Raw genomic sequence first — 143,397 nt, 5'->3', positions numbered from 1 at the left:
GAAGCCACAAAACATGGCTTCTTGGGGTAGAGTTTGACATACTTTACATACAGATTTTAAATCGTCTTTGGTATGTGAATGTAGTACAATAACACTAATATCAACATTTTTTGTCTTAGAAGATTTCTATGGTCGCAGCACACATGAGCCTTTCATTCAAAAACATATCAAGCATGATAACAATACTACATGTCGCTAAAAGATATATTTTTGAATGAAAGACCCATGTGAACTAGAACCCTAGGTATAAGCTCTTATTCTTATACATGCAAAAGGGCATGTAATCAATAGAAAGGAACTTAATATATTTGAATTGATTGCTCTGGGAGCATCACTGGATCACTTAGTCCCCATGATTTCATGCTTTGTGCTGTCTATGAAACAATATGTTCATAAAGCATAAGCAAGTAGATGAGAAAGATAATTATTAGGTTAAAAAATCCTAACAATTCGATGGGACAAAAAACTTGAACACCATAACGGCCATATGTTTATCAAATTTACGGTCTGAACAACAAAGAGTACGGTAGCATAAGATAGACCAACTGAAATTTCAAAATTTCCCCCTAAATGAGCTTTACTAACTAGTCCAGGCTACATGAGGCACTACCCTAAACAAAGTTCGACATCCATATTCGACTAATATCAAGAAGCTGAAAGTGTATCCCCAAAATATTTACAGTCTTCCAACACCCACATTTTGATTAAAATCATAAGTAGGAAAAGGATGGTACTTACAGTGAGCTTAGAAAGTCCCTCAATTCCTTTGAGGCTCTGCAGTTTATTATTCGCAACGGATAACCATTTTAAATTGATACATGACTTCAACACCTGAATTTCAAGCACACAAATTTAGCTTCAACAAAATTCACAGCACAAAAACGAAGACGGCTTACCGATCAATTACCTCGAGAGAAGTGAGATTGTTGAAGCTGAGGTCGAGCCTCTCCAAGTTGTTGAACTCGCCCAAGCACGAAACCTACCCATTTTTTGGAAATCACAAATTAATTTTATCCATAAAATGAAATTGTAAAAATTGATGATAATCCAATACAAAATGAAGAGAGGGGGAGGGAGCGGAGGGAGATAGAGGAAAACGACGTCGTACGTACGTCGGAGAGAGCCTTGTGATTGAGCTTGAGAGTTGAAATGGAGTTGGGGTCGCGGGTGTTGTTTTCCTTGAGCACCTGCTCCAAGCTCAGACGATTCATTGCTTCTCTTCTTCTACGCGTTTTGCTTTTGGTATTTGCAATTGCAGTGTAATCGACTTCTTCAGTCTTCACGTTGGGATTAGGGTTTAGGGTTTAGGGTTTGTGGTTCGGTAATCTGTGATTAGGGCTTTGGAATAGTGGGGTGATGACTTGTGTGTGTGTTTTCATCTGTCTCCATTGCAGCTCTGTTCTGGGCTTTTGAGTGCTCTTCTGTTGGGCCTGTCTTGTCTTTGTGTCTGTTTTCACGATGTTTCGGAGTATAGAATATATCTGATTTTTAACGGTTATATTGTTGTATATAAATGTAAAATCAAGATTTAATGGTTAAAATGTTTAGAGTATCGTATACTCCAGATCATCATAAAATTTTTGGTTTATTCAGACTAGAAAGAGCTTCGGTTTACACTACAAATTCGAATTCACTATGGATTGCTAGGTACGAAGCACTTTTGTATACAAGCACTTCTATTAGGAATGCTTTCATTAATAAGATTTTGAAATTTTTATTAAAAATATAACCGCAACTTGAAAAAACACTTGGGAATACTTCCTAAAAATGTATTTGACATGTACTTTTTCAAAAATCATTTTTATCACTTTTAACTTTTTTACCAAATACAATAAGAAGCGTTTTTAACCCTTTCAGAAGTAATTTCAAAAAAATCTTAATGCACTTGCAAAGGCCGAAGTTAGACCTTGCACAATGTTGTGTTTTACGCATCATGAGATATTCGATGTGTCCTGGCGGATGCATTGAGGGGCAGGGAGGTTAGCTGACTCTCCGAACTTCGATGAACATCCATAAATACCCTAGGTGTTGACCCTCCGAACTTTGATAAATGTCCATGGATACCTTGGGTGCTACCCTTGTGAAGATTAGAGTTGGCTTCATACACTCCAACTGACTTCAGGCCTACCAAGACTCGGTAAATATTCATGGATACCTTGGGTGCTGCCCTTTGCATACATTAACATGTGTGCAATATGTCTTTCCAAATGATTTTAGGCCTACCAAGACTCGATGAAATGGTGATATGTATGCTATTTTTGGTATAAAAAAAAAATTGCTATTCTTACTGACCTTCCTAATATTATTTCCTGAATCCGTCACTGGCTATGCCAAATTATCCTACGCTCAAATCTAACCCATTAACTTATCATGCACAACTATATAAACAAGTTAGCATATCTACCATGGCATCCTAGCCTAGTTTTTATTGGGTAATGCTATCCACACTCCCTATTTTACTTTCTACACACACCTCAACTTTTTACTGTTAGATTAAATGAATTTTTTTTTTTGTCAAACAATAGATTTTGTTAGATTAGATGTTAAATTAGCCACTGATGGGGTTCGAACTAACGCCGTCATGCAAGGGCTCAACTCATTTCCATCACTGTGGTAAGGGGCCACTTACATCGAATTAAATGAATTAAAGATGATCAAATGACAGAAATTAACAAGGACTGTATAGATGGTAAAAAGAGATGTATAGATGGTAGAAAGAGATGTAAGGATAGCAACAAGCTGAGAGGTTAAACTCTTTCTGCAACGAGGCGTTACGTCTCCTGAGTTCATATACGACACTTGTTAAAATCTATGGTGCTCGCCCAACAAACTACAACCACAAGAACCTAATTTCCATTGTTATCAACTCAAAGCTCGACGATGAACAACCACCACAGGACGGCCAAGTGATTGAGGACGAATTCTATGCCAGTATTCCCCACGGCACGTCTTAAATTTGAATCATGACATTGGTGAATCGCACGATGGTTGCCAAGAGGAACAAAATTGTGACTTCCGTACAATGGTTGTATACAACACGATTCTCATTACTGCCTCCTCATGCCGTCCGACCAAATATTGTGAGAAAGATGTATACACCCATTGTATTCAAGAATTTCATGTAAATGAATGAAACACGCAATTGCTTAAGAGAACCCTGTCTGGTCTCATGACCAATAATCGACTAAACAAGAAAACAAGTTACAAACCAATTAAAATTACCTACACCGAGTTTTCTCATTTGAAAATTGCGAAGAATCTCTCACGCAGATGTAAGATACACACATTACTCAGATCAGACGGAAACTCAAAACCATTTACTTAACCAATGTGTGTCACTCAAGCAAAAGTCAGGGAAAGTGAAGATAGTACCAAATCATGCTGCTTCGAAAACCAAACTAAGACTTCTAGAGAAACTGTTCGGTACTTATGTAATGTACTTTTCCTGCTGCTCTTGAAGAACCTTTGCCGAAGACTTGGCATCCAGATAAAGCGTACCCACCTCCTCTAGGTCAGCCTACAGATCATACAAAACAATAACGCATTAATTTCATGAACAGTGAATGATAAATCTTCAACAGTTCACTTCAAGCACATATAATAAGTAATAACATGGTCAAATCTGTAACTACCTTGCATATTTTGTCTCTGCCATTCATTTTTGCCACAATGCTTGCAGGCGATAAGAGCTGAACAGCATGCCTGATGAAACAATAAATACAGTAAGCATCCTTCACAGGGAATGAATTCACAGCTATCAAGTTTAAAATTTACGCCAGACCTTAAAGATGATTTTTGTCCTATCTCTCCGAGGTAAGCCAAACTGTCATCATCTATAGCCAGTTCCTCTACTTGTGCACGAATTACTAAGATCTGACTCAAGCACCAACCGGTACAGTAATCAGTAGTTTGACACTTTCACGAAAGGAAAAAAAACAGTAGTTTGGTACTTGATAAGATGCTCTGTTGTAGAAAGAGAATTTCTAGACAATAAGCAAATGGAAATGGTCAAGACCTTTATCATCTCTTCAAGACCGTAAGTCTGTGTTCGGATAATCACCAACCGGTCCAACAAGTCAACGGGAATTCCATGAGGACTAGCCATATCAGTCCCTCTGCACAGCAACATATTCATGTTTAAAAAGCAAGAAATTATAATTACAGTGAGCATACCCATGGAACATTACAGTCAGAAAACTGAAGGCTTCTAGGAAATTTTGTACAATTGGACATGGAAAGATAGGCATTGCCTGGGTATATGCTTTTATACTGACATAACGGTAGTACCTCAGAAGATATTGTGGCAAATGCCTGTATGATTAGAACTCTCATACCTTACATTGCAAATTCCTCTATTGGTGGCAAATATTACGATTGGAGATAACGAGCTCTCCAAAGCACGGTTCAAGTATGAAAAGCACTCCATATCCAGCATATGTACCTATTATTCAAGTTTTAAAAATATAAGTAATTTGGAGAAATGAAAATACTTATAAGGAACTTGACTTGGATGAGAAAAGAACCTCATCAATGAACAGAACTCCAGGCACAAGTTCCGCTACACCTTCATCAATATACCGGTTAACAACCTGCCATCAATTAAAAGTAAATCAAACATCTTATTTTACTTTTATTTCATAGATAACAAAAATATTAATAGAAGGGGGAAAAACTGCTATATTGGTGCAACCTATGTAAATTATTTCAATTAGTTATAATTAGTATTTTAAAGAAATTGATTTAAGATTTAGGGAGAAGAAATAAATTATTTTAACTTCTTCATTGTGAGAAAAACCTGAGTGCACAACTAATGTAATTTGAATGCTCCACCACAGACTAGATAAGAAAGAAGTTATAACGAAAAATTAAAAGTTGAAGTTCTAAACTCAGTATGCTTCATGAACCACCTCACCCCGCTTCCACACATGCAATTACTAGAGAACTCCCTCACACGCACTATTGTTCCTTTCCTCCAAATATACCACTTTCAGTAACCTATCACAACTTTCAATGTTACTAAACTACTGCCACTTCCCAAACTTCCTTGCTAGACTGCCATCACCTCCGCCAATAAAGGCCTTCCTCAATAAATTTCAAATAAAGGGGATAAATCCCTAGCAACAGACTATTTCAGTAGCAAGCAGTTCAAAACATATGCCAATTTAATCCATAAGAGGAACTAAGAACACTAGGAAGTTGGGAAAGGACATTAGCTGTTTCTATTGATAGCAGAAGTTGGATTGACTTAAACATACTTAAGTGTCTAATTCATGTAGAAAATAGAGAAACAAGTCATCGAGCAAGATTTAGATGGAATTTAAAGCTGAAGTTGATTTGACTTATAACATGTCAAAGGCTTGGAAACCTTTTTATCAGTTGACTTCATTAGTATTTTTCAGCAGGTTTCTCCAATTATATTGAAGAATTAGCAAGGAACATTGGTCACATGGAAACCATATCTTTGGTTCCTACCACAGAAAGGACATTAAGTTGGGTCAAAATTTCCTACACAAATACAAGATTACCTTATTTATTTCTTGTCGCAACTTGTCAGTAATTTCTGTTTTCCTCGGCTTCATCATTTGACCCATTAGAGATAAAATGTCTTGCCCACCTTGAGGCCGCGCATTTGCAGCATCCAGATCATGTAGTGTTACATCCTGTTAGCGAATTGTATAAGTAAACAGAAATTGAACATCAAGAGAAGATCAGAGTATATGTACACAAAAATTTAATTCTGTTAACAAAAATAGAGCATAATAGAAATTTAAAGAAAGAACGAAAAAAAAATTGATCAGAACCACTATAGTGTTTATGGTCTTAGGAAGAGATGTTGATAGATGGTAAGTTCACATGGTATTCCAAGAAAATATTAGGCGTCCAATGCAAGGAATTACCAGGCCAAAAATCCTTAACAATTTCATTGGTGGGCTATATCCATCAAGTGCAACTACTCAATTGCAGGTAACAATAATTTAGCATGTTTCAAGAATCCAACTTCCTATATTAATCAAACAACGAAACACAAAAATGTATTATTAGGAAACATCTGCATCATGCAAGGATGATGCATATTCCTTTCGAAAAAAATTTACCATACAGCTAGAATCATTGACCAACCAGTTTGAGTAATAATCCATATAGTTACTGATAAGGCTGCTAGCTGATGACAAACCCAATCCTAGAATATGTCCGATAAAATGGATGCTATCAACATCAAAGAGGACATTTACAACAAAGACAGATCACATAGCACAAACCTGCACAATCTCCTTCTTTTTGTGAACCTCTCCTTTTGGAAGTGGTACATACTCTTCTGCTTCCAGATCAAACTCTGTAGCAAAAGCATCACTTCTACCAACTCTTTTAACTGCTCCGCTATTTGCTTCAATGTATATAACATCACCAACAGCTACCTGCATGTTGTGTCAACAAAGTTGTATGAAAAGAAGAAATGACCCCAAAATAGAAAAGCCACTTCAACATGACAAGCAACATGAGTTGGACATCGTTCAGACTATTTGCCATCAGTAGCTTCATACACAATCAAGAATACAAAGCAAAATTGTATAAGCAAAAGACGAAACAAAAATCTTTCTATTCAACACAAAATAAATAAGAGTACCTTACCTTTTCCTTAATCAATGCATCATAAATAGTGGGGTCCAACTTCAGTTGCTTAGTTCCTTTAACAGTTTTTAATCCAATGATGACGTGACTAATGCTTTTACCATAACCACCGGTTACACTCTCTGTTTCTTCTGGTGTGAGTTCCGTCACCTAAAATGAGATTATCAAAACATCAAGAACCATAACCACCCTACTCATATAGCATTATCACACTATATTGACAAAAAATTGATATCATTAGCAACTTGCCTCTCCTTCATACACCTCTTTATTTTCCTTGATACGTAGACCAATAGCCCGTCTAAAATTTTCCATTAAAACCTCAGTTTTCTTAACTTCTGATGAGTATACTTCTGATCCAACCATCGGGCAGAACGGAACCTGCATACAAGAGCCATCAACGTTCATAATCATAACGAAAAAAATCTATTCGTTGTGGAATATGAATCAGAATATCCCATGAAACACATGATAATCAGTTAACATTAGATATTAGATTACTGAGAGAGAAAAATGTGTGGAATACCTTACTCCCAAGCTCCTGAGATATTCCAAGAGCCAGCGCTGTCTTTCCTGTTCCAGGAGGTCCAGCAAGTAGAAGTGCCCGACCAGCCATCTTCTTCTGCCGTATCATATCAACAACAAGGCCAGCAGCTTCTCTTGCTTCCCCCTGACCCACAAAGCCAGCAGCCCAAGGTATTGCTCTTCCATTGGCCTGGAAAGAATGAAACCGAAAAACCCATACAACATTGCCATTCATTCAGATGGACATCACTCCATAAACTAAATTTAAAAAAAAAAAAAAAACAAAACATGATTTATGCAGTATTGAAGTTAAACAAGCCCGCATTAGTTTCTCGCACTTAAAACTTTAAATATACAGTCACAAACCATTTCTCTTCCAGCCAGAAGCAAATTTAATTGCTACAGTACAATCAATAAAACATAATCGAAAGATAAAGCACTGACCTTTGATTTCAAAAACACGCACGCATACGAATTGTGAGAGAATGTTACAGGAAACAGCATTGCAAATTCAGTGAACACCAAAGTTAAAAAAATGAAGCACAAGCTGCAACCCCTCTAAGTTCTAAACGTGCATTCTCAGTCAGAGTACTAATAGCCTACCATTTCCGGCATATCACAGTGGAATTTCGATAAAATGCCGTGCGCCAAACAGACCCTAAAACCCTAAACCCTAAAATCAAAGACAATTTTACAGCGGAAAAAGGAAGAAATAGTTTTGAAATACAGTACCAATCAATGCGTATGGAACAAAAAGAGAGAGAGAGAGAGAGAGAGAGAGAGAGAGAGAGAGAGATAGAGAGACCTCAAGACCAAGGCCTTTGATGTGGGTGTGAGTGGCTATGCGCTGCTTCTTGGTAGTCGACTGAACCTCTTCTATCCTCACCTTGTCCATGTCTCCCTCTCCCTCTCCCTCTCTCTCGCTCTTGAATTAGGGTTTTTAGAGAAGAGAGTTCCAGTACAGCTGTTGTGACCTGTGAAGAAGAAGAAGAAGGCCCTGCGTAATCGGACACGAGGAAGAAGAAGGCGACATTATTTTCCTCTTCCTCTCCTATTAAATGGGCTAAAATTTCAGATACGAATTTTGGGCCGGGCTTAGAATTCAAATCACTCCATGGTACTAAGGCTTTATTAATTTACTGGAATATTTTTGCTCATAACCATAACTATGGTGTATACACCTAATTATCTGCAGCGTACCTATTTACTTAACTTTAGTTAAATTTCATATTAAAATTTTCTTCTTTATTTTAAAAAAATAATCAAGGTTAGGTGAAATAACACGTGGCAGATGATGGTGGATGGTAAGCAAACATTACAATTTATGATGGTGAGCAAAAATGCTCCCTTGATTTACTCCTTTGAAACTGGATTTTAATCTCACTTTATCCTTTGAAAATAGCTTTGTATCACTTTACTCTTTGAGATTGCAAAATTGAGCCATTTCACCCCACTTATGTCCATGGTGGTGGCAAAGATTTGGCACTTTAAGAGGTTTAAGGTAGTCTGAAAATTTTCATATCTCACTAACCACAATGTCTCATCTCTGTCAACATGGTATGAAATGCACAAGCTATGCTTTCATTTGACGTCCATGAGACATAATTCACATAAATAGGGTGAAATGACTCGATTTTGGTTGTTTCAAGAGGTAAAGTGAGACAAATCCATCTTCAGAGGATAAAGTAGAACAAAAATGTAGTTTCATGGAAAAATCACATCATTTTTGTTCATATAATTCTTCTTTTAATTTTGGTCATGATCCTCCTTTTATTTGTACAATCGACTCAAAATAGTGTGTGCATAAAACAATGCGACCTAAAATAGATTAAATTGATAATCATTTGTCACTAATAAATACAAATAAAAGGAAAACATTCCAACAACAAGAACAAGAAAACTTATTTGTCAATTCAATAACTAATCGATATTAATATCAATGTGAAGATGTTGCACAACAAATTTATTCAATAGTTGATGACAATAATATTCTGCATCAACACACATAACTCAACTTTAATTTGATAATTTAAAAAAGGTTAAATTACATACATTTTGCACCCAAGTGCGATTACAACCTCATATATCATCTTTAAAACATTACAATCCGTTACATAATCTGTTAGATTGGCTGTTAAGTGATGATGTAGCAGATATGGGACCCAGTTTTTAATGAGGTGGATGTCAACTTTGCGCCACGTGGATAATTTTTTTTATAAAATATAAAAAATTATTATTATTTGAAATATTTAATAAATAATTAAAGGGTAAATTACATTTTACCCCCTTAGGTTTGGGGTCAATTTTAATTTCTTACAACATCTTCAAAACATTTTAATTTCATACATTTACTTATCATTTTATTTCAATTTCATACATCCGTTAGAAAATCTGTTAAGTAAACCGTTAAGTGATGACGTGGCAAATATAAGATCCACATTTGTGTTGACGTAACTGCCAACCCATCCCCATTGCCTCTTCTTCTTTTTCCACCATCGAGCGGTCCCTCACTCTCATAGGTCTCTCATTCTTCTTCCTCCCTTCATCTCTCTCTCGCTCCCACATCTTCTTCTCCACCTAAGAGGCTTGTTAACTTAAGATGGTGTTACAGAGGTCCTTGAAATTGGGGTCCCAATGTTTGAACAAATTGAAGAACAAGAGGTGTCAGGGACGAATGTGTAGAGGCCGTTAGAGCCTTTGTGGCCCTCAAGGCTTACCATTGTCAAAAACGACGAGAACTTCGCCGAGGGAAGTCAATTCGAGACAGGGTTCTTTGATTCGAGGGCTTGGGGTTTGAAAATCACCAAGCATAGACTTGTGTTTGTTCCACGAGAAACATTGGGTCATGGTGGTTGTTTGATATCGACGGGGAACGACTGTGAAGCCGCTGTTAGAGTTGTCTTGGTGCGTTGGGAATCGTTGGAGAAGACAATGATGGTGGGAGCAACCACCGGGGAGGTGCAAGGGGGTTGTAGGGGAGGTGGGGGTGGGGTGGGGTGGGTTTTTTTATGGGAGGGGAGGTAAAGAGAGTGGATGAAAGGGAGGTGGGTTGGGGGTGGAATGGGTTTATGGGTTCTGTTTTTGTTTTTTTTTTTAATTTTAAATTAATTATTTTTATTAAATGTTTAGCCATGTGGCATAAATATGGCAGCCACGTGACATAAATGTTGCAGCCACGTCAGCTCTTAACGAACCAATGGATGGAAAATGTAACGAAGGTATTATATTGAAATAAAATAGTACGTAGGGTATGAAAGTGAAATGTTTTGAAGATGTTGTATGAGGTTGCAATAGACCTTACACCTGAAGTGGTAAAGCGTAATTTACCCATAATTAAAATGTCAAAAAAAAAAAATTCAACCCCACCCCACCCCCACACCGACCCCTCTTCTCTCTAATCAACTCCTCATCTGTTCCTCTACCATCCCCACACCTCTTCTCCCTTTAATCAACCCCCACACCCTATAAATTTTCATTTTTTGGCTTCTGGGATGAAGAGATCGACGAATCTGGAGTGGGATATGTATAGGTAGGGTTTCAAAGAAAAACAAATTGACACCATCTGGTTCCAGATGGATGCGCAATTGAAGGACAAGAAGAACAGGAAGAACTCACCCACCTCAGAATTTTCGCCATGGCAGAGCCGTAACCTTTTCCATCGATCCGCCACCACACCCATTGTTATCTCTCCCATGTGATGACTTAGGTTCCCTATTTCAACCACAGAGGATTTCAATTTCGACTAATTCGCGAAATTCCCAATTTCAAACCACGCTAGATTTGAATTGTTGGGTTTCAATTGATGCGATTTGGTTGTGGGTGAGGGTGTGGTGTCGAGGGTTAATGGTGACATAGAGGCGTGTTGTTAGTGGTTATGGAAGATGGGTTTGATCAGAGGGAAAATAGGTGAGGGGATGGTGGAGGAGCGGAGGAGGAGTTGATTTGAGAGAAGAATGGTTGGGTGTAGGGGTGGGGTGGGGTTGATTTTTTATTTATTTTTTGGTAAATTACACTTTACCACCTCAGATTTGGGGTCTATTGCAACCTCATACAACATCTTTAAAACATTTCACTTTCTACGTCAAGTACTATTTTATTTCAATATAATACATCTGTTACATTTTCCATTCATTGATCTGTTAAAAGCTGACATGGTTGCTACATTTTTGCCACATGGCTACCAAAATTGTGCCACGTGGCAAAAAAATTAATTTTTTTATTCATTTAAAATATTATAATAATTTACCCAATTAAAAAATAATAATAATAAAATTGAAACCCAGAAGCGCCGCACCACCAGAACTCGTTGAATCAATCTCCAAAAAGCTCACAATCTACATCGACTACCTTCAATTCTGAGTTGTATGTCATAGCTGGTGAGCCTTTGTTCCCAAAACCCCGCACCACCTGCTTCCCCAGCTCCCCTGGCTGATGCTTCCCTAATCTCAGCCCAACTAATCCCATCGCACCTTCTTGAACCTCTCCAACAGCAGAGTCCACTTCTTCCACCTTCCAGAAGCTTTTCACCGCAAGCGTTGTTGTGGCTCCTCCCACGGATGGCTCGTCATCCTCGATGAAACACCTTTCGTCCTCCTCATTAACCCCCTCACGCACGCCAAGTGCCACCTCCCTCCGTCTCCACCTTCCCCAACGTTGTTCGATTCGATTTGATTACTTCAATTTGGAGCTAGGGATTAGAGAGAGAGAGAGAGAGAGAGAGAGAGAGAGAGAGAGAGAGAGAAGAAGTGTGTCTGATTTGGGGGTGGGCTCGGGTGGGGAGAATTTGATTTTGGTTGGGGGTGTGCTCGGGTAGGGAAGACGAACTGGGTATTGGCTTTTTTTTTTCTTTTTTTTTTTGCTTTACTTTAATTTATTTTTTTATTTTTTTATTTTTTTATTCAGTGTTTAGCCATGTAGCATAAATGTGACAGCCACGTCAGCGCAAATGGGGACCCTTTATTTGCCATGTCATCACTTAATGGTTTACTTAACATATTTTCTAACGAATATATGAAATTGAAATGTTTTAAAGATGTTGTAAGGAATTGAAATCAACCTCAAACATGAGGGGGTAAAATGTAATTTACCCTTCTTTTTTTTTGACATTTTAATTATTTATTAAATATTTCAAATAATAATAATTTTTTTATCCATGTGACGCAAAGTTGACATTCACCTCATTAAAAATTGGGTCCCATATCTGTCACATGATCACTTAACAACCAATCTAACAAATTATGTAACGCATTGTATGAAATTGTAACTAAATCATATTTGGTGTATGAAATTATAATGTTTTAAAGATGATGTATGAGGTTGTAATCACACTCATACTTGAGGGTGCAAAATGTAATTTACCCTTAAAAAAATCTTAGGCCAATATATAAAAAAGCTTTAGAGTGACAAATTTTGGTTTAATTCAAGTACAAAATTGACTGGAGAGGTTATGATTAGAAATGGATAAACTAATATCTACAAAAATAATATTGATGAAATAATAATACAATACACAATTAAATTATAAAAATATAGTACGTACAATAAAACAAATGACAGTACTAAATTTAATACAAATACACAAACTCGTTGAGTAGACTAAGGCTTGCCCATTGTAATGTCATTGAAACAGATTTTCGTTTACTCGATGTTTGTAGTTTGTTAGGCGTCCGCTTCACTAGGAAGTACTTTCTACAAGTCAACAAATGCCGAAGACCACCTTTTTGTTATAAGTTAACAAATTCAAAATCATTCCAAGATGCTTTGGCGCCTTTTTTGCTAACGACTTCTTCACAATCCAACTTCAGCAAAACTACTTCATGATAATCCTAGTTTTGTTGCTTAGTTATTTTTTAATGGGACACTTTGTATTCGGTCCTTACTTGCTAGAGATCTTTGATTAAAACCTTGTTCTTTTTCAGTTTTTGATCAAGGTCCCTGGAGTTTGTACACATTAGCATTTTCTTGTCAACATATTTCCATGTCAGCTTTCTTTTTATTTTTCTAAAATATTTAATTTTTGTATTATTATCCCACACCACTTGCTATATTATTATTCCAGCCACCCTACGTTTCTTTACACTCTTGCGCTTATTCCTCTACGCGTAACTAAACTCAATAAACACTGCCATTTCACAGAATAATCTCGCTCAATTGAAGTTCTTCCGTTTTTTATTTCTTAACTGAAAATTCCACAATAATCTCACTCAATTTTTGAAATTCATCATTATTATCTCTAATATGAATCTTTAAATTCAAATTTTGTTAAAATTTGAGCTGAAATCATATTTTATCCACTAGAGTTCGAACGAGCGCAATTTGTTGCAGAGGAACTTGAAGAATCAATGACCATTCCGTGCTAGAATTTGAGGTTTTTTTTTTTTTTTTCAAATTGTACCCATAGTTCGATTATACTGGTTTGTCCCTATTGTTGGATTTTTGATGTCACAGTTTGTGTACCCGTATTGAGGGGAAGTGTAGTATGGTCTTTGTGGCTTCAACACTTGGTTTTGCATATGGTATATGAATCTTCTACAAGATTTTTTTGGCATGTATTGGGTACTTGTATCTTATAGTTTTGTAGTGTTTTTTGGTGCATACCAAGTGTTTGCTAAAATGTTTGAACGAGATTTTTTTGCATACGAAAACTTTGTATGCATAGCAGTGTTTTTAAAAATGATTGAATATGTTTTTTTTTTCCACTTTGTGGTGCGTAAAAAGCCATGCATGGGGTATATTCAACCGCTCTGTCATTTTTTACAATGCTCCATAAAACACCATTGCATGTGTTGTAGAATGTTAGAGTTGCATATAGGCAAGGGTACGAACTAGGTGGTGTGGGGTACATTCAATTACATCATTTTGGGCACAATTCAATTGCACTATTGTGTTGGAGAATTTTGGAGTTGCAAAGTATCAGGCGTATGAACTAGCTGGTGGGGGGTACATTCAATTACATCATTTTGTCTACACTTTTTAATGGTAGTCAATGGTGTTTGTTTATAGCCCATATTGATGATCTTTTTTGCACCCACACACCCCAAAAGTGCAAGGGGTAAATGTTGGGTACATTTATGCTATTTTATTTTTTTTTTGGTATGATTGGGTTCATTGTTACTAGTTTGCAATGTTCTAAAAAACAGCCTAGGCAACGCCTAGGCGCTAGGCGGGTTGGAACCGAGGCGATTTCGTGCAAAACGGCTGGAAAAATCGGGGTGGCTCTAGGCGGGCTAGGCGGCTGGGCATTTTATTTATTTATTTTTTTTTTTAATTTAAAAAATAAAAAATAAAAACTTAGATTAAGTATCTTACATTACTATATTTCCTTATTTTACTCTTATTTTGCCTTTTATGTTGTTTTAAATTGTGAACTTGTTGTACATGTGTCATCCTACATTACAATACTCCTCACTATGGTTATATGGCATATATGCTTAATGCTTTTTTAAATTTTGGACTTGTTGGATACTCTTTTTGCATTTTATCATTCTTTTATTATCTTATCCATGGATTTCATACAAGTATAACTTTTGTAAGTGACAATATGCACTTATTTGCAAGATATACAAGAAATTTACCTAAATCTGCCTAGCAGCCTAGGCGCTAGCCGCCCCCCGACTAGCGCCTAGCGTTTTTTAGAACCTTGCTGGTTTGTTCCCTTACTTATATCTCAAACAAATACATGTGCAAGTTGGACAATGGATTGTTACGAAGATTTGTTCATGAATTCAAATGCTTGTGTTTTTGGATATGTACAGTAAAATATGAGGTATCGGTCAATCCTTCTCCATTTTGCTAAGTTGTACCCAAAGATGGAAGGATTTATTCGAGACGGGCATAAGGAAGAGATGAAAAAAAAACACCATTTTGGAAGTTGTTTAAAGCATACCGTGATGGTCATGTTACAAACGAGTTTTGCAAAAAAGTTGACACAAATGTTAAAATAGTAAAGCAGTACAATAAAGATATGAAATTCTTTGTATTCGGTGACATTTACGTGAGGTTCACACCAAGTGATATAGCTATCATTCTTGGTTTGCCTAACATGGGTTTCACACTTAAGAACACTGGTATGAAAGGTGTGAGAGTGAAACACACCACATTTATGAAGAGGTACTTTTTCATTCAAAAGGGCCGGGTTACAAAAAGTGACGTTGAGGGCGTAGTTATTAAATCGGTTACTGGGGATACAAAAGAAAGCAGAAAAGATTGTGCAAGATTGGTATGCCTATACTTCTACAACTCTATACTATTCTCCAATACAGCAACACATGTTTCATGGACCATTGTAAAATTATGTGAGGACCTTGATCAAATAAATGGGTACAATTGGGCAACAGCTACTTTTGACTGCCTGTTAAGTTCATTTCAAAAGTTAGTCAACCCAAATTCAGTTAATAGTTGCGTGGTTGCATTGTTGGTAAGTTACTAAATACTAAATATTAAAGCAGTTTTTTGTGTTTGTTTATTTACTATTAGTTAGTGTCTTATTATCAATATGGTTCTGAAACACTTTTGGGCTTGTGGTAAAACGAGATTGTGTAACAAAATTGCTGGAAGGAAAAACATCTCTCCAAGCTTTTTAACGTGGAGCATGATATATTTTCATGAAAAGCTTATTCAAATAGATCTTTCCACTATAAAGGTATAACATTTTCCTTTATTATCATTATATAAATAGCACTCTCTTCAAATAGCATTGTATATTGATTATTGTTCAATTTGCAGCCACATGTAAACCATGCAATGGTGTTTGATACACATGTCGATGATGAGAACATACTCATAGAAAAATATACATATGCCGATGATGAGAATTTACTCATAGAAAAAGATGATACACATGAAATCAATGTCAACAGGGATGACACTAATCCACAAAGTGCAGTAACTAATCTTGTCGAATTTGATACTCCAAACTGGCAACTCATTGCACCACAAGATTTTTGTTCCACACCATCCAAGTTTTCCCCAATTGTTAGACCACTTGTGATTGCAACAAATGGTATGAATGACAGTGCAATTAAGAAAAGTACCCCACATTTGAGAATGAGTGAAATGGATGTTAGATGTGAAACGGCTGAAATAATAGTGGATTTACTGACGGAGTTATTGATGATTGCTGATAATGATTTAGAGGCTACAATGGTACAAATAAAATCACTAATTGAAGAGAACAAGAAACTAAAAAAACAATTGGCTGAAATATAGAACATGGGTTTATATCCTTCGATTCTAACACAATGTTCCATGTACAAGCAAATTAAAACACGAAAAGATAAAAGGCGCAGGCTACTTGATTCTAATTATGGGAGCACTATCAAAAAGCAAAATCCCAGTTTGAAACGAGCAAGAAACTCATTTGAGAGTAGTGTTGCAGCCCATGATGTCAGTAAAAAAAAGGTAAGAGTTGACACAAATAAGCTATGTAGAAAAAACAATGTGTCGAAACCAATTCATAGTATAAACCCTCACTTTGATGAGCCTATGCTAACAATGCTTGAAAAGCCGAAAAAGAAGAACACATATTGTGACTGTGCTTCTGAGATTGTTGATAAGCATTCACTAGTACAACAAAAACGTGTTATTAGTGATGAGGGTGAGAACTATGAAATTGATGTTGTTAGAGAAATATTTGAACTTAAGAAAACTCCGGTAGGGCCATATTTTGAGGATGATGACCTTAACAGGCTTGAGAATTTTATGAATAGTGACTATTCAAGGTAAGAAAACTATACTCATTAGTTACTATTGTATTAGGTCTTTTTTTCTTCTCTTTTTAGTATGTTTTTTATTGTTCGAGTGTTTTTATCGGTAGAGTAACTGTCTAATTTTTCAAACAGGACTCTATTATGGAAAAGTGATCAAGCTATCGTTGATGCGAAATATATAAGCATACAAATTAAACCCTCTTTTTATCAATTGTAGTAAAGTATGTAAGTAGGGATCGTTCTAGGCCGGGGATTAGGAGGGATTGCTAAATCACTTGGAAACTGACTTGAAAACGTAAAAACAAAGTTTAAAACACTAACTAGACTCAAAGAATGCAAAACTATACTTTAAAACACTAAAACAAACCAAAAGACTCAAAACAGCCCCTAAACACTCAAAACTACCTTAAACACACAATCTGGGCAGTTTTGGGACTCTAACACAAACTTGGACGAATTTTGGTTTTCTAATGAACTAAAACACTTAAAAACATAATCTAAGACAAGTTCTAATTAATATGACTCAAAGAAATAAGATGGGGTTGATTTTGGACGAAAATAATTAAATTAAGACAAGAACAAAGTAAACAAATTCTTAGACAAATTTAAGTGAATCAAAACAGATTGTAAAATGAATTTGAATGAAACTTATGGATGGAAGGCTAGCTAGGAGGTTCTTCTCCACACATGTCACACTTGCATACAAAACGATTTCCAGTTGCTTTTCGATAAGCTATGAATACTCAACGCCCCAAATTAACCGTGAATTGCACTAATTAACCCTCAGTTTTTCCACAAGTTATTGGATTGGATGATTGCATACGACAACCCAAAACATTCCCTACAAGTTCCCTACATGAATTGCATAATAGAGATACAAGCAAGAATCATTAAGTTCTATGAAAAACATAAGCATTGACGAGGCACTCGTTACTATGATTTGCATGAAACTTATGCCAAGAATTTACTTGACGTGATTGTGATTAGCAACCTTCACTACTTGTGAATATAAGTTCATAACGATTAGGTGAAACTCCCTTATATTCTAGCGTTAAATTCATGCATGAAAATTAAGCGTGCACTCTCAACCAACATACACAAATCATTTTTTATACGATCGGATAAGTAAATTGAATTCACAACTTATGAATCACAACTGGATGTAATCAAATCATATTGCAAGTATGAACATGGTTTCGAATCACCCCCTAACTAAGAGGGGTTTAGTTCCTCATACTCACAAAGCAAATATACATAAAATTAGACATTAAAATCAAAGGAAAGAAAACACCTAAAATGCTCCAACTTGGGTAGCAAGTGCATCCAAGAATTCTCCTTTGCTTGCTTGCGGCAGATTGCTTTGTGGACGGATTTTTGGGTAGTTTTATGATGTAGAATGGATGGGGAATGGTATGGAAAGGTTTAGGGTAAGTGTGGAGGAGTGTTTGAGGGTTGGAGGGTGGTGGAGAACTAGGCAAAGAGGGTGGAAGAAGGTGGAGTGGCTGTTATGTTTTCTAGGCACTAGAATGGTGTTTTTGGGGTGTTTTGCTACCTAGAGGTTGTATGGACGAATTTTCTGTGATGAATGATGAATATGAGAGTGTGAACCCTTTGCCAAGGGGTGTAAACATGTATATATAGGCCCCCAAAACCTTAGAGAATCAGGTTAGGCTAGGGAGAATGCACGGCAAAGAGTGTATGTGGTGTGCAATGGTCCAAGGGTGAAAATGAAGTGATGATGCAAAGTGTGAAGGGTAAAATGGAGTGGTCTTGTAGCTAGGGGGCATGAATGATTGTGTACATTGCATAGAGATGGAAAGGGATGTGAAAATGTGTCAATAAATGGGTCAAAGGTGCAGCAACATGTGGTACACAAGGCATGGGATTCCAAATGTGAATGATGGAGCATCAATTGGTGCATGTTATGGTTGTGAAAGTTGTATAAAATTTTGTGGGTGAAGGGAACAAGAGGTATCAAGCAATTAAGTGTAATAATTAAATGAATTGAAGCATGAAATCAGAAATTATGTAGGGGACAAGAGTGATCAAGCATGGCATGGGAATCCAAAGGGAATTCTATGTTGTTTTGCATGGCAATGAAGGCAAGTTGGGGTGACAAATTTTTGGGCTGAGTTCTTCATCTTTTGGACCATAATTCTTCACATTCTTGGCCTCTTTAGTTCTCAAATTCGTCCATCCACTTTGGCCCAAATATGTGACATGCATTCCAAGCTCCATTTTGCTCCAAAATGCTCCAAAATGCATCTTCTTGCCTACTTTGTCCATAAAATCTGAAAACACACGAAAATGACTTTAAACATTAAAATAACTAAGGAAACACGACATAAATGCACAAGAACAAGCCAACTAAGTCGCATAAATATGCTCATATCAAATTCCCCCACACTTAGCTTTTGCTAGTCCTCGAGCAAAACAAAGAGATAAAACGAAACAAAGTAAAAAAAAACACAACCTAAACCTTCCAACATTTGCCTCAGGGATTTCCAATGCACATGACATGTTAAAAATTATTATCCCCACAGATTTGAGTCATCTTCACACTTAAGCACGTACTTAATCATAGTCACCACTTACTTGTTCACAATTAATCGATTAAAATAATGTTTTTGATGTAGTAACATGCCTTAGAGAAATCACTCAATTCCTTACAAGATATGCACTCAATTTTCACTCAGATTTTCTAACCACACACCCTATACTAGTTATATGTGAGAAGATTGATGTAGATATGAAAACGAACGCTCACATATATGTATCACAAAGAAAACAATTTCTGGAGTTAATAAGCATGTTTAGATATGATCTCATGAATGGAATGCTACTACTTAGATGCGAGAACCAGTGACACCATATGCTCATATCAATTTCAAACTCCACATATTGAAACGCATGACACTCAAGATGAAGTTAAGGGTTGTAACGGGGCTTGGGGTGATGGCTAACAAATGAAGGATAAGGATAACAATCGTTCTTAAAGCAATAGCAAGTAAAGTAATGAAATTGAAACTTAGAATTCACTTAGATTGCAGAAATCAGCTTTTAGACACGAAGGGAAAATTCAAGCAATATTTAGGGCCGAATTCTATGTTTTGGACCCTTTCTTCAACAAGCAGCACTTTAAAACTCTTTTTCGCATATTTTTCAACTCCTTTTTTTTTTTTTTTTTTTTTTTTTTTCAACTCTTCTTTTCTTTTCAACAAGCATAATAACTCACACTTCCCCCACACTTGTTTTCTGCCATACATTAATCAAAAGAAATTCAATTTGAATCATGCTTTACTATGCTTCAAGAATAAGGGTATGGATGGTCCTAAACTAGGCTAGGTAAGGATAATGTGGTTTAACAAAGAATGTAGGCTATCAAGGCTCAATGGGGTTAACTTAAACATATAACGATATGGGATAAATGGCAGTTTGGCTTTGGTGGTGGTAACTACACAACTTCATCTTGAATATGTTTTATGCAAATCAATAGCATGCTTTGAATGAAATAGGCATGAGTTCTAGCATTTGGAACTAAATGATGAAACGCCTTCTAAGTAATAACCAAGCAAAGAATAATGAGATCATGCAACGACTTTAGAAAACAAGAATGCACATATTTTAACTCTCCAAATAAACGTTTAAGCTCAAGTCTCACAAGTTTGTAGCGTTAGTTTGAGTTCTTTCCTTCAAGCATGTTACAAAAACTAATTTTTTCTTTTATGATTACCTGTGATTTCATAAGTTATAACCACAACCACGCATAAATAAAGAGTAAATCAAACTTTCATCCATGTTTATAACTCTCTTTAACAGCCATGCAATTTCAAACCGAATCCTCATCATTGTGTTGGAAGGTACCCTAAGACACAAACAAACACACAAAATAACTAAAAATAAATAAAAAAAAACTTTCAAAACAATTTTTCAAATTTTTATGGGATTTTCGGAGTTATATGTCAAAACACACTAAAACACACCAAAACTGCTTAAAAACATTTAAAAACAGCAAGGAACAACACTTGAAGTTATGGGTGATAAATGGTGCGAAAATTATGTAGAACAACTTGGTTACCCCCCCCACACTTAAATCAAACATTGTCCTCAATGTTTCAAGCATAAACTCTCACAAAAACAATCAAACAAATAGATAACGAATAATCATGACAAATATGGCAAAGCAAAAATCAGACAGAGTAGAGTTTAAGAACGCAAATCTGGTTTTTGAGATAGATGATCTTGGTGACTTTCCACAGCTTTGATCTTGAACCGGTTTGGAATTGTACAGCGAAGCTTTGCTCTTTGGTGATGTTGCAGTTCCTTATTTGTTCTCCAAGCAGATGTGGCAGCTTCTTTAGTTCTTCATCTCAGACTCCTTGTGCTGGGTTGATTATGCAAGCTGCATTCTTCTCTGCTTGTTTCTTCTGCACGACGGGCGGGCACGAGGTAAAGGTGTTGGTCTGTTTCTTTCTTCAATCTTTCCAAGTGCCCACCTCTTGCTTTCTTTCTCCTTGTCCCTAGTTGAGGATGAATCAGCACGTTGTCTCCACATGCTTCGAGGTATCATCTTCACTTCCCTTATACGTGAGAGACGAAGCGGAAGCATAAGATGATGAGTACTCGAGAGTAGGTGCTGGCTGGAGAAAGGACAGGGAGAAAGCATGATATGAGATACTCGTGCTCTCAACCTTTATGATATGAAATACTTGTGCTCTGGATGGGTTGTTTGCAGGGGTATCCCAGGGGATGAAAAATACAGAGTGATTTGAGAGGGTTTGTTGGAAAGCCATTTCAGAGAGGATGAAGGGTTAAGTGAGGCTGAAAGTTGGGTGAGACTGCTTCACTTTGAAGTTCAGCATTTATAGAATTTTCTTAATGGCTGGGAAGGCATTGTTCCATTACTCGTGTCGGCAAGCCTGGGATAATTTAACAGTAGTTTTCACGTGCATTCCGCTTCTCCAAAAATTTTCGACAGATTGCGCGTGATTTACGCAACGCAGATGTGCAAATTGACAGATGCTGACACGTCTCGATAAAGCAGAGGCCTCTTTAATATCCGGAATTTACGCTTCGAGTTCTGAGCTTCGTTGAGGGCAGAGATTGCATGTGACAAGTGCTGACGAGGCTGAGAGAGACAGATGGTTGGAATCGGTGCTTCGACAGACTGCCCGTAATTTTTGCAAAGCTGAGTTGCGTGTGATGGGTGCTGACGAGGCTGAGACAGTTGACACTCTTCGGTATCTGGAATTGGTGATTTGTGAGCAAGCCCAACTTTTGAGAAAGCTGGCACCTCTTCGATCTCCGAATGGCTTCTTCGATTTCTGAGCTCACCTCTTCGATCTCTAAAATCCCATCGCGTGCTGATTTTTATAGAGGTAAGCAGGACGTTCAAAGCACTCTTGAATTTCTGCCTGTAAAAACTCCCGTTTTGCACTTCTACGATCTTGACTTGTCCGATCTCCTCTTTCTTTAACACCTCTGAAAAATGTCTGGCCCTTCCGACCGTCGTTTTGATTTGAACCTTGGTGAAGGAGCAGCCCCTCCTTCTCCAGACAACATATGGCGCCCGTCCCTCATATCCCCTACTGGTCCTCTGACCGTTGGGGATTCGGTGATGAAAAATGGCATGTCCGCTGCGGTGGTGGCCCGGAACCTTGTCACCCCCAGAGATAACAGACTGCTCGCTAGACGGTCTGATGAATTGGCGGTTAAGGAGTCTCTGGCTCTTAGCGTGCAGTGTGCGGGTTCTGTGTCCAACATGGCCCAACGCCTATTTGCTCGAACCCGTCACGTTGAATCGTTGGCGGCTGAAATACAGAGTCTCAAAGAGGAGATTAGAAGACTCAAGCATGAAAATAAACAATTGCACAAGCTTGCACACAATTATGCCACAAACATGAAGAGGAAAATTGACCAGCTGCAAGAAACTGATGGTCAGATTTTACTTGATCACCGGAGGTTTGTGGGTTTGTTCCAACAGCATCTGCCTTCGTCTTCTGGGGCGGCACCGTGTAGTGAAGCTTCAACTGATCAACCTCCGATACCTCCTCCTTCCGTGGCCCCACCGACTGCTGAGACTCCGCCGACTACTGCAACTCCGCCGACTAGTGCGACCTCTCCCAAGCAGCCTTTGTGAAGGCTCCCTCTTGTATTATGCTATGTTTCTTTATTTCCCAGTTTCCTGTTCATTTCCATGAAGTTTAATGTTAAAATCCTTTGCATATTTGTTAATGTTTCAAAATAGAAAGTCACAACCAAAAATAATTAAACAAGTAATAAAATTGATAATCAAGCAGAATAAATGGGTTGCCTCCCTTAAAGCGCTTGCTTTAACGTCTTCCAGCCGGACGATGAACACCTTGATCAACCTTCATGGGAACCCACGGCATAGTGGGTTGTCTCCTCCACATCTTGTTCTACAAAGCTCTCGTACATTGCATCCTTGAACGGAAATGGATAGTGATGTTTGTTGATGGGTGTGTTGTGTTGCCTAAGGTTCACGTTCCTGTGCCCACCGTCGGGGATCTGCTTGGGTATCTGCACCAAAGAAGGGAACCACCTATCAACTTTAATGGGAATTGGATTTGGATTAGGTGGCTTACCTATGTGATGTGATGAAGTGGTAGCAATGTGAACATTCTTCCCCATGGTGCTTTCGGCCAATTTGAGCACTGTGAGGGCAGTGGCCGTATGGTCCTTGTACTCCACTCCAATTCCCTCGTCTTGCATGGTTGTTGATGCATCCTTTGTGCTTGGTGCTGAACGGTCCAGTCCTATCTTTTCAATTTTATCAATGGCACAACAAGAATGAACAACATTAGGAGTCTCAATGGATTCAGAAATTTTAAAACTAATCATGTCACCACCAAATGCCATAGTGACTAATCCTTTGGCCACATCAATCTTCGTTTGAGCCGTTTTCATGAATGGCCTTCCAAGGAGGATGGGCAATGAAGGGGCATGGTCCGATTCATCCATTTCGAGGACATAGAAATCAACCGGGAAGATTAAATGATCAACCTGCACTAAAACGTCTTCCAAAACTCCCTTTGGATAAGCGTTAGATCTATCGGCCAATTGTATGATTACACCATCATTTTTCAATGCTCCTAAGTTCATAGATGCATAAATGGAATATGGCATAACATTTATAGAAGCACCTAAATCAAGCATGGCAGATTTGAAACGGGTATTACCAATGACACACGGAATTGTAAAACTCCTCGGATCTTTGCATTTGGGGGGTAGTTTATGTTGCAAGATGGCGGAGACATTCTCACTTACATGTACCACCTCTTTTTCCCGGACACGTTTCTTTGTTGTACAAAGCTTCTTTAAACACTTGGCATACCGCTTCCTTTATGGACAGAATCTAAGACTTCTTTAAACATTTTACATGAGAGCCAAGAAATGAGAGTTTTAGCTTTCCTTTATGGACAGAATCTAAGACTTTTTTGCTAGTATATAAACACCAGTCCCTGCTAACCCTAGACATGACAACTAAGGTTTCCCATAGAGCATTGTCATAAAGCTAGGAGTTTGCAGAAGAATTGATGTTCTTTTCAATCACGGCAATAGCATCAGAATTGGTGTTCTAGTCATGTATAGTTTGCGTGGCTGCTGCACCATCAACAAGTAAGTGCTTCATATCAGTTCTTTATAATTGTGTGTGTGTATATATATATTGTGTTTTGATCATATAAACAATATGGATAACATATTGTACCTTCTATTAATAATAAGAACACAGTTAGTTCTGCTTATATTCTTAAGTTCCCAAATGTTTAGCATGGTAGACTTGGACATGTGAATTATGATACTTTGCGTAGATTAGTTAACATGGAATTATTGCCTAAGTTTGACATTGATGCAAATCATAAATGTGAAACGTGTGTAGAAGCCAAATTAACTAAAACATCATTTCATTACATACAAAGAAGTACAAAACCTCTAGCTTTAATTCATAGTGATATATGTGACTTAAAATTTGGGCAAACTAAAGGTGGTAAAAAGTATTTCATTACTTTTATTGATGATTATACAAGATATTGCTATGTATATTTGCTTAGAAGCAAAGATGAAGTCTCAGAAATGTTTAAACATTATAAGACTGAAGTTGAGAATCAACTTAGCAAAAGGATTAAGGTTTTAAGAAGCAATAAACATGGTGAATATATAGCACCTTTTGGTGAGTTTTGTGCTCAACAAGGAATTATTCATCAAACTACCGCTTTTTATTCACCTCAACAAAACGGTGTCGCTGAATCCAAAAATCGTACATTGAAAGAGATGGTGAATGTTATGTTGATAAGGTCTCGAACACCCCAAAATTTATGGGGAGAAGTGTTGCTTTCTGCTATTCATATTCTCAACAAACTACTTCATACAAAATTAAACAATACCTCATGAGTTATGGAAAAGACACAGACCTTATACGTATCTCAAAATTTGGGAGTGTCTAGCTAAAGTAGCAGTCTGTAATCCTAGATCAGCCCAAAAACCATTGAGTGTTATACATTGGTTATGCTTCTAATAGTAGTGCATACCGCTTCCTTGTACATAAATTAGAAAATGTTGATGTACATGAGAATTCAATAATTGAATCAAAGATGCATCATTATTTTAGAATATGTTTCCGTGTAAAATAGCATGAACGAAGTTCTCTTAAAAGAACTTATGATAGTGGTAATCTAAAAAATCATCAAGGTCAATCTGATCATGAATCTAATGAAAATGGGGGCAAGATTTAACCCAAAAGAAATAAGAGAGCGAAGACTTCAAAGTCTTTTGGCCCTAATTTTCTTACTTATTTGTTAGAAAATGAACCACAAAATTACAAGGAAGCAATGACATCTCTTGAAGCTCCTATTAATGCTGAAGTGAGGAGGTGCAACTTCAACAAATTCAAGAAGAAGAAGACATTGAAGTTGTTGGATCAAGGAAAAGGTCATGCACTCTTGGACCTATGGATACGTTTGCATCCGCCATTAATCCCGATTCTTCAAATGATGGAAGCAAGAAGACGCGACAACAAAACATCCCTGATGCATTTTGGAAGGAAATAGCACATCAAGTGGATCATATATGTGGCTTAATGGGTGTATGAAGCTGGTATTCATTTCCATGTTTTAAATAATGATAGCTTCAAGTGTTTGATGGAAACGGTTAGTCAATTTGGCATGGTTTACCTACCTCCGAGTCAATACAAATTAAAGGAGCTATTATTGAAAGAAGAGGTAGAAAGAGTTAATAAAAGTCACTCAAAAAGCATGAAGAAGATTGGGCTTTGAATGGTTGCTTAATCATGATCAATGCTTGGAGTGGCCGAAAAAGAAGAAACATAATGAATTTGTGTCAAAACCATTCTTACGCCCTACTAGCTTTCCTTGCAAGTAATATGTCCACTTTCTACTCTTTCTCTCTTTTCTTCTTGTTCATGATCCTTGCATTGAATTAGACATAGACTAAATTATTTAACTTTGTTGTATCTAGTCTATTCCTTTTCTTTGTATGTATACCTTCAAAAGTGCTCCAATTTCTCTCACAACTGGATGAACTTGTAGTCAATGAGAGAATCCTTATAGACATACTTTGCGAATTAGGTACACTATTTCCATAATTATATGACCATGCAACTAATGAAGGAAAAAACACACAATTAGTAATGAAAAATAAGTAGTAAACTCATATTTAATAAATAAAAAATAAGCATATGTGAATATTTATACCCAGATTATAGTTGTCATCATTCTCAATGCATCTAATCTCGGCCAAATGTCTTCCAAATCCATCTTCTTTTCCTCTATGCTTGTGGATTGAACATTTATCACGTGGTTTTGAACCGCATAGTTATCGGGGGAAGAACCTCTCAACATAAGTAAAAATCTCATTCATGACAATTGGATCATATTGTATGCTTTGATCTTTGAAGAAGTAATAATGGTTCAAGAGGTAGCCCGTCAAATGTAATGGACTATCAAGCCGTTCACGAGCTTTTTCCTCAATAATTTGGAGAAGTGGTTGATAGTTAGCCTCATTGTTCTTGAATGCCTCTTTAATCTCCATCTTTGCTTTTTGTAGCTCTCCATATGTTGGGGCCCAAAAATGTCACACACCAATCCAACCAAGTCTCAAGGCCAAATTATCATGCAAAGCCTTCATTCAAGCCCAAATACATGCCAAGGTGCGGGATCAATAAGGAATATATTTAGAAACATGCCACGCCATGGTAATTAAGTCGAATATTTACATAAATTGATATGCTCATGCCTATTCATCACATGATGCTTCCACATGCTAGTCACTATTCATGCTAAGTCTAAGTCACATATTCAAGGCTTGTCAAGTGAATTGTGGTGTGGATGGTTATGAAAGGTTATTAGGCCTACGTGAAATCGGGGTTATTGAAAACTTTGGGCTATTTGGGGGCAAGGATCCAAAGTCATACCCTTTGCATTTCACACAGTCAAACATTGAGAGAGAACTAGTCTAGTTTACCTCTTCCCCTAACCAGCCAACCCTCTTAGTTAAGACTAAACTAGATTCCTGCATTAAATGTATGCTAACCAAGCAAGTGAGGCATTTAATGCTAACTTTCCTTCCTAGCTTGTACAAACAACCAATGCGCGAAAGCCATGAGGCGCGCTACTAAAAGTAGCACCTGCGAAAGGCTGGCTTAGGAAAGTCGGGCCTCGGGAAAAAGCAGACTACAGATTTCAACAGTGCATCTATTTTACACCAAAAAAGGAATAATAGAAGGGCTGGGGAGAAAGAAAGGGGAAGACCAAGCCACAAATGGAGATTCCTTTGAAACCTAGAGAAAAACCTTTCATCTACAAAATGAGGGAGGAAAACATTGAGCATAGAGGTGAGATAGAAGGTAATGCATGGAGAGAACCACCTAAGAAATAAGCGTAGAGAGTTCCATTTAGCCTAGAAACATACTCCAAGCCTCAAGAATTATCATTCATGCAACCTTAGTAATAGTCTTCCAATGAAAATCCCATCCATTAGAAGTCTTGTTATCACCCTAGGAAAACCTAAATCATCCAACCAAGACAGCCATGCAACCATGCAAATCCCTTCTCTCATATGCTAAATCGATAATCTTCTAACTTTCACATCATGCTTCACTTGAGCAAGTAATTATCTTGATCAATCATGTTATCTTCGAGTTATTGATATCACCGGGGTATTTCCTAAGACAAACTAACTCTTTTGAGATATTCTGGGATTTGGTATGAATCTGAACCAAGAGAGACAACATGATGTTCTTAAAGCCCAAGTCTACCTTAACCTAAAAGTCCCCCAACACCATACAAATACCTCTTATCCATATCCATAAATTGAAGTAAATAAAGGTCCAAACACTTTCAAGCAAAGTATGATTCCATTCTAAAAATGTGCACTCACTACAGTAGCATATGCCACTTTCCCCTTTGTACTCTTGGAATGTTTGCATTGTTCTCATTCATCACTAGCAACCATAACATTTAGATATTTTTTCTTTGCAATGTGAGGAAAGAAGTCGCAAATTTAGTGACTTTGGACCTTACTATGTCTCTTTTCTTGGTATGCTTCTTCATCAACGCCATAGTTTTATAATGTGCATAAATGAAAATAGTGAAAGTTTTTGCCTTGTCAATAACTCTTTTGAACCTAGGGAGATTACAAATCCCTTGAAGCATGAGATTTCAAAATATGAGTGGCACATGATGTCCATGATGTCCAAAACATGTTTGGCCTCTTTTTCTTCATCACGTTTGTTGCCGCCATATTGTTAAAAACATTATCGATCATCATTTAAATCACATTTTGAGGCCCAATTTCTTTAACACACTTGTCAACATATTCAAAGTTATATTCCCCGATGTGTGCTTCACTAGATCATTCCTTAGAAGAAAGAAATATGGTGTTTTCTGTGGAGGGTGGTGATGAAGAACTTGAGCTTAGTTCAGGAATGGATGGAGATACACTGGAGGTGGGTAGTTCCTTAGAGCCTAGAAGGAGTTCTAGAAATGTTGAAGTAATAGAACTTCATGAAGAGGATTTTGTATCAAATAAGGACACAGAAGAAGAAGAAGAAGAAGAAGAAGAATGAGGAGATGATGAAGAAGTTGAGTTTGAGTCTGACACGAAGATATTCTTGGATGGATATGGAGAAAGAAAAGTTTGATGCCTAGCTTTGCAACTTTGCAAGTATCTTATATTATTATATTTCCTTATTCCTCCTATTTTGCATTTCATGTGGTTTTAAATTGTGCACGTGTTGGGTACATGTATCATCCTAGAATACTCCTCACTATGGTTATATGGCATATATGCTTAATGTGTTTTTAAATTTTAGACTTATTGGATACAATACTTTTTTTTTTTCATTTTTTCATTCTTTTATTATCTTATCCAAGGATTCAATACAAGTATAATTTTATTTCAAGTGTCAATAGGCACTTATTTAGAAGATATACAAGAAATTTACCCAAATCCGTCTAGGCACTAGACCCCAGTCGGCTGCCTGACTAGTGCTTAGTGTTTTTTAGAACTTTGCTATATACTGACCAAGTTTTTCAAATTCACATTGGTTTCTTCCTTCAAATTTTTAACTGAAGAAACTAACAGGTCATTAAATCCAAATTTCACATTATCATCATTATTATTTCATTTGCATTTGTTGGTGTTGGTCTCGATGTCACAAGGTAAAGAGTTCAGGAGGAGTTGTCATCTTGTAAAGACTAAAGATGTCTCCATCTCGTGCAAAGTAAGGTTTCACAAAGGTAAAACTGCTCCGTAAATTAGATCTAGAAATTAAGCTTTATGGTACTGTAGACATTGAAATTTCGGTGGCATAAATGTTAGCCATTGCATTAAGATTACATTTGTAAACATTGAAATTTTGGTGAAATAAATGTTGACCATTGTATTAAAATTACAACCTTCATTCACTTCACCTACATCATACACTAAGTTCACCTACAACATCCACCAAGTTTCACCTACAAACATCCACCAAGTTTCACCTACAACATCCACCAAAATTCACCTACAACATCCACCAAAACAAATGGATGGTGGTGATTCGTTCCCAAAGCCTATAAATAGGCTCCTCCATCAAAGAATCAAGGAACCAATTCACAAAACATTTCTCTACTCCCAAATTGGAAGAGAATCCCCCAAATCTTTGAAGCTTTGAAACTCTAAAGCTCTCAAGGTTCCCGAAGAATCAAGAAAGCTCTCTTCGTTCTTCGTCCTTCGTTCATCGTTCTTCCAAGATCAAGCCCCGACGGCCCTTGGATCAACCATCCACCAATTCAAGATCAAGCCCCAAAGGCCCTTGAAGAACTTCCACCAATTCAAGATCAAGCCCCGACGGCCCTTGAAGAAAGCACCATCGTTCATCATCCGTTCATCCAAGATCAAGCCCCGACGACCCTTGGATAAACAACATCAACAAATCCACACATCCAACCGTTCTCAAGATCAAGCCCAAAAGCCCTTGAAGATCCGTTCATCACCGTTATTCAAGATCAAACCTTAACGGCCCTTGAAGAAACACTCATCCTCAAGATCAAGCCCCAACGGCTCCTTGAAGATCCGCTCAAATCCACCTTCAAAGATCAAGCCCACGGCCCCTTGAAGAAACTTCCAACAGTTCATCCAAGATCAAGCCTCGACGGCCCTTGGATCAACGAAACATCCACAAATCAACACCTTACGGAGATCGAATTAGAGGATCAAATTTGAGAGAGATTGTAACCCAAAATCATCAAACACAAATATTATTTTGTGCACGTTGTTCTTGTCTCTTTCGTTTCAGGAATTTTCCGTGTTCACAAATTGGCACGCCCAGTGGGACCATCTCTACCTCTCATCTCTTTCTCCGTTCAAGAAATTCGAGCACACTTCCAAAATTAATGGCCTCAAGGAAGGCTCAAGTTGTTCCCACAACCAACACGAAGAACAAGAGCATCTTTGCCGCAGGCGACGCCATTTCAGGCATCGTAACTCGAAGCAAGGCAAGAGCTCTTGTTGCCTCCTCTTCCACCCCTACATCAACCCTGCCAAAGGAACAAGAGTACCCGAGGTACGAACCTGTGATCACCCTGGCCTTGCTAAGGGCACCAAGGGAGGAAAGCCCGAAGAAGTACTCCGAGTCTTTGTTTTCCGATGCTGACTCAAGCGACAGCACATCCATGCAAGTTATGGCTACCGGAGCAACTTCAATCGATGAGCAGCTGGCTCAGATGAATGAAGCAATTGCAAGGTTAACCCAAACTGTGGAAGAAAAAGACTTACAAATTGCAGCACTCGTCAACCGACTGGAGGCGCAAGATGGCGAGAAACCCAACCCGAAGATTGATCATCTGAAGAAGGAAGACGACGAAGAAGACGAGCCTCCGGTGAAGAAAATCAATGTGAAGCCGGAGCCAGACCAAGCAGCGGCACTCATGGGATCTCTTTCTATCCAGCAGCTGCAAGAGATGATCATCAACACCATCAAGGCACAGTATGAATGAAGCTCTCATGCCTCCACGTTGTACTCGAAGCCTTACTCCAGGAAGATCGACGCCTTAAGGATGCCGAAGGGCTATCAACCGCCGAAGTTTATGCAATTTGACGGAAAGGGAAACCCAAAGCAACATGTCGCACATTTCGTCGAAACCTGCAACAATGCAGGGACGGAGGGAGATTACCTCGCCAAGCAGTTTGTGCGCTCGTTAAAAGGAAACGCCTTTGAGTGGTACATAGACCTAGAGCCCGAGTCCATCAACAGCTGGGAACAGTTGGAAAGGGAATTCCTCAACCGCTTCTACAGTACCCGCCGCATTGTGAGCATGCTGGAGCTGACGAGCACGAAACAATGGAGGGAAGAACCAGTCATGGACTACATCAACCGATGGCGTAATCTAAGCCTCGACTGTAAGGACAGGCTCTCTGAGATTTCTTCAATCGAGATGTGCATCCAGGGCATGCAATGGGGTTTACAATACATCCTTCAAGGTATCAAGCCACGGACTTTTGAAGAATTAGCCACCCGTGCCCACGACATGGAACTGAGCATCGCCCACCATGGAAAGAATGAGCCAATCACCGATTTCAAAAGGGATAAGGTGTTTACTTCAAGAGCAGACAATCATGGTAAAAAGCCCGCCAAGGAAGCTTTTACCACCAAAACCATCCCTATCAAGACCTCGTTCGCACCCTCAAAATCTCCTTCAATAACAAAGCAAAGGAGATAAAAAGAAGTGAGCCTTCCCACACCCAAGATAGGTACAAAAACACTTTGAGGGAACTGGAGCAGAAGGTATACCCTTTTCCGGACTCTGACATGGATGCAATGCTGGACGACTTGCTGGAGAAGAAGGTGATTGAGTTGCCTGAATGCAAACGCCCTGAAGAGATGAATCGTACCAACGATCCCAAGTACTGCAAGTACCATCGTATCGTGGGTCATCATGTGGGCAAATGTTTCATCCTAAAAGAACTCATCATGAAGTTGGCACAGCAAGGGCGGATTGAGCTCGACCTAGAAGACACAGCCGCAATGCATACCACTACGATCGTGTTCGGGTCCTTTGATCCCGTGCCTCTTCAAGAAATACCCGACCATTCCTATCAATGCACAAGCTACACGGCACCTTCTGCACAACCATCATTGGGGGCAAACGACCAGGATGCACCTATCGATGATGATGAAGGGTGGACATTGGTGACCTATAAGAAGACGAGGAAGCCAAGACCACAAGCTATAAAGCCAAAGGGGGAGCAAGCGAGAAAGCATCGTCGCCGCAATAATAGGAAGCCTAAAAGAAGTATAAGAGCTGCTAAGTCAACATATGCTGGGGAACCTATAGAGCAAGAGCCACGTATTCCTGTCTCCTTCCACGAATACTTCCCGGAGGACTTCTTCCAACAGTGCACTATCACTGCATGTCACATGGTCTAAGTAGAAATGGAAGAACCCTTAAAAGGCAAAGTTGTCACCACTGAGGGGGAAAAGACTCCTACAACTGAAGAAGGTCTGCCAACACACTTTAGCATCGAGGGAGCGCTCCGGTTGCCAAAAAAGATGCGAAAAGCACTGGCAGCGGTCTTGGCAAGTTTCGACGACCATGAAGTGCAAGAAAGCAAGAATGAAAGCTTGAAGCTTCAACCATATGAATGTGCCACATGCTGTGCCGCCGAGGAAGCAATCCACTTCACCGACGAAGACTTGCTGCCCGAAGCCGAATCACATTTCGCAGACGCCAAGTTCTACATGGATGAAGACATGGTGCCCGAAACTCTTCCAAAAGAGATCAAATCCATGGGCAAAACAACACCTAAAAAACAGGAGTGGCAAGCCGTGCCCAAGAAGCAAGAAGAAGAAGCTATGCCATCTTCAAGCAAAAACGACGATGAGCTTACTAAACCTGCAACAACCAGAGGGAATAGGACGCCTTCAAATGGACCAAACATACCCGTTTTCCGATACATCCCAACGTCGAGAAGAAAGAATGGTCAATCCCCGTTTGAAACTGCAGCAAGCAAAGCCGATACACAGCGGCACATGGATAATGTAAAGTTGCTCAAAATAAATGCAGTTTTACCTCTGACACAGCTAAGCGACATTAAGGTTGCAAGGTCATCACAAGGCTTCATAAAAGGCCTGCCAAAGGGGGTAGAACCAAGCTTTTTCCCAACCAAGAGGACCGAAGAAGGTTTTGATCCAAACGCCTACAAACTCATGTCGAAAGTTAGGTACAACTTCACCTCCTCTGTAAATTTGGGAAAGAAGGATTTGAACACCATCAAAGACAACGAACGTGATCTTACTAAAACTCAGAAGAAGTTGGAGGAGCATGGTTACGGGGTCAACAACAACAAAGCTGGACCTGGCTTCACACCAAATGCACCGGTGAAGATCTTCAGCAAGGCAAAAAATGCTAGCGCTTAACACATCAGCGTGAGCATTATACAAGATAAAGATGAGCCTCGAACTGCCCCTCAGACGTCAGTATTCGATAGAATGAATCGTTCAAGGACCAGAGTTTCGGCACCTAAACTCATTGGTGGTTAAAACAGAACTTCCGTTTTCAAAAGGCTTAACACGTCAGTATCTCGAAGCTTTGTTTTCAAAAGGTTATCGAAACCTAAGAAGCAAAGCGATACGACTAGCTTTCCTCCACGACAGTCAGTTATGGAAAGACTTGGAGAAGCCAAAGAGCCTTCCAAAATGAGAAAGACAACACCAGAAGTAGAAAATATCGATCGTCTGGCAGAAAAGGATGACGTTTGAAGTTCCATTCCTTCAAGAATGAAGCGCCAAGAAATTTTAGAGGTTAACACAGTTGGATCACTGAAAGTGAAAAGGCGCACCATCATCCACACTGGACAATCTTCATGCCAACAAGCTCGAGAGGTCAACACCGAAGAAGAGGCCCAAGACGTCTTCCACATCACAATCCAAGAAGGTGAAGAATATGAAATCCTCGAGGAAGATGTCATTGCAGCACCGTCACAACTCGAAGATGGGGGGCAAGCCACAGTTGACGATCTCAAAGAACTCAACTTAGGCACAAGTGAGGAACCAAAGCCTATCTTCGTAAGTGCATTACTAAGTGCAGACGAGATAGAGAAGTATTACCAGCTGCTATTAGAGTACAAGGACGTCTTTGCTTGGACCTACAAGGAAATGCCCGGCCTCGACCCTATCATTGCTGTGCATCATCTTGCAGTCAAGCCTGGAACGCGACCAATAAAGCAAACTCAAAGACGCTATCGATCCGAGCTCATCCCACAAATCGAGGCTGAGATTGACAAGTTGATCGAAGCAGGCTTCATTCGAGAGGTGCAATACCCTAAGTGGATCTCTAACATCGTCATAGTTCTTAAGAAATCTGGAAAAATACGTGTTTGCGTAGACTTCCGATACCTCAATGATGCTTGCCCAAAGGATGACTTCCCATTGCCAATCATTGAAATCATGGTGGACGTGACCACTGGCCATGAGGCACTATCATTCATGGACGGCTCTTCGGGATACAATCAAATTCGTATGGCTCTTGAAGATGAGGAACTAACAGCCTTCCGCACTCCAAAAGGTATCTACTGCTACAAGGTGATGCCCTTTGGCCTGAAGAATGCTGGAGCTACATATCAACGCGCAATGCAGAAGATTTTCAATGACATGCTACACAAGAATGTAGAATGCTATGTAGACGATGTGGTGGTCAAGACAAAGAAAAGACCATATCACTTGAAGGATTTACGAGTAGTGTTCGAAAGGTTGCGAAAATACAACCTCAAGATGAACCCGTTAAAATGTGCATTTGGTGTCACATCTGGAAAGTTCCTCGGCTTCATTGTCAAGCATCGTGGCATTGAAGTGGACCAATCAAAGATCAAGGCCATTCAAAGCATGCCCGAGCCAAGAAACCTACACGAGTTGAAAAGTCTACAAGGACGGCTAGCCTTCATCAGACGCTTCATCTCCAACCTTGAAGGGCGTTGTCAACCGTTCAGTCGACTCATGAAGAAAGATGTTCCATTCGTATGGGACAAAGCATGCAACAATGCTTTTGAAAGCATAAAGAAGTATTTATCAAGTCCACCTGTCCTGGGGGCACCTGTACCAGGGAAACCGCTCATATTATACATCGCTGCTCAGGAAAGTTCAGTTAGAACACTCTTGGCACAGGAAAACGAATCCCAGAAAGAATGAGCGCTCTACTACCTCAGTCGAACGCTCACCGGTGCTGAGTTGAACTACTCCCCAATAGAAAAATTGTGCCTTGCCTTGATGTTTGCCATCCAAAAGCTCAGACATTACATGCATGCTTACACCATCCACTTGGTTGCTAAAGCTGACCCGGTCAAATATGTCATGTCCAAGCCAGTTTTAACAGGACGACTAGCTAAATGGGCATTGCTTCTCAATCAATACGAGATCATCTACGTCCCAGCTAAAGCCATCAAGGGACAAGCGCTAGCAGACTTCCTTGCCGACCATCCAATCCCAGCCGATTGGAAAATCTCAGACGACTTGCCTGACGAAGAGGTGTTCTACATCGACATATTTCCGACATGGACGATGTTCTTCGACGGATCTGCACGAGCAGACGGAGTGGGGGCAGGAGTAGTATTCATGTCGCCACAAAGGCAAATACTACCTTATTCATTCCAACTATGCGAATTATGCTCCAACAACATCGCTGAGTACCAAGCACTGATCATCGGGCTCCAAATGGCAATCAATATGGAAATCATAGCCCTTGAGATATATGGCGACTCCAAGCTCATAATCAATCAACTCTTGACTGAATATGAGGTTAGGAAAGATGATCTCGTCCCATACTTCCGGCTGGCAACGCAATTGCTACAAAGATTTGAGGCCGTAACACTAGAACACGTGCCAAGAAAAGAGAATCAAATGGTAGACACTCTCGCCACCCTAGCCTCGAGCATAACGTTAGGAGAAGACGAAGCCACAAACCTGCCAGTCTGCCAAAGATGGGTAATCCTGCCTGTCACTGAAATGGTACTAAGTGATACAAATGTTATTTCCATACTTCCGGTCAACGTTGAAGAATGGAGACAGCCGCTGATCAACTACTTGGAGCATGGAATACTCCCAGATGATCCAAAACACCATTCTGAAGTACGTCGACGAGCGCATCGCTTCCTCTATTACAAAGGGACACTCTACCGGCGATCTTTTGAATGAGTACTTCTGAGATGCTTAGGCGAGGAAGAAGCCAATCAAGCCATGGAAGAAGCACACTCAGGAATATGTGGAGCGCATCAGTTCGGACTGAAGCTTCATTTCCAGCTCAAAAGAATGGGTTACTACTGGCCAAGCATGGTAAAGGACTGCCTAGAACACGCCAAAAAGTGCCAAGCCTGCCAATTTCATGCCAACTTCATACATCAACCGCCTGAACCATTACACCCTACAGCTACTTCATGGTCATTCGATGCATGGGGATTAGACGTAGTAAGACCAATTGCGCCAAAGTCATCTGCAGGAGAAGCTTACATCCTGGCTGCAACAGATTACTTCTCCAAGTGGGCTGAAGCCATACCCCTGAAGGAAGTTAAGAAGGAAACTGTCGTCCGTTTCATCAAGGAACATATCATCCACCGATATGGCATGCCTCGCTACATTGTCACTGACAACGGAAAACAGTTCTCCAACCGACTCGTGGACGAGCTCTGCGAGAAATACAAGTTCAAGCAACACAAATCCTCCATGTATCATGCTCCGGCCAACGGTCTTGCAGAAGCATTTAACAAGACATTGTGCAACCTCCTGAAGAAGGTAATCGGCAGAACAAAGAAAGACTGGCATGAAAGAATAGGCGAAGCACTTTGGGCATACAGGACGACATATAGAACGCCTACCCAAGCTACACCTTATTCTCTCGTATATGGTGTGGAAGCTGTTATACCGCTCGAAAGTCAAATCCCCTCGCTAAGGATGGCTCTACAAGAAGGCTTGACTGACGAAGAGAATGCAAAGTTGCGCCTTCAAGAGTTGGAAGCCCTGGATGAGAAAAGACTCGAAGCCCAGCAACACTTGGAGTGTTATCAAGCACGACTCTCCAAGGCCTTCAACAAGAAAGTTTTCCCTCGTTCTTTTCAAATGGGAGATCTCGTCCTTTCATTGCGTAGGCCTATCATCACAACTCACAAGACAAAGAGCAAGTTCACGTCAAAATGGGATGGACCATACGTAATACAAGAAGTCTACACCAATGACGCCTACTTAATCATGGCGGAAGACGGCTTGAAGATCGGCCCTATCAATGGCAGATTCTTCAAGCGCTACTACCCCTGAAAGGCGACAACTCATGCTCTTTGTTCGCACGAGCCTAAACTGCATGAACCAAAGCTCCTGGCCCGCAAGAGCATAAATTGTGTACGGCAAAATCATCATCAAAATTACTGTTAAATTCATCACTCATTTGAACTACGTTATGGCTTGATCTCTTCTTTGGAAGGGTACGTAGGCGGCTCGAACATTCAATTTCGAGTTCAGTCATATCAAAATAAAAAAAAATATAAAAGTTTTATTAAAGAAAGTCAATTTTATTACAAAAATAAATAAATACATATGTTATTATGTATTTACAAAAAAAAAAAAAAAAAAAAAGCAAAACAAAACAAATGCATTGAGAAAAATAAAGTCCGTTTTTATTTATTTTTTCTGGAAATTTTACATAAATTTGCATTATACATACTTAAAAAAAAAAATCAAATCAAATTTACAAGAGGGGATCTTCAAAGACGATCAGGTGCCGCCTCACCACTCAGCAGAGCTCCAGAAATGAGAGGTGTCGGAGGTTGACTGTTTGAAGCCACACCACTCGGCGGAACTCCAGGAAGAAGAGGAGCCAAAGGTTGATCATTTGGAGCTTCATTACGCGGTACAGCCCCAGAAGACGAAGGCAAATGCTGCTGGAACAAACCCACAAACCTCTGATGATCAAGTAAAATCTGACCATCAGATTCCTGCATCTGGTTAATCTTCCTCTTCATGTTTGTCGCATAGCTATGTGCGAGCTTATGCAACTGTTTATTCTCCTGCTTGAGCCCTCTAATCTCCTGTTTGAGACTCATCACTTCAGCCGCCAATGATTCAACTTGACGGGTTCGAGCAAATAGGCGTTGGGCCATATTAGACACAGAACCTGCACACTGCACACTGAGAGCCAGAGAATCCTTAACAGTCAACTCATCAGACCATTTGGAAAGTAGTCTGTTATCTCTGGGAGTGACAAGGTTTCGGGCCACCACCGCAGCGGTCATATCATTCTTCACCACCGAATCCCCAACGGTAAGAGGACCAGTAGGGGATATGAAGGATGGGCACCATATGTTATCTGGAGAAGACGGGACTACCTCTTCACCAAGGTTCAAATCAAAACGACGGTCGGAGGGTCCAGACATTTTCAAAGGTGTTGAAGAAAGAAGAGGTCGGACAAATCAAGATCTTAGAAGTGCAAGAAGGGAGTTTCTACAAGCAAAAATTCAAGTGTGCTTTGAAACGAACTGCATGCCTCTATAAAGATCAACACTCGACGAGATTTCAAAGATCGAAGAGGCGAGCTCAGAATTCGAAGAGGCTAATTCAAAAATCAAAGAGGCAAGCTCAGAAATCGGAGAAGCATCTTGCTTTTCCAGACGCGTTAGCACCCGTCACGCGCAAACTCAGCTTTGCGGAAATCACGGGCAATTTGTTAAAGCGCCAATCCCAGATATCGAAGAGGCGCCAGTCTTTTTCAGCCTCGTCAGCACCCGTCACGCGCAAACTCAGCTTTGCGGAAATCACGAGCAATTTGTCGAAGCGCCGATCCCAGATATCGAAGAGGCGCCAGTCTTTTTCAGCCTCGTCAACACATGTCACATGCACACTCAGCTTGACGAAAATTACGAACAATTTGTCGAAGATTTCTGATAAAGAAGAAAGCACATGAAACCATACTGATCAATCACGCATTGGTTGCCGACACGAGTAAAAGAATAGTACCTCTACAGGTACTAAAGAATTTCCTATAACTGTCCACCTTCACCCTCCATAGCAAGGCAGACATACATAACCTTTCTTCATCTCCGAGAACCTTTCTTCATCTCCGAGAATGCCTTCCCAACGAAGCCTCTCGAGTCACTCAGTGTTTCTTATTCCTTGGGGTACCTCTGCAAACAAATGACACCAAAGCAAAAGTATCTCATATCACCAGGGTAGAAAGCAAGAGTATCTCATATCATGCGTTCTCCATGTCCTTTCCTTTTTCCTTGTTCTTACCTACAAAGACAAGGATAAAGAAAACAATATGCCGGAACCTCCCCTCAAACTCGGATGCCACATTTGCCTGGAGAACAGATAAGGCAAGTGACTTTGTTTAACCTTTATATGTAAGTAGGGTATCGTTCTAGGCCGGGGATTAGGAGGGATTGCTAATCTATTCTAAATTAATTTAAAAATATTAAACAAGACTCAAGGACACAAAACTAGGCTAAAAACTCTAATACCTCGAAACACACTTAGAAAGACTCAAAATAATGAAAACAATCAAATTAGACACTAGGAATTGAAATGGACGGAAATTGAATTAAAAGACTAAAAACAATGAAAACTAACTAAATAATATAATTTAATAATGGGGGGGTTTGGTTTTGATGAAAAGTAAATTAAACTTAAATAAATTACAGAATTGACAAAAGCATGAAATTAAGGTGAAATGATAAGTGACGGATTAGCTAGAGGGTTCTTCTCCACACATGACACATATGCAACCTAAATTGATTTTCAGTTGTTCTTTCAATAAATTGTAAATCTCAACGCCCCAAATTAACCGTGAATTGCACTAATTAACCCTCAGTTTTTCCACAATGTTATTGGGTTGGATGATTGCATACGACAACCCAAAACATTCCCTACAAGTTCTCTACATGAATTGCATAATAGAGATACAAGCAAGAATCATTAAGTTCTATGAAAAACATAAGCATTGACGAGGCACTCGTTACTATGATTTGCATGAAACTTATGCCAAGAATTTACTTAACGTGATTGTGACTAGCAACCTTCACTACTTGTGAATATAAGTTCATAACGATTAGGTGAAATTCACTTATATTCTAGCATCAAATTCATGCATGTAAATTAAGTATGCATCCTTAATCGACATACAAAAATAAGTTATAAATCAAGCAATTAAGCAAATTAAATCACAACTCAGAAATCACAACTGAAGGTAATCAATTCATATTACAAATATATTCATGGCTTTGAATTAACCTCTAGCCAAAATAAATTTAGTTACACATTATTAAAACAGAAACAAAATATAAGTTTGGAAAGATTTAACCGAAAGAAATGAAGTGAAGCTTTGCTCTCTGCCTCTGTGCTTCTGCTCTGCGCAGCCTCTGACCTCTCTTTCCTCCCGTCCTTTTTATTTCCTTTTTTTCTTCTGGCAGCCTTGCTGCCTTCCTCACGCCGTCTGTCTCCCCCCTCGGTTTCTGCTTTGTCTTTTTCTCCCTCTCCCCACTTGCGCGCCTCAGCCTTCTGCTCCTCTCTCTCACGCCTCTTCCACGCTACCTCTGTTTCTGTCCGTGTTTCACGTGCTGCCTAAGGCAGCGTCCTCTGACTCGCCAGCTGCCAAAGCAGCTTTTCTTTCCCCTCTTCCAGGCGCTGCCCCCCGTAACCACCCACGTCTCTTCCACACTGCCAAAGGCAGCTTCTATCTTCCCTTATATTTCTGCTTTTCATTCATTCCCTCCATTAGCTTCACCAACCCTATTCCATTCACTCCACTTTCCTTTCTTTATGTTTCTTTTATTCCTCCATCATTCCAATTTATTTCTTTTCCATTATTCTTGCCGTGCATTTTCTTCTCCCTTCACAACATGAATCATGATGATGTTTCAAACATCATCATGACTTATCATTATTATTATTTTTTTAATTTAATTTAAAAGCTGATCTACACATACAGTTTTGACGAAATTATTACATAAAATTTCACTTGTTCTATTTTTATTTTCTTTGCATAACAAATCCTATAAACACAAAAATAACGTAAATAGCTCAAAAATATAAGGAACTAACTAAGAAAAGACGAGTGAATTTGAAGTAAAAATATATATAAATATGATCCGATCAAATACCCCCATACTTAGCTTTTGCTAGTCCTCGAGCAAAACAAAGAAAACATGAAAAAGTAATAACATGAAAAACATTAGCTTCCCTCTATGTGACCCTCATAGAATTTCATTCAAGAAAACAAATCATCAAGAACCATAGCTAGCATCAAGGAACTAATCCAAGTTCATCTTCCTTATTCAAATGTTAGTAGTAATCTTTAAATCATCTTTGAAGTGTAGTGTGTGAGATAGCCATGCTAATGCAATTTCAAGTTTTATTTTTAAAATCATCATATGCAAACTAGCGACCTTCTCACGGGATATGCACTCAATCACACATGTGTTTAGTTTTAATGTGTTTCGCTCAAAGAATCAAATGTGAAATTTCTACCATAAGCTTGCATAAAGATCACTTCTCCACAGTCATAAATGCAAAACTTAAATCAAGAGGACTTTTATTGGATGTAATGAGGCTTAGGGATAGGGTTATTGAAACGAAAGAATAGGAAAACACAAGTTCCAAGCTACATTGCAAGCAATTCTTTTGTTTAGATTTATAAGAACTCAATCTTTCCAGCGATTCTTCTAGCACCTCCAACCACACCCTTAAACTGAAACTTTAAAAACTTTTTATTTTCTTTGTATACAATCTACTTTTTTTTTTTTTTTTTTTTTTAACACATAACTAAATACAAACATGAAATACCCCCACACTTATTCTTTTGCCAAACACCTTCAAAATACTTCACAAACGTTTCTCATAAGACATTCTCGCATTGCTCACTAGCTTGCTTGGAAAGGGTAAGGAAAAATGTTTCAGGTATAAGGGTAGACATATATGGTGATAAGAAATAAAAGGCTCAACATACACGGCTCAAATTGGCAATCTAATGATATCATTTTTCTTTGGGAAACATGGTTATTTGGGCCATAGTGGTAAACCTAATGCCTCTATCATTTCCAAATTCATGCAATCAATGACAAACATTTCGAAAGATCGTTACGCAAGTTCTAGAGATGTATCTCACATAAGTTCATCACACATAAAAAAAATAGGAGTGTATGAAAAATGCACACACTTTCAATAGGCTCAAAAACTCACATAGGATGTATATGGTTACTAAATTCACATATGAAGCTTTAAGTCATGCTTTAGTTTCACATCAACAAGGCTATGTGCATTTGGTTTTTCAAAGATGATCAAACATGTACAAAACTAACAAGAGAATTAGGAATTTCACAAAACACATGTTAACTAAGTTCTTGATGATCATGGTTCAAATTTGATCCAATTATATCATTGGGTCGGGAAACTAACAAAAATCTAATTCATAATAATAAGGGAAACAAGACAATATTTTTGGATTTTTTAAATTTTCCGATTTTTTTATTTTTTATTTTTTTTTATTTTTTATTTTTTTTAGAAAACAAAACTAATTAAGAAAACAAAAAGCAACAACACAGAAACAAATGAAACCAGTTCGTAGTCGAAGGTACAAAAAAATTTTAATTTGGTCATTTTTTATACTCTTTACCCCCAAACTTAAACTGGACATTGTCCCCAATGTCAGAAAACACTATAATGCAAATAAAAATAAAATAATAAAAAAATAATAAGAAACAAAATAAAGCAATTGGACTGAAAACTTCCCTAATTTGCAGTAAAACCAAGCGATGACCCCCCAAGCTAAAATTCTGCAATCAACTTCAAGGGTGGAAATAACCAAAAGTTCCTGCAAAGAAAAGAAATAAATCAGTTTAGTAACACAAGAAAATATAAAAAAAATTGCAAACGAAAAATTGAAAATCACGATAAAAGACAATGAATAGAACTAATAAGTGATCATTGGTCGTGCTTGTTGACTTTCCACAGCTTTCCTCTTGAACGGGGTGACACTTAGCTTTTTACTTGCAAGTGATGATTTGATGATATTGTACGGCGAGGCTTTGCTCTTTGGCAAATGTGCCCTCCAAATGTTGTTGAAGCTTCTCGAGTTCTTGGATTTAACTCGCACTCCTTGTGCTGAGTTCTTCTCTATGGCAGGCAGGCACAAGGTAGCTGTGTTGGTCTGATTCTTTCTTCAATCTTTCCAAGTGCCCACCTCTTGCTTTCTTTCTCCTTGTCCCTAGCTGAGGATGAATCAGCACGTTGTCTCCACATGCTTCGAGGAATCATTTTCACCTCCCTTACTTGTCTCCCAAGTAGATGTGGTAGACAAAATGAAAGCATAAGATGATGAAGATGAGTACTCGAGAGCAAGGCTAGGTAAGCAATCAGGAAGGGGTTCTAGGCAGTTGGCTCCAGATCGGAAGATTTATACCAAATGCTGGCTGATTGCTCGCTTTCTCCTTGTCGTAAAACAAAGACAAGGAGAAGGACATGGAGAAAGCATGATATGAGATACTCTTGCTTTCAACCTTTATGATATGAAATACTTTTGCTTTGAATGGGTTGTTCGCAGGAGTATCCCAAGGAATGAGGAACACAAAGTGACTCGAGAGGGTTCTTTGGGAATGCATTCTCGGAGATGAAGAAGTGCTGAGAGGGTGTGTCTTTGCTGTGGAAGGCGAAGGTAAATACTTATAGGACTTTTCTTCACAACTGGAACTATTCTCTCACTCATTGTCGGCAGCCGGTGGATGGATGAATAGTACAAATTACGCGCTTTCTGACAAAGCTGCCCGTAATTTCCGCAAAGCTGCCAGTTGCATGTGAAGAGTGACGACACGTCTGGACAAATTGATCTTTTGAAATCCGGGGTTCGGCTCGTGGTTTCTGAGCAAGCCCATCCTTTAAGAAATGAAACGCCTCTTTTGAGAAAAGAATCCGGCTTTTGAGAAAGGAAACTCCTCTTTTGAGAAAAGAATCAGGCGTTTGAGAAAGGAGCCCCGACTCTTCGATTTGCGAGAGGACGCTTCTCTGAGGAGCGCCTCTTTGATTTCTTCTTTTTATAGAGGCGTTAATTTTGTTCCATAACACACTTGAGCTCCCTCCTGCAAATACTCCCTTCGTGCACTTCCAAAATCTTGATCAGTTCGACTCTCCTCTTTCTTCACCATCTCTGAAAAATGTCTGGCCCTTCCGATCGTCGTTTTGACTTGAACCGTGGTGAAGAGGCAGCTCCACCTTCACCAGACAACATATGGCGTCCATCTTTCATATCCCCTACTGGTCCTCTTACCGTTGGGGATTCGGTGATGAAAAATGACATGACCGCTGCGGTGGTGGCCCGGAACCTTGTCACCCCCAGAGATAACAGACTGCTCGCTAGACGATCTGATGAATTGGCGGTTAAGGAGTCTCTGGCTCTTAGCGTGCAGTGTGCCGGTTCCGTGTCCAACATGGCCCAACGCCTATTTGCTCGAACCCGTCACGTTGAATCGTTGGTGGCTGAAATACAGAGTCTCAAAGAGGAGATTAGAGGACTCAAGCATGAAAATAAACAATTGCATAAGCTTGCACACAACTATGCCACAACCATGAAGAGGAAAATTGACCAGCTGCAAGACACTGATGGTCAAATTTTACTTGATCATCGGAGGTTTGTGGGTTTGTTCCAACCGCATCTTCCTTCGTCTTCTGGGGCGGCACCGCGTAGTGAAGCTCCAACTGATCAACCTCCGATACCTCCTCATTCCGTGGCCCTGCCGACTGCTGAAGCTCCGCCGACTACTGAAGCATCACCTGACCAATGAAAGCTATTAGTTTACACATCATTGTAAAATATTTTTACTTTTATGTTTTTTTTTTTTTTTTTTTTTTATTTTATTTTTTTTTTAGGTGTGTTTTGTTTTTTTTTTTTTTTTGTTTTTTTTTTTTCAATGTAAAATATGTAAATCAATGTAAAAAGACTTTGTTTAACCTGCCCCTACACTTAAACTAAATAACACAAACTCACAAAAATCAACCAAATAACACAACTAACTAAACAAAACAAAATGAAAGCAGTAAAGATAAGGGTGTAAGAATTCAAATCTGATTTGGAAAAAGATTTGTTGAGCAATTTCAAAATCTCCCTTCGTTGAATGCTTGGGTTGCCTCCCAAGAAGCGCTTGATTTAACGTCTTTAGCCGGACGAATCTTTCCTTTAAACTCCCCTCGGCTCCAAAGCATGGAATTTATCTTTTAATGGGAGGTGATACTTGAAATGATTCGGCAATGGTTTAAATTCAAGAGTGGGTGCCTGAATCATCAAAATCAGAAAAATGTTAGTATAAATAAAAATTAAAATTGGAGAAGATGGCTTACTTTCTTTTTCCGACACAAACTCAATGACAAACACCACATCTTTGAACATTTCTGGGATTTTGAACTTGGCCAGGTTTACTATGATGGTTGTGGCTTGTCCCGGGTCATCAAACTCAACTGCTTTGGGCTTGATTGTCTCATGCACAGCCCCTTGGATGTATTCTTGATATGCTTCAACCACTTCATTTTCTTGAATCTCTTTTCTTGGTGTGCAAGGTTCTTTGAACGTTTCAATACCATCGGGAACTTGTTTTGGTGCACCAAGAATTGGGATATCACTTTGCACCTTTGGAAGAGCTTCCACAATGTCTTTTTCACTCTCTTTGATATTTGGAATCAAAAACCTACAAGGAAAAAAGACATTTGGTGGAATAATGTTAGAATGAAGTGAATTTAGAACTTCCTCACCTGAGTTGGATGACATAGGGATTTGAGGAGCTTGCAGCAAGAATTCTTCTAAACTGCCCAGGTCGTCCTCCTTCTCTTCTGCTTGCAGCAGCAATTCATCCATGTTCGGGCTGTGTTTGGATGGTTCTGGGACAGCTTCATCCTTCATGTCACCTTCCAAAGTGATAGCATCGTGGATTTCAAAATCTTCCTTCGAATTTTCAACAGTTGAGCTGGAGAGTTCACTTTGCTCTTGAATTTGTACCATGAATTCCATAATCTCTCCCATTTGACTCTTCAATTTATCCAACTTCTTGTCTTGATTTTGTTGGTCCTGCGTCAAAGAGGTTAGTACTTGAAGAATTTGATCACTATCCATGGACATACTTGAATTTGATTGGAATTGTTGTGGGGGAGGCTGTGGTGGATGCATCGGTGTTGTATAAAACTCCTCATATGGCTGCCAATATTCTTCTTGTTGAGCCCTCTTGGCTTGATTTTGTGATCCCTGCGCCAAAGAATTTATTTCATCAAAAATTTTATCATAATCTATTGACGAACCTGAGTTTGGTTGTGGTGGTTGCGCAGGGCTTGAATAGAACTCATTATATGGTTGCCAATATCCTTCGTGTTGAACTGGTTGAGGTTCCCACCACATAGTGTTTGAATGATCACTCCAATCTGAATTATACGTGTTGGAAAACAAGTTGTTCATTGATTGATTATGATCATGATAACTCTCCCAATTTCTTTGTGGATGTTGATCAGCTTGATATCCTTGCGTATAGGACACATCAAGTGTAGGGACACTTGGCATTGTGGTCCGTTCGGCATTATGAGTCAATCGAGCAGTGAGCTGTGCCAATTGAGCTTGAATGGTCGCAAGTGCCATGTCTTGCTCCATTTGTACCTAAAATCAAAGAAAGAAAAATAAATCAAATATCAAAAGTAAAATACACAAACACCAATATAAACATAAACAAAAACAAAAATAAAGGGATTAGCAAAGTTGCTAATCCCCGGCAACGGCGCCAAAATTTGATGCGAGAATTACTTGACACACAAATTAAACCCTCTTTTTGACAATTGTAGTATAGATGTAAGTAGGGTATCGTTCTAGGCCGAGGATTAGGAGGGATTGCTAATCTATTCTAAATTAATTTAAAAATATTAAACAAGACTCAAGGACACAAAACTAGGCTAAAAACTCTAATACCTCGAAACACACTTAGAAAGACTCAAAATAATGAAAACAATCAAATTAGACACTAGGAATTGAAATGGACGGAAATTGAATTAAAAGACTAAAAACAATGAAAACTAACTAAATAATATAATTTAATAATGGGGGGGTTTGGTTTTGATGAAAAGTAAATTAAACTTAAATAAATTACAGAATTGACAAAAGCATGAAATTAAGGTGAAATGATAAGTGACGGATTAGCTAGAGGGTTCTTCTCCACACATGACACATATGCAACCTAAATTGATTTTCAGTTGTTCTTTCAATAAATTGTAAATCTCAACGCCTCAAATTAACCGTGAATTGCACTAATTAACCCTCAGTTTTTCCACAATGTTATTGGGTTGGATGATTGCATACGACAACCCAAAACATTCCCTACAAGTTCTCTACATGAATTGCATAATAGAGATACAAGCAAGAATCATTAAGTTCTATGAAAAACATAAGCATTGACGAGGCACTCGTTACTATGATTTGCATGAAACTTATGCCAATAATTTACTTAACGTGATTGTGACTAGCAACCTTCACTACTTGTGAATATAAGTTCATAACGATTAGGTGAAATTCACTTATATTCTAGCATCAAATTCATGCATGTAAATTAAGTATGCATCCTTAATCGACATACAAAAATAAGTTATAAATCAAGCAGTTAAGCAAATTAAATCACAACTCAGAAATCACAACTGAAGGTAATCAATTCATATTACAAATATATTCATGGCTTTGAATTAACCTCTAGCCAAAATAAATTTAGTTACACATTATTAAAACAGAAATAAAATATAAGTTTGGAAAGATTTAACCGAAAGAAATGAAGTGAAGCTTTGCTCTCTGCCTCTGTGCTTCTGCTCTGCGCAGCCTCTGACCTCTCTTTCCTCCCGTCCTTTTTATTTCCTTTTTTTCTTCTGGCAGCCTTGCTGCCTTCCTCACGCCGTCTGTCTCCCCCCTCGGTTTCTGCTTTGTCTTTTTCTCCCTCTCCCCACTTGCGCGCCTCATCCTTCTGCTCCTCTCTCTCACGCCTCTTCCACGCTGCCTCTGTTTCTGTCCGTGTTTCATGTGCTGCCTAAGGCAGCGTCCTCTGACTCGCCAGCTGCCAAAGCAGCTTTTCTTTCCCCTCTTCCAGGCGCTGCCCCCCGTAACCACCCACGTCTCTTCCACACTGCCAAAGGCAGCTTCTATCTTCCCTTATATTTCTGCTTTTCATTCATTCCGTCCATTAGCTTCACCAACCCTATTCCATTCACTCCACTTTCCTTTCTTTATGTTTCTTTTATTCCTCCATCATTCCAATTTATTTCTTTTCCATTATTCTTGCCGTGCATTTTCTTCTCCCTTCACAACATGAATCATGATGATGTTTCAAACATCATCATGACTTATCATTATTATTATTTTTTAATTTAATTTAAAAGCTGATCTACACATACAGTTTTGACGAAATTATTACATAAAATTTCACTTGTTCTATTTTTATTTTCTTTGCATAACAAATCCTATAAACACAAAAATAACGTAAATAGCTCAAAAATATAAGGAACTAACTAAGAAAAGACGAGTGAATTTGAAGTAAAAATATATATAAATATGATCCGATCATTTACATATCTCACTCTTTGGCCATCATGATTTGCAAATATATATGTCTATCAAATAAGTTTATTAGAGTTAGAATGTGCATTGAACTGAACCTTAGCTATCTAGGAACACTTCAATAAACTAGGTTTTAGATTGATAAACTAAAAAATATGATCTTAGTTAACTGGTATTGCTGACTAGTCAGTCAAGCATAAAGGGAATACGACAAATTGTTTTGTAGGTACAAATTCAAATTGTTTTGTATGTACAAATTCGTCAAGACTGAATACGACATATTTTTGTTACCACAAATTGGTGATTTTATTTAGAGTCTGAATTAATTCTCGAGGAAGCTCTCGGAATTCCTTTTGGAGTTTCTCCTTCTTTGAATTTTTTGTAGAGCTAACAATCTCCAAATTTTTAATTCCTTGAATAGTGTGCCTTAGAAAGGAAAACATGGTTAAAATTTTCAAAACCATAACGAACAACACTCCTTATGTGCCTGGATTTTCACCCACCGACGGAAACCCTAAGATGGATCCCAAACTGATTCTACAAAAAAAAAAAAAGAATCACTGATTAACATTAACTGGTCAAAGGTAGCAGGTCAACGTTGACTAGTCAATAGTTGCGAGTCATCATTTTAACTCCAATTGAGCTGGTTCGAGCCAAGTGGAATTTTCGTCGCTTTTAACAGAATATTTTGTCAAAAGTAACGAAATACATGATGTTGTTACAGAATATCCTGTTGTCTCCTTTCTTATGCGGGTCGCACCATAACCATCTGTTTCACCAGAATCTTCATCTAAAATTGGTTTTTGGTTGGTTTTCTGCAAAATTTTCAAATCGTCCTAACTTTCTCATTTCTCAACCAATTTTCACGTTCTTTATATCAAAATGAAACTGGAGAGAGGAGGAACAAAAATTTACCTACTTGGAGTTCAAAATTGGCTAGAGACAACGACCTAAAACTAGTTGAAGAAACTCAGCTAAAAAAAGAAGTTCAAATCTTCGTACTTTTAGACATATTCGAATTGGAAATGATTCGATCTTGACCTAAGGATGAAGGGAAGTTGATTGGTGATTTCAAAACCTTCCAACTCAATAGAAATAAGGACAGAAAACTCATCGGAAAGTTCATTTTCGTCTGAGCCCGAGTTAGAGCTTTCAGGCTTGGTTTTCCACGAAACAAAACTCTGATTCAAGTTTGTAGTGTTGAAGGGACGAAGATGATGTTGTTTTGGGAGGTTAGTCCATCGAAAAATGGAGGTGGTGTCATACTCCATGGGTGTAGGTCAGGGGCGTAAGAGAATCAGAGAAAGAGAAGATAGAGTTTTGGTAAGTGACCCAATGAGGAAAAGAAGGGGAGATATAGAGTGGAGGTGTGGGCCTCAGTGGTACGCAGTCCAACACCAAAAAAGGACAAGCAAATGTGTCCCATAGTGATAAAATTACCAAATTGTCCTTGACATTACATGCTTCGTAAAATCTTCGTTCGAGGTCCAAATTCCATTCCGCTTACGTTCGCGCATTAGTAGCGTTGAGTACTACAAGAATACACTAAGATACAAGTTCACACACATCACATGAATCACAAGTACAAGGTCAACAAAAGTCAACATTCCCTTCTCGGGGTATTTTGGTCAATTTAACATTAATGAGAACAAAATTACAAAGAAATTAGAAACGAGTTGTAACAATGAAGGGAAGTGAATGCCAACCAACATCTTGGTATTCACTTTCCCCCTATTTTCCATGAGTCAATAAACTATTTTTCAAGCCTAGACTTTCCAAACACAAGAAAGGTAAACGATTTCTTATTCCCAAGCTTCATTTTCTGCATACCAAACGAGATTTTAGATTTTTAATTTTTTTAGAGAGGTGTATTCAATTGAGAATTTGAGAGAATTATATGGATTTATAAATTCATGGATTTTATGGAGTTTAATTGATTTGTAGAGATTTCATGTAAAATTTTGATTTGCTTAAAATACACTACGAAATCTCTCAAATTCCCTCTAATTCCTTAATTTGTTCAAATTCTTTAAAATCAAATTCTAATTAAATACATTTGGAATGTTATAAACTTCTTTAAAATCCTAATTGAATACACCCGAATTTTTAAAGATTTTAATAATCTATCTTAAACTTTTGATTGAATACACATTAAATTTTAGAAAATCACTTAAAATTCTGATTGAATACACTTAAATTTATTAAAATAATTAAAATCACTCAAAATCTCAATTAAATACTCTTTCGTTTATACTTTCAGATTGGGGGATTGGTTTAGGCCCCGAAAAATCGTTTCTCTCACCACCTTATCTCCAATAAAAATGAACAGCCCCGTTTCCTTCACAGTTCACCATTGCGTTGCGGTACACACAATTAGCCACTGAGAGCATTGGCAGATAGGGACAATGGAGACCCTTCTCAGGGTTGAGTCCTTCTCCTTCCCAAGAACCCTTCCAATCCCTAATCGTTCACTTCCCAATCGAATCCCACCTGTCTCTGCCCTCAGAACAACCCCACCTCCTGGTAAGCCCCCCAAATCGATTGCATTTCTGCAACCTTCAATCAATACGCTTCATTTGGCAGTTCTTATTTACGGGATTTGATTGCTTTTTTTGTTCTTGAATTGCAGTGAGTGAAGTTGCAGAGGAGGACGTTCTGCAGACATTTTTCAAGGAAAGGCAATTGAATGGAGACTTGGTGTCAAAAGTTTCTGATGTATTTTGGAAGCGGGAGTTTGCCAATTCTATTGATACTGATGATGGTGCCGAATTTGGTGATACTCCTCAGCTAGAAGAGCAGGTAACAGAGAGATTTCTTCAACTCAAATTTTAAGAAAACTAATGAAAAGAGCTTGAAAACTTTGAGTTTTAATAAAAATGACAAAATAAATGGTAAAGTGAATACTATCAAGATTGACATTTTAGTGTAAAAATGTGGTTTTTCATTAAAGTGAACAGTTTGGGAAGTTTTTCATTAAAGTACCCCAAATTTTATGAACCGGAGCTGCTTAAGATTTGCATAACATTCCCAAGTTGTAGTCAATGTGCCTGAGTGTTTGGTTAAATGGATATCAAACCATATTATTTTGGAATTTCCTAGGGTAAGTAATAACATTGCTAATTTCGGATTTATGGGTGTGAATTTTCTTTCTGTTGATCTCATCTTAAGTGGATCAATCGCTTTTTCGGAACTCTTCCCTTGCTTGCTTCACTTCATCTCGCCTATAGTTTGATGGTATGGCACATTCTTTCTTTCATAACAAAACTGTAGTAAAAGAGTACGTGATTCTTGCAAAAGGTTTTCATAGTTCATTAATTTTTTGGTCGATAATGTGATTTTTGCAGAAGGGTTTCGTAGTTCATTAACTAACTTGAGTAACTTCATAACTGGTGCTCTTAGTTTCGTTAGTTACAGAAGGAAGGTTGTATGAAATCCTGAGGAAAAGTTATGTAGTCGCTGGGCAGGTTTTGACCATTGAGGCTTAAACCTTGTGAGTGATGATTGTTAGATTATTAAATCAGTGGGAAAGCGGGATGAGCATAATTAAGGTCTGTAGGGCCTTACTTTTGGATTTATTTTCCAGATAGAATACAGATAATGCTTTTCTTCACTGGCCCAAGGATTTGGTATATCCAACTGCTAAAACGGCATTGTATTTGTTTGTTTCAAATTTAAAATGGTGAGTGAAAAAAATGTATTACTTCTTATTCTATTTTTTGTGGATCTAACTTTTTTAGGTCACTGAAAATGATGCTGGTGGATTTTTGAAATTGTCAACAACCAACGAGTGGGTTCTAGGTGACATATCTGCACCAGTAAATAGAAAAGCCAGAGCTAAGGTATACTTTCATTGCTTATCTTGGCATTCTAATCTTCGTTTTATGCTTGCTATGCTTCCATTGTGACAAATAAGAGAAAGACAGAAAATTTCAAAGTTGGTTACTTTACAAGGGGAGATTTGATATTTCTTTGTTACCTTACGTTACTTTACAGGCCTTGCAGAATGACAGTGACAGAAGGAGGAAACTCAACCTTCTTCAGTATGAAGCTGTATGATACTTGAACCCAGTATGTTCCTTGGTGTTTTGTTGCAAGTCAATGGGTTATGTTGACGTATTTTTTCTTCTTTTAAGTTAATGAAAATTGTAAAATGGGCACCATGAAATCAGAACGGCGGGCTGAGCAATTTTTTTTTGGGGGGGGGGGGGGTGTACAAATAGAATTACCACATTGTTATGACAAAATTCTATTATGAAGCTATCTATTGAAGTAAGATGAATTTTTATTTAGTGTTCTTGTGTCTCAAATAGATTGTTCAATCAAATTTACGCTTTCATGCGTTGGATCTACTATCAAAGTAAACTTTTAACTGTTGACTCTTTATACGCCTTTTGTATCCTAAACAAATCTATATGGTTGAGTAAATCTTAGGAGTACTTATTTTCAATATTATAGTATCTTGCTGGTTAAAAATTGTTGTTTGAAATGCATCAGCAACATCTATACGCATTAGTTTAAGTATTTTGATTGCACATATCATGTTTTACGTGGTTGAATGAACATTCAACGATTGATAGGAGTAGTTATCTTGCCATATGATGTTTATATAAAGAAATAACAATATTTAAGTATCAGTCACTGTTATAAATTAGCCAAATCTATGCATGGTTTATTTCCACTAAAAATGACATTGTGGATATGCACATCGGTTCCATTGATCGTGTTGACTTTATCTCGTTGTCAAATGTTTGTATGATGATAAATTTTCTAGCATTGGTTACACTAATTCCATTGCAGATGTGCACTTTGGTTCCATTGGTTGGCACTTGGCAAGTTGGCAGTTAACATTGTTGTGTGTATATATAAGTGTACATGTTTATTCTGTTGGTTGGCATCTGACATTGTTGTGCCCTTGTTTCTGTTTGTTGCCTTTTGGTGTCAGCATGAAATATATCTGTATATATTGTGTTTCTTAACAGATACAAAAATGAATGATGATTCTCTGTCCTTACCTGCAGTTACAGAGGGAATTAATGCTGTTATCCATTGGTATTGGAACTGCATGTACTGGGTATTGCTTAATAGCATTGTCATCCCAGGTATTACCTTTCAAGAATAAAACACACTAGCTTTAAGTTTGAACTTACCAATGGCACCATGCTTAGGACGTACTTTCACGAATTCTGCTAGGAGTACTTTGTTTAGTTGATGAGAAGAATATAGGAATTAGTGCCAGGAATATTAGAAAACTGATGCTGACCAAATATTTGTAATTTCCCGAGCGTCATGACCTATTTTCCACGGTAGATTGCTTTCATTCACTTTAAGTTTACACCAAACGGTGGAATAATGTAGTTTATGTTTCTGGGTATGGAGAACTAACTTGCAAGTCAACCACACAGGCCGCTGTCAGTTATGCCACGGGAGTTCTTTTCAGGTTTGTTCATACAACTTATTAAATTGAGGTTATTTTGCTAAAGCTATAGCTTGCACCAATAGTCCAGGCACAATTCTTGTTTAATGAAGTCTACGATGATTTAACAACTCTTATTCCATTTGTATATTGCTTTTGGTTATTGGTTTACCTGGGCGGTTTAATAATTATTTTAACAATCTTTATTAGAATATTAAAAGGGAAGTTGCTTAGAATGGTACTTTGATGTGCTAGTGCTACATATTTATTCTTCATAAAATGTTTGACAAAAAGTTGGTAAATGTTTTTCTTGAGAAGACGTGTTTGGTGTGAATGAGTTAATCAGTATTATTTTTTTTAATTATTTGTTGTAATAGTGAAGAATTCTCTTTTGAAAGAAAAAGGTTGAGAAGAAAAGAGGAATTTTCGCTTTGTTAATGCAGCTCCTTTTGTTTGTGATTATCTCGAATTTAACTTACAGGCTGTATCATTTTCAATGCAGTTGCTTGTACCTTAAACTCTTGTACCAGCAAGCAGACAATATATCCAGAGACGCAGTCCCTCAAATTTTCAGGCAGAGGAAGACTAAGAAGTAAAACCAAAAACATCTTCATATTAATTATTGTAGAAGTTGCTCTTATTCTTTCTGCTGAAAGTTCTTGCATTTGATTTGCTCAAACTTACATTCATCCTCTCATCCAGAATTGGAATAAGAACCGAGGATTTGGAGGATTTTCTAGAGAAAACGATAAAGGGGTGTGGTATTGCGCTTTCATCTCCAAGGCTTGTAATACCAGCAGCAATATATGGATTGTGGATTCTGTCTCATCAAAAGTTTGCAGGTGATTTGTTTGATTTCCAGGTAAATCTTGAAGCTGTTCTTGTGCCATCAGATTCTTTTATGAAAGAGTTTTTCTATATAAACACCAACAATTATCTAAGTTCAGCCCATAGGTATTTCTTGGACTTGAAATTCCAATAATATCTTCTTACTAAAATAGAATCCAACCAAAAAAAAAAAAAAAAACTGAAAGCTTTCCTTCCCATCAGGCCCTCCTCCCTCTTCATACGTTGCCTCTCCACCATCACCACTCTTCTTCTCTCTGTACCCGGTACCCAGAAAAACTGAAGACAAAACCTCCCTCCCAAAATGAAAAATTGTGATTTGAACCAAAAACAACAAAGCAATCTATCAAATAAATTAAAAGCATTATAACCTTGATCTTTTCTGAGCAAATCCAATAAATTGGTGGATGGCAGAGCGGCACTAATTGAGCTCTCTGATTTGGGATTGCAAAGGGAAAAACAACACGAAACTGATTTGTGCTGTGGTGGTTAGAACAAAGAAGAGTATGAATAGAAGGGTAATATTGTATTTTAGGGTTGAAAACGCATTTAAGTGGTGAACTTAGATGATGCGTGGAGTATAAATAGAAAAACTCTTTCTGAAACTATGCATTGACCATTCCTAGAAAGTCTGAAGAGCTCGTACTGATAAAATCTTGTTTCTTGTTTACACAACTGCTTCTTCATTACAGCTTGTACCAGCTATGCTTGGGTTGTTTGTGTATAAAGCCGCTGCACTATATCAAGTTTATAGAGATAACGAAGACTTGCAATTTATCTTTCCGGATAATGAAGAAGGCTCAAAGTGACTGAAACATTTTCTTTTTGCATTGTGATAATTTCACAAGCAGAGTCTGATGCCTCCCGCTCCCTGAAATTTTGCCCCGCGTGTTCTCCTTCTCGTCAGTACCTGTATTATATCTTTTATGTATAGCCAAACACGAAAATCATCTTCCAGGTAATCTGAAGAGTGAAATGAAGTAACGTGGTCTGAGGTGATACACGGTTGATTTCTTCGTTCAGGTTAGTTTCTGTTAGTTGTACCTGTAGTTACTTTGATCATGTTTCTCCAGGAAGATCTGTCCAAATGTAAGCAATTTATTATTCATCAGTTTATCCTCGAGGCATGTTTCGTAAAACCTACAGTTTAGAACAAATTGTGCGCTGTAAAACATGCTTCGGCCATTCTAATTGAAGTTGACAATTTTGTTTAGAAGATCCTGTTCTCTTTAATCCTGTCAAAATAATGCTATAGTCTGTTGCAGTGTTGCTTATGATCTTAGTTATTTTAGATAGGTCTTGTGGCTGTCATGTGAGTTACAAGTATTCTGAAGAGCTACAGTAAAAGGTTATTCGTCTACTTTTATTTTTAGGATGCTCATATCTTGTACAAATTTTTACGTCATCTTTTGGTAAAAAGTGACTTAGATAGATAATAAACGGTTTACATCAAAATATATAATCAAAATATAATCTAGTTGGCTTTGGACAACTCTTAAGCCCTATAAGCATTAAAATCTCGTTATAGTGATATATTTTGTAAAGGAATGACCTCCTTGTAGTAATTTGAATTAGTTATATATATGAATAAGGGTAATGTTAATTTTATCATATTTTTCATATCATATTTGTATTGTGCCTCAAATAAAACTAGGCCTCACAATACATGTGGTCTCATCTCTATTAGGGAGGTGGTAAAAATGTGGTATGAAAAATGTGATAAGAATAGCATTTTTGTAGGAGCCAAGTACCACGGTCTCGTGGTATTTCTTTTTACTTGTAAGTGAAATGTATTTTGTTTAATTCTCGTCAAAGACAAATTTGAATCACATTATTGCTAGCTCATTGTGAGATTAAGCACACCTCCTCCCCCTTAGTATAGATAATATTATTTGTTCAAAAAAAAATTGTAGGAATAAACTCCACATTGTAATTGTTGTCACTAAGTCCAAAAATATTCAATGTCATAAAAGTTCAAGGTGGCCGGTGCTTTATTTTTAGAGTGGATGATGGGGTATTGAGGTCGCGGGTACGTGATACCTCGGTAACATGGGTACCTTCTTATTGAAGTCAAAATATTTCTAACTTCTGTTTAGGCATCACACTTTTGGTTTGTTTTTAAAGATTGTGTCTTATTTTTCCGACATCTTGGAAATTGACATGTTTCACCATTAATGTAGTACTTTATATCCATACAACTTTCATGAAGAATAACTTTTCATTAAGAATAACTAAGTAACAATGATTATTCTTTTTTGTTTAGTAACAATAAAATAAATTTTTTATAACTAGTGCTCTTCTAAGTAATAACCACCTACAACCCTGCTTCCCAAGTACCTAAGTGGAGTCTCTCTTACAAGTTGCCAAGTTAAACGAGGAGGCCACTTGCTACTCAAAATTCTCTCAAGTTCAGTTCCTCTCAAATTAATTTGGACTTAAGCATCAGAGGCTTTTTAAAGGATACATTCCTCCCTTTGGAGGATACGTTCCCCTATTTTTCTTGGGTGTTCTTCAATTGTCCTAACAGTGTTAATTGTTTTGGAGGATGATTTATGTCATCTCATCCTTGGTGGAAATTTGCGTTCACACTCGTCTATGATTATGACATCAACTATGTTGAGCATGAAGTATTGAAATTTGAGGAGTAGGTTATATCAAACCCCATCTCTCATGTTGCTTACTTTATTACACATCAGATCCCTGTATAACTCAGTGGAGATTGTGGTGTGGTTACAAATGAAGTGTTAGGTTTCTAAGCATGTAATTGAGATTAATTTAATATTAATAATTAAACACGCGTGGAAAATAGATAGTAAACATGATATGTAATTCCAATTACATATTAGATCGATTGTAAATTGATAATACAACAAATAAAGAAGGTGCATGAAATTAATAATATTCCTTAGCCATGTGCGTGTCTCCTTGTGTGATTTTCCGTGTGCTTGTGTGTTGGATGTATGCCCTAAAGGCAATCAATATTGTAAATTGCTAAAGGTGATAAAGTGTCACACCCTGAACTCGAGGTTAGTGGAAAAACAATCCTCAGTTAGATGTGCGAGCTAAAAATTAAATGAATAAAGAAAACTGAAACTCCTCTTGAAAAATAAATAAATATAGAGAAACTGAAATGAAATACGGGGTGGAAAATAAATTCCTCTTAACCAATTCAAGAATTCTTTACAATGCTACAATAAATAAATAAACCTTTCAGTCTCACACTTAATTCGATCTCATCTCGCCTACCCCCTTCAACTGCTTAGTTCGTAAACCTGCATAACAGTAGAGGGGAGAGCTTCAAAAGCTGAGCCGGGACATAACTGGACAACAATAAATTGACAATACTATCAAATCATTATTAACAACAATGCATGAATGCAATGCAAACTTTTCATTTATACCGTTGGTTCATATAATAAAACGCACGGACCTATATGTCTCATACTATGCATTTTACCACTGCCATGGTGGTTCGAGTGTTCTATTATACAAACTAATCCCCTTAACACATTTATCCCAATTTCCCACCTTTAATCTCGTGAATTCGTACTCCAAAACACGCAGGTCTCACACGTTCCATACCATGCTTTGGCCTCGAGGGTCATGTTATATGAATTACCACCCATTGTGTTTATCGGAAACCGTGGTCCCTAATAGAGTTGGGTCTAATATTTCCAATACATCAAACCATTTCGATTCATCGCGGCACCAACCCATGCAACACACCTAACTCATGCCTCTCATTATTGCAATGCCTGATATGAACTCCATCTCATATATGCAAGACATAATAAAACACAAGCGTCGCAGTAACTAGAGTCCCTAGTCAAACAATTAAAATATCACTACATAAACCATTTATATAGCAACCAAAATAATCCTTTATTTTGGAATTTCAGTTTCCAACCATTTGCAAACTAAATGTTTTATGCTATTAATACAACCCAATTGAATAAAAAAAAAAAATTCATGATTACCACACTAAAATTCAACTTGAAATAACGTTCAACATCAAAATGCCTATGCCATTAGTAGTATAACCCAAAAAAAGATAAAGTATTCATGCAATTCAACAAATTGTTCATTACAAAACTCACTAGATTCAGTGAGCGTTCAAGTAAAATATGGATGCTAACTTGCATATTTGGTCTTGTGAGACAAAAGATCAAGAAATGATGGACGAAACTTATTCATTCTAATCCTCATCCGAGATTTATAGAATAAGATTGAGTTAACTCTCAACTGTTGAATTGTGAAAAATGATGGTCCAAGAAAGAATCATGCAGAAAAGAATTGATTGAAAATGAGGCAATCAAATATCAATCAAATTAGTTTTTTTTTTTTTGGAAAGAAAAAAAAAAAAAAAAATAGCCCAACCCTCTCTCTCTCTCTCTCTCTCTCTCTCTCTCTCTCTCTCTCTCTCTCTCTCTCTGTGTCATCATTAGTAGTGATTCACTACGACTCCAGAGTCCGACCACCAACACACACGCACAACGTGACAACAGCCTCCCGATTTCTTTCATTTTATTATTTACATATTACAAATATCCGTCTCTCTCTCTCCCTCCTTCTGACCTGCTCTTTGTTTCCTCCGATCCCAAAACCCTAGAGAGAGAGGATTGGATCCCAATCGGAGAATGGCTATGGCTCAAGCGAAGCCTGCCGGCGGCGGCGGCGGGTGCCAAGTGCTGGAGTCCATGTACTCTATGATTGCGCTCGTCTTCATCCTCGTCGCCTGCGTTGAGCTATGCGACGCTGCCACCGTCGTCGACGTGTATCGGCTGATCCAGTACGACATCTCCGGTGCTCCTTTCGGATCTCGGCTCGCCAACCTCAACCACCATGCTGGCTCTTTGCACTTTGCTCCTGGCTCTGATCTCTCCCGCACTGTCCTCATCATCCCCTTGCGCGAACTCAACATCTCCTTCGTCACTGGTACTACTACTATTACCACTCTCGAGATTAAGATTTGAGTAAATCTCAGAAATGCTTATCAAAAGTGCTTTAAGTTTGATGATTTTACTTTCTAAAATGCTGATCAGTAACATTTTGGGTATTCCATTAAGTTCTTGACGTATCGAATGCACGTGCAGCTCTGAATTTCCTTTCTCTAACAGCTCGTTAAAGTGAAATATTGCGGTTTGAATTTCGAATATATGAATTCTCAAGACCAAATTAAGCAGAATGTTTAATCTGATTGATTCTTAAACTATAACCAATTTAAGTGAGCTTGTTAAGTTCGTTGAGTACCGACCAGCCTTTCCGTTGGTGATTCCTAATTGCAGATTACATTACCCAGAAGCAGCCTCTGGGAGGTTTGCTGTTTTTGCTGCCCCAGATATTTAGTATTGAAAATAGAGAAAGGGCAACGAGTAATCATCAAACTGATGGAGAGGTGCCAATGAAGAATTATCTGGCCGAACTTGAAAAATTACTTATTCATTCCAAGATACCTGTGAGTCAAACTGCCATAACTTTTTCTTGTCCTTTTTTACTTTCTGGCAATTATTTTTCTGTTTCTTGCAGCTTCCTAGTTATTGTTTATGATACCCGTGTGCCTATGCATATGCTGTTGTACTTAGCCTTATGATTGCTTGACAGCTAGCTTCTATAGTTTTCCTCAAGCCTTCCTATGTAAAATTTATGAAATGTTGATTACATGATGAATGTTTATTTTCTGACTTGTTTGTTGGGACATTAGTTGATAGGTTTCTGAATATTTCAAGTGTCCTTGGTTTAAGATATATGATTAACTTTTTCCCTAATTTTCTCCTCCACTGAATCATAAGCTTGAGGTACTTTATTTGATCAGTATGGCATATATGCTCAACAGAGCTTTGGTAGCAACAGCTACTTAGTGTTGCTTGTTAGTTACCTGAACACTGTTAACTGCGTAGCTTAATTTGTGAAATCCAATGGAATCTTATATTTCCCGGTAAACCACCCCAGTAATTGTTTGGTGAGCATGTTTTTAAGAGTACATTCACCAGCAATACTAAACTTGAGAATAGCAAAAATGTCCTACGTTAACTATTGCATCATCTACGCTTCCAATGTATTATTTTTATCTTAAAAAAGAAGAAGAAAATAACACTCTATTGTGTATACGTTTACTTATCTAATATAGTCAATGGGAAACTAATATGTAGGTTCTAGTTTCGGATGTAATGAATTGCATTCAGCATTCATAAATGAAATTGTATTGTATCATGTTAATTCTTTCCTATCTGTGATGCACTGTTTGAATTTTGTTTGTCTGGAGAATTCATATATTAGGATGGGAGTCATTCTAAAGTCTTAGTTACTTTTTGGCTTATTTATGTGTTTGTTAAATTATTTTTTCTAAAGGATATTTTTGTGGTGGTATGTTCTGTTACAGTATCCTGTATATTTTGCTTTTGAAGATGATGATACTGAGGCTGTGTTGGCTGATGTCAAGCGGAATGATGTCTCTGGTCAGCCTGCTACTGCGACTACTGGCGGGTAAGTAAATGGCTATATGATTAATATTACGGAACTTATTTGACAGATAGCTGCATAGAATAATATGCATCTTAAATTTGCAATTTGATGAATTTCAAATCTATGACATGCCAAAAAATGTTGGTCTAGAGGGAGTGATTTCTAGTGAGAGTGAGTTACATTGGGAGGGTGGTCCCTACAGCGAGTTCCGGCCCTTATATATTATACTTGGAATGCCATACTAGGGTGCAAAGATTGCACAGAGAATCATTGTGTTGCAAGTTCATCAGGATTCTAGAGGGGTGGCGACCAGAATTACTGAAATAAATAAACTATATAGTTACTTCCAGAAGGTGGATCTTGGCACAGTTTCTGGTCATAGGAGGCTTAGAGAAGGGGATCTTCATTCCAGTGGGATGTGAGCTGGTTTTTGCTAGGAACTAGCTGGAGGATAGGGGTGATGGAGAGGCAAAGAATAAAGAACAGAGGTCTGTTGACAAAATATTTGGAGGCCGAGTTTGTTCAGGAGATCTTTTTTTTGATGTCTAGAAAGCAAGTACAACTTATACAGCAATAAGCTTCTGTTCTTGTCCTCGTTGTTTGTTTACCTTTGTATATCATTATATTTTCTGACCTTATTGATTATTCTTCTTCCACTCATTTTTAAAGATTCTAATTGTGTTTTTTAAAGGAAAATATATGAATCTTAATTGTGCTGTAAATGCATACATATGGTTCTGTTTGTGGTACTGTATGATTGTAATTGTTCGCATCAATCCTTTTGGGCCTGTTTGGTGGGCTGGTTGGGATAGGTTGTGACCAATTAAAATGGACTTGAGTCCAGTCCGTTGGTTGTTGTGTCAAAATGTGAGATGGACAGGACTGGACATGATGGGTTATGAATCCACAATAGAGTGGGTTTTCTAACCTATCCTTAAACATGGGTTACAAGTCCTGTCTTACATGTCCCTGCCAATCCATTTCTATCCCTCAGGCCCAATCCCATCCAGCCCACCAAACAGGGCCTTTACGTATGCCAATAACGACTCACACTATAGTTGTATATCCTTGTTTTGCACGAGCTTGAGGAGTTGATAATGTTTAGTCATGGAACATCTCTGAATCTCTTTCTTTTTCTGGTCAAATTTTGCAGATACAAGCTTGTTGTTTCTGTGCCAGAACCTAAAAAGCGCGTATCACCCACCATCACAAACATTCAGGTTTAAGCTAAAAAAGTTTCTTGTTTATTTCGTACCATCTTTTTTCATTTTTATTTATTTATTTATTTTGCTGTTGGCATATCTTTCATTGGGATTTGAGATAGATAATAATTATGAGTATGCTCCATGGTGAAAATTTTCCATGTTAAACCATCGTAGTTGGGTCCATAAAGTTCTCCAAGGTTACACTAACTGTAGTGGTCAGACCTTTCACCAAGTTCTTAACAGGATTCATGCACCATTTCTATGTGTAGCCAAATTGGTGTGTTTGTAACTTTGTAACTAATTGTTATTGAAGTTAATAGGCACATATAAGTGTATCAAATTTTTTGGGATATAATATTCAAAGCTTTATGGAAGATGAAGACTAGTACATCAAATGATAAAAGAGGCTCCTAACAATAATCTTCATACCCGTTCCAAAAATGAGTTTTCCATCATTAGGCTTTAAGACATGACTAGTAAGTCCAATGCACCCTCAAAGTCTTGTATTAGGTTTTGATTACATTTCCGTAAAAAACTTGCTTTGTTTTTAGAACATGACTAGTAATTCTACTTTACCCTGGACTGCTCTTATAATGTGTTGGGTATATTTCCCTGCACACGACTAAAGCTTACTGCTTGTATGGATTGCATTTTAGCTGCTTGGAAGAAAGAGTTAAGTGATTGAAAAATTGTAATGATTTTGGCTTATCATATATTTTTATTTTATTTTTAAGTAGTCACCCAAGAATTATTTGGTTATCTATGTATTGATTAGTTGTATTCAATAGGATTTGAGTTTTTGCAGTCTTTTCTCCTGCACTCGTAGAGGTGTTGAAGCTATGGCAAGCTCAAAAAGTATTCCGAACCCATTAAGTAACAAGTTGACAACTTATGTTGCAACCATAAATACCTCTAGTACGCATAGGAGCTGGTTGACATTGTAATTCATTGTAATAGATTAAAGTGAAGTGAGTTCATTGCATATTTATTCCACCACTTTGTAAAACTCAATGGCCGGACAAGACTTTCATTTCTCAGTTTTGTATTCATATTAGCACCTTGGAGATAAATACTTGTTAACATCGTATGTCAACGATACTGAATATTTTGCAGTTTTGAGCGTCAGTCCGGTCTTAGTTGTAGTCTATTAACCTTATTCTCCAATTAGCATCAGCAAATGTTTCATTACAGCGTCATTGTAATTGGAAACCCTTTATTGGAAAATTGAACATGCAGTTGATAGTGTTTAGGTTGCTTCACCTTGTTTGGAAATTGAATGTTTCTTTTTTATGAATACAGGGATGGTTGTCAGGACTGAAAACAGATGGAGATGCAAATCAGCTTCCAACTATTGCTATAGTAGCATCATATGATACTTTTGGGGCAGCCCCTGTATGTAACTTTACAGCATGTTGTCAATAACTTCAGCTACTTCAAACTTCATAAAGGTCTAAATTTTCTTATGTTTATAGGCTTTATCAGTGGGAAGTGATAGCAATGGAAGCGGTGTTGTGGCACTTCTTGAGATTGCTAGGTTGTTTTCTGTTCTTTACTCCAATCCTAAGACAAGAGGAAGGTATAATTTACTTTTCGGGTTAACATCAGGAGGACCTTATAACTACAATGGAACTCATAAGGTGTTCATCTCTTCCTGGTTTATTACAGCTAGCATTTTCTCTCCAAGTCACTTATCTTTTTTCCTCTGTTTATCTTGTGTATGATTATCTTAATTATTTTCATTTTACAGTGGCTTCGGAGCTTTGATCAACGCCAGCGTGAGAGTATTGACTATGCTATTTGCTTGAATAGTATTGGCTCATGGGACAATGACTTGTGGATTCATGTGTCTAAGCCTCCAGAAAATGCCTACATAAAGCAAATTTTTGAAGTAAGCTACTAAAGTTTTACAGAATATACTACAATTGTATGTTGAATTACATTGAGTTCTGCTGCTTTACTGTATGGTTTAAATGTGGGATTTGCTGTAGGGTTTCTCTAGTGTAGCAGAAGAACTGAGCCTTAACGTTGGTCTGAAGCACAAGAAGATAAATATTTCAAATCCGCGAGTAAGTACCATTTTTTTTGGTGAAACTAAGACTATTTTGTTATGTTATATCTGAACAATTTAATGGTTATGAGAGTTTTTTATGGTTAATTATATTGCTAAATGCCTCAAACTAGGAAAAATGTTTGGATATCTTGCCCCTTATTCTTGGCAGCAATAAAACTATTATTTACTATAACTCAAGTAGATGGCATTGGTTTTCCTTGGCTAGTAAACCTAGTCTCTGAGTTGGTTGAAAATCTTGTATCTGGGGAATTTTATGATGCCCGCAATCATTTTCATTACTGGCTTTGATATGGAAATTCTCAGGGCTTAATATCATCTTATACTGAAATTTTGTGGTAAAATGTTTACGACTTGAGAAAATAACTAGAATCCCCTTAGTCTGATATGTGGCTCTAGGATAACCAAACTAATCATTAGGTTATGCATGGGGTTCATTGCAAACTTTGTCTATTGTCATCTTTACTGATCATCGACATGAATATTTTGCTTGTTCAGTCTATGTTTAGGTCACACCTTACACAGGCAATTTGTTGGTTTGTTTTCGAAATTATATGTTCTGCTGCTGCAACTAAACAGGACACTACTAATATGGTATTTTTGTGGGACTGTATATCAATCAGGGTGCATCTTCTTCGAAGTACTAGTCCATTGCTAGAAACATGCTGTGTTTGCATTGCACTCCTGTACCCTACTGTTTATATCAGGTGATAACCGTTTTATCGCTGTAGGTAGCTTGGGAGCATGAACAGTTTTCACGGCTACGAGTTACTGCTGCCACTCTTTCTGGACTCCCTGTTGCTCCTGAACTATTGGAAAGCACTGGCAGTCTTGTTGATGGAAGGTTATTTTGTCTTAGACCCACATCTTTTACTTCTGGAACTTATGAATAAATGGTCTTTTGCTGAGATCTTGGATTGTGCAGACCTTTCGTGAATGAAACTGCAATCATCAGAAGTGTCAAGCTAGTTGCTGAGAGCCTTGCGGTAAGGTTAATCTTTCTGGAAATTACTCTGTTTTCCTTTTTCGCATATTTCTCTCGTGGTTCTAGTACTATCTCTATAAGAATGCAATCATGGCGTTAGTAGATATACTATAGATTGTAAATTTTCTACCTTCTCTATTTTTTGTCATGTTGAAGGAGATATAATGTTTAGCCATGCTTCTTAGATACCTGAAGCTTCGAAGAATGAGAAGCTTTTGTGGAATCTTCTGTCTGTTATGTTTATTAACATTCAGGATATTTGACAATTAGACTTGTAGTTGTAGGTCTGAGAGGAATGGAGTCCATCTAGATAAAACTTCAGCTTCATGTTACTTTGAAACTTAAGCATTGTTGTGATATAGAAACTTGTCGTTTATAATGTAAAGGCAGTTGCACTTGGTGATTGTCATTTCCTTCGATACAGGAGTTAGAAGGATTTATAACCTAGTGGTGTCTGTATTCATGGATACAGTCAATTCAGGTCCATCATGGTTAACTAGAAAAATTACTAAATGGGTTGGAAGTAATTGATTGTGGACCTTAATTATTTATAATCTCTAATGTATTCTTACCTTCTATATTGTATTCAGAGGCATATCTATGGTCACGAAGGAAAGAACGTTCAAATCTTTGCAGACAACAGTAGTTTAGCAGTTAATCCTTCTTACATAAAATCGTGGTTGGATCTACTGTCACAAACACCTCGAGTGGCGCCATTTTTATCAAAGAATGACCCGTTTATCTTGGCGTTGAAGAAGGTTGTACTATGTTCTTACATACATTTCATGGTTTATATCTTCACCATTCACTATTGCCTTGATATTATGTTGAAATTTGCTCACTATTTATTAAATATTTATTTACATATGGTTTAAAATTATGTTGGAAGCTTCTAAGGTTTCTGTATTGTTGACAGTCTTCTGAGCTAACCTTCAGAAGTTTGGGAACAATACTTTGGTGGGTTAGTTTCATTTTTGGGCTCAACATGTTATTGTGGGAATATGCACATATATTTCATAAAAAATTTGGGTGTCTTAAGATAGCTTGCTTTCTGAATTCAAGTTACCTAAATTTAGAGATCAATCGTGGCATATGATCAAACTGCGAGCATGCAAAACCTGTCACAGATATTAAAGAAACTGGGGACAGCACCTGGTGTGCTTCAAGCTGCCATTATAGGTGGGTTGGGTATATATTGTGTGGTACACCATGGGATTATCAAGTACAGAGAAATCATTGAAAAAACGGGGGGAAGGGGGGGGACCTTAGATCAAGGGGGAAAGTTTAAACCTTGTCTTACATAAAATTTATTTCCTTTTCATTTCCTTGGTATTTGTTTCTGACTTAGCAGAATTGATATTATCGACAGGAATTGGAAGACAATACAGATGAGGTGAACGTGCAGCATGAGGTGCTTGACGGGATGTTTACTTTCTATGATTCAACTAGGGCTAAACTTAACGTATATCAGGTACTAATTGTGTATATTAAAAAAAGAAAATTGTTTGGCTGTGTTATTTAATGTTGATTTTTGAACCCTATACAAGGGCCTCTTCAGCTTGTCCTAGCGCAAAACGGGTAGGAGCGTTCAAGAATTCTGTCATATGTCGCATTATCTTTTTACTTACTCATCATTTCTGTTTTGGCATAAAGACTGATTAGCGTAACCATGTTATTTCAGGTGGCTAGTGTGACATTCGACTTGCTGTTGCTTCTGGTGTTGGGATCATACTTGATTGTACTTTTCAGTTTCCTTGTCATCACAACTAGGGTATTGTTCCTATAGCAACGCATCGTATATTTGTTCTGCCATTTTCACATTTTACTTGTAGTAAATTGAATGGAATTGACCCAGATATCTGATTTTTTTGAATTGCTTGTGCTGCTCTTTGACAGGGTCTTGATGATCTAATCAGTTTATTTCGACGACCTCCCTCACGTAAAGTGAAAACAGCTTGATTACCGAAGGTAGGATTGTGCCAGAAAATTGCTTTCTTGGCACTGAAGATTCTCTGGCTTAGATTAAAACGACAATTGACTAGTTTGTTAGTGGTTCCATCGATGTCTTGGCCTAGTTCATCTCACAAGAATCATTCAGCTGTTCGTTATAGGAAGATGCTTGTAATTTATCGCGCCAGAAAAGCAGCTGAGAATTTTTTTTGTTGACGTATGAGAATTGAATTCAATTGGATGTCGAATAAACAAGGCAGAGGTGAAGATAGAGATCTTTCTATGGTTTTGCTAGAGAGCAACACGATCTTGGAGTAGCAAATTTTTTCGGAGGGATCAATTTTATCACCCGATTGGTTTGCTCGTTGCTTCGACTCCTATAGAATGTGAAGTACGATGTGTTTTTATGAGTTAAATTACAATTTGTCCATTTTTATTCTGCATTTGCTTGTGATTTGGTATTCATAGTTCTAATTGGCATATGCATGATTACAATGTGTTAAGAGTTTCAAGCTTGTTGGTATTCGGTGAGAGAGGCTGGAAGCCTGAGATATTGAAGTCGGGTTATTTTTCGCTTAAGAGTATTTCCGATGTTACTTTCTTTAGCACACCTCAGGCTATTTTTTAAGGAGCGGTGGGAAACCAAAAAGACTCAAATTTTGGGCCTAAAACCTCTTGAGGAGGAGGAGGTGTCTTTAGGGGGTGGGAATAATAGGATTTCAGGCTTCTCACCCTGGGTGGATAAGGTTGCGAGTGGACAAGAGTTCATGTGAAGAACAACAGCAAGGGCCAGACGACCCCCACGCCCCCCGCGAGTCAGCTACCCAGGGTGGTGGGATTGGCTGCGGGTGAGTGCATCGGCAGCAGGCTTTCTACCATTAGATGCTCGTGCTGTCTAGATCCAATAGCTGGCGCATCTCCTAAGTTTTGATCCAGTGTGGCGCGCCCAGCTACATCATTTTTTAAATTCAACGGCTCAAATTCTATTTAATTAATTTAACGGTAACAAAAAAAGATTCAACGACTCAAATTTAAATTCAATAGTTAAAATGTTATTAATTAATCCAAAGCAGATCCAACACTAAAACTCTATAAATACACATCCATTTGTTCACTAATCCATAAAAAAAAAAAAAAATTTTCTCAACCATTCTTTTTGTTCGGAATTTGAATTTTTTTTACATCAAAGTTTTCTTAAAAATAAAACGAGATATATTATACAAAAACTAATTCCAAATTATTTAAAAATTATAATAAGCAATGAAATACAAAAGTTTAACAAATTATAAAATTGGTGTGGGAATTATAGGTTCCTTTCTGTTGGAGGAAAAAATGTCTAACCTAATACGTATAGGTGAATAGTGGAAAATACGGGACTAAATTTTGGGATTTTAACCCCTTGGGTTGGAGATAGCCTAAATGGTAGCAATGTCAAAATTTAAGTATGATACTTTACTGATATGTCTATTGCAATAAAAGTCGGATCCCAAGTGACCTCAAGGAACCTCTCTAAAGTTATACAGTTGGGACCAATCAATTTTATAACTTTAGGGAGGTTATGACTTAACAGAGGTGTAGTTAAAAAAAAAAGATTATTTATTGACTTATTTATTCTTAATGAATGTTGTATTTCCTAAATAGGATTCCTTAAGTGCCAAGTATTTTGTTTCTTGCATATTTTTGTACTCATTGATAATTAAGCTATGTGGAGGCGTATTTCCTTAAGAAGTGACCAAGAAAAATTATAAATTATTACAATAGAGAGTTTATTTCAATACATAACTGGTCCTAAGTTGGGACTGAAATTTTTATGCCTTTAAGGAGGTTATTCCATTATATAGTATTAGAGAGGTTCTACTGTATTTACTTTGAAAATCAAGGCTTGAAAAAGTTTGTAGGGACTGTGAGTAAATACGAGATGTCCAACCAAGCAGCGTAAAGGAAAATGACAATCTCATTTTTTTTTCCCTCGTTCAACCTCTCTTTATTTGTGGTTATTAAACTGAATGGCTATTGAATGGCGTTGGGCCATGTTGGACACAGAACCTCTCTTTTTTCCTCTTCATGTTTGTGGCATAATTGTGTGCAAGCTTGTGCAATTGTTTATTTTCATGCTTGAGTCCTCTAATCTCCTCTTTGAGACTCTGTATTTCAGCCACCAACGATTCGATGTGACGGGTTCGAGCAAATAGGCGTTGGGCCATGTTGGACACAGAACCCGCACACTGCACGCTAAGAGCCAGAGACTCCTTAACCGCCAATTCATCAGACCGTCTAGCGAGCAGTCTGTTATCTCTGGGGGTGACAAGGTTCCGGGCCACCACCGCAGCGGTCATGTCATTTTTCATCACCGAATCCCCCACGGTAAGGGGACCAGTAGGGGATATGAAGGATGGGCGCCATATGTTGTCTGGTGAAGGCGGAGCTGCCTCTTCACCAATGTTCAAGTCAAAACGACGATCGGAAGGGCCAGACATTTTCTGAAGGTGTTGAGAAAGAAGAGATCAGACATATTAAGATTTCGGAAGTGCAAGAAGGGAGTGTTTACAGGAGGGAGCTCAAGTGTGTTGTGGAACAAAATTAGCGCCTCTATAAAAAGAAGAAATCAAAGAGGCGCTCCTCAGAAATCGAAGAAGCGTCCTCTCGCAAATCGAAGAGTCGGGGCTCCTTTCTCAAAAGTCGGATTCTTTTCTCAAAAGAGGCGTTTCATTTCTTAAAGGCTGGGCTTGCTCAGAAACCACGAGCCGAACCCCGGATTTCAAAAGATCAAGTTGTCCAAACGTGTCGTCACTCGTCACATGCAACTGGCAGCTTTGCGGAAATTACGGGCAGCTTTGTCAGAAAGCGCGTAATTTGTACTATTCATCCATCCACCGGCTGCCGACAATGAGTGAGGGAATAGTTCCGGTTGTGAAGAAAAGTCCTATAAGTATCTACCTTCGCCTTCCACAGCAAAGGCACACCCTCTCAGCACTTCTTCATCTCCGAGAATAAGAAACAAGCAGAGAAGAATGCAGCTTGCACAATCAACCCAGCATAAGGAGTCTGAGTTGAAGAACTAGAGAAGCTGCCACATCTGCTTGGAGAACAAATAAGGAACTGCAACATCACCAAAGAGCAAAGCCTCGCCGTACAATATCAACAAATCATCACTTGCAAGTAAAAAGCTAAGTGTCACCCCGTTCAAGAGGAAAGCTGTGGAAAGTCAACAAGCACGACCAATGATCACTTATTAGTTCTTTTCATTGTCTTTTATCGTGATTTTCAATTTTTCGTTTGCAATTTTTTTTACATTTTCTTGCGTTACTTAACTGACTTATTTCTTTTTTTTGCAGGAACTTTTGGTTCTTTCCACCCTTGAAGTTGATTGCAGAATTTTAGCTTGGGGGTCATCGCTTGATTTTACTGCAAATTAGGGAAGTTTTCAGTCCAATTGCTTTATTTTGTTTCTTATTATTTATTTATTTTATTTTTATTTGCATTATAGTGTTTTCTGACATTGGGGACAATGTCCAGTTTAAGTTTGGGGGTAAAGAGTATAAAAAATGACCCAATTGAAATTTTTTTTGTACCTTCAACTACGAACGAGTTTCATTTGTTTCCATGTTGTTGCTTTTTGTTTTCTTAATTAGTTTTGTTTTCTTTTAAAAAAAAAAATTGTTTTGAAAAAGCCAAAAAGAGTTATTTTTGTGTGTTTGTTTGTGTCTTAGGGTACCTTCCAACACAATAATGAGGATTTGGTTTTTAATTGCATGACTGTTAAAGAAAGTTATAAACATGGATGGAAGTTTGATATGCTCTTGATTTATGCTTGGTTATAGTTATAGTTTACGAATTCACATGTAATCACGAAGAAAAAAAAATCAGTTTTTGTAACATGCTTGAAGGAAGGAACTCAAACTAACACTACAACCCTGAGAGACTTGAGCCTAATACGTTCTTTGGAGAGTTATTAATCTGTGCATTTTTGTTGTCTAAAGTCGTTGCATGATCTCATCATTCTTTGCTTGGTTGCTACTTAGAAGGGGTTTCATCATTTAGTTCCAAATACTAGAACTTATGCCCGTTCCATTCAAAGCATGACATTGATTTGCATAACACATATTCAAGATGAAAGTTGTGTAGTGAACTAGAGCCAAAAAGCCTATCTTGTGCATATTTGTTTAAGTTTAACCCCGTTGAGCCTTGTTTAGCCTATTTTCTTTATTAACCCACATTACCCTTACCTAGCCTAGATTAGGACTATCCATACCCTTGTTTTTAAAGCGTAATGAAGCATGACTTAAAATGAATTCCTTTTGATTGTCCTTATGCAGAAAACAAGTGTGGGGGAATAAGATTTTTGTGTGTTGAGTGCCAAAAGAAAGTAATAAGGCACGGGTTAGAAAAAGAAAAAGTGTTGAAAAGAAAAGAAAAAGAGTTTGAAATAAGTGAGGAAAGGCTCACAAGTGTTGTTTGTTGTAGAAAAGGTCCAAAAGTTGAAATCGGCCCTAAAAAGTTGAATGAATAACCCCATTGTGTTTAAAGTTAGTTGCTGCATTCAAAGGGAATTCTAAGCATCAATTTCATTACTTTGCTTATTATGCTTTAAAAACGTTTGTTTCCTTACCTTTCATTGTTAGCCAATCACCCCTAACCCCGTTACAACCCTTAACTTCAATCTTGAGTGTTATGTGTTTCAATATGTGGAGTTTGGGATTGGTATGAGCATATGGTGTCACTGGTTCTCGCATCTAAGTAGTAGCATTCCAGTCATGAGATCATATCTATACATGCTTAATAACTCCAGAAATTGCTTTCTTTGCTATAAACATATGTGAGTGTTCGTTTTCATGTTTACATCAATCTTCTCACATACATCTAGTGTAGGGTAAGTAGTCAGAAAATCAGAGTGAAAATAAGAGTGTATCTTGTAAGGAATTGAGCAAATTCTCTAAGGCATGTTACTACATTCAAAACATCGTTTTAATTGGTTATATGTGAACTAGTATGTGGTGACTATGATTAAGTATGTGCTCAAGGGTAGGAAAGGCAAAAATCTGTGGTTATGATGATCTTTTGCATGTCATGTTGCATTGAAAATCCCTAAGGTAAATGTTGGAAGGTTTAGGTTTTGTTTTGTACTTATGTTTTGTTTCTTTGTTTTGCTCGAGGACTAGCAAAAGCTAAGTGTGAGGGAATTTGATAGGAGCATATTTATGCGACTTAGTATGTTTGTTTTCGTGCATTTATGTTCTTAGTTCTTAGTTATGTTAGTAGTTTAAGCCATTTTCGTGTGTTTATAGGTTCTATGGGCCAAGGATGCAAGAAGATGCATTTTGGAGCATTTTGGAGCATTTTTGGGCCAAGATTGGATGGTGCAAACATGGAGACATGAGGATGGACGAATTTGATGATTCAAAGGGCTAGAAATCTGCATGTGTGTGTGCAAAGTGTTGGCCTACAACTTCAAACATCATAGCTGCCATGTGATGGCAGAAAATGTGTTTATTGCTAGCTAAATGGATGAAGAACATGTTTGTGCAAGTATAAACACCACATGGGCAGCAAGAAGGAAAGAAAACAGCAACACACACACCACATGGGCAGCAAGGAATCAGAAATTAAAGCATGGAAGAGTGGGAAGTGATGAGGACAACACAAACACACACACACATGCACACTCACGGCAAGAAGAATGGAATCAGCAAAGGGGAGTGAATGGACAGCAGAAAAAGCAAAGAAATTGGACCACTATGAAGTGGATTTCTTGTTGGTCTCCCACTTATAGCTTTGGGTGGCTTTGGCATGATTATTTCTAGGTGGAAAGAGCACAAAGACAGCTCACACACATGCAAAACAAAGCTGGTAGCATCCTTCCCTTCCCTTGCCGTGAGATTCTTGTGTCCATTACCTTGCAATTCTTTTCATTTCCAACCTCTATATAAGCACCATTCAGCCTTCAAGGAAGAGACACAAAAATTCATACACATTTACATTAGTTCCAAGGCTTGCAAAGAAGGAGGAGTGCTTGGAGTTGTGCTAGCCATTCCATTGGAGTTGTTGGAGCATTCTAGGTGTATTCTACTTTGTTTTTCTATGTTTAATATCAATTGTTTTTGTTTAATTGCAAGTATGAGGAACTAATCCCCTACTTAGCTAGGGGGAAGTTCAAAGCCATGAATATATTTGTAATATGAATTGATTACCTTCAGTTGTGATTTCTGAGTTGTGATTTAATTTGCTTAACTGCTTGATTGATAACTAATTTGTGTATGTTGGTTGAGAGTGCACACTTAATTTTCATGCATGAATTTGATGTTAGAATATAAGGGAGTTTCACCTAATCGTTATGAACTTATATTCACAAGTAGTGAAGGTTGTTATCCACAATCGTGTTAAGTGAATTCTAGGCTGGATTAACATGCGTATTCCATAGTTATGAATGCCTAGTCAATGTTTATGATTTCCGTTGAACTTAATGATATTTGTTGAATGTCTCTATCATGCGTATTCCATAGTTAGGGATTTTGATGAGGAATAATTTGGTTGTAATGCGTATTCCATTCAATCCAATGAATCTAGGGAAATCTAAGAGTTAATTTAAGCGGACCTAATTAACTCGGAACATTGAGATTTACAATTTATTGAAAGAACAACTGAAAATCAATTTAGGTTGCATATGTGTCATGTGTGGAGAAGAACCCTCTAGCTAGTCCGTCACCTATCCTTTCACCTTAATTTCATGCTTTTGTCAATTATGTAATTTATTTAAGTTTAATTTACTTCTCGTCAAAACCAAACCCCCCCATTATTAAATTATATTATTTAGTTAGTTTTCATTGTTGTTAGTCTTTTAATTCAATTTCCGTCCATTTCAGTTTCTAGTGTCTAATTTGATTGTTTTCATTATTTTGAGTCATTCTAAGTGTGTTTCGAGTTATTAGAGTTTTTAGCCTAGTTTTGTGTCCTTGAGTCTTGTTTAATATTTTTAAATTAATTTAGAATAGATTAGCAATCTCTCCTAATCCCCGGCCTAGAACGATACCCTACTTACATCTATACTACAATTGTCAAAAAGAGGGTTTAATTTTGTGTGTCAAGTAATTCTCACATCATCTCCCTCCACCACACCGTTGTCACCACATGCGACCTAGTAACGCACCACCAGTCGATCAGCTACTTTTTTCTCTGATTCTCTTTCTCTGGATCAAGCAAACCTCGAGCCTTGATCGAGGTAATTGTTGATTCTTTCGAATTACTTCCAAAATATAGGGTTTTGCTTCAAATTAGTTTTCGAATTAAGATTGGTTTCATTTCTTTAATTTGGGGTTTTTTGTTTTTAGGGTTTTTGAAAATTGGGGTTTTTCGTTTTGAATTAGTTTTCGAAGTAATATTTATGTGGCAGTGTAGTATGTGCAAATTTAGAAGAAATAAAAATATTTTTCTTAACGGGTCGGTAAAATGACCCGACTTGTTAAGAATTCGTTAAGATGATAGGTGTGACACAACACGACCCGTTAAGATACGAGGTGTTACATGAAAACGACACGAACACGGCAAACACGACCCGTTTCTCAAGCCTAACGAGGGGGTGGGTTTAGCCTCACAATGAGCTAGCAATAATGTGATTCAAATTTGCCTTTGGCAAGAATCAAACCTAAGACCTCTCACTTACAAATGAAGAGAATACCACTAGCCCGTAGTACTAAGTGGCTAGTGTAAAATAAGTAAAACTAAAATGCCTTCAAAAACTTAACCTTAAAATGAGAGTTCCGCCTTTTTTTATTAAAAAATAATGAAAGGACCTGACATGATTATTTCAATTAAAAATTTACTTGCTTGTAGACCCGAGCATATCTAAAATGATTATAAGGCCTCGTTTGTTAGAGAGAATTGACTTGGATAAGAATATTCATTATATTAAGGGCATTTTAATCCTACCATTTTTGTGGAAGGTAGTCGAGATATCATTTCTTCCATCAAAATGCCTTCAATATAGTGAATAGTCCTACTGAACGCGACCTTAATGTAGCTCCCTTTGCATCCAAGTCTCTCACTTTAGCGCTCTTAATAAAGGAATGACTTGACTCCTACTCCCTCGTAAAATTGGACAATGATCTGGCATATACTATAGAAAACAAATCTGGCCTTTAGGGCGGAACTCTATGAAACATGAAACTCCATCGTATACAACATAAGAGAGAATTAGGACCAAATACAAGGGAATCTTGTGTGTGTGTGTGGCACGTGGCCCGAGCCGGCATACGCTAGAATTTGCCCATAGGAAGATAATACATCAAGACTAGAATAATATCTACCAACCCCATTTTCGTTTCGTATACATTTCTAGTGCCAATAACAGCTCCCTAAAGTAACGGTGATGCCAAATTGGCATTCTAGCGAAAGCTCGTGGAAAAGAAGTGGACACCAAGAAGTGTCAAGGTTTTCAGAAGGTATTCAACATCTTCACTACTAAAACTACCCACCCAAGCTACAAAAAGTCTGTAATATCTCAAACAGAACCAAAAATTATTTGAACCTCAAATTCTTTCAGAAAAATTCCAGCTATTACTAGTCATTCAGGGAAAATGTCCTAAAATGATCACAGGGCACAACGTAACTTCTCTCGACCTGCACTTTAGACCCCTCGAGTGTAGCGCCCTGCTTTGTCCACGAAAATAACGCGTTGATCCACCATCTGCAAGTAGTTCTAGTAGTGTCAAGAAACATTCCCGGACTGAAGTGAGAGAAAAGAACCAATGCAGTCTTACCTTCCCATTCATGTTCGTCAGAGCGTTCTGGGCCTCCTCTTCTCCTTCAAAGGTCACATATCCAAATCCTTTTGACTTGTTTGTAGTTGCATTTCGCAATATGTGAACTGAAAAGGAATAACGATAGCAGGATGTTTGAAATTTGCAGCTTATTAATATAGAAAATTATGCCTAAGCTTGTATCGACAGGATTAGGGCATTACCATGAACGACCTTTCCAAATGGCGAAAATGCTTCAGTTAATGATTTTTCAGTGGTGGCAAATGATATACCTAATGAGATACAACCCTTGATTAACACAAGTAGGATAAAAATGTCCGTGTCAAACAATATAACTACGGAGATGCACAAAACAGCAACAGTGTTGATCATATAAGTCACTCACAACCATGAAACCTGCCCTACCCTTCACGTAGCGTAGAAGCTCGTGTGGATGCCAAATACCCGAGTACTATGCTTGTTTCGAAAGGTAAGGCCGAAGAAGGAGTTTAACAATTCATAATAATGCATTCCCGAGTTCAAATTGTGAACTTTATGACGACTTGAAATAAACCATGCTCATATATTTAAGCTTCCATTCCATCAAAGAGAGATTTCCATTTCATTTTCCAGTAAAAATAGCTCCTCCATTCCAAGCATTTCCGAAATCCGTTGGTTTTCGAAAAATCTAATACCAAGTAATGAGTTTACAAACCCTAAATCCGATTACGCGAAATAAACACAAACCATAGAAATCCTTGTTCATTGAGACAATACTAGTAGTAAAAAAGAAATTACAAACAGGCAATTTGTTGAACCCAAAAAGGAGATTCACAGAGGCAATTCAACAAACAGCTAATCTGCAAATGGGTCTACACAGAGAAATCAAAAATCAAATCTTTTTCATTGGACATAGCTGTCTGAAATGATTGAAACGTCTCAGTGGAGAGAGAGAGAGAGAGAGAAAGAGAGAGAGAACCTTTGACGAAAAGCTTGGAAGAAAATCCCCTCGAGAAGAGAAAGTGGGCAGGAGAGATATAGGAGTTGGAATGTGAGGCGTTCCTGAGAAAGCTATTGGACATTCGGCCTCCTAACGAAGCCGCCATTTCTTTCAAGAAGAGAGAGAGAGAGAGAGAGAGAGAGAGAGAGAGAGAGAGAGAGAGAGAGAGGGAGGGAGAGGGAGGGAGATTTGGTTTTCTTGTTGCGCGGTGCGTGCGTGTCGGCGACACTCTCGTCTCACCAAAATTTGGCTACGATAAATCCAATGGGAGAAACACCTCAAGTCTAACGAGAAAAGGTGTCTGATCAAAATTTGGGTACGTATATAATTCGAATTCACATAAATATAATTATAATTACTTAGCTAATAAAGCTTTATCACCGTTCATAGAAGAATCTTCTTCGTAGCACAGCATCATCGATTCCTCTTTTTAAGTTTAGAAACACACTTCGAGCTGATAACATGTTGTAGTAAATAATATTAGAGAGAGAGAGACAGAGAAGAAAATGACAACATAGAGATGGGAGAAGGGGCTTAGTTGTCTAGCTTGATTGATTTCCTCTTGGCCTTGTGCCTTTATTAATATTAATCATAACGGGCTTTACTTTCCTCCAGGTAATACAAATTACATAAAAAAAAGATGTTCTAGATCCTATAAGATTCTTTCCTCCAAGTAATACAAATTACATAAAAAAAAAGATCTTCTAGATCCTATAAGATTCTTACTTCTAGTTTACACCATTCCCGTAATAATACTAACTGCAACAATAAACAATTTTTCAAGGGTAGTTTTCTATTTCAAGCTCAAGATTCCTAGACGTTTAGGGATCATAATCACTATTGCGTAGAAGTCTACAATTTGTGACTATAGAGTTGTTTGCACAATCTTTAATCAGCGAAATTCTTATGTTAATGTCACACCGTAGACCCAAGGTCAGTGAAAAAATTAATCCGCGCCCGGTGTTTGAATACAAGTAAAAAAGAAAAGTATTCAGAAATTGGTTAAAAATAAATTCTCTTATACAAATAACACTAAAAGCCTTACAATTTCCAAATAAATTCTGTGTGTAATACATTTATTCTTTGGATAACCCAACATTGAAGTTCTCATGCTCCATGAAAATTTCCAAGTAATCCCACTTAAATTGTATACATACGCATTGCAAATATTCACATGAACTCAAACATGCTTGACTTGAAAGTAGATAAAGATAATTAGAAATAGAGAAAAACTCTTGATAGTTCATGATTTTCATTTATTTTGAAAATAAGAAGATTGTGAACACATTACATAAATTACTCATCTCGATCGATAGCGAGAACCTCGACCAAAAAAGCTCACTAACGATCTCCACATATCGAGCAATCCATCCCTAAGCCCTCTTTCTCTATCTTCTTCTTCAAAATAAAAGTGAAAGAAAAGAGATGAGAATGAGGAGGCAACAAATAGTCATCGGAGGGGCTTGGCGGCTAACCTGAGACGAGAATGAAAATGGCATGGATAAATTTGCAGTAATGGCTGCTAGATTGACTCAATATTGTCTTTGTATGGAATGAGCAGAGATGAGATTAGTACGTGGCTACCAGGTGGAAATACAGGTTTTCGTAGCGTGCGGGCATGAATTCTTGTAGGTACTTGACTCAAGGGGACATGAAGTAGCGAAAATACACTAAAACAATGGTTCATGTTTTTGATAACATTTATAACTAAAAATTGACGAGGCAGTACATCCACATTTGAGTCGTTAGTCGTAACTGCGGACACACCCAACAGTCTGAGATGATGTTTATGCAATTTACCCGACAAACTCGCCCATCTACATACATTCAAGTACAAAACCATTTGCCAATGCCTTAACTCAAACTCCATCTGCAATTTGCATTTAATTGTTTTTGTTGGTCTAATGTGCTGTTTTTGTTAATTTGATCATTCATTTTAAAGTATGTTCAGAAACTTTTGTTCAAAAAAATAAAAATAAATAAATAAATAAATGAAAAAAAAAAAAGAAAAAAAACTCTGGAAACTAACAAATAAAAACGGAGTTGGTCTTTATAATATTTTTAGCTCTTGTAATAAGCTCATTAATTTTAAACAATCACATTAATTATCATTCTAGACACTGCCTTTCAAACTCACAAGACTTTCAAACGCTCACTGCTTTATTTTGCAGCTGATTATTCTTAAAGTAGAGCAGAAGCAGTTTATTAAAGAAGCACATCAATCTCAAACTAAGTGCTAATAACAGTTTCCATGGACAACACATCCTTGGCAGTCGATAGATCCGTATATGAAAGTCTGAAGGTTGACGGGCACTTAACAGTCCGCAACTAGCACATTTCAATATGGATTTAATATTCACTTGCTCGGGCAAAGGGGGTGTTTAGGGGAGTAAGATTACTCAGAATACAAGGGTCTTTACTCGCGCATCAAATAAAGACTAGACAAACATTCAAAACTACATGGCACAGACAAATTTAAAACTCAACATACCCCTATATCGAACTTCCCCTCTCATGAGAATGAGAATCGAAATCCTATACATCATACGCACGCGTTTTAAACAAGGCACACAATGAACAAAACACAAACCAGCTTCTAGCCTGTGCTGCTTCCTGTAGGTGTTCAGTGGCCTGCGTTAACATGCTGACAGTAAAGCTTTTCCGAAAAGGTTACGAGTGGTGTGCCTTCTGGAGTGCTCCGTATACCATGTCGATGAATTGATTATCCTACAACACATGCAAAGCTCGTAATCAAACTATGAACAAGGTTAATGATACTCATAATCACGAGGAACCGCAAGATTACTCAGCGGTTACTTCAGTCTACAACTCTAGATAATTGACTCAGTACCCAGGACCAATATAATTCAAAAAATTCAAAGTTGTAATGCAAACGGATGTGTCTCCTGGGAAAAAGGCATCAGGAGATATAAATCTAGCTATCGGTTCCTTGATATATCCTATAATTACAATCAGCTCCTAATATTTATCGATCATAAAACTACAAAGCGTTCGTGATGCATTTTTAAACACTTGCCACAATTTGTGTGAACGAATTTTGAACATTACTGCAAACATGAAATCTTATTCAACTGAAAAAAAAAAGAGTGCAATTATATATCTACATAACGATGTTCCGGAAAGACTAACCTGTACAAGCAGCATGAGTGCATTTCGTACTTTATCTCTATTTAGTGGCCCATAGTTAGGAGGGAAAGAAGCAGCTGTGAGAGATGGTGGAGGGGCTGGCGGTGGAAAAGGTTGTAACAAAGGAGCACCATATGGACGTTGCACACTTACAGCAGGGTGAAGAAGAGAAGCAGCACGGCTTGATGCAGTGACAGCTGGCATCGTTGTTGCTGAAGAGGAAGGATGAACAAAAAAAGATGGCTTTACAAGATTACTGGCCAAGTTGGTGGTGTTATGGGATTCAGGGAGGTCAACGAAAGGGGATAAAGTTGTCGATGATAGCAGTGGAGCACATGGAATTTGCATGCCAGGAATACTTGAAGGTGCAACACCGAATGGATGAGAAGGTAGATAGGTTGTCGAAGATGATTGGTAAGGCTGTCCGGTAATTGCTGTAGTTGAAGAATTCATGATAGTCATAGCCGTCTGCAATTAATGTTAGGAAAAATGAATAAGATGTTCCATCGGTCCTAAAATTATATCCATCAGTACGTTCACTCCAATATATATACACATGCAGGGATGACACTATGCATGAACATAAAATAATCTGCTCCAGAGAAAGGACAAGAGTCAAAAGACCCAATCCTAGATCTCCGAGCTGTATACGGACTCGTGCTTGTGTTAAGGCATGCATATGTAGGCATCCATTGACCAAGTACATGTTTCCTTGAAATGAGCATAAAACACAGTGCAAACAGGCACATTTAGGAGGTACTCCATTGGCAATTTTATTTATTATTATCTTAAAGAACGAGAACCAACAATCCCACATTAACTATTCATTACTGAATGTGAGAATATACCAATATTAGCATTAAATGCTGAAATTGTTAGAAAATCGAAACATTTTGATTCTACTGCTGCATAGAGCAACCAAAATTCCTCAATCAATGTCACAAAATTAGAAACTCATGAAACCCTAGACAGTTAATACTATAAACTTGGAAAGCCATGTTAGAATCATCCCAGAATCCACATGGTATGACTAGAAAGTCACAAAGTTAAAGTACATCAAACCAGGCACGCAAATGGTGCATAGCTACACTTTTTCCATGGCTACATCACTTGTGTGCTTAAAGAATCCTGGATTATGACCCTGATAGTGCCTAAGCTTTTCACACTAAGCAAGTAAACTAGCTCCATCAAGAGGAAGAGAACATACACTGAAGAAGTTCACAAAAGCCGGATCATCCGGAATGTCTGTGACATGAGAGGCAGTTGATGACGATGGCTCCAAAGGACCATCCATAATAACCATGCTTGGGACTGCTTCCAGTTCCTCAAACTCACTACAAAAGAATACATCCTTCCTTCAGTTGTTATCATAACCAAATTGACTAGAATTTCTACAAAATTGCACAACTGAACATTTGAAATCTTATTGAACATAAACGCATAATATCTTATACTATTGTCTTGACACCAGAATATTAATAAATATTCCAAGACTTTTACAACCCTAAAGTTTGCAAGCTCAGCAATATACAAAAAGAAAATATCGCCCTTAAAAAGTGATCAATAATACAAAGCTAGAAGTTTATATACTATTGTCAACAAGGAAAAACATTGTAATACCAGAGTTCAGAAGTAAGGGAAGAACTACATTGGTGCTAAGTAGGGATAAAATGAATGAATATTACCTCTTTGTTGGTGATACCATTGAGTTTTGAGGTACCTTGGAATATGCACTAAGAATCCTGGAGACACATAAATAAAGATAGAACAGATTTAAAAACAAAGCAAATAAGAATAATATACACTTTGGGAGATTCTCCCCTTTGCCTTTTAACTTTTATATAAATAAGAAGGATAAATAAAATGCAATTCAATCAGGATCCCAGCAAACAGTTGCAATAATAACATCCATAGGACCTGTCATGTAAGAAACCAATATTTAAAACACTAACAAATGCGTTTCCGGAACTTCAGTTTACCGATAAATTAAAGTTACGAGAAGTATATAAGAAAATAAACACTCGAAAGAGTGGTATGCAAAACTATGGCGCTACTATGTCACGATAACCTTAAATTTTCTCTCACCATGAGGTATGTTACTTGCATTTAAAGTTTTAAACTAATTCCATGAATGTACAAGATAAGTTCCACTGTATCTTTGCACAAAAACTAGACATCATTATTTACCTCCAACAGAGTGAAACTATTAAAGGGTGATTCCCTGGAAGGGTTTTTTCTGCACAACCTATTCAAACAGTGACTGATAACATAGTAAAATACACAGGTAAAAATATCAATTTCAGGAATGTATTAAGTTATTAACATGTGTTAAAGTTTAGAGCTATCTATTTTTCTTCCTGGTCTTACAAAAGAAATCCAATATAAATTTTGGATAGTACGTTATTGAAGTACTTTTAAGATCTTCAGATATTTAATTGTTATGCACTGTCCACATAATGCCTTATTGTAATAGGAAATCCATTCACTGCCATACAAAGTTGTTGATTGTGTCAATCAAAAATAGCACAAAGATAATAATTTTTCAATCAACTTAAACTGCAAGAAGACAATACCTGTTAAACATATTTGCCACCTCCTCACATTCACTTGGATTGTAGAACCAAATACCATTGACCTCTCGAGCCGCATTTCGATACAATAGATATGGATGTTGGACTTCGAATTCAAAATCTCCCAAGAGATCCTCCACCAAATTTTCTGCTTATGCAAACATACTGGATCATCTTAATATATAGAAATTTAGAAAATTAAACATAAAATGCATGCCATATAAAAATTAAAAGGAAAACATCATTAAACGTCCAAATAACGTGAGATATAGACTTTAAAAAAATATTAGAAAGGCTGATAACTAAATCAGAAGATTTTGAAACGTGAGATATAAACTTAAAAAGAAATACTAGAAAAGCTGATAACTAAATCAGAAGATTTGAAGCCTCGAGTCAATAAAATTTCATTTCTCAATCTCAAATAATTAGCCTATCATGTAGCACACTTTGCTGTGTGGAGCACAAAGATATTCACCATAGAGCGACAATAGAGCAAGCCAACATGCAGGATCAAATGCATAGGATTTAACACGAGGCAAAGAGAGGAATCAAATTAAAAGATAAATAGAACTCGGAAATGTGGTCCAGATTCCAGACTCCAGTAATGATTGGAGACTGGTTCTAATGATATTTGGTACCAGAGCAGGCCAAGCCAGCTTGTAAGAGAAGGACACCCGAGAGCTCATACGCTACTTCAACATATTTTCACTCTTCTAGCGTGAGACATTAAGCTTACTATCTAAGTTAAACCCTAAACCCTAAACTATCAGTACCATAGCAACTTTTCCGTTATTGAAGCCTATACAAAAGAGTCAAGTTCAGCTCGTAACATGAAAAATCTGATAAACCCCATTCTCAAATACCAATAAAACTTCCAATCCAAGACAACTACAAATGCAGCGAAACAACGCGGGTCAGGAATTAAAACACAATGCAAATGTACTGACCACTATTCCGCCGGTTCATCACAATGAACTGAAACCGAGGTTGCGCATTCCTGGGATAACAGCAACAAAATTAACACCCAAAACCCAAATTGCAACAAAAAAAAAACCCAAATCTTACAACACAAAACCCACTAGAAATTTATCACAGTAATGTAAAATTACCTCTTGACCACGAAGAGCGATCCTTCGACGTCCTTGCGACTCTGAAATTTGAAAGAAGAAAAAAAAAACATATCAATTAGAACGAAAATTATGAAATTAGAATCGGATCATGAGTGGAATTAATGAGAATTAAGCAAAAAAGATGAAAATTTGTGGAATAAAAAAGAAAGATTACCCATTCGCTAAGGTCAGTGTTGAACTCGTAGAAGGTGACGTGAGTGGAGGTGATGAGAATTTCCTCGACGGAGGGGTCGATTCGCTGCAGAACCGTCAGATTCAGAAGCTTCGTGCTCTGCTGGTCCAGGTTCGGCGTCAATTTCCCGTTCTGGGACATTTTTTTCCGTCTTCGGTTTCTGCTCAGCCACCGCCGAAATTTGGGAGGAAGAAGCGGAATTTAAGGAAGGCGAAGGTCCAACTCGGATCATGAAACCTTCTTTCTCAAGCGACCCCGCGGCGCTGTTATTCACAATGACGAAACCGCCCCGGCATTCTTCCGAAGAAGTTCTAGAAGGGAAAGGGGTACTTTCGAGGTTTTGGGTTTATAATTTGTTTCTGGAAAGTTCCAAGCCCACTTCGCTGCCAAGCGCTGCTAACCCCCACGCTCTATTTTCCCGCCTTTGTAAGGAAATGTTAAAGTCAGACTTGCCCTTTTGTTATTCGAAGGGAATTGATTTCAACGCAACATTTTCCCCACATGCACACCATATGCTTACTTCTCGCCATTTAGATCGAATGAAATATAGAAATTTAATTAACAAAAACAAAAACGATGTTCAAATAGAGAAAAAAAATGCGTCTAAAGCATCACATCTACCATCAAATTCACGTCAATAAATAACATTAAGAATTTAATTAACCATTCTGTATTTTGATAGAAAAATGAAAACCATTATGTTCAATTATAACTATAAAGACCACTAGTACTACGGTCTAGTAGTATTCCTCTTCACTGATTAGTGAGAGGTCTTAGGTTCAACTCTCGCCAAAGGCGACACCCCCCTCCCCTTAGTGTAGATAATATCGATTTGTTCAAAAGAAAAAAAAAATATAACTATAAAGAAGGAAAATGTATGTACTGTGATATGTCTTCGGAATGAGTGTTGCTTGTATTGTATTCAAAGAGTGTTCCCGGATTAGTATGTTTGTGAGCGAAATTTCTCGTGACAGGTAAAAAATGATTGAAATTCTAGTTGTAGAGATTTAAAGTTGTTTGGACGATGTAATGTTAACCCGAGCGCATTCCTTCACTGCTGCTCACTTGTCGAAAAAGAGTGGTAAAATTTGTTTGATTTATTCAATATCATGGCAAAAAACAAAGACAAGTGCGTAGAAAGAACCTCAAAAACAAACTAGTAATTCCATTTTATTGATTGAACTTAGATTACATATTTAAGATTCACAGGCCTCCATTAAATAGGAATCATTTTCTTTACCAGCACTACAGCAATTTCAGCACAACTAAGCAAGCGTTCCTAAATTGGTTCGTACCAGGTCATTCGGTTGCCTTGCCTTTGCGCCGGCTACTGCTGCTAGTTTCCAACAAGTAACAAACCATGGAATCAACATCATCTCCGAATATGCTGTATGCCTCAATCACCTGCAGATAGCTGAACCCCATCGATAGCACAACTTGCATACTACTGCTAAGGGTCGAATCCTGAAATCCTTGCTCCCTCTCTTCAACTTTAGTCTCACTGCCTGATGATCCTGTTGTTCATATGAAATTCTCGTCACTAACACACTTCCCAAATTCACCAGTAGCATACAATTAATCAGAGCCTACGTGCAAATTCCACCCATGTACCCAAGAGTTGCCAAACTAAATCATCCAAAAATGCAGTTTAATACCTATAAATTGAGCCCACACTCAAACCAAAAATATTTTTTCTACCGAGTTCTGTACGAGAGAGAGGGAGGCGAGGGGAAGAAACAAAGGAACGGGAAACTCACTAGCTCCCGAAGATGACGGCTCAGCACTAGAAGTGGAAGATTCTCTACGTCCAAGTTGTTGCTTAAATGTGCCGTCTGCGTATTCAAGCCTCGAAGCTTCCATAACCATACGCTCAATTTCTTTCTCAGTAAGCTCCAGATCCGAGTAAAATCGCCCCTCAGCTAGAAGTGCCTGCAAATAGTAAAGATGAGAGGAAAAAGTGATCATGAAATTCCAGGTCAAGTATTTTTGAAAACCATAATGCACAAACATCAGGATACTTGCATTATCAATTTGTTGGTCCTGTTGAGCCTTAATAGCAGCCTTGACCTGATCCTTGTCAATATTTGACTACAGAAACGAAAAGATGAAACATCAGATTAAGTTGTTTAATCGAATTACTGTTGTACTTTTATGCATAAACGGAAGCGAATTATAACAAGTACCAATATCAACGTCGTAGGCGAAAGCTAAAACAACCAATCTCAAACTAACACGAGATTTACGTGGTTCGGCGTAAAGCCTACGTCCACTGGCAAAGCACTGAGAGGAATTTCACTAAACAAATGGAGATCACAAAGGAGTGTTTAAACTCTCACAACCCAAATCCCACAAATTACAAACCCTAAACCAAACGAGTAGAGAACCCAAAAGTAACGGAGAAGATTCTCCCAAATTGCTCTCTTAACTCACAAACTCACAAATTGACTCTCACCAAATTTGCCAAACGAATGAGCCATGAATTTGCCACACTCATGACTCCAAACGGTGACCTCCACCCAAAACCAAACCATGATGAGGCACACTAAATACACTAACCCTAAGGTCCTATTTATAGTGCATAGGACTTAGGTTACAATAAGAATCCTAATAGGAAATAAATCCAAATCCTAATCAAATAGGTAATTAACAAAATCTCTCCACCAAGGAAACTAACTAGGAAGTCAAATCCAGACCCAAATAGAACACCAAAACCAAATAGGTAACACAAACCTAATTTATTGTATCATCCTAATTTTGAGCCAAAAACCCAACAATTACACCTTTCAGAAACAAAACCACTGAATAGATGGCTCATCAAGTGATGCGACCATCACATCCTCACTTTCTTTGACAACAACTTTAATTGGAAGCACTAATAACTAACAACGCTTCGAATGAATGGTGCCATTTTCAGCCCCGAATTTCTTCATCCCACTGCATTTCTTCCCCACTCCCATTCCCAGCCCCCGAAAAAGATCTAAAATAACATTCACTTTACTCAAGCCAAACACCCGTTGAGCCCAATTCTCTTCCCCATAACAGTAACTTCTTTTGTTTATCCAGGAATGGCAGCAGCGAAAGCCCAATAAATTAAAGAACAAATTTATGTGCGCATGCCATGTGACAGTAAATAGTAACAAGACTTTTTGAAGGAACTGGCAAAAGTTTTACACTTTAGATTTCTCAGTTTCGTTTTTTTAACCTTCCCCTTTATATACAACCCTAGTCTTATCATGTCAGAAAGAAAAGGAAAATCTATGTTATCAATGTTTCATCCAGATGTATAGAAGTAACATAATTAAAGCCTAATGAATAAAGAATAATTAAGCACATACACCCATTCCACGAAGACGGCTGAACCCAAGTCCTACACCGATGGTCTGACGACGGGGATCAACAAGAGAGTTGTAATGATTTCCATGATGATAACTTAGTCGTAGGGGTGGTGTGTCAGTGTCATAGCTTCCATGGAAAATATTAATCGGTTCTGCATCAAACTCACTTAAGTTAACAAAACATTGCGAATAGAAAATTTCACTGGAAGGAAGATAGAAATCATTATTCAGCTTAAAAACCTGTGCTATAGGAATAAATATGGATGGGCCGATTATACATTTCAGATAAGGCTTGGATCTCAATATTGTTTCCATAGACCTGACATAAGATCAAATTAGTTATTAAACACGTCTGCTGTGGAAAAGACAGGGAACTGTGCAAAAATTCACTGGGTCAATAATTCACAGACATCATATTACCAGTAAGTAAAAAACTAAACAAAGGTATTAACATGGTGAAAACTGAAGCCACCAGATCTAAGTTATAACATAAATAACTGAAAGACAAACACTTGAATGGCAACTAAGAAAATAACCATGCTTATTGAGTAGGGGGATGCTGAGAAAGGGTAAAATATGTAGCATGCAATATTGGAGATAAGATCTTTCAAGTTTTATAATTATACCAACTATCTTTGTTAGCAATTAACACATGTGCCTCTATTATTATAATTCACCTAAGTCACCTACCATAAAACTATACGGTCATTGACAATATTCATCAACGTGTCATAATTAAGCAGCTAGACTGTTCCACTCTCTCACAATTAGCAAGCATCACTTCAAGAGGAAACCTAATTACTCTTCAACATGAGATGGTGCAATTGTCATCCGAGAAATCAACAGCCATGCAAGGCAGTTTCCAAGCTGGGTTAGCAAATACTTCTTTTTGGAATGTAAAGCTAGGTTTGAATGCCTTCAGTGAGGGTGCAAAGCTGGGTAAGGCTTTATCCTACAACATTTTCATGACACAACAGAGACTATTAAGTTATAGTTGCTCTGAAAACATAACGAGGTATAGTTCCCTTCCTCCATAGTGCTTTTTAACTTCTTAAGATGTCTATTATCTAATATCAAAGAGTGAGCCTGGAAATAATCAGGTCTTGAGGAACTAAAAAGAATAACAACTCCTTTAGCAGAGGGCCTTTGAGTGAGAACATGCTCCATCATCATAACCCAGGAATCATTTAATAAAGAAATGTCAAAGCCATCGCTAGTTTTCACTGCCGCAACCAATCTCTCCTAACAGAATTCGAATTTAAAATGTAGTTTGAAATCTGATTCAACCAACACCACCCTAGCAAAAGTTGCACACAACATTACATTCGATGAAAATGGGGTCACATCACCATCAATACGAAGGACCATTGCGATATATTTGCCAATAGGACGCTCATGCTAAATATTTAATATATAAGACAATTTAACTTGCATAGGAAAAGACACTGTGAGGGTTTTTTTTTAAGCTGTACTTTGATTAAACAAAATTATAAGGTTTTCCTTGGGGCATTTTTGTGTCATTTAAACTGATGGTTTTACAAAATTTTTGACATCAAAGAAAAGAAGACTTGATAATCCCCTGAGATTCAGTACAAAAAATGAAACAAATTCTAGATCTCTAAAACACTCAAATGTGAAATCTTTTGGAAAATAGATTACTTCTGTAAGCATTATAGGTGTAATTTCACCTACCAGGAAAAAGATTTCATCATTTCCCACCGCTATAAAACCACAAGTGTTAGATATAAAGTTAAAAATCTAATGAGTAAAACCGAACCCGTCATTGTACATGAGTTACCCTGCTTCTTTTCCTACATAACTAGTAAGTTTAACATATATGTCTTAATCAAAGACTGCCACACCGAATCCCATTAAGACCAAGCACACAGAATTAAGTTTCCCACTCCCCTTTTATTACCCTTCACTAGACTGTTTTATTTTACAAACATCCAAAATAAAATAAGATAAAAATTAATTGTTAAACAGACCAGAAAAATAAGCCATTTCACCATTTAGAATCAAGCACAGCAAGCGTTGATTCACTTCCAGAACACATAGACACATAAAGAAATACTCACAAACACACCACTGTTAGGCAACTTCGCCTACAAAAAAGGGGGAAGGATATTGAAGAACAGGAACAGATACTACAAAAGCTTTAGCCAGTCTCCAGCTTAGACATAACAACTATGAAAAATAACCTTAGAACGTAGGGATGATATTGTAATATGATCACAGCCTTTAAGAGGACATGCATCAAATGGCATTCCACCTCCTTACCATTATTCTGGGAATAAACTAGAGGAACTCAAGATGCCAATTTAAGATACTATATGGAGCTAATGTGTAGGCATACCCCATCAATAAAGTATTTCAAGGAGTGGACATCAATGAAAGATGTGACATACCTTGTCTCTTCTTTTCCTCTTACAATAAGAGGTAAATCCTTCTGTAATAAATTGAGAAAAGTGATCCCTCTCTCGTTCCTTGACAAATACAGAGAGCTAAGTATCAGAAGTTATGATGAACTATAGCATTAAGTAGGTATGAAAAACATTATGGTATAGCATTAACGGATGAGATTATGAAAAAGAAAGCTATATTTATTTTTCTGTCCAGTAATTTGTTTTCTTTAACAAATAATGGATAGGAATCAAAACTAAAAGTATTGTTACTATAGAAAACTTTTCCCTCTACTACCTGGTTTCTTCTATTTTACTATTCACATCTTTAATTTTCTCCCCATTACACCCTTAATAACATTGTTTGGGTTACCAATTCGCTTTACGACATTGTCCAGCAACCCCACTGTTGGCCAATCAACCATATAGCAATAGTTCAATTTTAAAGAGAATTAAAAAATCTTTTTGTTATTTGCAAGTGTATGCTAACATTACATAGCGAGATCCCAAATTAATCTCTAATAAGTACCAAACATATATATATATATATATATATATCCACAGCGCCTAAAAAAGAGCATAAATAGAATAAAGATAGAGGGCAAGTAAGGAATAATACCATGTAATCTATGCACATTTGCCGGATCAAGTCATAGGCTTCAGAATCCCCATAAACTTGATCTGCAACAGCACGAAAGAGACAATTCCCATCCTCCAGCATTCTTTTCACTTCAAAACCTTTTGCACGCCTAATATCAATTTCAAACTGTCGTTCTCTTTCCTGATATAGATTTAACATGCCAATTTGAGATTTCTGTATTAGAAGTGAAGAATGGAGCAAACAAATGTAACATCACACTGGGGGTGCAAATGCGACCTCCAAGGCTTCAAACAAAAAATAATATGAAATTTAATGGCGCAACCTCCTACATGTTTAGCTTCTGCTAAAGCGTCTTTGTTAAACATTTCTTCATGATAGGGAGGAGTTTGTATTAAGTTGATATTGGGATGCTGCTGTTTCTTAGTTTCTGAGAATATGTAACCTATTGTTTTTGTGATAAATAATGGTTAAAAAGTTCAACTTTGAGATGTGTTCAGGCTTGAGTATCCAAAAAACCAAAGCAAATATTTGGGCAATGTACCAAAAATCACCAAATGAGACGTTTGTATTGTGCCATGTTTTTCAATTCCTTCTAAAACACCAGGATTCTTGGCAATAAAACCTACTAAAGAGGACATCAGACTTTCTTACTTATTTGCAATTTTGCTTATATAAGATCAGAAACTTACAGTGTCATCATAGGAAGATACAAAGCAAGGACTATGCTCATCAGCACTATTGTACCCCTCGCTTTCACCATGGGACCTGGGAGAAGAAGGCAGTGACCCATTTGGCGAAGTCCTAGTTGAAACAACAGGCCAGGCAGCTGCTCTTCTAGAAGGTCCAATCCGGACAGCATTTGAACTCCCTGAGACAGATCTCCTTGAATTCGAGTTTGCTGAGGAAAGTTTTGGGGGAGGAGGGACTGGAGGAGGTGGTGGCTGAGAACTCGCAATCACATTTTGTAAAGAATCACTGCTTGAGTCCACATTTTCAACTGTCACCCTTTCAGAAATCCTCACCCCGTCTAAACCTTTCATCAATTCCCCAGGACTGGCAATGTCATTTTTACCAACTTTTTCCCCCTCAGCTAGTTCATCACTTGAACTCACATTGTCATCATTACAGCTTTCTGTCAAAAGATCATCATTTTTCACGGCCTTATTGTCACCACTCCCACAATACTCTGGCAGCTCATCCACAAAAACATTTTCTTGTGCCTCCTCTACAATTTCCTCATCTTTCACAACCGAAAGAGCCTGAGGATTATTAACCTGTGACTGTGCCCAAGCAGAAGAAGACCCAGACAAGGAAGAAGGACGAGTTGGGTTGGAAGAAGAACCACTTGAAGAACCTCGCTGAACCAGAATTCTAGTCATTGTATTCAATGCTTAACGTCTTCAAAACCCTAGCCTAATGCCCTTCACAAAACCCCAAACATAGAGTTATGCTTGTCACGCGTTCTGGCCTTGGGCACAGTCACGCCAATCCCTTGGCTGAAGGTTTTCTTCCAGCCCAGCACGCTCTGCTCCTCGGGAAACAATCTCTGCATTCCCCTAACAATTCTCATGAGACCCAGAGCTCGAACTTTAGACAAGAAAACCCTCTAAGCTACTTGAATTTTACCCCAAAAATTTCACCATTCAACTATCCCAAGCTGCAAACAACAAACACCATACATTTCCAAGAAAAATCAACAAAAAAGAACATAGCTTTGGAACGATCCGCTTGGCTTCTGAGAAAAAGATATGAAATTCAAACAAGATTGTACCCAAAACTCACTGAAACTTGTTGAAATCTTCTCACTTTATCAAAATACACAAAATAAATAAAAACCCAGAATTCAAATCTTTCTACTTTCTCTCAATCTTGTTCCCCTTTCCTACCATTTTCTCAGCAACCAAACAGACACAAACCCGGCATAACCGAATAAAAAAAAAATTCAAAACTCCAAGAACCATGGAAGGAAAACATCAATCAAATAAATCAAACACGACCCACTCCAAAAACGCATAATATTACCAAGGTTTAACGATTACATAAAAACCCTACGGTTGACTCGAACCAGCACGAGTTGGCGACTCACCTGAGAAACCAAATACAGAAACAGAGCCTCCTTCTGAAGCTTCAATCACGACGAGTCTGAGATCTGCAAAAGCTGAGCGAAATTAATTGAATTTTAATTGAATATTTCAAATTCCCAAATTACTTTTCTAGGGTTTATGTTGATTGAGGCGCAGAAGAAGACCTGAGAGAGGAGCGAGGAATGTCGATGTGAAAAGAAAGAGAGAATTCGCGAGGAAGAAAATGGGAGGCTGCGTTAAAGACAGCCACGTGACGTGGACTTGACCAGCTACGGCTCCTCAGACACTATTACCCTTACACGTGTCCAGCTCCCTTACGCTTACACGTGTGGAGGAGGAGTCAGTCAGTTTAGTGCGTGCGAGTTAAGTTAACTTCGTTTCTCAACTTCATTCTAAGGGCTAATTTGGTATTACTGTATTTCGAAAAAAAATTGTTTTTATTGTGCTATGAGAATAAACAGCTGTGAAATAAAGCAGTAAAGTATTTGGTAAACTTTTTTATAAAAGTGCTTTTGAAAAAAAATAGTATTATAGTGTTTGATAAACTTTTATATAAAACATATGTAAAAAATCAATATCAAACTATTCTAATTTTTTTTTAAAGAAGAAAATAAATGGGTGTAGCTTGTTTTCTTCCATTTGTGTAGTGACATCCAAACTACAAACTCCCTCCATACTCAAGGCTTCCAGGATTTGCCTTTCTTTGCAGGTGATTTGTACCTTTTGTTGGTAGATTGTGATTGTGGTGACACTACTTGGGAAGTGCCACCAGTATAGCCTTGTACCTATTGAAAACTAAATGATAATAGCTTACACTTAGTCACCATATAAAATCCAATCAGACTCCTTTTATCACAACTTTCACAAGTTATTGTTGAAGTCGAAAAAAACAAGTAAAGAATAAACAATACAAAAACTGAAGGGCTATTGAATGTACCATTTGAACTTGTGGAGTGGGCTGTGAGCTAGATACTACCATTCTCATGCCTCTCCCTCTTCCCATTCCTCTTCCTCTTCTTTTTCCCATGCCTATGCCCCTTCCCACCTACATTATCATCCAATTTAATGGACTTACACTTTCAACATCAAAAACTACAATTAAAAAAAAAAACACTATACAAAACAGATTATACCTCTAGTGTATATGTGTTAACAACTGAATGATTTGGCTCTTGAGTGGCTTAAGGTGTCCCTGGTGTCTTTGCAGTTGTGTGACTTGGCTCATGAGTGCCATGAGTAGGTGTTAAATGACTAGAATAGCCCTCATTTCCACAAGTTCTTGTGTGGCCTTTTATGTCCACATTGATGACATGTATATTGTTTGTGTTAAACCCATTTTCCTAGCTTTTTTCCACCATGAGTTGTCATTGGTGGCTCTTCACCAGGCTCTTTTGTCATATTCTTCTTAGGTCTGCCTGTTTGCTTCTTGTGTAAAGGATGTTTAATAGTGATAGTATCTGCCACTCTTAACCATTGATCAGGACCAGGGGAGATGTGTAATTTACAGGGGCATAAGCCATGAGGTAGAATGTTTGCTTGTAGCACTCATCAACATATAAAGCAACATCTTGTTTTGTTCTTAAAATGCAAGTAACAGTGTAAGCACAAGGAATTCCACAAAGATCCCATTTCCTACAAGAACAAGTCTTGGATACTAAGTCTATTGCAAACTCCCCTTATATAAGTGTTGAACTTGGTATTTCATATCTCCAGCTAGAGTAGCCAGGCAAATCCCACTTTTTTTCAACTTGTTAATTATTTTCTCAATTCTTGGACCAACAACTCCCTTCCACTTTAAAGTAGCCACTCTTCTATTTGTCATCATTTCATTAAGTTCTTCCTTATCATTTGAAGCATACTCAAAATTGGCTTGTTCTTTGCCTTCACAATAGATTTGTTAAAAGCCTCACATAGATTGTTGGCAAGAATATCACACTTAAAGTATGTCCTAAAATATGATTTACTCCAATGTTCTGGTGGTTTGTCATTCAACGACTTCCAAGCTTCCATATTGTCTTCCTTCAACTTATCCATAATTGACTGAATAATTTACTAAAACCAAGGTATTGTTGTTGCCATTACTGCCTCCCACAAAATTTGTTTTAATGCAAGGCCACTCTGTATTATTTTGAAGTTATTATGCAAGTGCCTAACACAGTATCTATACTCTACATTAGGCATAGGGTCTGAATGACATTAATTAACCCTTTTTGCTTATCTGTGATGAATGCATAACCATGACCATTACTCATGTCTAAGGCAAAATCAATATTTTCAAAAAGGGAAAATTAGGTTCGCATTCTTCTTTTTGTTACTCCATTGATTAAAATCCTATTCATTTTCAATTTTTGATCAAGGTCTTTGGATATTAATAACATCAATAATTATTTGAATAATAAAATATTTTTATTTTTAAATATATTCCTTTAATGTTAAAAATGTTAAAATTAGTATATTTATATTTATGGCTAAATTTTTTATCATATATTTTTATTTTTAGTTTGTACCTATTTTTAATTTGCAAATATTTTTTAATTTGTACCAATTTTCTTTTCATTTTTAATTTGTACCCATATATTAGTTTCTTTTTGCACCCATATTTTTTAAAGTTTTATTTATGTTTGTACCCATGTGTATACCGTCACGTGATATTGTATTTTTAATCAATGATAGAAAAATTACATATGATATATTTATGTTTTATGCCTAAACTTTGTATCATGTATTTATATTTTTAGTTTGTACCCACTTTTAATTTGCAACATTTTTTTTTAATTTGTAGTATTTTCTTTTTAGAGGTCGCACTTGGTGCGATGGCAAGTGCCTTCGCCCATGAGCGGTAGGTCTCGGGTTCGAGACTTGGGAGCAGCCTCTCCATAAATGGGGGTAAGGCTAGCCGACATTCACCTCTCCCAGACCCTGCGTAAAGCGGGAGCCTTGTGCACTGGGTACGACCTTTTTGTAGTATTTTCTTTTTAGTTTTATTTTGTACCCATGTATTAATTTCATTTAGCGCCTATATTTTTAAAAATTCATTTGTATTCATAATTTTTAAACTTTTATCTGTACCCTAATTTATTTCTAATGTATCAATTCTTCTTTATTAATGTACGACTGTGTTATATGTGAAATGTACCAATTTTTTTAACACTATGGATACATTCTTTTACCATTTATTATTTCTTATTTTTACATAGTTTTTATCCATTTATTCAATCAAAATATTTGGATTTTTTTATTATAACCGTTTCTAATAGTAATATAATGAGAGATTTTAAATTTATAGGATTATAAATCTCATAAAATATCAAACAATTAATGCCAAAACTATAAAAATATAAATATTAATAGTAATATGATGAGGTGTACAAAGTCAATGGACCTTGAATACTATTAAGGTTTTAATCAAAGAATGTTAAGGATTGGGGACCGTATCCAAAATATCCCTTTCAAAAACCACTTTCAGGTGTCTTCATTTTCTATTTCCACAACATATGCAAGTGGGAACATCCCATTATTAGCATCAATTCCAACTGTAACTAAAATTTGTCCTGGATGTTTCCCTTTCACAAAACATCCATCTAGTCCTATGACATATATGCATCCCTCCTTAAACCCCTTTTGCAAGCTTCAAAACAGATGTATATTGTCACACCCCGACCTGCGAATAAAGACTATTCATGAGTTAGGGTGTGAGCCATATATGAGCTATGGAAATAAATTTTACAACCAAGGCATGATGGAAAAGTTAAAATAAAATTATTAAAATTTATTCAACACTCAACAGAAATAGAATAGTACACAAATTAATTCACAACAAAAACTACCAACAAAATAATAATTAAATTGTAACAATTCTTTCAAATGCATGAAATATATGCAAATGAGATGGATGAATGTACTCACTCCCTTATAATCCCGCTAACACATACCTAAGGCACCCAAGCCTACACGTCCCATACCATGCTTATACCACTTGGCTCCAAATACCTTAGAATATGAGTTAACTCCCGTTCATCCCTTAAACCCAGTTTTTGTAATTAAATTCTCAGTTTCCACTTTATTATACAGGCACTTCCCCCGACGTCCAATTGTATATTCAAGCCCTTCCCCCGACGCCTGACATATACAAGATTTCATTATTTTTATAACCAACGAATTTGTTTACTCAAATCCTACACCCTACACCTGACATACACAAGGTTCATTATTTTATATTCAAGGCAAACTTTAGCCCTTGAATATCCTCACAAGTCAAACACTTTACACAAGTGAGCACTTGACACAACATAACTTTTTTTCTTGCTTTTGAAGAAGTAACTTTCCACAGGCTTATTCTTGAACTGGGCTGGAGGATTTTCTGGTTTCCTCCAGAGTATAAGGCCGACTGAAGAATTTGAGGGTCAAAACACGTCCATCAAATCTAGAGTATGTTCGACCCTGCTGATATGAGATACTTTTGCTGTTGACAAAGTAGTGGATGTATTGGCACGTGTTCTGTTACGCTTGTCTCCACATGCTTCCTTGTATCCTTCTCACTTTCCCTATCTGTTCCTCAGGCAGATGTGGTATCTTCTCTGGAAGTATAAGATGTTGAAGATGGGTACTCGAGAGCAATGTCAGGTAAGTAATCAGGTAAGGGGTTCCAGGCAGTCAGTTCCTGACTGGAAGCTTGATTCCAAGTGCTGACTGATTGCTCTCTTTCTCCTTGTCTTGCAGGTAAGAACAAGACCAAAGCAAAAGACAGGGAAAAAACATGATATGAGATACTCTTGCTTTTAACCCTGATGATATGAGATATTCTTGCTCTGGTGTAGCTTGTTTGCAGAGGTATTATCGGGGGGAAAGAAAGCTGAGTATTTCGAAAGGCTTCGTTGGGAGTGCCCTCTCAGATATGAGGAAGGGTTGAGCATTTTTGCAGGTCTGCCTGTCCGTTGAGGATGGAGGTCGACATATATAGGAGTTTTCCTAACAACAAGTAGTAATGCTATTCCTTTACCCTGCTTGGTCATAGCACGGTAGTGGGAGCTGACAGCTTCACGTGTGTCAGAGCACTTTGAAAAAGTGGTCTGTGGTATCTGGAAAGCTGATGTGCGTGTGAAGATTACAGACAAGCTTTATCCAAGGAGATCTGGCTCTCGAAGTTGAGAAAGCGGTGCCTCTTCGGTTTTCGTACAAGCAATCCTGTCGGAGATCTGGCTCTTGAGATTCGGAAAACGGTGCCTCTTTGATTTTTGAGAGAGCAATTCTGCTGGGAGTCTAGCTCTCGAGATTCGGAGAGCGTTGTCTCTTCGATTTTTAAGAAAGTAATCATGTTGGGAGTCAGACTCTCGAGATTCGGAGGACGGTGCCTCTTTGATTTTGGAGCAAGCAATCTTGTTGGGAGTGTTTTCTCGAATGTAAGTAAATGTTAGGCATGTTTGCTAGTCTACCTTGCCACAGAGCACAGAGGTTGACACACAAGGACTTTCCAATTATCCAGCAGCGGTGCTGTTCCTTTACCCTTGTAGGTAATAATATGGTAGCTAGACCTTCAAAATTTATGTATCTAAATTTTGTTAGTGTTGTTTCTTTACTATTCTTTTACCCTTCTTGGTCAAAGCGATGTAGTGGGAGCTGCAAGCTTCACATGTCTAAACTTTGTCAGAGATCTTTGGCAAAGTTATCTATGGTACCCATGAGCTGATGGTGCGTGTGGAAAGTGGATGATTGAACAGTAAGATTCACGTGCTTTCTACTTCACCAGAAATCTTCAACAGAATGCCCGTAATTTCAGCAAAGCTGAGTGTGCATGTGACAGGTGTTGACAAGGCTGAAAAAAGCAGGCGCCTCTTCGATTTCTAAGATCGGCCCTCGTGGTCTCTGAGCAGCCCAGCTTTTGAGAAAGCAAGCGCCTCTTCGATTTCTGAGATCGGCCTTCGTGGTCTTTGAGCAGCCTAGCTTTTGAGAAAGCAAACGCCTCTTCGATTTCTGAGATCGACCTTCGTGGTCTCTGAGCAGCCCAGCTTTTGAGAAAGCAAACGCCTCTTCGATTTCTGGGCAGGCGCCTCTTTGATTTCTAAAGCTCCGTCGAGTGCAGATTTTTATAGAGGCTGGCATTAAGTTCCAAAGCACACTTGAATCTTCACCAGTAGAAGCTCCCTTCTTGCACTTCTAAGATCTTGATTTGTCCGACCTCTTATCTCTTCAACACCTTTGAAAATGTCTGGCCCCTCCAACCGTCGTTTTGACTTGAACATTGTTGAAGAAGTAGCCACGCCTTCTCCAGACAACATATGGCGCCCATCCTTCTTATCCCCTACTGGTCCGCTTACTGTTGGGGATTCCGAGATAAAGAATGATATGACTGCTGCGGTGGTGGCCAGGAACCTTCTCACTCCCAAAGATAACAGACTACTTTCCAAACGGTCTGATGAGTTAGCTGTTAAGGATTCTCTGGCTCTAAGTGTTCAGTGTGTAGGTTCTGTGTCTAATATGGCCCAGCACCTATTTGCTCGAACCCGCCAAGTTGAATCATTGGAGGCTGAAGTGATGAGTCTCAAACAAGAGATTAGAGGGCTCAAGCATGAGAATAAACAGTTGCACCGGCTCGTACATGACTATGCTACAAACATGAAGAGGAAGCTTGACCAGATGAAGGAATCTGATGGTCAGGTTTTACTTGATTGTGGGTTTGTTCCAAAGGCATTTATTGCCTTCGTCTTCTGGGGCTGTACCGCGTACTGAAGCTCCAAATAATCAACCTTCGATGCCTCATCTTTCTAGGGTTCTGTCCAGTACTGAGGCTCCGAATGATCCCCCTCCGGTGCCTTCTTTTTCTGGGGCTCTACCGACTGCTGAGACTTCTCCTAAGCAACCTTTGTGAAGGCTCCTTCTTGTTTGTTTATTTTGACTCATGTATATGTACATATTTGTAACGTATCGGAGATATCAATAAATAAGTTTTGCTTCATTTCAACGTATTGTGTTAAATACACCAAAGCATTCTTCACTGAGTGGGGTCGGCTGTATGAATCTTAGAATGCCATTGTGCTCGGTCCTGTGTCATGTCCTCCATTAGATCCAAATACTCTAAGTCTTTTCTTAGAGTCTCTTCCAAAGTTTTCCTAGGTCTTCCTCTACCGCTCCGGCCATCTTGGTCGTTATTGGAAAGGAATAGACATCATTGTTAGAGAAGAGAATCGTTAGAGTGAAATATATGTCTCAAAGGCAACAAGGCATGAAATCATGTCTCTAGCTTTTCCCTTTCCAAACATCGTCTTTTATTTTTATTTTAGCCCACCACTTCTACTTCTTCTCATCTCACTTCCCTTATGTTCTCACTCACAAACTTGATCACTTTCTTTCAACCGACTCTCTTCTTCCTCCCACACAACACTCTACCCTTTAATGTCTTTTTATCATCTTTTTGCTTATGCTTTTTATTCCCTCAAGAACCACTGCTTAATCCTTTTCTTCCCAATTTCTATCTCCTTTCTTTTCTACAAATTGACCCCCCTTCCTCCTCATCCTCCCTCTCTCTCTCTCTCTCTCTCTCTCTCTCTCTCTCTCTCTCTCTCTCTCTGTGTCGTAATAGACACTTTGGATGGAACAAATGATGCACATGAAGTGGTTCTCATGAGTGCTTAGCCACGACATTGTTGTCGTCCTTCATGGCTGCCATTGATGGGCTTGACTGGCCAAGGGCAGCGTTTGTTTGTAGTGTTTGAACACCAGTGAGGAGACGGAGAAAGACGGTTGGTTGCCTTGATCAATTTGGTGTGGAGTTATGGTTGCATCCAATTAAAAAATCCAGTTTTCTATGAATAATAGTTTACGTAACTGAATTTGATTTGGGGTTCAAGTGAGAGAGGAAATATAGGTTCATGGTGATTAGTGGGATTTCATTTCTTTAGTTGTAGGTTTTTTCTAAGGAATTTCCATTGTTGGTTGAAGGTGATTTTCATGGCAATGGTCTCAAAATATAAGTAGAAAAACACAGAATTTAAGTGGTTTGCCAATTTGGCTATGTCCACTAGGCTTGTGTTTATATTTGTAATTTACTAAAAATGAGATTTACAAAATACAATGAAAGTAGCTTGAAAAGCCATTACATAATCTACTCAAATTGGATGATAAAGAAGGAGGGATATGAGAAAAGGAGGATTTCTTCTTTGCTGGTTTGAAGTTCTTCTTCCCTAGACCTTCTCCTTCATTTATAGAGAATGTAATCATATCTCTTGTTGCTATTTGGCCACTTACGTCCCACTTGACGTCTGAAACTCATTTGTTATCATATCATTGGAATATTTGAAATGATAGATTAAATCATTGAAGAGAGAATATAGACAAATAATTGAAATTCCCCTAGGCTAGTGAGTAAGCACTCCAATAAATCACAATACAATGGCACATGCATGCTAATAGATACACGTACATAGTCTATGACCCTATCTAGACTCACACCTCTCCAAATTTGGAGGATGAATCATCACCAATCATTAACTACTAAAAATTACCAACTTCTATTAATTACCAACTTCCACCTCATCCTTGGGAGAAAAATGAATCAAGCAAAAATTACTCAAATAATCCCACCTGAAGCTCGACTATAGCAATGATAATTGCCATTAGCAAGTAAAAACAACTTTAAGGCCTACCAAAAACAATCTAATACATATATAAGTTACGTACAAAATTACAAAACTACAATGAGGATGGCAAATACTAGAAACCTCTCTAGTTGGAGAAATTTGAGTTTAAAAGTGCTAGCTAGGCTTAGATATATTCTTGTAGTGAAAGAATCTCTACTAACTTACATGCTAAAAATATGAGTTTTTTGTACTCATAGCGTATATAAGGAACCCAATAAAATTATTACATAAAAATAACTTCGCACATAAAAACACACATATATAATCTTTTTTTTTTTAAATATGGGTATTACATACATTCTCTGGAATCTCCTTATATCACCTCTCATCTGAGTTTTAATAACCACTGTTGATCTAGGATTTGTACTCTTCAACACCTCAGCGTATTGTTCAACCTTATGAATGTTTAAGGAAAAGTAATTCCCTTTACAAACTAGGCTGTAGTGTGTTTTTGTGGAAGTTTGTAACACAGGTTTGAATGAGTTTTTGTTAAGCTTGTGAGACATGTTTCATAGCCTTTTAGTAAGCTTTGTAAATTAGGTTACTAGCCACTCTTGTTAATCTGTGTAAACAAATTATACCAAAATGTAATATGCTTGTTTGTTTCAATTTTGCATATAAAAGCTAGCTTATATGTTGAAGATTGTATTAATTCTCTAGTTTTATATAGCTCTATGATATATGGACTGCTCTATGAAAAAAAAAAAAAAAAGAAGAGTTATGAACGAGACTTTTGAGTCTGGACATCTTTTGTACATCAAATAAGAAATGAGAAAGGGAAGTTTGATTTTTTTTTTTTAAACATGCAATTGTGCCTAGCAAATCTCTCTTTTCCTGTTCAATGTATTTTCCTCTCTTTGAGTGCTGCTGCTAAATTATTATTTTTTAAGTAAAACTAAATAAGCTTCTTTAGAGTGCTAATGAAGGAGGTCTTAATTACCTAAATAATTTGATTAAAAAATTTCAATATTTTTCATTATTTATTTGCATTTGCGAAAATCGCCAACTAAAACGAAAGAAACACACCAAGCTAACACTAAGAGGAAAAATATGGCGAGGGAGGAGGAGATCATTGCGATGAAGACGATATTGGTGCGCCCAAAGCAACTACACAATCACGGAACATATACTCCATCAATTTAAGTCGTTCACTATATGGATTAAAACAATCTAGCCTGATGTGGTATAATTTTCTTGATGAAGTTTTGACCAGGAAAAGCTATATTAATAACCAAAAATGCCCGTGTTTTTCCAAAGAAACCAAATTCTGGGTATTGTAATAGTGACGGTATATGTGATAACATGAACTTAATTGGAACTCCTCCAGAGATCAATAACATTTTTGAATATTTAAAGAGTGATTTTAAAGCTAAGGGCATTTTTAGTATTTCATGGGAGAAGGTGAGAAGGGAATTTATTAATATTATTAATTATATACTTATAATTTCGTGTGATAGAAAACTGTATGAATTCCAATGTAGTTTTTCTTTCTAAATTTCAAGAGTAAAAGAGTTTTAAAATTAAAAAACATAACTACACGTCTACCTCTACTATCGCCACAACCCCACCACTATCATCGCCACCATCACTACCACATTGTCCATGGCTACCATCATTGCCACAACTTCCACAACTCACCATTACTAGTGCCACCACCACCACATTCCCATGGTTATCAACCCCATCAAACCCACATTGCCGGAACCCCTAACTTACAACCATCGTTGCCACCACTACACCACCACTATCAGACAACAACTCATCGACCACGGGTGATGCTTGTAATAGATTGCTATCTATCACATGCTCTTGGTCTGGTACTTATATTATTATACTTTTAGATTAGTTAGACAAAAATCATCACAAATTCTAGAAAATTGAATTCAATCATTTTAATATTTCATAGTACTCTTAAATTTCTTCATCTAACCATGAATTAGAGTGCAATCCAAAATGGTAATCGTGCACTCTTTCTTCTATTTGCTATTCATTGTGGAGGTGTACGACCCTAACCTAAAGTACCATAGTGGTTAATTAGTATGAAAGATTCTTAAAAATAAAGGAAATAAAGAAAGAAAAACAAAATAAATGAACAAAAACTACTTTTACCATATTCTTTGAAGCCAATTCACACAAATCTTTCATTACAATTATATCATTTTACATTCATCTTAATTTTAATGCAATTAATAACATACACAATCGACAATATGCATCTCTGCAATTTAGAAGTGTTAATTATACAGTAATTAAGCTCCTTAATTTCTCATTTTCTTTTAAGAGCGAAAGTAGAATTCACAACCAGAAACATAAAAAAGACTGCTGCGACAAATGAAGATACAAGAGCCCCACTGAGTGCCTGGCAGAAGTCGTTGTATTGCCTGCAAATAGCAAGCCAGTTTGCGTTCACGTTCCCGTTATGCGCCAAGTACACAATTGCAGATGAAGCGCCATCGGCAGCTATGATTAGAGCAACCATCACCTGCAAAGCATTTAGCAATTAGTTTTTGCAATGCTTTCAGTAAGTCAATATATATATATATATATATATATATATATATTGATATATATATATATATATTGATATATATATACACAGATCAACATATATAATTAAGCAAAGAGAAAACGGGGACCTCTTTAACAATAGAGTTATGATATATATACCATGGGAGTAGGTTTTCACACATCCATTTTAGCCTCTCATACACGACACAACCTTCTTTATTTATGACGGTCGGATTTGAAATTAAAGAGAGATAACAAACATGATCAAACATGGGTGTGTGGGAGGAGAAAAAGAGTGATAATTATAATTTCCTAGATACATCTAACTGATCATTTCTAGAGCGTTGTTTCATTAATAAAAAATAAATAAATTATTAGTTAGATTTAAAAGGACGGATCACATGACATGCTAATTATTATATGGACGATAATTAGTCTCATATTTAGGTTTAAAAGTTTAAATACTAAGATTTTATAAGTGTTATAATTTGAATGAACAAACACTCGGAAGTCACTAACAAAAAAACTAAAAAGCACTCATCATTATGCCATGCGAGGTATTGAACAGTAGAATTTGTTAGTCATATTACTGTGTCAAGGATAACGAGTAGTAGCCTTGGCCCCATTGCATGAGGTCGAATAACGCAGATTATAGAGAAGGGCAAGGAGAACCCTATGTATCCCACAGCTACTGCATTTGCAACAACAAAAAACCTGCACGTATCAATGAATTAATCCATCCCTTCCCTTTTAATCAAGCAAATAATATTAACTTGTTACTTGAAAGAGATTTCGCAATTTAAACGAAGCATATAAATATTTTTTCGTACGTGAAAGTTGGAAGATCATTGTACTGAGCATGGAACTGGAAGAACTGTGTGAAGAAAGGAAGAATCTGTTCAGTATTCCCTGCAGTGTAAGCCGCAGCAACAGCAGCTGAACCGGCACCGAGCCGCAGCACAATGTCTATGATCGCCAGACCCTTTTTCCATCCTCCTCCCATAGTCCTGATTTTGGTAACTTTTGCGGTGACCGCAGCAGCAGCAGGAGGAGGAGCACCTTCAGCAGCCTTTCCTTTGGCACTGTAATTCGCCTTTTCCCCGGTACTAATGGCTACTACTTCTCCACGCTTTTTCGATTCCATATTATCAGATGCAGAAATTGAAATGATTTTGTATGATCAAAGGAATGCTGGGGATGGGGTTTATATAGGGATATGCAGTGATTAATTAATGCATTAGTTTTAATGTTGTTTTTAATTAGAAGATGACTTGAGGAACAGGAGTTGTTGCCAAAAGCTCACTTGCTCCACTAATTAAGCAACATCATGGGAAAATGCTAATCAAAGTGTTTAATTACGTACATTACCCTAGCTAAAGCATTAAGTTTGATATGTATGATCATGCTGCGAGTGTAATCCCCACTTAATTAGTAGTGTTTAATATATGTTAGTATATTGGTTGATGGATCAAGTCATTGGTGGGATGATTAATCAGCAATGAGATCATCAAATATCGTTATTTAAATTCATGTTAAGGTTTCTATGAATTAATTTGCATGAGACTTGAAAATATATGACATTTGAAGAAGGAAGCCGTTATTACACGTTCTGAAAAGTTATCGTGCACTCCTCTATAATTTAAAAAAGAAAATAAAGAGAAGCAAAATGCCTCATTACATTTTAACGATCTTTACTCTCCTAATTTTTTGAGTCATCATTTCCCTCACGATCTCACTCTCCTCCATCACAATCTCAACATCCCCGTCTCCCTCACGGCCTCGCAACCTCGATGCACGCCTCGAACCTGTCATCCACTTCGCGACCTGCATCCACGCCTCTAACCCGTTATCCACTCTTCCTGTTAGACATCGTTGGTGGATTCGTGGACCGGAGCTGGATTTTTAGTTTGGACTTCAAGGGATGATGGAAGAAATCTAACCCGAATAAAATTGACAGGACCAAACCTATACCGGACCAAATCAATTACTCGTTTTCAATCTTGGGGGTGAAGCAAACAGACCGGGTCCCGCCAAATCAAAATCCAATCTTAAAAGGTAAAAGTAAAAAAGTATATTGGTCGATTGCTTCTGAACTAGTATAAAACTGCTTGAACTTTAATTTTAAGCCTATTCCTTAGAACTTTTATAATTAGTCAATTTCTTCTTGAACTTTAATTGGAGCCGATTACCCTCCTGAACTTTTTTAATAAGCCAATTTCCTCCATAATTGGATTTTAAAATTTTCATCCAATTTTCCATCCATCTTGATCACATGGAAAATTGAATGGATTAAAAATTGAATGAAAGGTTTCAAAATATGGAGAATTGGCTATTTATAAAAGTTCAGGGAGTAATCGGCTAAAATTAAAGTTCAAATGGGAAATTAGCTAATTATAAAAGTTCAAGAGGGTAATCGGCTAAAATTAAAGTTCAGGCAACTCCATACAAATTCAAAGGGCAAATCAACAAATACCTCAGGGTAAAAAAAGCTGGCTCGCGAAAGAACAATTTGATAAAATCTGTAGATAACCAAACAGGTCACGGTGCATGTAAAGAAGTATGTTAGCTAGTGAAATTTGGTTATATTCCTCCAAGTAATTGTAAATCAAACAGAATCTAATAAACCACTTTTAAATTACAGATGAATTCTTTTCAGAACAAGAACCATCCCACTTTTTTTTTTTTTTGAACATACGATATTATCTACACTAATGGGTAGAGAACCATCCCACCTTTAGACAAAAGAAACACTCGCCCCTCTTCAAAATTTACAAGCCGCACAATTACAGAAAGCCTTTAGTCTCGTCTCAAGACCCCCGAAAGGGGAAGAATCAAAGATAAGAGCTACAACAGCCTTTAGCCGTCATTCCTATACGGTGCTATCACAAAAAACCTAACTTTCAATGGGTCTATCTCTTAACATAAGATTTGAGTGTGTTTACAATTAAAAAGGTTATCAACTCACTTCCTATGGTCGCAATCTCCATCCACGCTCCGCAAGTGCTTTGTGCACTCGACTAGCTGCTTCTGCGGTTTCATTGAGCGGAGGGTAACTCCAGCTCTCTGAAATCTGTCAAAATATTCAAAGCACCGAAGATCATAAGATTGAGAAAAGCAGAAAGTATGCTTGAGACCAATATATAAATCTTTATTCAGTACAAAGAATTTATTTCACGGAAGGTTTGTCAAAGTATAAGGAAGTTCCAAGCTTTCCAAATGCACATATTATCATTATTAGCGAACTGAAGTCGGACATTTGTGATTCCACCAAGAAACGAAAAAGTGTGAGACTTTAAAACTATAATGGCCCATAAACGTTCCAAAGAAGAGAAAAAGGCTTTATCCTCACCTTTCATGCCAAAATCCACCATTACAATGTGTGAAAACAAGAAATATTTCCTCGGTTTTGGTATAATCCTTTGGAATGGATAACAAAGCAATTTTTTTAGCACCACTACTGAGAATCTGTGTGTGTATGTGTGTCTACAAGGGGAGAAAATGACGTCTATGTTGACAGAGAACGATGAAAGAACAATGCAATCCTAAGAAGGGCATCCTTCTGTAATCTGCCAACTTGTATGGAAAAGTTACCAAAACAAATTAGTTTTTACTTACATTCTCAGAACCTGTAAACGGCCGAACTACTCCTCGATCCTTAAGTGATTTATGGAACTCTGAGAACTTCCATGTACATCGCTCAGCTCCCATAATATAGACAGGCTTCCTGGAAATATGCAGAGACAAAATTAATATGCTTAAATAAAAAATACAATAAAGAAAATATCATCAATACAGATGTAATTTCCTCAATCATACCCAGTGCTGCAAACCTCGCTTATCATACTGACAGAATCTGCAGTGACAACAAATGCATCGGCCCAGGCTAAATGGCCCAGGTGCGGGTTTGGCTCTGGGAACCAAAATATTTATCAGTACAGCACTAACACCCCAATTCATATCAAAGATAAGACTTGACCTGAAAGCCAAATGATTAAATTTCACATGATACCTTGACCATCCCAGATGTAAACTTTTGGATTACCACCAAGCTCTTTCAATATAACATTAGATACCTGTAGACGAGCAAAAGGAAAACAATTAGTACCACTACAAAGTACAAACCAAAGTAAGAATATGTACATCCGTAGCAACACCTTTTCAGGAGTCCTATTAGAGAAACATATTCTGATACTCCCACAGCTATCAAGAACACTAAGCAGATTGGTTGTCAATTGCCTTGCAAGGTCCGCACCATAACGACAATTGCCTATTAAAGGAAAAAAAAAAGGATACACATCATACAAGCCCTAACAGGAATACGTGGGCCGCTCCAAACAAAATTAACAAAGTAGGATCAGAACAAGTTGTTCCCAAAATTCTTGAAAACTCAGAAAATGAATGATCTAATATTCATCAAAGAAATCAGCTCTCTATTAACTCTCGAATCACTAATGTGCAACAGAAATCTCTGTAACATAAAAGAAACTAAAATATCTTCAGTATACCTACATTTCTGTACTCTGCCATAATAATTTCAACTTTGAGATTCAGACAAATCACAATAAAACAGACATACAAAACAACTCTTGCATTATCCTTCTTAGAATAAATTTGGAGTAAAATTTGGGCTGGTGAAAATAAACAAAACAAAAAGGTATGCCACACAACATAAGTCACTTACTATATCAAAGGAATGCATTTTTTCTAAAAAAGTCGCAAACTTCACAACATGAATCAACATTTTCTGGTAGGATAGCACTAGCTCATGCATAAATTAGTAAGTATATACTTTGAACTCTCTTTCCTAGCTAGCTACATGGCCATTTGGTGACTTTAAAAGACAGGGGTCAGTATCATGTTATTTCCACTATTTTATACTATGACTATAAGCAAAATAAACAGCTTAATCTAACCTAACATGAAGCAGGCCTTTAAATTCAAAAACAGTATAATAGCAATCATGACCTAGCAGTCAAATACTTATTTGTCAATCCTGTAAACCATAAAGCAACAAAGATCCAGAGTGCAACAAAATATTACCTGTTGGGCCACCAATGTTCACCACAAGTAAAGGTTTTGGCAAAGGTGCAAACTCATCACGCCATGCACTAGCTGCATTACGAAGTGAACCAGCATCCACTTGATGTAAAGCTCCAACAGTGAGGACCTTATTTAGAAGTTTTTAGTATGTCATAGCTTGTTGGGGGAGAGGGAGGGAGGGGGGAAGGAAATTAAAATAGCTTCAACTTTCAAAGTACTAAGAGCAGTTGATATTTAAGAAGGTTAAAGTTTCTTAAATATATCAAATGCATGCAAATAATAAGATCATCATACATACCACATGACTGTCAGGAGGTTCACGTGGAGTTATCCACTTACGAATAAATTGAGGAACCTGCTGTTGTGCTTCACGAGTCAAAGGATAGTAATCGTGCTTAGGGGTAATAACCAAGTCAAATCTATTTAGATGCAACCTGGGATGTAGTATCTGCAAAACAAATGGAAAAAGATGGGGTCAACAAAAAAAGACAAGATTACGAACATTTTGGGTATTCAAATGACATGGCAAAAAACAACCACAGCCACAAAAAAGAAAAGAAGGTGCGATTGTTGAGCTACGGAAAATTATGAATCTAGTCATAGACTAAAAGTCCCTTCGCATCCAGGCAAGCAAGCAAATGATTTCCTTAACTGTAATATAAGAGGCACCTACTCCAAAGATCTCTCTGACCTTAGCACCTAATACAGAGAAAATTGTGCACTTCTTTTTCCGAGGAGATTTGTTCACTTCCAACAACTAAACCCTCATTGCAAAACAGATGAGTACAGGCATACTCGAGCAAATTCATATCAAACTTGATGAAATCAATAGAAAATTATAACACTAGAAATGAAGCATTTCATGAAATCAAATGAGAAAAGAAAATGATAACATGACCTAGTTTTCATAATTAAGAAATAAGACCTTAAAGACAAATCAATGGGCACTGAAATCCAACACTAACCCATAAACAAAGAAAAAGGTCAATTCCAAACCCATTCATATTTCATACACACAAAACTAATCACTTAATCACATAAAAAACCTAGTACAGTTTAAATCCTTTACGGTTGAGAAGTTAAATAGATGTCTATGGATCATGTGTAAAACCACTTAGAATGAATGGGACAAATGAAAGTCACAGAGCAAGGGAAACCATGATTTCCATAGACTTAGGAAACCAGATATTCAATCTAAAATCTTTAATTACACTTTTATTGCCATTACAACATTAACAGTAAAGATCTGAAACCAGAAAGCTCATACAGAATTAGGTGCAAAGGCAGTGAGTAGCACTAGCTGTGGTATCCATAATAACAAGCATAAGTCTGAAGTCGGAAGAATACAGATTGAAATTGAAGTGGCCATTATTACATAATTCAAAGGCATGGTAAAGCCGAGAATACTATGGGAAAGGTACAGGAAATGTCAAACCAAATATAATGGACGACTTCGTACAATCACAACCAAGAAGGCTGTTATGTGTTAAAAATACAAACCACATTTCCAACCTAATAAATAAAAAAGGTCGTACCCAGTGCACAAGGCTCCCGCTTTACGCAGGGTCTGGGAGAGGTAAATGTCGGCTAGCCTTACCCCCATTTATGGAGAGGCTGCTCCCAAGTCTCGAACCCGAGACCTACCGCTCATGGGCGAAGGCACTTGCCATCGCACCAAGTGCGACCTCCATTTCCAACCTAATAAATAAACTACAAAAATACCACCACTGGAAAGTAAAATATCCAAAAACTATCTCAAGTTGACCTGAACTCAAGCAAAACATACATGAAATCATTAGCGTAAGAGTATACTGCAATCATACTGTCACATAAAGATAAATGTAAGCATTTTGACATATTCATTTATTGTAATCTCAGCATCTACCACCAAACCATGCAATCAAGGCCAAAGTCATTTAGGAAATGGAAGATATAGCTAAAAACTGATACAAGAAAAAAAAAAGGTCCCATTGACAAACCTGAACAACAAATGCATTGTCAGATGCAAGTAGTTTAATAGAACTTGAAACAGAAATGGTATCCCTTCCAGAAGCTACCACCAATATAGGTCCATCCCTAAAAATAAAAAGAATAAGTACCAAGATTGGGTAGATATCAAGACAAGCACCACATTCTAAATTAGGCAAAAACCATTCAGGATATTGGCATGTTTGTTTCCTAAATACACTTTTTGATTTTGTTTTTCGTTTCTTTTTTAATACTTCCACACTGCGTTGCAGACTCAGATTCGAAACTAGGCCCATACCTACCCTACAATCTTTTGGAGGCAACTCCAGATAATAGATAGAGAGGTTCCCTAAGGAATCGAACCCCAGACCACGTGGAAGAAAACATGAGGCAAACAGTTTAAAAAGGCATTTCATACAACTAACTGTGAAAGAAGAGAAGATATATTTACTTTTCAAAAGTCTGACGAGCCATTGTCACAATCTGATGGACATCAGCTTCTAAAACGCCTTTCAACCCCACACCGCCACCATTTTCTGCAGGTAGAGGCAAACCTCTCTGTCCCCGATACTTTAATATAATACAAATCTGTCTTATGATGTAATCTAAGTTTTTGTGAAGAGAAACTGGGAGCCAGTGAAGCCACTCATTCAGTCCTCCTTTCGGCCTTGTAACACGCTGCATGGCATTGCCAATTTAAAAGATATAACAGAGTCAAAACGTACATGTGTAAGTAAAAGTGCATCTGACATAAGAATAAATTTGAGGATCAAGCGAAACTCTTAATTACAAAAGGTTATTACTTAGGCCGACAGTGATATTAACACCGTGTTTCCAGACAATGATTGGTTACAACTTACGATACTACTAGTATTTTTCAAATCACAAGAACTATAGAAAGCATGACCTTTCGGATGTTATTGCTTCAAGTAGTTAGGGCAGAATCACACGCACATTATAAAAATTGGAAGAAAATAACAATGAAAGATGACAATTCAGCCATTTGTATCACAAAGGAGGTCTAGTTAACATGAATATTGCATGGTCAAGTTATAAATAGAAACTTCAAAAATTTATAAGGAAAATTAAGCTTCAAATGCATATTAGAAGCAATAATTTCTTTACAGCAAGAAAGGTACTGTAACAAGCAAACACAATTAATATAAAAACGAAACATTTCTAGTTGCTATAGCTATACCATCTTTAATGAAAACACCAATACATCAAAGACCACCTAATTATTTTTATCAAAACTGATAAGTAAGTCATAACAAAGCAAACCAAAAAATCCTCCGCCAAAGACCAATAAAATATCTCATACATCTTGAAACAAAATGCAGCTTTCGAAAACTGTAATTGGTTTACACCAATTCTAGTTGGACTTGATAGTGAAATCTATTTCAGCCTAAACTAGTTTAAAGCAAAAGTGAGGGATGAAACATTGAAAGAGAAATACACAAAAGAGAGGGATGAAACATTGAAAGAGAAATACACATGGGGCAGATTTTGTAATCAACCATGCGGTAGCGTTGATTGACAAAATATTGAATGTCATATGTGTTACAGTTCATTATTAGTCTTGAATGGTAATAAATCTTTCAGCAATCATATATGTTTTTCTTTTTGGTCGATAAGATGAATTGAACTATTAACATTAACTCCGTCATGGTTTACGACTCAATGAAATGATGGTTAAAACTCACTTCCAATTAATGAAACCAGCTAATGAATACCAACTTTCTACTGGAAAGCTTTTGAACTGGCTCTGACCCTAACATATGTAAGTCGACAGTATTTTTTTCTTTTCATGGCTCCATTATATATAGCTGGGTGGTCTTGTGGTTTGCCAAACATCCTTAAGCAAGTCCAATAGCAATATTGACGAATACAAATCATTCAGCTTTGCAAAAAGCAAGCCTTTTTAAACTTTTAAACGAAATTCAGCACAGAGGAGCTACGTTCAACTGACTCTAGAACACATAACAACAAAACAAGGAACAATGAACAGAAACGGATTCAAAGACGAACGCCGCCGCTTTTCAGTGAATACACATTCAAAGCAAGTAGCAAGTAGCATGTAACAACTAAATAAACCTATAACAGATTCAAGTATTGGACACGGATATAACATCGTTTTCTAACTGTTAGAGTTACTCATACATTATACTTCGGTACTAAATTGCTAACACCTTTTGTATTCATATCAAGTATAATAAATTATATTCCAACAAAAAAGTATAATAAATTATATTACGAACCTAATATGCATTTAGGTTGTGAAAGTCATATAATTTTGATAGGTTCTTGAGCTTAAAATTACAACTATCACACAGAAATTTAGTACGAAATATTTAATGGGTAGTCTAGCATACAAAATTATAACCATAATTGGGGAAATCAAAATGTTTAAACCCACGATTAGGTTTAATCACGTAACTTACATATAAGACATGCTTATCAGCGAGGCCGAGAGCACGAACCAAGCCGATGCTCTGATTCTCCGAACCAGGGTAGCCGTTGCCAATCACGACGGCGCGCCTAACGACGCCGTAAACACCGCCTTCGAAGATTTCCGGTGTGCCCAGTTTGGGACTGGGCGGCTCCGGAAGCTGTATGGGTCTCATGAAAGTTGAGAATTTCGGATTCGGATCTTCAATTCGAAGGTGCAAAGGAGCAGTAGAGTCGGTGCGGAAAGATACGGTGCGAACTCACGGTAGTTAATTTCCTTCTGCCTACTGTTTGGCTGCCAAGAAAGTCACTAAGCATAATTATTTTTTGGGTGGTCCTTTTGGGTATTTATTTTTTATTTTTTCGTAGAGGTAACAGAAAAAGAAATAGGAATTTGAACTTTTTCAATTTCCACGCACCTTTGTTTTTTTATACGTCATTGAATTGTATAAATTAACGTTTGTTTTATTGACATTTTATAAATTATTGAAAACACTTCACAATTAAAATTTATCCAGATAATTTCAGTCACCACATTGTCGACTGCGACTGATTTGCTAAGATCCTCAACCTTTTCCTAAAGAATTCATGTCAAAACAAGTTTTCGAAATTGTTCGGAGATGGTGCGAACGCAAATGAGAAGAGCGTTGGGGTTGTGAAAATTGAATATCAGAGTGTGCAACAAACAAGACTACGAAATAAGAATATTATTAAACAAAAAAGAATGCCGAAACGGCTACAAAACCCTAACAGGCTACATTGTGAATGACTTGTTAAAATAAACTAATACAATCATTCCTATAAATAGTGAAAACTAAAGCAAAACTCTAATCCTTGATCGGTAAGAAACTCTAATATCCTTGGTCCACAAGAAAACCATAAACAATAATAAAATAATTTCCAACACCCCCCGTCAAACTCATGGCGGTACACATCATGAGTTTGCCAACAAGCAAATGCGGATGTAAGCTCTGTTAGGCGGACAAGACAAGACAAGACAAGCTCTGTTAGGCAAACAAAACAAGGCAAGCAACGTTAGGCGGACACGACAAGGCAAGCGGTTCAAGCGAGCAAACGAACAATGCAAGTAAGCAGGCAAGCGAGCGAACAAGCAATTCCAGCAATCAATAAATTTTGGCAACCAAACGTTGGGAGTATGGACTTCGTCACTAAACAGATAGATTCCCATACCCCATCAACAACAACAAATATCAAGAGCAAGTTATTTTCATGTTATCCATGTGGGCCTCAAATAACATAAAACAATAGCCTAACTTAATAAGTTTGGCCCATCAACAAATTCATTATCTCAGGCCAATCCAACCAGTGGCTTGGTGGGTTCGAGTCGCAGGATGCAGCACATCAGATGCAGGTTTGGCGGCATGACAGGGTTGGGTCTAAGGCGGCAAGAGGTTCATCAGATCCGATCTGACGCGACGCGCAGGCAGCAGTGGTGGATGGTTCAAACAACATATGCACAACGATGATCTCAGTTAAGCAGATACTGATTTCAGCGAGTTTGCAACAACAAGTTTGCAGGAATAATAGATGACGGTGGTTTGGTGTGAGATCGTAGAGACGTGGTTCAAGATGGATCAGCAACAACAGCGTTCGAGTTTGGGTTCTGATGATGGAGTGGTGGTTCTAACAAGACAAGGGTCGGGCTAGCCAGATGTGGCAGCGGGGATGCGGGTACAATGCAGCAGCGGATTCAGCAGGTCATGGTGCAGACGACGGTGGACAACAACAGAATTGTTTCAAGCGGTGGAGTCGTGATTGTGGGGGCGACGAGGTGGAGCAATGGATGTGCAATGGTGACCTGATTTAGGATAGGAACAGTGTGCGGCAAAGCACGACAAAGCTTCAACAATCCTCTTTTTGTTTTTCTGCTAACTAAACCAACGACAATAAACTAGCATACATACATACTGACAAACAGATACCAACCCAACCAAGCAGATAAAATCCCGAAGGATTGAACCTGCTCTGATACCAATGTTAGGTACTCAAACCCAAGGGAATAGCCCAACCCAAAAGACTAGTCCAATAGGTGGGATGACCCCAAGGATTTAAGAATTGCTACACCCCCATAAGTGTAGTCGATGTGGGATCATAACATTACACCACCCTTCGGAAGCCGACGCCCACGGCGGCCCTTACTCTGGTGGCTTTCACTCCGCAACGTTGGGAACCTAGGCTCTGATACCAAGTTGAATATCAGAGTGCACAACAAACAAGACTATGAAATAAGAATATTATTAAACAAAAAAGAATGCCGAAACGGCTACAAAACCCTAAAAGGCTACATCGTGAATGACTTGTTAAAATAAACTAATACAATCACTCCTATAAATAGTGAAAACTAAAGCAAAACCCTAATTTTCCAACAGTGAATAGTTTATACGAGTACATCTAATGGATTGAATTGAAGAAACGTAATATCAAGACAACATTTCAATTGATCAAAGAGAAAGTCATCGACAATGGTAGGGTGAGTGTGGTTGTGAGATTTTTTTGTTTTGGGAGGTGGAGTGGATTCATCAAAAAAATGTTAAAAGTGGAATTGTTGGGATAAATTTTAAATATGGAGTGTTTTCAATAATCTATGGAGTGTTAATAAAAAAACCTAAATTAAACAAAATTAACAATTAAAATTAAGCACACTTGTGTGTGTGTGTATATATATATATATAACTAAAAAAAAGCATTTGTGAAAACATCTTTACTTTACAATTTTACGACATAGCCTGCACTCAATGACACCCCGACTCAGAATGATCACTAGTGCGATTGAAAAGATTAGTGCTACCGGGGACCAAAAACGGACAATATCGTGCTACGGTGGAGTCGAGACTAGGTTGTGACATAATGGTATCAGAGCCACTCTGCCATTCGGTGCGAGTGTGCTGACAAGGACGTCATGCCCCTAAGGGGGGTGGATTGAAACATCCCACATCGACCAACGGAGAGGGGGTGACGTGCCTTATATGTACATGCCCACCTCCATAAGGCACGAGGCCTTTTGGGAACTTAATGACTTCGGATTCCATCGGAACTTCGAAGTTAAGCGAGTTTGGGGGAGAGCATTCCCAGAATGGGTGACCCACTGAGAAGTTCTCTTGTGAGACCGTGAAGGGCGTGGCCGGGGCATAAAGTGAATAATATCGTGCCACGGCAGAGTCGAGACTGTGATGTGACAAATGACGTCTCATTTTTACCAAATTAAAATAATAAAACTTTCATATTCTAGTAACTTCTTGTCGAACACATATCAGAAACTGAAAGAGAGAATTGAAGAGGAGTAGAATAGGCAAACTCCATTATATTTTATTTTCATGCATAAGATGAGCACCTATATATAGGTTTTCCAGTATAGGTTTCCCCTCAAGTTCATCCTTATTTGCAAATGTGCCATCCTCATCTTTTACAACACTTTCTTTTGGATGGTCATTTACCAATATCAGTTGCTTTGTTAACTTGAAAAAATCTAGTGGGAAAAAATCATAGCGAAGGAAAAAGAGTACAACTTTGCTTGGATCATTGACATAGTGTTGAGTGCGCTTTTGTTGCCTCATTAAAACCTTGCAAGAAAAAAACTTAATGAGAAAATACTAGACGAAGGAAAAAGAGTACAACATGCATGTGTCTTGGATGTTCCCCCTGCTGAGTATCTCCACCTTATTCATACATTCTTCAATTTAACTGACTACTAAGTTGATGTAGCTCCGATACCATGCACCAACTTCTGGAATATAAACTTTGGCAGAGATTTGAAGAATCGGTCTGCTATGTTATCTTTAGTTCAATAACGTTGGTTTTCTAGAGCTCATATGTACATAATTTTTTTGGAGATATGAGTTCAATCTTATTGCCTTTGATGAGTCATTCCTTCACTTGAGAAATACATCCTGCATTATCTTCATGAATGATAGTTGTAGTGTTTGTTTTTTAACATACATGGGTTCTAAATGTGATGGATCATTGATCTTAAACAAAAAACCTTCACAACTGGCTTCAAGGAGAGCAAATATTTCTGAGTGATTTGAAGATGTAGCAACTTGTGTCATCTTCATTTAAGCACCATGAGATTGTTGTATTTTCTTAAGTGAACACATATCTAGTTTGTGAGCAAGCTTTATGTGAATCAGAGAGAAAACCAACATATGCATATCCAACAAGATTCTGGTTATCTGTGGGTTTCTTGGAATATAATAGACCCATGTTTGTTGTTACGAAACATCTTTAATTCTCTTTTCAATGTCGAATTGTTGGAGTGAAGCTATATCCCGCTAACAAATTGACTGAAAGCTATACATTGTGTTAAATATAGGAAGGCACACACTTTACCAAGATATGGTACTTTTGGAACAAATATCAATTCATCATCTCCCTCACGAGGATGAATGATCTTTCTAAGTATCTAAATATTGGTTAGTTATTTGAGTGTTCAACTCATGATTTTCAATCCACATGGTTATTTAATACCATAAACCTTTTGATGGATAAGAATTGTATTGGCATAATGTTCAATATGTAGCTTGAGACAATATTTGTCCTTCAACACTTTATAATCTTTCTAGACTCTTCAGAATTTCCAATCTAAGGCCATTGACTCTTGCAAGAGATTTAGTATGTTACAACAATATCATAATAAAAGTACTTACTTGGGCAATTATACCATCTTGGTATAGAGTACATAATTTGTGCTTTACCCTTCCAGGGCTTACTTTAGCAATTTGAATCCTTTAGGGATTTTATGCACTTCATGACATGTTCTCTTTTGAAATTTATATAGAGAAATTTACTTCTATGTATACCTGAGGGAATTACTTATGGAGATATGCTTCATGCATCTTATAAACCTTCGTATAATATATGATTCATTCATATGAAATGAACTCGTTTTGACACACCCTGACCCGGAAAGTCCACCTGGACTCCGAATCGAGCTGTACTGGCCGACACCAGGAGGGTGATGAAGCCATAAGTGTAGTGATGTGAAAATGTGAATAAATTTAAACCTAAAAGTGCATAAATATAAGAGTGCATTGGTGAGCAGAAATGAACCCATTTTCACACGTGGTGATAGATCATAAGTAAAGTACATTAAAGTAGGATGAGAATTATACCATCGAAGGTAACCCACCTATACCAAGATTTGCCAAGTATACTCGTCGATATGAAAGTTTAGCTGCTAAAACCTGGAAAGGCGAAAAACAAGGGTGAGTGGGCTTAAAAATAAAGTTTTATAAAACCTTTTCAAAAACATAATAACCCCTTGCAGTAAAATAAGTATAGTTTCCAAAATATACATACTACATATAGTAAGAAAATACTTACCGTAGCTTGCAAAATCTCAAGAATTCATTACGGCACAATATCTTGTAAATAAGCGCATGACGTCCATAATCACATAATCTCGCATAAGTAAACATACCATATCAAGTGCTCATCGACACATACTAACATACGAGTTCATGTAGAGATATTCTGATATGAACAGGACTGGATGTAACAATAATATACACGTGAAGACTGGCGCTATGCGCATCACATATGAGTCCTAATTGTCTATAGTAAGCTAGGACAAGACTGGCACTTACAATGGATCCAAAGTGAGCGTATGGTGTGATGTGCATATACACGTGAAAGACTGGCCCTAGTCCGGGCGAGTACTAACATCGGTGCAGCAAACGATGAGCAGATAACACAAATATAGTCATGCCATAGTGATTTGATAGTTCTAATCCACATAATATCATTCATAGCAATAAATATAAATATGGCATCAATAATAATACTCATACTTGTGCTTCCCATAGGACGTGGCATAACTTCATAATTTTTATCAATGTGCTAAATCTTATAAGCGTCATGCTATTCTAGGCGTATTGTAGAAAATTCTTTATGAAATGTATAAATGGAAACTAATGATTATATATATATATATATATATATATATATATATATATGCTATATAAAAGAAAAGACCTATTCATAGTTACTTGCGAGGTCGCAGCTATTTGGGCATGAAAAGTTGAAGTATCCAATAATAATCTCACCTAAGCAAAATATTAGGACCCACTAGTAAAACCCCACTAAAATAATTAAATTTGGGAAAACGGAGTGCGAATTTGGAATCAAGGCGTTGAAATACGCTAAGGAGGGTCCCAAGTAAATTTTGTAAAAAGTCAACGAGAGGGTCAACCCTAAAAAGTTAACCGAGCCGCCTTGGTGGTTAACTACGCTAAAACATTGGAATTTCACTAAACGGATGTCAAAAAGGGACTTGGGGAGTTGAAATTAGCCTAGTAGGGTTTCCGAGAAAATTCCGAAAAAAGTCAACACATGGAATATTTTGAGCCCATTTTGGAACTGGGTTGGGCTGAAACATCAGCCCAAAGCTTTGATCCGGTTGGGCTAAAGACTTGGACCCGGTTTTGGGCTTAAGGCCCTTTTTTTTTCTTTTCCTTATCTTCTTCTTCTTCGGCCAGTTGCCACTACAACCGTTGGATTCTACCTAGATCCGACCACACCAAAACTCCACTAAACCTAGCCTTCCAATATATCAAATTGAAGCTCAGAGGACAAGGAATCAAAATATACCTTTGGTTTCCTCGACCGTGGCCAGAAAACGGCTCGAAATCCTCCAGAAAATATGGGAATTTCCTCCCCATGTGTTTCTGCATCAGATCGTCCCCCAAACTCATTTTTAAAGTTAAAACAATATAAGAGCTTTAAAATAAGAAGGATTTCAGGGTCTCGAGGCTCACCTTGGTTTCGTTGGGTTCTAATTACACCCGCCGGAGAAAATGGCGAGGTCATTGCACCCTTTCGGTGCTTGCATGGAGGAAATAGCATTAAAGATGTGAGGGTTTGTGAGAGAAGGGAGCGGTGTGAGGTGGAGGTATGGGTGGTGATGTTCGCCGGAAACGGCGAGTGATGGTCAAGTTGCAGGTTTCTCTGCACTTGCAGAATGGGAGCACGAGCGAGAGAGTTGAGGGAGAGATGTGAGAGGTGAGGGATGAGGGAACTGAGAGAGTATGGAAGGAATAGTGACACGGGGACACAAGGGATAGGAGACCCACGTGGGTGGGTCCCACCATGCAGAAAAATCCTCACAGAAAATAAAAAAAAGAAGAAGGTAATTTATCTAAAATACTGAATTTACCAAAATGCCTTGAACTTCGTAAGTCCGTAAAATTTCCAACATAGCTCCAATTTCGAATCCGTTTATACCCACTCGTTCGTATCGTCAAGTACTACACAATTATGCTAAAAGTATAAGTCATATGTCTTTTAAAATTTATGAAATCGTAAAATTAGGGACGGGTTATCACACATTTCATAATAGGAAATCATGTAAACAGGAGTATATCACGATTTCAGGTTTCAACTGGAAACCTTGTGTCATATCATGTGAGTTTCATTGTATTACAAATGCCATATGTAACCTTCTGAGTTTAACATCATTCGGCAATTTTTACTATATAGGTTCATTTTTCTATGTTCTTTACTAGTTGTAATGGAATTGCCTCTCCATTATGGCTAGTAATTTTTCTTTTCATCAATGAACAAAAGAACATGGCTCAATATCAACACAACTCATTGATGAATCTAGTAGTTACTGTAAAACCAAAATTAACATTGGTTATATCAATTGGTGGTCCCATAATTCTCATGTGCATGTGCATGCATAGTTTTTATAAGATTTTCATTTCTTTGGACATCTATTGCCTCTTCAGGGGCATTACACTGTCTCTTCCAGAGTAGTCATATTTCAGAGAGTGCGGATCATAACCTTCTTTCGAGGGTTATAGAGCTTGGCTTTTTCATCCTATTGGTTGTCAATGGAACCCATGCATTAAAAACATAAATAAAAGGAATTTGACTATAAATAAAAGTTAAATAACTCAACTGCCACGTCAATTATGACATTTTTTTGGAGAAAACCTTGATATCTTTTTAGTTCTATTTGGCGTAATTAACATCTCGTTTAGTCTAAGATTCGTTACCGAAAAATGTTTTGGAATAAATTTGGTCCTAACAAGCCAAGCCCATTAATCCTATATATTACAAGTTGATCTAAGTGACCAAGAGGCCCAAAAGATCGGCTCAAGGCCTTGTGTGGCTGGTCAAGGTGAGAGAGCAAGTGGAGCTTAGTTTTTTTGAGTGAAAACAAAGTCCTAAATAAGTCCACTCACACCATTTCCCAATTAGAGTTTAGTATTTTTGCTTTCAAGCCTCCTTTGCATCATGGGTAATAATTAGGGAGACCAAACTTAAATTGCTTTTACAAATTTGATTTAAAAATTTGATCTTTCTAGTATTATTTTTAGATTTTTGTGAGTTCTTTCCAGCCTTGAGAAGAACTCTCTTTTGTTTTCAAGAGAGAAACAAACACGCACCCTCTTCATCTCCCTCAGCTTATTATTATGACTGCCTTATTGAATAACTTAGTCCTAATCTCTCATCCTTAGTGTAAAAATATCATTGTATTACAAAATAAAATCCCAATCTTCCTTTGTCCAAAAAACAGAACTCCATTGTTCCTAATAGAATAAAAAAGCAGAAATAAAAAGAAGAGGTCATAACATATCTTACCCAAATGATGGACATAATATCACTACATATAAGTCTAATTATAAAACTATATATGTTCATGAATTGGGTTTAATTTGTAATATAAAAATCGATTGCCTAATATCTTAATTTCTATTTTATATGCAAATATTTATTCCTTCTAACAAAACGGGGGCATTTTACAAGCATAATCATATCATATGTTTCCAAACAGAAAATGAAACCAATATATGATCACTTATCCTTTCATGGATGCATACACACTATGCACAATTTGTAGAGCCCAATACATACGAAGGGCGGATCTAGAACAAAATATTTGTGAGCAAGTAAATATAGTGTTCGTAATGGGCAAGGTTTTTTTAACATATTAGCATGCAAAATTTTTCAATCAAGCATTTTATTGAGCACTTGGTGGGCCTGAGTCATTTATCCATTCATATTGCACGTCTGTCGACAAATGTCAACAACTTCCAGGTGAGCATGTCAACAAATACCGGATGAATCTATCAACAAATACCTCTTACAACACATGCAACGGCATGAAGCTACCAACTGCACTGCCCATCGCCCATGAAGACAATTTGTTGAGCTGCTGTAGGGCATATTTTATTTTAGGGCAACACTCATCTTTTTTATGGAGGATTCTGAGCTTATTTTTTGGTAGGTTACATCTACTATACCGTGCCTCCAAGTTACATCTATTATGTTATGTGAATTGCACAAATGATGTTTTCTTTTTGCATGACATAGTAGATGTACCTGAAGGCATGATTCAGTATTGTATATCTTCATTGCTAATTTTGTATTGGAGTTCAATATATGAAGAGGCTTGTTATATTTTAAGAGGAGATGAAGCCTGAACATTGAGTTGTTCACTTAACTCTTTTTGTTTTTAGATCTATTACGAAATGACCATTTCACCAGCCTTATGTAAACCAGACACTTGGAAGACATGCAATATTGTAGCCACGTTACCCAAGTGAATTTTTTTTTTGAACAAATGATATTATCTATACTAAGGGAGAGGGGGTGAATTTAACCTCACAATGAATTATCAATAATGTGGTAATTTGAAAGTTAAAGTAAAAAAAAATGCTAAGGGTTCCTTGAAGACTGGTCACTACAAAAAATATGGACATTGCACACAATAAATTATTGTGCCCTTTGAGGCCGCAGAGCACCAACATATGTGCCCATAGACCAATAGCAACAGTGCAACAACTAAGTTTGTATCTGTGCCCTCTATGGGCGTCACCATTACTAAAAGGGCACAATACATTGTTTGGTGCTCAAAGAAGCAGGCACAAGGACCACTATTTGTGTCTGTTTTTGACAACTTTAGCAGAAGACCTTTTCTAGCCATATTGACACTTATATTATAATTGTGCCCATAAGAATTAAATATTAAAAAAAAATCAAAATTTAAAAAACTGAAACTGAATTGAGGTATTTTTTTTTTTTTTAATTTTCATAAAATGTAGAAAGCCTACAACACATTCTCAATCTCAGAAACATATATTGTAATGTTACATATCTCATCTCTAATGCAAAAAGAACAAAGCAGACATTTTAGGACAGATGCATCTTCCCCAGCAAGCCTTGCACCTCATCAGAAGCAATAACAAATATAGTCGAATTCAAAACAAAATAAGTCCAAAATTACACCTAAAAAGGAGTTAGTTAAAATCAATACGTAAAAGTTCCAGATCTACCATATCAAAGATTCACCTATTTTTCCAAATTGGTGGATGGTGCAATCATCTTCCTAAAATCCAAATGAAAGTGAAAACGAAAAAAAAAATAAAATGAAAGGACCTATTTCTAGTCATGTTCAAGGACCAAAACTTTCAATCGACATTAAGAACTCAATAGCAGTGATGCATTGCTACTTTGTTATGCCAAATTACAGCGAACAAAATATGCAACTAAACTGAGTAGCTAAACCATCATTACTAGCAAACAAGATGTACAAAACAATAAAAGTTTGGACAATCATTGTTATGACATTAATTTCTAAGAAAGATAGAAACTGCTAAGAACCTTATAGGTTTTGCAACGCACAAGCTAATATAAGTATTTTGAAATCTAATTTTCAGCTTTAGTTAAGTCTTTCATGTTTCCATATGAAAAGATAAGATTCATGGAGCTGTTTAGTTTCTTAAGACTGCAGGTTTCCTCACTGTTCAATCTCTCCTAAGAGCAACCTAAACACTTAACTACAACTAAAAACTTGCAACAAAGCCCTTAAGTGGGTACTTGTAGGTTGTACCAACGTAATATATAGTTCATCCCTCTAAAATCCTTCCCCACTATTAGTTGTGTATAAACAGTTAAGAAGCTACAACATAACAATAGCATATGTTCATTTCTAACAATAAAATCATCCAGTAAGAAACGTACTCCTTATTAGACATCGTAGTGTTTTAAGGAGTGAAAACTCAAATCCGATCTTCACACTTCTGCATGCACTTTTATTATCAACATAACATGATCATCAAGAAGTTAAATGAAGACAACAAATTAAATTTATGTTCATTTGCTAATAATGAAACAAGTAACAAACATACTTCATAAGTGACTTTTATTTCCCCAATTGTCAAAACCACAGCTCTCCTGTAAGGCATCAAGGAAGAAACCTCTTTTCCTTGAAAGCGAAAACAGTTAGGATTAAAAAGGAAAAATTGACGGACATGGTAACAGTACAAGAAATCAATACAATGCAATGAGACAAATCCGACAAAATTCACACTGAATGCCACATGAATTTTAGTTATTGAAATTTTGAGAAAGAATGAAAATTCATCATAATGAAAGTTTGCTTATTAATGAGAGTGAACAACATTGTAACATTAGATTCAGAAAATGGTTTTGATTGGTTTTGATAGGAAGCATTGTAAGTTAATCCCAAACATTTAATTCATGCTTCCAAAATTAAAAAATTCTACAATTGCAAGAGAAACCCTACTTAAATATCTTAAATGCCAAAACCAAAAACTGCCTTGATCTGCTGGAAGATAAGATCCTACCATCTTCTCTGTATTCTCCACCACAGTCGCATTCCAGTATCTACATTACCAAACACATAAAAACAGGGCAATCAACTCTCCATCCAAGAAAACAATTCAACATTGTTATGACATTATCTTTCCGTTTGCTCCAAAAACGAACTAATCTGGATGATATATGCAGCATTTGGACCTCTCATTGCCAAAGTCATGAGTAGTATAAAAAATTAAAATCATCGATCTAATTCATTAAATTTGATCAACAAATAGAACACACAAATGTAGAACTACAAAAATTGATAGAACAAGAGAGACATGGAGGTACATGAAAATTGTGTACGATAGGAGCGAGTCTCCAAGTGAGTAAACTGTGACATGCATACATAAAAGAAACAATAAACAATAACTCATATATGAAAATATATAAACTCAAGCCGCAAAAAGAACTCTAATTCAGATCTGGTGTGGTTTGAAAAACCCGAGATCAGGTACATATACAATCTCTCCTAACCAATTCCTCCATACAATTGTACTTACTTAAATTCCAGGCAAAAAGTTCAAATTTTCCTATATAAACTCACCACCCTTCAAATAATTCACATAAAAACACACAAAAAACAAGCCAAAGCTCTTAGAAATTGAAAGAGGGCTACGTTTAGGGTTAGGGTTTCTCGGGTTCTTACCTAAATCCAAGAATTTGAACCACTTTCTTACAGTTCAGCTTGAATTCAGTCTCCCAAACAAAACCACTAACCAAATCTTCAACATGCCAAGTTAAAACTGAATTAGTCCTGAATCTTAAGAAATTTTCAAATCTAAAAGTTAAAATTGAAGAAACCCACTTACATAGACAGGAAGCTCAGCATGAGAGGATCACTTTTCTCTATTGGGTCGAGATCTAGTTTTGGCCAAAACTTGGCTGGCGAGTCTGGTTTGGTCGTTTTAGATAGAACAGAAAGGGAAGACAGAACTAAAAATAAGGAAATATGAAAGAGATAAATATGAAGGATGTGTGCGGGTTAAGGGGAGAGGGAGAGGGAGAGGGAGAGAGTTGGATGGATGTGGGTGGGTTAAGGGGAGTATGAAGGGTGTGGTGGGTTAAGGGAAGAGAGAGATAGAGTTGGATGGATGAGGGTGGGCTAAGGGGGAGAGAGAGTGGGGATAATTATGAAGGGTGTCAGTAGGTTAAGGTGGTTGGGGGGGGTGGTGAGAGAGTTGGATAGAAGTGGGTGGGTTAAGCGGAAAAGAGAGTGTTTGAAAAAAATAATAAAGAACAAAGAATTGTGTCTTTAGAAGTAAACTATGGGCACAAATAATATATTAGAGTCCATTTTTTTTTCAATTAAGTTGTCAGATAATGTATGTGTGGCTTTTTTTTTTTACAATGGGCACAATCTATGGTGCCCTCTATGGAATGTGTATTGTTTCAGCCTTTTGGTGATCAAACAGACACAAAATTCTTAATTGTGTCCTTTGTTTGTACCCAAAGCTCATTTTTCTTGTAGTGGGTGGAGCTCTAACAATGCATAGGGCCGAGTATCTTGGTGTGAATTCCGCTATGGCCCCTGTTTCTAGCTGTAATTTGCATTTTAGTTAAAGTAGATAGGCTAATCAATGGGTTCAAAGTTAATTGGAGAAGAGATAATTGCTGGTATTTAGTTGGGTTTTGTGATTTAGCTAATAGCTTTAGTGTAAATGCTTTGTTCAATGATAAGTGTTGGTGGGCTGAATGTATTCATGCAATTTACAATCTAAATTGCAGCTTCTTGTTTAATTGGGTTGTCTTTACTATTTCTCCTCTAGTTAATTATCAATGGTGGGTCTTGGGGAGTGGAGCCCAGAGGCAAATAATCAGAGCTCCCATGTGTTTCTTACTTCCAATTTAAAACTGGGTTTTTGGGCATGCAACGATTTGGGATTTGGGTGCTGAGGAAGGTAGGATGATTCTTGACCCCCATGAGGCTCTGTGGGTTGAAATTAAGAGGGTGCTATGGTCAATTGGTGATGCATTTGCGGGAATTGGATATTATGATGGGTCTCGAAGTAGGGAGCTTTGACATGATAACTGGAGAAAATTAAAATATGGGGTAGATTTTTTTGGTTATTGTGGGACGTCTGCAATTGAAATGAGGCATTTGCATCTGTTTCAAATCCAATTCGGGTTGGCTATGATTCAATTGAATGGTGCCTCACAAAGCCATGGTTTCAGGTTTCTAGAGCTTAATTGCTCAATCTCTCGGAAATATATGGGGTTTATAGCTTATTTGATGTTCAATAAATTTGAGGAACATGAGATAGAAGCCTATGTGAGAGTTCATAGAAGCCAATGTGAGAGTTCATGTGCTATGCGGGCTATCTGGGGAACAAGTAAAAATGCATGGCGCTCAAGGAGTGAAGATCTTTGGGAGCGGTGAGGAAGTTGGTTTTCATGAAATCCTCACCTCAGCCTGTCAGGTGTAGGACTAGAGAAAGACTGAGAAGGTTGTTGATGTCTTCCCTTTAGATTTGAAGCCATATGGCTTCTTCATCCTGATTTTAAGGATTTTGTTAAGAATACCTTGTGATGCAAAGGAGTGTTTGGTCCTATTGACACTTTTAAGGCGTGTGCTGGGACTTTCAAGTACCTAGTTAAAGGTTGGAATAAAACAACTTTTGGTAATTTAAAAGAGCGTAAGGAAATAATTCTTGGGGACCTACAAAAAACCATCATGAAGAATCAAAATGTTGATTCAGAGATAGATTTAGAAATAAAGCTTAGTTAGGAACTTAATTCAATTTCTCGACAAGAAAAAATCAAGTTGGCAAAAAGCTAAAGTAAATTGGTTGCAATTAGGTGATAAGAACGCAAGGTATTTTCAAATGGTGGCAACTGTTTGAAAAAAGAGAAATGAAGGGCTTGGAACAGGTTTTTGTTTAGGATTTTAAACTGCAGTTTTCTTGTGATAGTACCCCAGCTTTCGGGGACATATCTTCTATTGTAGATATTATTAATCTTTATATTGACAATCATCATAATGAACTTTTACTTAAGTCTGGTGAGGATATTGAAATATGGGATGTAGTTAAAAACATTGATGAACTGAAAGCACCAGGTCCTGATGAAATTGGTGCAAGTTTTTATCATGAATATTGGGATATAATCAAAGATTTGGTGAGTGCAGTGGTTAAGGACTTTTTTTTTTTGAAAATAGTACTAGCTTGAGGCTTATTAATCATACCAACATTGCCCTCATCCCAAAAGTGGAAAATCCTGAGGTAGTAAGTAATTATAGACCAATTAGTCTTTGCAATGTAAACTATAAAATAATCAGGAAAATCATCATTAAAAGGTTAAAGCCCTTTCTCGACCACTGCATATCTGGAAATCAAGGTGCCTTTGCTCCAGGACGTTCTATTCATGATAATATTTTGATTGCTCATGAAATGTTTTCCAGTTTCAAAGGTAAGAAGGGTAGAACCGGAGCAATGGGAATGAAGTTGGATTTAGAAACAACATATGATTATCTTAATTGGGAGTATATCAGGTATGCACTTCTTAGATTTGGTTTTGTAGAAAGATGGGTGAACTTAATTATGGACTGCATAACTTCAACTTCCTTCTCAATTTTGATAAATGGCTCTACTCATGGTTACTTTTACCCTAAGAAGAGAATTAGGCAAGGGGATCCATTATTGCCTTATATTTTCATTCTTTGCATGGAACCGTTGGTTAGACACTTTAATGAAATGACCACTAACCCTAAATCACATGTTGGTATTCTGTAATCTTGTGGTGAATTTAGAATATCAAATCTAGTTTTTGCAGACGATTGTTTGTTATTTACTAGGGCAATTACAAAAGGTACTAGGAATGTTCTACAAGTTCTTAATATGTTTGCCAAAGCTTCGAGTCAACAGGTAAATTTCCACAAATCCTCTCTTTATTTTTTAGAAAATAATAATGCTCAAACTAGAAATGTTATTGTGAATGTTTTACATATTCAACATAAAACAACCGTCGGGAAATATTTGGGTATTCATACTATTGTGTTTTGGAAAGATCTAGTGAATGAATGTGAATTAATCAAAAGATAAAGCAAAAGCTTGCGGGGTGGAAGGCTAATACTCTTTCTAAGGTAGGAAGATTAACCCTCATTAAGTCTAACTTAACAAGTATGCCGAACCATATCATGTCTTGCTTTAAATGCCCTACTTGTGTAACTAAGAACTTAAATAATGAGTGTAGGGACTTCTTTTGGGGGAGAGATATGAAGCTAAGACCTATGGCATGGAAAAAAGTGTGTACTTCTAATAATCAGGGGGGGCTGGGCGTGAGAAGAGTGAATCATTTCAATAATGCATGTCTGGCTAAATTAGGATGGAAAGTTTTAAAGGAGGAAAACAATTGGTGGGTGCAGATTGTTAAAAGAAAGTACTTAAATAATGATGATTTTTGGAGCTACAAAGTCGAGCAAAATCACTCTTTTGGCCTGGAAAAGGATTTTGAATAGTAGACATGTTATTCACAGGGGAATCAGATGGTTTGTGGATAATGGTGAGGATATCTTTTTTTTTTAACCCATCATTGAATTTTTCCTTATCCACTGTTTGAGCTAATTCCTAAAAATCAACGGCAAAGCATAAATGAGGAGGCTAAAGTGAGTGATTTTATTGATAATAAGGGTTGGGATAGAGTTCGTCTCTCCCAAATGTTGGATCTGGATGTGAAAATTCCCTTCAAAATAAAAGTGATAATTTCGTGTGGGAACAACTCTTCTACCGATGAGTTCTCAATAAAGTCGGCGACTTGGATTCAGAGTAATAATAACCAAGAAGTTAAAAAGCAGAAGCTCCTTAAGAAGATATGGAAGTTAATGATACCTCTCAAGATAAAAAATTTTGCTTAGCTTCTTGTTCATGAAGGACTTCATACTAGGATGAGATTGAGTAAATTCATTCAGAATATTAACAAATTATGTCCTATGTGTGGCAATGAGGATGAGACTCAAAATCACCTTTTTCGTAATTGTGAGCATGCTAAAGAAATATGGAACCTTTCCCCAGTAAGTCCCTAGAAGAATAATTTGACTCAGTTTAATAATATATTAGATTGGATGGAATTAATTGACAATGCTGAGTGCAGTGATTTGAGTGATCTTAGTAAAGCTCTTCTAAATTGTTGGCAAATGTGGAATAATAGAAATAATAAAGTTTGTAGAAGTATGAATCCTAGTCCGGCTAGGAGTATCTCCATTGTTGCAAATGTAGGCTTATCTTTTTTAAAGGTTAATTGTAAGAAGATCTATAAGGGTGATGCTTGCCACCAACACCCCATTTGTTGGTGTCCTCCTCTTCATGGTTATGTGAAATTAAGCTTTGATGGGTTCGTTAGCTCGGATTGTTCTGCAACTGCTTTTGTTCTTAGAAATGAAGAGGGGCAACCTGTTGATGCTGGGGCATTGAACCTTGATGGGCCCACCATTTCGGTTGCATAGATTGTTGCTTTAAAGGAAGGGCTTTTGTTTGCCAAGCGCAAAGGTTTAAAGAAGCTGATGGTGGAAGAGGATTTTAAGCTTGTCATCCAGGTGGTGCAAGATATTTGGATGCCCCTTTGGCATCTTAAACCTATCATAGAAGATATCAAATGGTCGGCTTATGAGTTTCAGCATATCAGTTGGAAGCATATTTATACGGAGGCAAATTTTGTGGTGGATACATTAGCTCATATGGGCCTCATTGTTGCCAACCCTCAATTTTGGGATTATTCTCTTCCGATTTCGACTATGGAGGCCTTTAATTTTGAAAACGGTTGTATTAGAGGTTTTAAACTTTAATAAATCTATTCCTCATCAAAAAAAGAACAAAAAAAGAAAAAAAAAAGAAAAAAGGAAATTAAAATTTTGGACTGAATTTTATAAATTAAATGATATAAAAGTTGATGATTATATTATTACTTAAGTGTGATTAATGTGCTTATTTTTTATTGGTGAAACATCATTTAGTTTGCAAATTTAGTCTACCCCTGTAATAAAAATATTTGTTTTTTCTTTTTATGAAAACCATGCAAACATGATAGAAACAAGGGGCATTTTGCAAATACGTCCACCATAATACAGCTCATTAGTGTTTTTCATTTTGAATACAATAATATATATACACTAAATGGCTGGGAATTTAAGCTAATTCATACAATAGACTAGTTATAATAATTTGATGTTGGACTCACTTTTCAAGTGATTCGAGTCTAAAAACTTCTTAATGGGGAGATGAATACCACTAATTCTTACTACTAAGTGTGGCAACTAGCTTAGTTTTGTGGAGATGAAAACCAAATAATTAGCTTTGCCTATAGGTCTGACTTTGTGTGGACCAGACGATTGGAAGTCATGCAATATGATAGACTTTTTATTATCTAAATAAAACTCAAGTTGTATATTTACATATCAACAATGTAACTCAAGTTGTATATTTACTGTAAGTTAACTATAATATGCACACTAAAAGTACTAACCTTAAGAAGCCATCAAATTCAAGCTCAATGATGAACCACGAACACAGCAACAAGCAAAGATCTTCCGCTCCTAGTACACGCCTTATGCACTCCTATATGGGGTAGGGTTTTGTGCGAGAATATGTGTGTACAAGAGTGGGGACCTAAGCCTTATATTTATAGGTGAGTATATTATGTTTCTTGTCCATAAGAAATCCCTAATACATATCTTTAGCACCTCTAGAATCCATGACCTAATAGGAAAGATATTCCCAATCATTATAAGTTTACTTGACCACCATGTAATCCAGGATAACCAAATATTTCTTCCTATCTTGTATTCTTAATCAATTAGGACTCTTAAATAGATGTAAGCCCAATAAAAGTCTTACATTCTCCCACTTGGGCGAGACATCTATTCAAAAAGTTCTCTTTAGGATCAAGATTCAATTTCCTTATGCGCGCAACTTTGGAAGATAATTTGATAACAATATCTTTTCAAACTTGGTGTCAAATATCATTATCTTGTAGAACTATAGATCATGATACTCAATAGAGCGAATACATACTTCTATAATTCATATGGTGAATTATAGAAGTTTTGCAAGGCAATCCCACATTTTAAGCAATTTAAATGTTGGGGTTCTTCCTTTCCATAATTCATATGGTGACTCCTTTCTTGTTTTAGGTGGAATTCGATTCAAAATTCTATTTGCAGTAAGTAAAGCTTCACCCCACAAATTGTGTGGAAGCCCAAAGCTATTCAACATAGAATTGATCATGTCTTTAAAAGTCCTATTTTTCCATTCAGCAACACTGTTTTGTCGCGGTGTATAGGGGGTTGTTGTTTGATGAATTATGCCATGTGGCACAAAATTCAACAAAGGTATGAGACTCATATTCTCCACCCCTATCGGACCTCAAGACTTTAATCTTCTTGTTAAGTTGATTCAACTTCTGCCTTATATGTCTTAAACATATCCAAGGTCTCATCTTTACTATGAAGTAAATAAATATAACAATACTTACTGAAATCATCTATAAAAGTTACATAATAGTTATTTCCACCACGAGTTGGATATGATCTAAAATCACACAAGTTACTATGAATTAAATCTAACAAATCATTGGATTTTTCCTGCATTGATTTAAAGCTTTGACTTGCAAATTTCGATTCTATACAAGTCTCACATTTAACATTACCTAAATAATCAATTTTGGGCAGCAAACCTAAATTATGCATTCTAAAAAGAGAACGAAAATTTACATGTCCTAGCCTAGAAAGCCATAAATTAGACAAATCAGCAATATAAGCGGAAGCATTATTTATTTCATTCATAACATTTGCAAGTACATTTAGTTTGAATAATCCATCAGCAAGGTAACCCTTTCCCATAAACATTCCCCCTTTAGTTAATACAAACTTATTGGACTCAAAAACTAGTTTGAATCCCTTATTACTAAGGATAGGACCAGAAACAAGATTCTTCCTTATATCAGGGACATGCAGCACGTCAAGGATGGTTAATTCCTTTCTAGAAGTGAATTTCATAACACATTTCCCTATTCCAGCCACAATAGATGTAAATGCATTTCCCATAAACAGCTGCTCGTTCCCCTCGATTTTCTGGTACTAGGAGAACATATTTCTATCACCACATACATGACGAGTCAAACCGGTATCTATCCACCAATCAACGTGGTTAGCTACAAGGTTGATTTTAGAAATCATTGCAGCCAGGACATCCACATTATTTTCAATCAGGTATGTGCAGTTATTGTTGCCTTGATTTCCAAGACCTTGATCCATTCGATGGCGACATTCTTGAGCTCTATGGCCTTAGTTTCCACAAACCCAACAACTTCCCTTGATTTTCTTGAAGTCTTTGCCTTTCACACCAAGGACAAAGTTCTTTTCCTTCTTCTTAGTTTTCTAGAATTTCGGCCTTTGTTTTGATGAACTTCCTTCAACAACATTTTCCTTGGCTTCCATACTCGAAACCAGGCCCTTCTCATTCTTTCTGTCATTTTTCTCAATTCTCAGCCTTACAATGAGATCATCAAGGGTCATCTCCTTACGTTTGTGCTTAAGATAATTTTTGAACTCATTCCAAGAAGATGGCAGTTTCTCTATAAAAGACACCACTTGAAATGACTCATTGATCACCATCCCTTCTACATGAATGTCATGGATGATTTTCTGGAGATCTTCATTTTCAAAGACAATGGACTTGGAATACACCATTTTGTAGTCCAAAAATTTGCCATCAACAAATTTCTTTGAACCAACATCCTCTATTTTATATTTTTTCTCAAGTGATTCCCAAAGTTCCTTGGTTGTTTTGCACATCACGTAGATATCATACAACGAATAATCTAATGCCTTAAGAATATAGTTTTTGCAGAGAAAATCATTATGATTCCAAGCATCTATAGCCGCAGAAAAAATATCTTCTCCATCTGCAGTAAGTATAGTCTCTCGCAGAACATTAGCCAAATTCAGAGTTATAAAATAAAACAGCATTTTCTGCTGCCATCTTTTGAAATCTCCACCCTTAAATTTCTCAGGCTTTTCAGAATGAGGTTTAGTTCCTGATTATTCCATACTGTTCGAAGATTGTTAGAGAACAATTCAGAACTAAATAAAAATAACAGAAAAAATAGAACTTGAAATTCTAACACTTTATTAACCAAAAATACTTGCTTATACAGAAGAAATTGCTTATATAGAATGAAATACAGAAACGAATACAGAAATTAAAATGGTACTAACTTGATTAACTACAGGTACAGGCTAGCGCAAAAGTTATGTCCTTCGAACAGTATTTCCGTCCCACTCTTGTGCTTGTGGTTCTACAACGTCTGCTCGACCATGATACAACTACTTAATTCTATAACCCGCATTGGATTATGGAATTCTAGCGAATTGCTTTGTGTGTTTACTCTCTGGAAATTTTGTACGGAAGAGAAAGAGGAAGAAAAGATAATTTCACTTGGAAACTGTGATTGCAAATATATAGGTTGTTTCACACCCTTTCAAATACCTATTCAGCGTATTGGAAAGTACACAACTCTTTATAAGAGTTGTGTCTTTTAATCAAAATGTTTTTAATTAATAAATTAAACTTAATCCAAAATTAAAATTAATGAATCTGATTAATTATAACTTCCAAGGGCCCTTGTCTTGATTAATTAATATTAATTATATTTAGACTATATTATACAAGCCTAATCCACACAACCATAAGGCCCAAGCCTTCAATCAATTTCCAAATGGTCCAAGTTCTAATTACTAGAACAAGGGACTAGACCTATATAAATGGCAATGGGAACTAAAGGTTCCTCGATATGGGACACCAAAAGTCTTAAAACTCTTATAGATTTGACATCTTGGGCACCTAGTCCACGTGGCGTATTCTTATTAGATTTGGTTAATTCTTGTCTCCACAACGTGCACATTGTGGGTGGCTTGTCCAACCCCAATTTTATTTTTTTTGTTCATGTGGTTCGTAGGTCCTTCTTCTTGGTGGTGGAGACTGATTTGGTAGAGGTGGTTGTTTTCCTTTTTCATATCTAGTTATTTATTCATTTGTTTTAAGGAGTCCTAGGGTCCTTTTTTTGAGGATCCATGAGGACCAAATATATATTAATTATAAGATTATATTAGTTTAGATCCAAATGTTTAAAATATTTGACAAACACCCCCTTTCGGCCCTATTTCATTGAAATTTCCTTTATGTTGGATTGATTTTTTATGTGTTTGTTTTGGATTATCTTTCCAATTGCTTTGTCATTACCTTGTATTTGCTTTTCCTTTTAACGAAATCTATTAGGATTGAAAAAAAAAAAACAACCCCTTGCCTGTTCACGAAAAGTAACTAACAAGGGATGCCTCGATCATTATGAGAGTCAATACAATAAAAAGAATTTTGTGGTGCTTCAGAGTATCAAAAACTTCGTGCTTTTTTTAGTTGGCTCTTTGGTTAAAAAATCATAAACCAAGAACCAATGCTTAAAAATCCTACAATAATCTATACACATGAGCACCATAGAAAATTTTGTACAATAAAAGTTGTGTTTCCTTTTATGAAAAAACCATGAAATTATGAGGTAAATATGAGAGAATTATAAAGGTTCTCAACAAAATAATCAAATAAAAATGTATTATTTTCATCATGTAACAACATAGCTTAACTATTTTAACCAAAAAACAACAAAATCTTGCTCCAATTCCACCCATTTGCCTGGACTCTTGGTCTAAGGCAGTTACTTCCACCAATTTTCTTGAAAAATTCTTCGGCAAATACTATTAATTAATTTTGGAGATTAATTTGTATGGTGCACTACTACGAAATCATTTATTAGTGTCTCTATGAAAACCGACAAGAAACATATATTATTGTTGGATATTTAGCAAAATCCCACAGAAAATTGATATAATGAGCGACAAAATTGCCAGCGTAAGGAAATGAATTTTCTGTCAGTTAAGGCTCTAAAACCGACAGAACTTGTGTCAGATATATGCGACAATAAATACTAAACTATTGTTGACTATTATCAATTAATGTCGTTTGTGACCGCTAGGAAATTAAATAAACCGTTGGATTCACATCATGTTCCTGTCGGTTCTAACCGACAGAAACATTTAAAAAAAAAACAAAATCTATTTATTTTTCGTCGATCACAACCAACAGAAAAATATTAATAATTAAAAAAAATACGAAACTTTCTATTTGTTTTTTTAATTTTACTGAATGAATAAAAAAAATGTAATGAGTGGATAAAATAAACAAAGCTCATAACAAACATAATATGCATTCGAATATAAACTATACAAATAACTATACATAACTATACAAATAACTTTTGTCCAAATACATAACTATACAAATAACTTTTGTCCAAAGTAAGTAAAGTGTCAGACTGGGGGCCGAATGCTGTGATGCCTGAGGGCTGAGTGGTGGCCGTTGCATTTGTGGAATAGGCAACATCAATATTTGTTGTTGCTACATCATGATCTGCTGGTTCATAGCCTGCTGCTGCGAGGTCTTTGACTGCTCAAGCTGAACTGTTACCGCCGCCAACTGTCTGGAGGCTTCTTCCTCCCTCCTCCTCAATTTGTTGTTCTCAGCTAGCACCTTGGCCAATGCACCCCTGGATGATTTCCTAGAAGAACTAGCGCCTGAAGATCTTGCATAGATGTCTTGCAATATAATATTTAAACAAAATAATAAAAGATTATTAAGAGTTGAAATATAGAAAGATAAATAAGGTTCATAAACACATAGATTCATCAATCCAAATAGAAAGATAAACAAGGTTCATAAAAACATAGATTCTATGTTTAAATAATATGTGTTCTAAAAAATACAATATTATTGTTTAAATAATGTGTTAGAACACAGATTCATCAATCCAAATAAAAAGATAAATAAGAAAGGAAATGCAAATAGTCATAATCTGAATAAAGTTATAAAACATTTACCCCTCTCTGTTGTGACGATTCATCAATCCAAGAGTCATCTTTCCGAGTATGGGTAGCTCGAAAAAAAGAGATGGGATCCGACTCCTTCCCATGCTTGTTCTTCTTTAAATATGTTAAAAGAGAACAACAAATACATATTAACTACATATATTAGAAATTATCAACACAAACATATTCCTTGCGCACCCGAGCAAAAGTTTTTGAACCAGTTGTATGGTTCATAGTTTTTAACTCTCGATTATATTTGTTTTTCTCTGCCACCTCCTGAAAAGTAAAAAAAAACATTATAAGACAAACATCTTTCAATACCAAATACCAAATCATTAATTTTTTGGTATAATAGTCCGCTTTTAAACCATTCCGGTATTCCTGGAATTCATGAAAAACAAACATTTGTCATGTATTTCAAACACAACAAAGAAAAAACTCACAATATAATTACTTTAAAACGCACCGTTTTCAGTTTGTTCATGGAATTCATGGCCTTCATTTTGTTCCTCCATAGAAATGGCTGGAAGTGAAAATGGGAAGAAGAAGAGGAATAAAAATGGTTGGAAGTGAAAATGGGAAGGAGAAGAACGGCTGGAAGTGAAAATGAGAAGGAGAAGAGGAACAACTGAAGTAAAAATGGGAAGTTGAATTATTTTAGCTTAGGGTAATAAATGTTGTCAGTTATAACCGACATGACGTCAATTAAAACCGCCAGGAAATTAAAATTTGACAGAGCTTTTATGATTCTTTTAGTTTCGTGTCGGTTATATTTGACAGGAAGTCAACTAAAACTGCCAGGAAATTAAAATCCGACAGAGCTTTAATGTTTATGTCAGTACAATGCATTTATGTATGTCAGTACGGTGCATTTATGGATATCAGATTAGTGTCGGTTATAACAAAAAAAAAAAAAAAAAAAAACCAAAAAACAGCCACCAAATTTTCCTCCGTCAGATTTTCTACGCCATTAATTTTTTTGAATCAAAGTCGTTGGAAATATCCCTCCCAAAATACCTATAATTATAATACGAAACACAATTTATTATAATTACTAATAAAAATTATCATTATAAATTATAAAATTTTATAAACATGTTAACAAAAATAGTAAAACAAATTAAAAAAACAATGAAAGGTTAACAAAAATATGTCTATCTACACTCTTGATTATTTATTAAATTCAAGTTTTGTATATCCTCATAGCAATTAGAGTGAAATAATTAATTAATTAACATAATATATACCTATAGTACTAAATATTACCAATTTATGGTATATTAAATGTCACATCCCAATCTCGACTTCGCCGTAGCAAGATATTGTCCACTTTGGGCCCTGGCCATACCCTCACGATTTTGTTTCTGGGAACTTAGATGAGAACTTCCTAGTGGGTCACCCATCCTAGGATTTCTCTCGCCCGAACTCACTTAACTTCGGAGTTCCGATGTAATCCGAAGCCATTGAGTTCCCAAAAGACCTCATGCTATATGGAGGTGGGCATGTACATATAAGGCACATCACCCCCTCTCCGTTGGTCGATGTGGGATGTTACATTTCACCCCTCTTAGGGGCCCGACATCCTCGTCGGCACACTCGTACCAAACAGCAGAGTGGCTCTGATACCATTATGTCACATCCCAATCTCGACTTCGCCGTAGCAAGATATTGTCCACTTTGGGCCCTGGCCATACCCTTACGGTTTTGTTTCTGGGAACTTAGATGAGAACTTCCTAGTGGGTCACCCATCCTAAGATTGCTCTCGCCCGAACTCACTTAACTTCGAAGTTCTGATGTAATCCGAAGCCATTGAGTTCCCAAAAGACATCATGCTATATGGAGGTGGGCATGTACATATAAGGCACATCACTCCCTCTCCGTTGGTCGATGTGGGATGCTACAATTCACCCCTCTTAGGGGCCCGACATCCTCGTCGGCACACTCGTACCGAACAATAGAGTGGCTCTGATACCATTATGTCACATCCCAATTTCGACTTTGCCGTAGCAAGATATTATCCACTTTGGGCCCTGGCCATACCCTCACGGTTTTGTTTCTGGAAACTTAGATGAGAACTTCCTAGTGGGTCACCCATCCTAGGATTGCTCTCGCTCGAACTCACTTAACTTCGGAGTTCCGATGTAATCCGAAGCCATTGAGTTCCCAAAATACCTCATGCTATATGGAGGTGGGCATGTACATATAAAGCACTTCACCCCCTTTCTGTTGGTCGATGTGGGATGTTACAATCCACCCCTCTTAGGGGCCTGACGTCCTCATCGGCACTCACACCACACGGTAGAGTGGCTATGATACCAAATTGTCACATCCTAGACCGGCTCCGCTATAGCACGATATTGTCCGCTTTGGGCTTATCATTCCATCACGGTTTTGTTTTTGGGAACTCACGAGCAACTTCTTAGTGGGTCACCCATCCTGGGATTGCTCTCGCCTAAACTCGCTTAACTTTGGAGTTTCGATGAAATCCAAAGCCAGTGAGTTCTCAAAAGGCCTTGTGTTATAAGAAGGGGAACATGTACATATAAGGCACATCACCCACTGGCCGGGGCCCAAAATGGACAATATCGTGCTATGGTGGAGTCAAGACTGGGATGTGATAGAATGGTATCAGAGCCACTTTACCGTTCGGTGCGAGTGTGCCGACGAGGACGTCGGACCCCTATGTGAATAAAATAAACTAATGGAACACAAATATTCTTAATTTATCTTACTAATTAAATTAAAATCTCTGAATAAATAAAGATTGAAGATGAAGAAATCTGAAGATTGAAGATGAAAAGGAAGAGGAAGAAATTTGAATGAACAACAAATTGAAAAACTTTTAGCGTAAAAATAATAAAATAGTCAATTTCTGTCAGTTATAACCGGCAGAATACTAAAATAATAACCACTAGAAACTAAAATAATAAAATGGTCAATTTTTGTCAGTTATAATCGCCACCATTAACTTCAAAACCGCCAGAATTTGTTAAAAATATTTTTAAAAAAATTCAAAAATACTGGCGGTTATAATACTTTTATGGCAGTTGCATCCGACACTAAATATCTACCAGGAATTTATGTCGGATATAACCAACATGACTTCATTGTTATCCGATACTAACTGAATGATGTATCGGATATCTTTTATCCAACATAATGGCTTATTAAACCGTCACCATCATCCCACACCTAAAGCTAATATTGTAGTATTGGTGGTATTTAGAGCAAAAATTTCTAATTTTTTATTTTAGAATTTTTTTTTTTTTCTAATTTTCTCATATTTTCTCATATTTTCTTTCCCTTTTAATTTCCCATTTTTTTTATGATAAAGTTAAGAGCGATAATATCCAAGTAGTTGTTTAAGATAAGTTGTCTAAATCGCGTGTGTTGGCCCGCAAACGTCAACCATGTTTTTCTGATGGCTAGGCACGTTCATCCCTCTTATGGCTCATGCAGCTGGTGGAAAAAGAAATAAACGTGGGCGACGTCAAGCTAACTTTAGAGCGACATCACCCTACCTTTGAACTGGAATTTTGCCCGGGCTTAAAAAGGAAAATATATAAACGCACTGTCTTTTTAGAGAAAAGCAGCCCAAATCGGGCGTGTTGGCCCGTATTAGGCCTGTAAACGGGTCGGGTTTATTGGGTTCGGGTCGGGTTGAACCCGACCCGTTAATTTAACGGGTCACCCAAACCCAACCCGTTAAGCTAACGGGTCACCCAAACCCGACCCGTTAAGCTAACGGATCTTAACGGGTCACCCGTTTCATGTTTTTTTTTTTTTTTTTTTTTTTTTTTTTTTTTAAACACATTTCATCCAAATCAATTACAACCTATGTGACAAAAAAGAGAGAGAAAGAGAGGAGAGAGAGAGGAGACGAGTGCTAAAGAAGAGTGTTTTGGTGGAAGAGATGGGAAACAGGAATGTGATGGACGGTTTGGTTTGGCTCCTCATTTTGTGCAATTAAATCAAAAGCATTAATCCGGCTACCGTCCAATGATATTTATTTTCAAAAGTAGAAAGTTTTTAAATTTGATTCTCGTCTATTGCAAGTTTGATATCGAATTACAACTAACTCATTGTTTGATATAACTCAATGTAATTTACGTTTTACACATCAATTAATTCGTAGCGTATACTAAAGTTTTGTATATAAGTAAATACGAAATCACATCAAGCAATACGTAAACTTTGTTCTTCATCACATGTATCACTTTGTTCCAAACAAAAGTTTTTCAATTAGCTCTCTTTCTTCTTATTGCATTGCATCCTCTACTGCTTTTTTGCCAACCTTCTTGTATTGCATCCTCTGCTGCTTTTTTGCCTTCAACATTCACCTTTATGTATTACATGCAGATTAAGTAGAAAAATATCTCTCAGCTAGTATTACATGCAGATTAAGTAGAAAAATATCTTTAAAAGAACAAGTTAAAATACATACCATGTTTAATCAAGACTAATATTACTGGAGCATTGTCCCGAGTTTTCATTAAGGCTCATGTCAAAAATTTCTTCAGTAAGTTCTTCCAAGTCAGCACCTTCTTTCGCTAAAGCTAAACATAAAAAGAAAAAAGAAAAAAGGAAAAACAATTATAACCTATTATATAAGCAAAAAAAATACAAAGAAATATGAAATTTACCTTCTTTGCCAAAAAGCCAATCTCTAGTACATAGCAAGGCTTGAACAGTTTCAGGCAACAAAGAACTTCAATATTGATCAAGCACCCTACCACTAATACTAAATGCTGATTCTGAGGCAACGGTTGAGATAGGAATTGTTAACACATCAGAAGCCATACGAGAAAGTACGGGATAACGAAATTGCTCCAGTTTCCACCATGAAAGAATATCCAACTCTTGTTTTCTATCGAGTCTCTTTTCTTCAAGATATAAATTTAATTCAGTTTTTTCAACTAAAGTTGACCCATCTTGATAAATATTATCAAATTCCTACATATAAAAACAAAATAGAAACAAGGATCAATGTACAATATAAAGATGCATATAAAAAGTATAAACAGAGGAATAACAAATATAAATACTACCTCAAAAAGTTTGTCTCCAACTTTTATTTCAGTAGGAGTTTGATTAACTGGGTTGGATACAAGAAGATGAGAGAACTTGTCCATGTAACTACCAAAGAGTGCAAACAATGTGCCACTAACATCCTTCAACTCTCTTGACTCCTTACCATAGAGTTTGTCATAACCCCACTCTACAAATTGCAATTTATAGCGAGGATCAAGAATCACCGCAATGGCAAGGATCAAACTATACTCTGACCAATACTTTTCAAACTTCAAATTCATATATCTCCCCATCCGTCTCATGAAATCATCACAATCTTCCATAGCATCTTTAATACAATAATGAACTTTGAACACTTTCGGGAAGAACAAGTTTGATGTAGGGTAATTTGTTCCGGAAAATAAGCAAGTAACTTCATAAAAATACCCCAAGAAATTGGAAATCTTCTCTATTTTATCCCACTCTTCCAAGGAAGGACATGAACTAAAATTAGAATCAACAAGTGCCAAATTGAGAAAAGCACGACGATAGAAAATAGCACTATCAAGCATTGTATATGTTGAATTCCATCTAGTAGGCACATCTTGTCTCAACCCTCTTTTACTACATGCCAACCCTACTTGTGCAACGCAAGCAAAAAACTTAATTTTTATCCCTTCTGAACACTTTATATATTTGATGCACTCACGAACTTTAGTCACTGATCCATCAATTTCCTTTAGTCCATCTTGGACTATCAAGTTTAGAATGTGAGCACAGCAACGAACATGAAAGAACTTTCCATCCATTAATAACAAGCCTCTAAAATTTAATTGTTTCTTCAATAGCTCAACAGAACAATCATTTGCAGAGGCATTATCCAAAGTAATGGAAAACAGTTTCTTTTCAATCCCCCACTCAACTAATAAGGCATTAATTTTTTCAGACAAAGCAACCCCCGTATGTGGAGGAGGCATATGACAAAAATTTAAAATTCTTTTATGCATTTTCCATTCTTTGTCAACAAAGTGAGCTGTGAGTGTGAGATATCCATCAGTTGTAGCAGAAGACCATAGGTCAGATGTCAAACAAATTCTTCCATCAACTGTATTTAACCAATCTCGAAGTCTTATCTTTTCATCTTCAAACATCCTCAACACATGTTTCTTAACTGTATTTCTACACGGC

At 37.2% G+C, this 143,397-nt stretch overlaps 12 protein-coding genes and 1 long non-coding RNA gene across 18 annotated transcripts in view; 3 read left to right on the top strand and 10 right to left on the bottom strand.

Moving 5' to 3' along the window:
- LOC103441876 (uncharacterized) overlaps positions 1–1,426 on the bottom strand; it is a 5,956-nt gene extending 4,530 nt beyond the window's left edge. The window contains exons 1-3 of the mRNA XM_008380587.4: positions 1,113–1,426; positions 908–979; positions 739–831 (exon numbers count right to left, since the gene is read on the bottom strand). Coding sequence (XP_008378809.3) covers positions 739–831; positions 908–979; positions 1,113–1,211 — 264 coding nt within the window. The 5' untranslated portion in view covers positions 1,212–1,426. The remainder of the gene's footprint in view (positions 1–738; positions 832–907; positions 980–1,112) is intronic.
- Positions 1,427–3,212: 1,786 nt separating this feature from the next.
- On the bottom strand, positions 3,213–8,241 carry LOC103441877 (ruvB-like protein 1). The gene is made up of 12 exons (XM_008380588.4): positions 7,961–8,241; positions 7,157–7,345; positions 6,880–7,011; positions 6,631–6,780; positions 6,261–6,416; positions 5,526–5,660; positions 4,524–4,589; positions 4,335–4,441; positions 4,016–4,115; positions 3,782–3,873; positions 3,633–3,702; positions 3,213–3,517 (listed from the first exon to the last, which is right to left on the bottom strand). The coding sequence occupies exons 1-12, from the start codon at positions 8,048–8,050 to the stop codon at positions 3,428–3,430; spliced, it is 1,377 nt and encodes a 458-aa protein (XP_008378810.1). The 5' UTR covers positions 8,051–8,241; the 3' UTR covers positions 3,213–3,427.
- Positions 8,242–36,087: 27,846 nt separating this feature from the next.
- Positions 36,088–36,658, top strand: LOC139194690 (uncharacterized). Its single transcript, XM_070819590.1, has 2 exons — positions 36,088–36,501; positions 36,587–36,658. Exons 1-2 carry the CDS (start codon positions 36,088–36,090, stop codon positions 36,656–36,658), a joined length of 486 nt encoding a protein of 161 aa, XP_070675691.1.
- A 14,569-nt stretch (positions 36,659–51,227) lies between these two features.
- Positions 51,228–56,442, top strand: LOC103424735 (uncharacterized). Its single transcript, XM_029099927.2, has 9 exons — positions 51,228–51,490; positions 51,597–51,766; positions 52,705–52,806; positions 52,961–53,017; positions 53,986–54,066; positions 54,370–54,404; positions 54,883–54,972; positions 55,083–55,242; positions 55,919–56,442. The coding sequence occupies exons 1-9, from the start codon at positions 51,373–51,375 to the stop codon at positions 56,033–56,035; spliced, it is 930 nt and encodes a 309-aa protein (XP_028955760.1). The 5' UTR covers positions 51,228–51,372; the 3' UTR covers positions 56,036–56,442.
- Positions 56,443–59,540: 3,098 nt separating this feature from the next.
- LOC103418911 (uncharacterized) lies at positions 59,541–68,339 on the top strand. The gene is made up of 14 exons (XM_008357021.4): positions 59,541–60,161; positions 60,512–60,681; positions 61,606–61,709; positions 62,842–62,908; positions 64,193–64,285; positions 64,366–64,530; positions 64,641–64,781; positions 64,882–64,959; positions 65,693–65,805; positions 65,887–65,947; positions 66,537–66,704; positions 67,316–67,417; positions 67,628–67,717; positions 67,843–68,339. Exons 1-14 carry the CDS (start codon positions 59,864–59,866, stop codon positions 67,903–67,905), a joined length of 1,713 nt encoding a protein of 570 aa, XP_008355243.3. The 5' UTR covers positions 59,541–59,863; the 3' UTR covers positions 67,906–68,339.
- A 7,705-nt stretch (positions 68,340–76,044) lies between these two features.
- On the bottom strand, positions 76,045–78,170 carry LOC103424724 (uncharacterized). 4 transcript variants are annotated; one of them, XM_070819054.1, is made up of 5 exons: positions 78,010–78,170; positions 77,608–77,912; positions 76,853–76,921; positions 76,650–76,756; positions 76,045–76,576 (listed from the first exon to the last, which is right to left on the bottom strand). In XM_070819054.1, the coding sequence occupies exons 2-5, from the start codon at positions 77,732–77,734 to the stop codon at positions 76,517–76,519; spliced, it is 363 nt and encodes a 120-aa protein (XP_070675155.1). In that variant the 5' UTR covers positions 77,735–77,912; positions 78,010–78,170; the 3' UTR covers positions 76,045–76,516. The 4 variants fall into 4 exon arrangements, with proteins under 4 accessions (XP_070675155.1, XP_070675157.1, XP_070675156.1 ...); XM_070819056.1 differs by lacking the exon at positions 78,010–78,170 and having other exon boundaries at positions 77,608–77,769; positions 77,812–77,942; XM_070819055.1 differs by lacking the exon at positions 78,010–78,170 and having other exon boundaries at positions 77,608–77,775; positions 77,812–77,941.
- A 1,853-nt stretch (positions 78,171–80,023) lies between these two features.
- On the bottom strand, positions 80,024–85,166 carry LOC103424932 (mRNA-decapping enzyme-like protein). The gene is made up of 8 exons (XM_017328393.3): positions 84,630–85,166; positions 84,455–84,495; positions 84,293–84,342; positions 83,349–83,493; positions 82,461–82,517; positions 81,983–82,109; positions 80,779–81,243; positions 80,024–80,355 (listed from the first exon to the last, which is right to left on the bottom strand). The coding sequence occupies exons 1-8, from the start codon at positions 84,786–84,788 to the stop codon at positions 80,299–80,301; spliced, it is 1,101 nt and encodes a 366-aa protein (XP_017183882.3). The 5' UTR covers positions 84,789–85,166; the 3' UTR covers positions 80,024–80,298.
- A 635-nt stretch (positions 85,167–85,801) lies between these two features.
- On the bottom strand, positions 85,802–93,319 carry LOC103424922 (OVARIAN TUMOR DOMAIN-containing deubiquitinating enzyme 6-like). 3 transcript variants are annotated; one of them, XM_008363011.4, is made up of 10 exons: positions 93,234–93,319; positions 93,072–93,134; positions 91,675–92,642; positions 91,004–91,165; positions 90,391–90,468; positions 88,223–88,301; positions 87,983–88,134; positions 86,670–86,735; positions 86,405–86,576; positions 85,802–86,161 (listed from the first exon to the last, which is right to left on the bottom strand). In XM_008363011.4, the coding sequence occupies exons 3-10, from the start codon at positions 92,362–92,364 to the stop codon at positions 85,947–85,949; spliced, it is 1,614 nt and encodes a 537-aa protein (XP_008361233.3). In that variant the 5' UTR covers positions 92,365–92,642; positions 93,072–93,134; positions 93,234–93,319; the 3' UTR covers positions 85,802–85,946. The 3 variants fall into 3 exon arrangements, with proteins under 3 accessions (XP_008361233.3, XP_028955757.2, XP_028955756.2); XM_029099924.2 differs by having other exon boundaries at positions 91,675–92,531; positions 93,234–93,299; XM_029099923.2 differs by having other exon boundaries at positions 91,675–92,541; positions 93,234–93,297.
- A 10,472-nt stretch (positions 93,320–103,791) lies between these two features.
- Positions 103,792–105,396, bottom strand: LOC103424714 (casparian strip membrane protein 2-like). The gene is made up of 3 exons (XM_008362816.4): positions 105,041–105,396; positions 104,801–104,924; positions 103,792–104,184 (listed from the first exon to the last, which is right to left on the bottom strand). Exons 1-3 carry the CDS (start codon positions 105,352–105,354, stop codon positions 103,969–103,971), a joined length of 654 nt encoding a protein of 217 aa, XP_008361038.3. The 5' UTR covers positions 105,355–105,396; the 3' UTR covers positions 103,792–103,968.
- Positions 105,397–106,772: 1,376 nt separating this feature from the next.
- LOC103424705 (mitochondrial fission protein ELM1) lies at positions 106,773–114,006 on the bottom strand. Its single transcript, XM_008362805.4, has 10 exons — positions 113,660–114,006; positions 111,670–111,896; positions 111,230–111,326; positions 109,549–109,698; positions 109,251–109,377; positions 108,365–108,477; positions 108,220–108,283; positions 108,027–108,120; positions 107,826–107,934; positions 106,773–107,280 (listed from the first exon to the last, which is right to left on the bottom strand). The coding sequence occupies exons 1-10, from the start codon at positions 113,840–113,842 to the stop codon at positions 107,179–107,181; spliced, it is 1,266 nt and encodes a 421-aa protein (XP_008361027.1). The 5' UTR covers positions 113,843–114,006; the 3' UTR covers positions 106,773–107,178.
- An 11,095-nt stretch (positions 114,007–125,101) lies between these two features.
- LOC139194453 (uncharacterized) lies at positions 125,102–126,320 on the bottom strand. The gene is made up of 3 exons (XR_011579294.1): positions 126,104–126,320; positions 125,941–126,016; positions 125,102–125,318 (listed from the first exon to the last, which is right to left on the bottom strand). It is a non-coding gene; the product is annotated as an uncharacterized lncRNA (long non-coding RNA).
- Positions 126,321–133,659: 7,339 nt separating this feature from the next.
- LOC139194689 (uncharacterized) lies at positions 133,660–134,250 on the bottom strand. The gene has a single exon (XM_070819589.1). It carries the CDS (start codon positions 134,248–134,250, stop codon positions 133,660–133,662), a length of 591 nt encoding a protein of 196 aa, XP_070675690.1.
- Positions 134,251–141,225: 6,975 nt separating this feature from the next.
- Positions 141,226–143,397, bottom strand: part of LOC139194452 (zinc finger BED domain-containing protein DAYSLEEPER-like) — a 4,307-nt gene continuing 2,135 nt past the window's right edge. Inside the window, exons 3-6 of the mRNA XM_070819057.1 lie at positions 142,248–142,417; positions 141,933–142,152; positions 141,644–141,755; positions 141,226–141,539 (exon numbers count right to left, since the gene is read on the bottom strand). Coding sequence (XP_070675158.1) covers positions 141,649–141,755; positions 141,933–142,152; positions 142,248–142,417 — 497 coding nt within the window. The 3' untranslated portion in view covers positions 141,226–141,539; positions 141,644–141,648. The remainder of the gene's footprint in view (positions 141,540–141,643; positions 141,756–141,932; positions 142,153–142,247; positions 142,418–143,397) is intronic.

The sequence above is a fragment of the Malus domestica genome, chromosome 03 (assembly GCF_042453785.1).
Source record: "Malus domestica chromosome 03, GDT2T_hap1".
NCBI lineage: Eukaryota > Viridiplantae > Streptophyta > Magnoliopsida > Rosales > Rosaceae > Malus > Malus domestica.
The sequence above is the reverse complement of the archived record's forward strand: the minus strand, read 5'-3'. Positions and strand labels throughout refer to the sequence as shown.

Coding starts and splice junctions, on each gene's coding strand:
- LOC103424922 (XM_008363011.4), bottom strand. CDS start 92,364: ATGACTAGAATTCTGGTTCAGCGAGGTTCTTCAAGTGGTTCTTCTTCC. Junction 88,302..90,390: donor AGAGGAAAAGAAGAGACAAG/GTATGTCACATC, acceptor ATCTTATGTCAG/GTCTATGGAAACAATATTGA. Junction 86,162..86,404: donor GCCGTCATCTTCGGGAGCTA/GTGAGTTTCCCG, acceptor TATGAACAACAG/GATCATCAGGCAGTGAGACT.
- LOC103424714 (XM_008362816.4), bottom strand. CDS start 105,354: ATGGAATCGAAAAAGCGTGGAGAAGTAGTAGCCATTAGTACCGGGGAA. Junction 104,925..105,040: donor AATGATCTTCCAACTTTCAC/GTACGAAAAAAT, acceptor TGATACGTGCAG/GTTTTTTGTTGTTGCAAATG. Junction 104,185..104,800: donor TACTCGTTATCCTTGACACA/GTAATATGACTA, acceptor AATGCTTTGCAG/GTGATGGTTGCTCTAATCAT.
- LOC103424735 (XM_029099927.2), top strand. CDS start 51,373: ATGGAGACCCTTCTCAGGGTTGAGTCCTTCTCCTTCCCAAGAACCCTT. Junction 52,807..52,960: donor ATAGAAAAGCCAGAGCTAAG/GTATACTTTCAT, acceptor GTTACTTTACAG/GCCTTGCAGAATGACAGTGA. Junction 54,973..55,082: donor AGGCAGAGGAAGACTAAGAA/GTAAAACCAAAA, acceptor CCTCTCATCCAG/AATTGGAATAAGAACCGAGG.
- LOC139194689 (XM_070819589.1), bottom strand. CDS start 134,250: ATGCTGTTTTATTTTATAACTCTGAATTTGGCTAATGTTCTGCGAGAG.
- LOC139194690 (XM_070819590.1), top strand. CDS start 36,088: ATGGCAATCAATATGGAAATCATAGCCCTTGAGATATATGGCGACTCC. Junction 36,502..36,586: donor ATCCAAAACACCATTCTGAA/GTACGTCGACGA, acceptor TGAGATGCTTAG/GCGAGGAAGAAGCCAATCAA.
- LOC103418911 (XM_008357021.4), top strand. CDS start 59,864: ATGGCTATGGCTCAAGCGAAGCCTGCCGGCGGCGGCGGCGGGTGCCAA. Junction 60,162..60,511: donor CAACATCTCCTTCGTCACTG/GTACTACTACTA, acceptor TCCTAATTGCAG/ATTACATTACCCAGAAGCAG. Junction 61,710..62,841: donor GCTACTGCGACTACTGGCGG/GTAAGTAAATGG, acceptor CAAATTTTGCAG/ATACAAGCTTGTTGTTTCTG.
- LOC103424932 (XM_017328393.3), bottom strand. CDS start 84,788: ATGTCCCAGAACGGGAAATTGACGCCGAACCTGGACCAGCAGAGCACG. Junction 84,496..84,629: donor ACACTGACCTTAGCGAATGG/GTAATCTTTCTT, acceptor TTCAAATTTCAG/AGTCGCAAGGACGTCGAAGG. Junction 81,244..81,982: donor CTTTTGTGAACTTCTTCAGT/GTATGTTCTCTT, acceptor CATTAATTGCAG/ACGGCTATGACTATCATGAA.
- LOC103424705 (XM_008362805.4), bottom strand. CDS start 113,842: ATGAGACCCATACAGCTTCCGGAGCCGCCCAGTCCCAAACTGGGCACA. Junction 111,327..111,669: donor GCTCGTCAGACTTTTGAAAA/GTAAATATATCT, acceptor TTTTATTTTTAG/GGATGGACCTATATTGGTGG. Junction 107,281..107,825: donor CGTTTACAGGTTCTGAGAAT/GTAAGTAAAAAC, acceptor ATATTTTGACAG/ATTTCAGAGAGCTGGAGTTA.
- LOC103424724 (XM_070819054.1), bottom strand. CDS start 77,734: ATGGCGGCTTCGTTAGGAGGCCGAATGTCCAATAGCTTTCTCAGGAAC. Junction 76,757..76,852: donor ATTTGGAAAGGTCGTTCATG/GTAATGCCCTAA, acceptor ATTCCTTTTCAG/TTCACATATTGCGAAATGCA. Junction 76,577..76,649: donor TGACGAACATGAATGGGAAG/GTAAGACTGCAT, acceptor AACTACTTGCAG/ATGGTGGATCAACGCGTTAT.
- LOC103441877 (XM_008380588.4), bottom strand. CDS start 8,050: ATGGACAAGGTGAGGATAGAAGAGGTTCAGTCGACTACCAAGAAGCAG. Junction 6,417..6,630: donor ATGCATTGATTAAGGAAAAG/GTAAGGTACTCT, acceptor CACAACATGCAG/GTAGCTGTTGGTGATGTTAT. Junction 5,661..6,260: donor AAAAGAAGGAGATTGTGCAG/GTTTGTGCTATG, acceptor ATTCGCTAACAG/GATGTAACACTACATGATCT.